Source organism: Corylus avellana, chromosome 10, assembly GCF_965113065.1.
Source record: "Corylus avellana chromosome 10, dhCorAvel1.hap1.2, whole genome shotgun sequence".
Lineage (NCBI taxonomy): Eukaryota > Viridiplantae > Streptophyta > Magnoliopsida > Fagales > Betulaceae > Corylus > Corylus avellana.
Genome location: NC_142499.1, coordinates 22,779,740 through 22,894,020, shown reverse-complemented (window position 1 = coordinate 22,894,020; position 114,281 = coordinate 22,779,740). Strand labels below are relative to the sequence as shown.

The 114,281-nt window shown below is 36.4% G+C and overlaps 16 protein-coding genes and 1 pseudogene across 19 annotated transcripts; 8 read left to right on the top strand and 9 right to left on the bottom strand.

Annotated features, from left to right (window-relative positions):
- Window positions 1–4,170: 4,170 nt before the first annotated feature.
- Window positions 4,171–6,425, top strand: WRKY62 (WRKY DNA-binding protein 62). Its single transcript, XM_059572929.2, has 3 exons — window positions 4,171–4,591; window positions 4,714–4,818; window positions 5,803–6,425. The coding sequence occupies exons 1-3, from the start codon at window positions 4,236–4,238 to the stop codon at window positions 6,284–6,286; spliced, it is 945 nt and encodes a 314-aa protein (XP_059428912.2). The 5' UTR covers window positions 4,171–4,235; the 3' UTR covers window positions 6,287–6,425.
- Window positions 6,426–12,065: 5,640 nt separating this feature from the next.
- On the top strand, window positions 12,066–17,196 carry LOC132162647 (uncharacterized). Its single transcript, XM_059572928.2, has 6 exons — window positions 12,066–12,382; window positions 12,604–12,725; window positions 14,280–14,421; window positions 14,532–14,590; window positions 14,664–14,862; window positions 16,889–17,196. The coding sequence occupies exons 1-6, from the start codon at window positions 12,322–12,324 to the stop codon at window positions 16,990–16,992; spliced, it is 687 nt and encodes a 228-aa protein (XP_059428911.2). The 5' UTR covers window positions 12,066–12,321; the 3' UTR covers window positions 16,993–17,196.
- A 578-nt stretch (window positions 17,197–17,774) lies between these two features.
- On the bottom strand, window positions 17,775–22,957 carry LOC132162646 (glycine--tRNA ligase, mitochondrial 1). Its single transcript, XM_059572927.2, has 10 exons — window positions 22,862–22,957; window positions 21,508–21,901; window positions 20,986–21,368; window positions 20,779–20,896; window positions 20,410–20,604; window positions 20,071–20,295; window positions 19,701–19,760; window positions 19,468–19,548; window positions 18,962–19,367; window positions 17,775–18,301 (listed from the first exon to the last, which is right to left on the bottom strand). Exons 2-10 carry the CDS (start codon window positions 21,874–21,876, stop codon window positions 18,069–18,071), a joined length of 2,070 nt encoding a protein of 689 aa, XP_059428910.1. The 5' UTR covers window positions 21,877–21,901; window positions 22,862–22,957; the 3' UTR covers window positions 17,775–18,068.
- A 754-nt stretch (window positions 22,958–23,711) lies between these two features.
- On the bottom strand, window positions 23,712–24,551 carry LOC132162510 (transmembrane protein, putative (Protein of unknown function, DUF599)). Its single transcript, XM_059572742.2, has 2 exons — window positions 24,387–24,551; window positions 23,712–24,311 (listed from the first exon to the last, which is right to left on the bottom strand). The coding sequence occupies exons 1-2, from the start codon at window positions 24,549–24,551 to the stop codon at window positions 23,781–23,783; spliced, it is 696 nt and encodes a 231-aa protein (XP_059428725.1). The 3' UTR covers window positions 23,712–23,780.
- A 4,480-nt stretch (window positions 24,552–29,031) lies between these two features.
- Window positions 29,032–32,475, top strand: LOC132161634 (Lung seven transmembrane receptor family protein). Its single transcript, XM_059571794.2, has 5 exons — window positions 29,032–29,358; window positions 29,930–30,860; window positions 31,248–31,343; window positions 31,489–31,625; window positions 32,072–32,475. Exons 1-5 carry the CDS (start codon window positions 29,135–29,137, stop codon window positions 32,253–32,255), a joined length of 1,572 nt encoding a protein of 523 aa, XP_059427777.1. The 5' UTR covers window positions 29,032–29,134; the 3' UTR covers window positions 32,256–32,475.
- Window positions 32,476–39,667: 7,192 nt separating this feature from the next.
- LOC132191339 (vacuolar-sorting receptor 1) lies at window positions 39,668–41,066 on the top strand. Its single transcript, XM_059606298.2, has 2 exons — window positions 39,668–40,446; window positions 40,541–41,066. Exons 1-2 carry the CDS (start codon window positions 40,191–40,193, stop codon window positions 40,786–40,788), a joined length of 504 nt encoding a protein of 167 aa, XP_059462281.1. The 5' UTR covers window positions 39,668–40,190; the 3' UTR covers window positions 40,789–41,066.
- Window positions 41,067–42,868: 1,802 nt separating this feature from the next.
- On the top strand, window positions 42,869–50,478 carry LOC132191338 (vacuolar-sorting receptor 1). Of its 2 annotated transcripts, none has more exons than XM_059606297.2 (12): window positions 42,869–43,680; window positions 44,255–44,947; window positions 45,920–46,008; window positions 46,118–46,187; window positions 46,303–46,386; window positions 46,745–46,821; window positions 46,938–47,019; window positions 48,212–48,294; window positions 48,495–48,558; window positions 49,034–49,162; window positions 49,533–49,636; window positions 50,107–50,478. In XM_059606297.2, exons 1-12 carry the CDS (start codon window positions 43,395–43,397, stop codon window positions 50,203–50,205), a joined length of 1,860 nt encoding a protein of 619 aa, XP_059462280.1. In that variant the 5' UTR covers window positions 42,869–43,394; the 3' UTR covers window positions 50,206–50,478. The 2 variants fall into 2 exon arrangements, with proteins under 2 accessions (XP_059462280.1, XP_059462279.1); XM_059606296.2 differs by having other exon boundaries at window positions 49,527–49,636.
- A 617-nt stretch (window positions 50,479–51,095) lies between these two features.
- LOC132192294 (Transmembrane proteins 14C) lies at window positions 51,096–55,324 on the bottom strand. 2 transcript variants are annotated; one of them, XM_059607581.2, is made up of 7 exons: window positions 54,992–55,324; window positions 54,388–54,778; window positions 53,936–54,103; window positions 52,957–53,003; window positions 52,830–52,867; window positions 51,736–51,840; window positions 51,096–51,556 (listed from the first exon to the last, which is right to left on the bottom strand). In XM_059607581.2, exons 1-6 carry the CDS (start codon window positions 55,244–55,246, stop codon window positions 51,750–51,752), a joined length of 990 nt encoding a protein of 329 aa, XP_059463564.1. In that variant the 5' UTR covers window positions 55,247–55,324; the 3' UTR covers window positions 51,096–51,556; window positions 51,736–51,749. The 2 variants fall into 2 exon arrangements, with proteins under 2 accessions (XP_059463564.1, XP_059463563.1); XM_059607580.2 differs by having other exon boundaries at window positions 51,096–51,504; window positions 54,992–55,320.
- A 3,451-nt stretch (window positions 55,325–58,775) lies between these two features.
- LOC132162580 (Leucine-rich receptor-like protein kinase family protein) lies at window positions 58,776–63,394 on the top strand. Its single transcript, XM_059572836.2, has 2 exons — window positions 58,776–60,888; window positions 61,703–63,394. The coding sequence occupies exons 1-2, from the start codon at window positions 59,435–59,437 to the stop codon at window positions 63,144–63,146; spliced, it is 2,898 nt and encodes a 965-aa protein (XP_059428819.2). The 5' UTR covers window positions 58,776–59,434; the 3' UTR covers window positions 63,147–63,394.
- A 2,611-nt stretch (window positions 63,395–66,005) lies between these two features.
- On the bottom strand, window positions 66,006–68,622 carry LOC132162154 (uncharacterized; annotated as a pseudogene). The gene is made up of 4 exons (XR_009438205.2): window positions 68,364–68,622; window positions 67,440–67,826; window positions 66,587–67,349; window positions 66,006–66,173 (listed from the first exon to the last, which is right to left on the bottom strand). The product of XR_009438205.2 is annotated as an uncharacterized LOC132162154 (transcript).
- A 1,441-nt stretch (window positions 68,623–70,063) lies between these two features.
- LOC132161748 (uncharacterized) lies at window positions 70,064–75,205 on the bottom strand. The gene is made up of 4 exons (XM_059571930.2): window positions 74,668–75,205; window positions 74,307–74,559; window positions 71,775–71,896; window positions 70,064–71,136 (listed from the first exon to the last, which is right to left on the bottom strand). Exons 1-4 carry the CDS (start codon window positions 74,785–74,787, stop codon window positions 70,690–70,692), a joined length of 942 nt encoding a protein of 313 aa, XP_059427913.2. The 5' UTR covers window positions 74,788–75,205; the 3' UTR covers window positions 70,064–70,689.
- A 3,962-nt stretch (window positions 75,206–79,167) lies between these two features.
- On the top strand, window positions 79,168–80,834 carry LOC132161674 (uncharacterized). Its single transcript, XM_059571848.2, has one exon. The coding sequence runs from the start codon at window positions 79,216–79,218 to the stop codon at window positions 80,707–80,709; it is 1,494 nt and encodes a 497-aa protein (XP_059427831.2). The 5' UTR covers window positions 79,168–79,215; the 3' UTR covers window positions 80,710–80,834.
- Window positions 80,835–81,009: 175 nt separating this feature from the next.
- Window positions 81,010–84,966, bottom strand: LOC132192244 (elongation factor P (EF-P) family protein). Its single transcript, XM_059607520.2, has 7 exons — window positions 84,750–84,966; window positions 84,538–84,615; window positions 84,054–84,160; window positions 82,839–82,916; window positions 82,488–82,589; window positions 82,091–82,172; window positions 81,010–81,552 (listed from the first exon to the last, which is right to left on the bottom strand). Exons 1-7 carry the CDS (start codon window positions 84,895–84,897, stop codon window positions 81,434–81,436), a joined length of 714 nt encoding a protein of 237 aa, XP_059463503.1. The 5' UTR covers window positions 84,898–84,966; the 3' UTR covers window positions 81,010–81,433.
- Window positions 84,967–88,042: 3,076 nt separating this feature from the next.
- LOC132191807 (HSI2-like 1) lies at window positions 88,043–95,216 on the top strand. The gene is made up of 12 exons (XM_059606911.2): window positions 88,043–88,664; window positions 88,984–89,065; window positions 89,177–89,278; window positions 89,859–90,514; window positions 90,649–90,745; window positions 90,844–91,018; window positions 91,651–91,727; window positions 91,803–92,231; window positions 92,724–92,773; window positions 93,043–93,156; window positions 93,248–93,315; window positions 94,055–95,216. The coding sequence occupies exons 1-12, from the start codon at window positions 88,552–88,554 to the stop codon at window positions 94,831–94,833; spliced, it is 2,742 nt and encodes a 913-aa protein (XP_059462894.2). The 5' UTR covers window positions 88,043–88,551; the 3' UTR covers window positions 94,834–95,216.
- A 2,038-nt stretch (window positions 95,217–97,254) lies between these two features.
- Window positions 97,255–101,636, bottom strand: ATSIK (Protein kinase superfamily protein). Its single transcript, XM_059572162.2, has 5 exons — window positions 101,425–101,636; window positions 99,725–100,391; window positions 98,793–99,050; window positions 98,292–98,411; window positions 97,255–98,125 (listed from the first exon to the last, which is right to left on the bottom strand). The coding sequence occupies exons 1-5, from the start codon at window positions 101,442–101,444 to the stop codon at window positions 97,493–97,495; spliced, it is 1,698 nt and encodes a 565-aa protein (XP_059428145.1). The 5' UTR covers window positions 101,445–101,636; the 3' UTR covers window positions 97,255–97,492.
- Window positions 101,637–105,556: 3,920 nt separating this feature from the next.
- On the bottom strand, window positions 105,557–107,068 carry LOC132162513 (uncharacterized). Its single transcript, XM_059572745.2, has 3 exons — window positions 106,686–107,068; window positions 106,294–106,561; window positions 105,557–106,189 (listed from the first exon to the last, which is right to left on the bottom strand). The coding sequence occupies exons 1-3, from the start codon at window positions 107,025–107,027 to the stop codon at window positions 106,149–106,151; spliced, it is 651 nt and encodes a 216-aa protein (XP_059428728.2). The 5' UTR covers window positions 107,028–107,068; the 3' UTR covers window positions 105,557–106,148.
- Window positions 107,069–108,576: 1,508 nt separating this feature from the next.
- LOC132192047 (RING-H2 finger protein ATL74) lies at window positions 108,577–110,176 on the bottom strand. Its single transcript, XM_059607235.2, has 2 exons — window positions 109,676–110,176; window positions 108,577–109,562 (listed from the first exon to the last, which is right to left on the bottom strand). Exon 2 carries the CDS (start codon window positions 109,296–109,298, stop codon window positions 108,729–108,731), a length of 570 nt encoding a protein of 189 aa, XP_059463218.1. The 5' UTR covers window positions 109,299–109,562; window positions 109,676–110,176; the 3' UTR covers window positions 108,577–108,728.
- Window positions 110,177–114,281: the final 4,105 nt, after the last annotated feature.

Below are 114,281 nucleotides of genomic sequence, written 5' to 3'. Positions count from 1 at the left end.
TCTGCATCACTCTCTCTCTCTCTCTTTCTCTTGTTCTCTCCCTGTCTGTCTTCGTGAGCAAGAAATTGCTGGGGGGAAAGTGAGGCAGAGAGTGAGATAGAGAAAGGGAGAGGTGCGGATGGGGGAAAGAAAAGAAGGAAACAGAGAGTGAAGAAGACAGGGAGAGAAAGAAGACGGAGATGAGAGAGATGAAAAGAAAAAGAAAATTTTTTATAGAATAAAAGAAAATATTATTTTAATGAAAATAAAAATAATATTTTAATGATGTAGGGAATGGTAAAAGGAAGCTATTGTGGAGTTTTTGTAGATAGGGGAGCAAAAAGTAGTTTGGATCCTTAAATATAGGGAAAATGGTTGGGTAGCTGCTGGGAATGCTCTTATGCCCTTACTGAGACCAAGGCAATTTTAAGTCGCTCTACCCTAATTCAGGGATGGGGTTGTCAGTTTGGTCGACTCTTGGATGATGAAACATAAATAAGGGGTTGAGAATCCTCATTTTGTCTTGTATTGTTAGCCAGCTTCTTTTTGGATTTCTCTCATTCTTCCAAGGCCACACAACCTTCATATCCCCTTATCACGCCAATTTTGGCTCTTCTTGTCCACCACTTAAAGAAAATAAAAGAAAAGATACTTAAAAATTAGGGAAAACTTCACTAAGGACTCCCAAACTTTTACCCGTTTTGAAATACCCTTCTGAACTTCAAAATTTCTCAATTTTGTCCCCTGAACTTTCAATTGCTTTCAATTTGGACCCCTCCGTCAGATTTTAAACATCACATGACGTTTATACCCTTGATTTTTGTATAAAATTTCAACTTATAAAACGTTTTTTTATTTTAAAAAAAACAAAAATCAGGGATATTTTGGTCCTTTTTTTAAAAAAATTTTAACTACTAAAATTAACGGAAAGGTCCAAATTGAGAGCAATTGAAAGTTCAGGGAACTAAATTGAGAGATTTTGAAGTTTAGGGGGGTATTTCAAAACGGGTGAAAGTTTGGAAGTCATTAGTGAAGTTTCTCCTAAAAATTAAAATAGGTCAATGTCAGCTAGTACTCATTTATATTGTGAATTATAGGGATCCCAATCCTATGCCATTCGTATCGCGTTATATTTATTTATGGAACCAACAAGTTCTGCCATTTTGAATCACGAATTCGAGCATGGCTGAGAGCCTCTCATAATTGTAATTACACAGGCTACAATCTAGGCAAGCATTTACAATCAATCCCAATGTCCTCTTCATGCAGGAATCAGGATTAACCACTACTTGAACTGGGACAAATGCAGAGAGAAGAGGGCAGTTTTTATTTGAATTGAAAATTTTCCAAAACCAAATCAGTTAAATGTTTTGTCTGCTGGCATATTTATTGTCTCCTCCTTTTGTCTGGCTTAACTTAGAATCCAATTCATAGATTATGAAACATAAGAAGCTCTATTGTTCGGGACAAACACTTTTGGTTCTTTTCTATTGTTACTATTTTCAGAGTTTGGTTCCCAAGAAAAAAAAAAAACGAATTAACTGTCTTTTCGTTCAAGTTTCCTATGCATGGTTTTGAATCCCAACAATTTTTCTGTTTGAATTGTTTGAATCCGTTGACTAGAATCTGATGTTGAGAGGTTGGGGAGTGTGAACGCGTTCTTCTCTTCAAACCAGTGTGAACACGTTCTCCTCGTCAGACATGGTCCCTCCATCTTCTTCTTAAGATAGGATTTTTTTCTTTTTTCTTCATTACACAGCAACCCTCCAAAGAAAAGGGAAGGAAATAACCATTTATATAAACAATCGAAGCATTAGTTTCTATTATACTTTTAATTCAGTTTCTAATTTTCATTTACTAGTGAGTAGTGAGCTTTTCAATTGTTAGTTTATCAATTAATTGGATGATTAGGTGAGAGATGTCGTTGCATTTCTTAATTTCTCTTATGAGATAAATATGGTCCCATAAACTTCTTAACAAGTTATAGAATGCCACACACAAATGGTAGACCATTTCAAACCTATTTTTAATTTTTATTACCCTTAAATCACTATTCATCTTACAAATTTAAAGTTATTAAAAAAATTTTATTTAATATTCTTCTTAATAACTGAAATATTTAGTAAGTTATTTTTATAAAATGCATTAAGTATCCCAAAAAATATACTGGAAAGCTCTTTTTTCTTTTTTCTTTTTATTCTTGTATATTTCTAGGATAAATTATTTTCAACAATAGAAAACTACCCACCACAGCACATGCTGTCAATATTAAAGTTAATAATACTGTATTGTCTGACAGTATTAATCAAGGTAGCACAGCAACGTTTGTTGCTCTCAGTGTTCATTGCCACTGAATTGAATTGAAGATGCACTCAGGGCTCGAATATCCATAAACATGTGATGATCATTTATAAACAAGTAAATCTCACATTTTACTATTATTTTATTGAATTGATACGATAATGTTAATAATTATTAGATCACTCTTTATTAAAAAAAAAAAAAAAAAAAGTTAAAGATTAATGAACATTGTCATGTTAGCCATATGAATGAACACGAGTTTTGGATAAAGATTTTTATAATAATTTTGTTGCCTGAACTCTAACAATCTGAATAACAATCGTGAAAAAAGTTAATATAAAAATTATCTGTCTAAATAAATTTTAAACATTCAAGTAGCAAAATTGTTGAAAATCCCAATGAGTCGATTATGTGATTTCTCTTTATAATTATTCAACAACCAGCCAATGCAGAAAGGACATAATTTTTGTTATAAGTGTTAAAAGGTTGGTTAGATAATTAATTATTTGAAGAAATCCTAGAAACTATATAGTAGAAAAACAGAATATTCTAGTGGTAGGAAGGGATGCATCTGGGAAGGCGCATTAAGATGAGGCACATGGAGGATGATGGTTCTTTACCACACACTATCAATCCCACTTGGTGCTTATCCAATCCAATATTAAAAAGAAGCAGTACTTGAAACTTCAAAACATGCAACTACCTGCCTACTGTCGTATTGTTACAACTACGAAAACCCGTCAAAACCCTTTCTTGGTATTTCTCAACTCAAGGTTTTAATCGTCTTTTTGTGCTATCTTTTGTTTGTCTTTTGCTATTTGGGATTCAACCAAGTTTCTTAGGGCGATAGACTAATTCTGTCCATTGCCTCTCATTTTTCTTTTATTCTCTCAATTTTTATATGGCGTGATTTTCACGGCATTTGGTGGATAAGAATTTGTTTTTTAGTTTTTGAAAATCATATCACATAAGATTTAGGAGATGGGTAGTGATGTATAAAATTACCCTTATTAAGATGTCGTTGATACTTTGTGCATGACATGTCAAATGTGACACACTTATCATATAGAAAATTATAAAATTTGATGGTAAAATGATTGAAGGATCTCTAGCTATTTGATAGTGGAATAAAATCTAAGAAATCGATTGTCGAAGTTAGAAATTAAATAAAAATTAGCTATATGAGAAAATAATTTATTATGATATGTGACATAAAGTTTAAAAGAATTTTTATGTTTTGTCGGTGGTGGCAACAATGTCGTCAACAATGGTTGAAAGGGCGGCGTTGATTTTAAATTTGTGAATCTCTCTTAAAAGAAACTATTTCTTTCTGGTCGCAAAGATAACCTAGCTTTAAGTAGATTATGACGAAAGGACATAATCATTGTTGTGGTGGTTGTGGTTTGAATTGGGCTTTTTGGCCATTGGACGAAAAAAATTAAAAAAAAAAAGAAGAAAAAGTAAAAGAAAAAAGAGCTGATTCCCAAAATTTGGATTGAATGGAAATTAGGAAATTCATATGATTTGATTAGAAACCGAGAATATCCTTTGCTTTGCCTTTCTCAACTAAAGGTTATAATAGTCTTTGTGTTATATTTAGTTTATTCAATTAGAGAAAATGGGGGTACCACTTGAAAATATTTATGAAGGTGACGATTACAGCATGACATAAGGACCGTGACGTCGCATACGAGTCGTAGGAGGCAAGCCCACCTAACCCACGCGCTTACAACCTCAGATTGAAACAAGTATCGGTCAGGATGAAGAGAGTGACGATGAAACTTCTGAACCGCGAGTGGGGTTTGCATACCCCCTAAACGTGAGGAATTTTCCCATCTGGGTTCCTCAGAACCTCCTCTTTCATTTCCCACATAAAAAGGCACCCTTGGTTGGCTTCGCTTGGCAACTAGATCCTCACCACAGCTCTCTCTCTCTCTCGCACACACAAAAAAAAAATGGGGTGTTCTTGGCCGGAAAACTCGCCGTCGAAACCCAGAAAAGCGATTGAAGAGCTCATTGAAGGCCGTGAATTCGCAAATCAGCTCCGGGGACTGCTCAGTAAGTCGATCGGATATGATGGGTCAGCCCCGGAAAAAGATCTCGTTCTCAAAATCTTGAACTCCTTCACAAACACTCTTTCATTATTGAATTCCGCCGAGTCCGACGTCGACGTCGACGTCGACGTTACTCAGGTTCAGCCCAATACCCAAGCCAGTTCGCCGTGCTGGGATGCGCCCAAGTCGGAATCTTCCGGCGAAAGTTGTCGGAGTATTTCAACGGTGAAGGATCGGAGGGGATGTTATAAGAGAAGGTAAGGAGGATATTCCACTCGAAGCAAGTGTTTTCGATTTTCGTACTGAAATTTTGAAGGGATTAAATTATTATTATTATTTATTTTTTTTCTCAGAAATAAATACAAATTCTTACTTGCAGGAGGACTTCACAGACGATAACTAAAGACACCCCAACTCTGATCGATGACGGCCATGCATGGAGAAAGTACGGACAAAAGGCGATCCTTAATGCTAAATACCCAAGGTATATTTTATTGACACATTATCTTTCCCTTTATTAATCAGAAAAACATGCGAAGAAATTCTTTTTCTTTATTCTTAAAAATGATTTTGAAAAACAAAAATAAATAAATGAAGAATGCTACTAATATTTACACTCATCTCACGAGGGTGTTAAAAAAAAAAAAATAGTAACACATCATGTCAACTGTTGGAGTGAAATTAAAATTTTAGATTAAAAGGACAAAAAAAAAGGATTTTTAAGGAAAAAAGGACTAAATTTTAGAAGAATTATATATATATATATATATATATATATGTATATATATATATAAAACAATAATTTAAGGGATTTTTTTAAAAAAATTTGGGAGGCTACGACCCCACCCTTAGCTTTAGTGAAAAGTAACATTACTCTTAAAGAAATAAAGTTGATTTTTTTTTTTTCTACAAACATATTCATTTTTCATGGTGGAATTTAAGGGATTTTTTTAAAAAAATTTGGGAGGCTACGACCCCACCCTTAGCTTTAGTGAAAAGTAACATTACTCTTAAAGAAATAAAGTTTGATTTTTTTTTTCTACAAACATATTCATTTTTCATGGTGGAATTAGCAACACAAAATTGCTTAATAATCGTCCAACTTATGACTCCACTACCAAGGGTAAAGAAAGAATCCTTGAAAATCATGAATCAAATCTTTACTATGGTAGATAAGTAATATAATTCCTCGTTGTCCTAAGATACTTGAGTACGTGCTTAACAGCTGTCAACAGTTGTGGTTCGGGATTCAATTAAATACCTAGCGACCGTGCCAACTGTAAAATAAATATCGGGTCTGATACACTGTAACATCGCGCCCTAATCTAAGATTAAGATTGTTTTGATTTGGCCTAAATTAATATGTTTAATTATAGTTTGTAGTAGTCCTAAGTCTCCAAACCATCAAGTGTAACACAAATTCACAATTTGATTCCAATCCATTATTTTGTGGTGTATATATATGCAGGCATTATTACAGGTGCACTCATAAACATGATCAGGGATGCCAAGCAGCCAAACAGGTGCAAAGAATCCAAGAGGATCCGGTAATGCACAGGACAATATATATTGGGCATCACACGTGCAGAACGTTCTCAGAAGTGCCGGAATTAATCTTGGATGCTGCTCCTAATGATTCTCCATTTGTTCTAAGCTTCGACAACACCTTCACAAACAAACACAACCACCCATTTCTCTCATCATCTTTCCAATCAGTGGTCAAGCAGGAATACAAGGAGGAGATGCCCGCCGCCGATGACATCACCCACAACAACCAATCATCATCGTCTGATTATCTCGTGTCACCGGATGAGACGGCACTCGAATCATTCTACAACAGCATCACTGACTTATCATCATCACCCATTGAGTCCGATAATGGGGATGGTATTTCTAGGACCTTGGTAGGCTCGGCTGACTTTGCCGATGCTGATCTGCTATTTGAATTTTGATGGGCGCATGCCTTTTTTTTTTTTTAAGGTTTATGTAGAAAATTAGAAAATTAATGTATGACTAGTAAAAAAAAAAAAAAAAAAAAGTATTTTCTACTAGTTGGCACTTGGCAGCTCCATTAATTAGTGTATAAGATGTAACCCTTTTTTTTTTTTTTTTTTTTTTTTAACATTTTTGTAAACTATTTTTAGAGTTATTTTTCACTAATTTCATGAATCTTGTTGTAAACTTTCTATTCACGTCTCCTTCGTCTCGCTCTTACACCGTCGCAGTCCAGGGGGACGGTCCGGCGACGCACTCGCTCGAGTTCAGGGTCATGCGGCTGTGCAGGCCGTCGTTCCACGTGGACCCTCCGCTCCGCCTGGACCCGGCCGGTCGATCTCATTGCTGGGAAGGCCGGTGCTCCATCTCTCTCACTCCTTCTCATACTCTTTGTACAGGAGTGAACTCCGTATTTATAGGGGGGGAGAGAGAGAGTGTTCTCTGTACAGGAGTAGTGCTGGAGTGGGATAAGCTGAGGCAGATGGTGGAGTTGGAGAAGCAGAGGATGCAGTTCGCCAAGGATTTGGAGGTGCATAGGATGATTAACTTTTTGGATGATTTGGGGTGATAATGGGTATGGGATTGGCTGATTTGTTGGGGTTTTGGTTGAATTCCTCTATTGGGAGGAGGAAGAAGTTCTGTAGGCATCAGATTTTCAGAAAGAAAGAATAAAAATAAATAAATAAAGAAGGAATAGGAAAATGATAGGAAAATAATACTTAAATAAACGTAAAGTTAAAATGCTGAGTCAAAGGTGAGTTATTTAAAAAAAATGAATAATTAAAATAGATAAATGTGATTTTTTTTTAATTAAATTAACCAAGTATTTGTTGAGCCAGACATAAATATGCTTAACAATTTGTTGAGCATAGTGATAAAAAAACTTTTATAGCTAAAATTAAAAACTAACAGGACGAAACTATTTTTTTTTTGTTGCCATTTTTGCTGAAAATGACAATGCTGTAAAAGTGATAAACAAGCTCGTTTTTGGTCTATATTTTTGTTGTAATTTATTTGCCCTTTTTTTTTTGGTGGGGGTGGGGGTTAGAAATTAAGCATATTCAAGGATTTTGAGATGAATATAAGGTTAGGTTCACTGAATATGATGGACATATATCCATAGGACCATCCCGGTAGGCCCTTTTTACTAAAGATGATTGCGATGTCCATTGGAAAAATTGCAGTATAATCATGCTGTCTGTCCTTTAAAATTTAATGCCAAATTAATATTTGTTGAGGGGTCAGAAAAAAATCAAAAATAAAATAAAATATGTGAATCTTGGAGAGCAAGCATTTGAATAATCCAAGCCTATGTATGAAACATCACCCTTCTTCCCACAAAATAAAAGGCAAAATAAGTGAAATTGAGATAAGCCCATTTATTACAAAGATTCTATATCAATTGATGTGATGTGTCATGTCATGTCATACCAATCATTTAAAAAAAATTAAAAATATTAATAATTTAAAACATGTTATGTCAGTTAATATAAAATAAGTGTGAAAATTAGTATTATTCGTTATGTTATAAGACTCATGTTTTGATTATGATAAGACATTTAATTTTTAATTTATACTCAACGAAAGCCAAAACGATACCTAAACTCTTGATCATATGGCAATGCCTTTTGTCCATTTTTTTTGCTTTTTATATAAATAAAAGGAAAAATTACAGTTTACCCCTCAAAGTTGACAACGTTTTTCAATTCGAACATCAAAGTTTCAATTTTTGCAATCTACCCCCCCAAAGTTTTAAATTTTTGCAATTTGACTAATTGTATCTAAAACTTCCCATATTACCCCTAATTTTGATTTTTTATTTTTTATAAAAAATTTTAAAAAAAATCCAGGGTGGTCGTAGCCACCTCTTTGCCCATCTGGCCATTTTTGCACCCCTATTTTTTTCATAAAAAATAAGAAAATAAAAATAAAAATCATGGGCAATATGGAGATTTTGGGATAATATTGGTCGAATTGAAAAAAAAATTAAAACTTTGCGGGGATAGATTGCAAAAATTGAAACATTGATGTTCGAATTGAAAAACGCTGTCAACTTTGAGGGGGTAAACTGTAATTTTTCCTAAACAAAAAAAGCATTAAACAAATAATTCAAAACATAAAGTATTCACAAAACACTCAATTCAAATTGGTGTCTTCAAAATATAATACCCACAAGACAATTAAGACAATTACTAACAAATTTCTAAAAATGATAGACCAAACACTCATTTTTCTGATCATATTGGAGAATATGTTACAACCCTCAAGATTTGACGTGTCCATCAGTATCGAAGAAGAAGCTATCTTTCAAAATCAATCCCAACCTCATCCTAAAAGTCACAATGAAGCTTTAACTTTGTCTAATTGTTCACAAGGCTAAGTCGAAATCACAAGTATGTGGTGGGAGAGAAAGCAAAGAGAAATATAACTTGGGGAGTTTTTAGAGTGAGGGTGAAAAATCTTGAGGTTTAACAGGGCACTTACTATTAAGAGTGTCGAGATTATGCCATTTAGTGAAAAATTTAGAGAAAAAAGAAAAATAAAATAAAGAAAAGTGCTATGGGTACTAAATTTTACTACAAAATGTTTATCAAACTGATGTGTAACTTATTCATTAGAAATTATCATAAAAATTACTCAAAATAAATATAACGGGTACCAATAAACGAGTTCCACATTATTTTGATACACTTCTATTTGTAAAAGATTTGGTACATACAAAAAAATTACGTGGTTCAATGGTATGCTTGTGTCTACAACTCTAATGGAGAAATGATAATAGTTGTAGGGCATCAAAGCAAAAGGGAAGACATGAAATTGAACTTATTGTGCACGGAATTAAATAACAAGATTATAAAGAAGCAGAAAAGAGCATAATAGAAAATTGATCAATTACACAAGACACCAAAATTTAAGTGGTTCAGCTAAATAAGCCTACATCCACTGGAGGAGACGATCCAGAAAAAATTCACTAACGAAAGATGGAGTACAAAGATAACGGGGAGAAAATCACTCAAAACTCAAAGCCCCAATATATTTAAATCTCACTCACACAAAAGAGAAAAAAAAATAGACCAAAAAAATTTTCTTCATCTCTAAGTGCCATAAGACACAACAAAGTCAAAAAACCCTAATGAGATGCGGTTTTTCTCCCACATCACTATGTTGCAAAGCCTCCCTTTTATAGAGGTTAAAAGTTGGCTTGCAGCTCCTTGTACAACTTGGAGTAAAGATACGTGAACTCCAAATTGGAGTAACCAATAAAAGCCAATATGAAAAAAAGGAAAGTGTGGCTCATAAAATACTAAAATCCCAAAAGAATAGCCCAAAACTCCAAGTCAAGCGGGCAAGACTTAAGTAATTCAAGGCACCACACAACAAAACTCTTAGAAGCACTATAGTAGCACTGAGGCTCACCTGTCCCTATAGTAGTACTAAGGCTTATCTGTCCCGGGTAGGTCGGTGCAAACAATTCAAAATTTATTTGAATAAACAAATTGCTAGAATCCGGATATTATTAGAAAAAGCAATAGTGTACTATATGCAGCAGCACACATGATAGATGATAAAAAAAAAGGAAGTTTCATTGCCTAGCACCTAAAGACTGGAGAGAGAAAAAGAAGGAAAAAGGTAGTTGAAACGAGAAAGAAAGAAGGAAAAAGTAATTAGAGATTGGCTTAGAAAGTGAGAGGGAAACGAATGAAGAATTATCCCTTGAAGGTGCTTGACAAAAGTCCCAAGTGTGAGCAGGATGAGGCTTTCACATGCTCTCTCTATCCACGTTGGCTTTTTTCAATCCTCGTGCCACTCAAAGTGGGACTCCTCCGCGATACAAGACAAAAGTGATGGCCTTGGCCCCCTGTGTCTTTATAGATAAACTAATAATAAAAGAAGACGACAAATAAGTGAGAAAAGGAACAGGAATGATTTTTCTTCCTCGTGCTGTACCATTTTCGTCCACATGGACAAGTGGCTATTCATTCATTTAACAATGGAAAATGTTCGGTTGTTACAATTTTTTAATTGTAACTTCTTTTTTTTTTTTTAGAAATTTAGGTGACTGTTAACATTATTATACAATACAATATGAGTAGACAAACTAAACAACAAAATTGGTAAAGAATGTGCAATAAGGGCTATAATATTTGGGACTAATAATTTTTTATACAATCAATAAACTTAATACGAAATTAACAGATTAAAGTTAAGGAGTCTGACCGGTTTAATTAAATGGGTCGGGTGAGAGTTGACCTATATGCCTTATTATCATGCTTTGACACGATCCAAAACTGACATGCAAACATGAATTGTCACTCCAGGATCTTCTCAATTTTCAAATGAAATTGATAAGATTTATTTTATGCTCTAAATTTTGTTTTGTTACATTTAACAGTGTATATAGTGTCACATTATTTACAAATTTTAAATGACGTGATAACATATTTTTCATATGCAGAAACAAAATTAAGGATTCTCGGTTTTCGGTCTGACCAATCATGTGAATTGGTCATTATATTATAAAATTTAATTTAAACCACAAAATAGATGTTTTGCACCTGAGTTGAAAGAAAAGAGCTCCTCATCTAAATTGAAAAGCTTTGGATTCCTAATATCATTGACTGACTTTGTTGCCCACTTTCTTACTATAATTACGCAGCTTGTGAATTAGTACTAATAATTGCATGTGGACGCTGAGCAAGTAGCGCGAAATAAAGACCAATTCATGTGAAAACGAGGAAAAGTTAAAAATTATTGGGGTGTTTGGTTAACTTTTTTAAAGCAATTTTTTTTTTTTAAATAGTAATAAGAAGTTATTGGTGCAATATAAATGTTAAGTAAAATATTGACTTTTGTGAAATAATTAATATTTAATTAAGAACATCACGACTCATATCAATAAAATTGAAAACAGATCATTTCGCGAATCCTCTTGAAGTTAAAGGTAAAATTATCTTTCGCTCCAGTCCCGTTCAAATCAACTGATCCAAGTACAATACAATTGGATAAAAGTGTGAGATGAAAATTCCTGTGCACTTTTCCTTTCCTACCACCTCATGATTTTTTTTTTCTTTTATTATTATTATTATTATTTTATAAAAAGAAAAGAACTCAATTGCATTGCCAGAAACTCTGCTTGAAGTCTAAGCAAATTAAACTTGCTTTTACAAATTATGCCACTTAATTTTCGGTGCAATTTTATTTAGAACATACCAATTTGACTGAATCCACACGAACATTTGGGGACCTTTACAGTCTTTTTTACCCCTTACAATTAAACGGAAACTCTAAGAGGCTCTCAATAAAGCTTTTTTCCCTGACCAAGAAGCTCACTTGCTCGAACAGGTGCTTAAGTAGCTTACGTACCTGTTCAGATAAATAAATTCCATTGGGAGATAGTGACAATTTTTTTTAATCTCTTGCCCATTGGGAGAAGATTGTAGAGAATTTCAATCCAATAATAAGACTATGCCCTATCAATAAGAGGTCATAAACTTAAGACACCATGAATGGCCAATTGGGCCTGTGCGAAAGGACCATTGGGGTATGGCTCAATTATAATGGGCAAACCTAACACGAATAAAAAAGATCTCTATCTCCCACCAGCTTAGAGTTCGATAATTTTTTACACTATTACAGCAATAGCCAACCATCCAAAGCACATTCATCATCGAAAGTTTCTATACAGGATGCAATTCTCACATATCTAATGGAAATAATGGAAATAGTAAAACCCTAATTAAACTCAAGATTTGACAATAAACTGACTATCAAATTCTTAAACCGATGATTCGGACTGGTGGACCGTCTTCTATCGAATAAATTGAAACATACTTTTGATTCAGTAGTACACGGAATTCAATGTAGAAGTAAACAAATATGGGAGTGCTGGATATATTCACGAATATCCCACGGTTTGTTTCTCTCCGGCTTTTGCAGTGACTAACTTTATGAGAGCGCTGGAGATAGGAGACTATTTCTCACGAGGCCCACTATGTTTGGTATTTCCTACGGAGAGCTCTTCCTCTTGATCGGTGCCACCGCTGCTCTCGTCGGTAGTCTTTCTATCTTTCTGTTTGTGGGTGTGCTGCATTTTGGTTTTAGTGAGTTTTAGTTCAAAATTTTGTTCGAGTGTTCCATTTTTCCCGTTTCGATTTCCTCAATGCTTTTTTTGGGTTTATCCAAGTTGTGGGGGTTCGGTGATGGGGTCTTGGCTTTACGAGAGAGCTATTGGAAACAAAAAATTGAAATGGGCTTTGGTTTTTGGGGGTTATAGGCCCAAAGGATCTTCCAATTATTGCTAGAACTGCGGGAAGGTTAGCGGGTCGAGCAATCGGGTACGTTCAATTAGCTCGTGGGCAATTCGAGAATGTTATGCAGCAGTCTCAAGCTCGCCAGGTGATTTCTTTTAATTCCTCATCTTGTTTCTAAGAATAAAGATAACTAACTATATTGATGAGAAAGCTTTGTTCTTTGAGCTAAGATATGGTGAAAAGGGAATAAGCAAAATTGTCACTTTCGTCTTTTGAGAATGAGGATGAGTGGTTGTGGCAGGAAGTAAAATGCTGCAATGAGGTTAAATGTATTTTAGTCTGAACTCGCCTTTCAGTTTGATGGGTTTTAGCTAGTTTTGTTTTTTTTGTTTTTACCTGTTTGGATGCCCCATGTAGATGACAATGTTGAATTGTGTATTCTTCATTGCGTGAAGCGTGTGTTTTTTTTTTTTTTTTTTTTTTTTTTCAACGGAATACAAAATGAGGTTTTATGTTATGAGGAGGATTGTCTTTAAGATATCATAACATTGAAGGTTCTTTATTACTTTCTATCTTGTGGTACGTTTGATCTGATTTAGGGATTGCATATATGCTCTGTAATGCTATTGAAGAGAAAGATGGAATTACCATTTTCTTCTGGTATCCAGTTGTACTATATGCTTGGTTTAAAGTATCATATTCACTATCCCCTTCTTGTATGCCTAATGGTGTCCAAGGATGATGAGATAGGAAGCAAGAGAGAGAGAGAGAGAGAAGAGCACTCCTTTGTTAGTGTGAGGAGGAGTCCTAAGGAGAAGATCGTTTGCTAATATAGTGAACGGTAATTATAGGCGAGGCCGTACGACACATGTACATAAGGTAGCAGATATGATACGGACATGTATCCACATCATTGTCCTCTTGTTGAGATACATGCCCCAAATCTTGTTTCATCTTTGTCCCAGGGCCTTTTTTAGCTTTGTCTAGGCATCGTCCTTGCTATTGGTAGCCTCATTAGGCATGTTTGCCATTGTTGTAACTGTAACATCCCATAAAGTTAGTCCCACATTAGGAAGATGAATAGTCAATGACTCAACGTTGAGTTAGGGGGATTATAAAGGTGCTCATTAGTACTAAGTCTCACATGGATTCCTTAATAGGTGAGATTGAACTTTATAAGTAATTTTAGGGAGCTCTAATTGCAACTTGACTAATTCTTTTGGAGTGATAGCATAGATGTGGCTAGCATGTTCCTTGGGCTGCTACAGTAATGGCATTCTTCTCATGGAATTAGCCCCTGAGCTGACTTTCCTTTTTGGTTACTAAACCAGTGTTCTGTGCCCCCAAGTAAGACATTTAATGTGTATGATGTGGCACATATGTTCATGCAGCGCCCTATGGAATGTGCCCAAGTTGAGGGTATCAATGCACTGTAAACTTATTTTTGAATAGGTGGATATTATTTTTCTTTAGCATAGTAAAGTAAAGAGCACACATTAATACCCAAATGAAGACAAGAGAAGACAAGAAAGAGCCTCTTTTGTAGATTTATCCAAAAGATATAATTAGTATCTTTTATTTGATGGTGGTAGCAAAAACATATGCCTGGTTAAGACAATAGATAGTTTGGTAATCTTATAGCAACAAGAACTACAGAGGGTTTTTCAATTTAAATTGTGTTTTTTGTACTAACTTTTAGGTTCACAAAGAACTTCAAGACACAATGGCACAACTAGAGGCTATTCGTCATGAAATTCGAAGTATCTCTCTCATTAATCCTGGTCCTTTGACTCGAAGGCTGATGGACAATCCTGAAAATCCTGCTCCTAACACAAATTCTGGTATTCTCAGCCTCCAAAGCTTTTAAGTTATTCCACTACCTTTGTGAGTTTTACTCCCCTCTATTAACTTGTTTTTATATATATATGTGTGTGTATTTTGGCTAGGGCAGGCAACAGTCCGACTGAGAAGTGTGAAGAAGAGCAGAAGCCAACAAATGCTGTGATGAAGGTTTTTGAACTCTGTCAATTTTATTTCTTATTTATTTTGGATGATCTTAATTCCTTTTTATTATGTTTCTCAGGATTTTAGTTCCAAAACCTTAGGTTCAGTTGATTTGCATAGCCAAGCAACTGCTTATGCCAGATTGGTTGAATCTGAAGCCATAAAGACTGTTTCATTGGAGAGCTGTACAGAAAAAGAGAACCTTAATGATGAAGCTAGTCTCTTCACCATCCTCCCAGTTTCAGCTGAAAGCACGGGGATGCTACCAGAAAGAAAGAGTAATAGTTTTCCTTATTTATTAGTAGTTATTCTTGTTCATCTGTATCTTTCACTTTTACTTATTTATTTTAAAAAAAATTTATATCAGTTCTGCCATTAGTTCTTTGTCCCAATCCAAGCACTGTACAAAGCAGTCTGGAGTGAAGAATTCCCTTCCCAAACAAGCCCTAAAACACTTGTCTTTTTCTAGCTAATGTTTTTTAGCAGCGGCTTTCCTTTTATTCAGTGAACATCTTCAACCTGCTGTCCTGTGCCTCCTGAGATCCTCAATCTGTTGTCCTGTGCCAGTTATTTTTGCTAATGGCGGCGCTTTAAAATTTGAGTTTCATGAATGAAGAAATAGGCCAAGATCTTAAATAGGCCAAGATCTTTGTGTTGACTTTTCTAGGAATCAGTGCACTGGTTTAGTTATTAAGGATAATTAAAGAGCTTCATGTCTTCAATTTTTTAAATCTAAATCAGCATTATTTGCAGCTCCTCATCCATCCTGTGTTCTTTTCCTAAAAAACATAATAATTAAATATAGAAAATTAAAACATTTGGAAGAGTCCAAAAATTTGTTGGTGAAGGCTTAAGCTTGATGGCTGTAACAAAGAGGAATAAGGATTGTAATTGGAAAACCTTCAATCTGGCACATATTCTTAAAGGTTATCTGGTTTGAATTGGCGGGCAAGAAATTCGTATAAATGATTTTTCTTTTTTCTTTTTCCCCATTATGTAGCAAGTATACTTAGTTCTTTGACTCCCATTTTCATAATTCAATATATGGACAATTTGCAAATTACTTAGGAAAATGCATCTCATTATGTGTATATCTTGTATCTTTTTGTTATCAATTTAACCCATAGTCTGTGTACTTGGGGGTGCCTTACGCTTTTAATGATATTTTGATTACTTATCAACAAAAATTTAACCAATAGTCTTGGTTAACTGATTAGTAGTTGAAATATTTGATTAGTGGCCTAAAGAGAGGTTCCTTCATGTGTTAAGCTTATGACTTTCAGTTTTCATTTTGTTAAAATGTTAAGTAAAATAAAATATGAGAGAAAGTGGAAACATAATTTGAGAAGAGAAGAAAGAGAAGGATTTGAGGTGATTCAACCTTAAAGGTCTACATCCACCATTATAATGCTCAATAGGCTAAGTTCTTATTATATTGACTCAAATGAAATAGTGTTACATTGAGGCGTATTTATAGAGTACAGTGAGTAGGTGATGTGTGCTAAGAAATGTAATGCGATCCTGGCGATAAATATGGAAGACAATTCTCTGGCTTTTAACACTTCTCATCCATATAGTTTATACAAAACCGTTTGTCAGTGTGCACATATACTATGGTTTTAAATATAGTTCCATATGTGACAAAAGTTTTCACCATTTTGTTTCCTTTTTATTTATCAAAAAGAAAATTTCTTTCTTTCTCTGTGTCAATTGATGCAGTGGTTAGGTTTTTTTATTACATTTTCTGCAGACACATTATCATTTCTACATTTTGACAATTGTAATCTACCTGAGTAAGTTGGCATGTGTATTTTGTAAAATATTGGACATTTGTGCTTTTGCATTTTTGGGGTAGACTATCATCAGTTAAAGAAATCCTGGTAACATATACTCCAAAGATGACCTGCATAAAGGATTGTCTTTAGCATCTATCTTATGTAAGATTATAGCGTGCATTGATTTTATTGGCAGACATATGTCTATATTAATACATGCACGACAGCATGAGTCCATTATCTGTGCATTATAGGCTTTTTACCTTCAACGATATCTTTATTTTCTTTTCCACTTTGGATTATTATTATTGTTGTTGTTGTTAGTTTTAGTCAAAATAACACGTCTAGAAAAATTCATGAATCTTTTCCTGGAAACGCTTTAACATTTAGCATGTTAGTCTCTGCATGTTTAAGAATTTCTATGTATAAACAGTTCTGGCATTTTCTCAAGAGAGTTTGCAAGAAGTTTCTGTTTATGCATGACAAATACTCAATACTCCAATAACTAACCCTGTGGATGTGGTGGCAGGAAGTGCAACAGGAGCAGATATTGTTTTGGAAGCAGTAGTTGAAGCAGAGGTAGCACGTAGTGCAACAGATTTCTTTTCACAGCCCCAAAATCAAATACAGTGAAAAGATAGGTAGTTGTGCCTTTAGAACTCCTGATAAAAGCTCTAGTGACTGCATTATTCATGTTCCAGCATTTCCAGTGAATTATCTATATGAGAATGTATATTTTGTTGTTAATACTTACAAAGATGTATTATTGGAGACCCTTACTATGTAAGTTTTGCTAGCTGTCACTGTCCCTAATGAGAAAGGTGCTTTTACATTGTATCCATACACCTTATGCAAGTCATTAATGTTGTTAATGCATCTTAGTATCAGCACCTGCATGCGTAGGACAGGAGCCAGGTATATAAGAAATGAGAATTAGGTTTACATAAGAGACAATATGAAGGTTGATAGGAGTAGAAGGATTGGGAAGCCCAATCCAAATTCCAGAGCTAAGAGATAAAGGATAAAGCTTAAGCTTACGTTTTAAATGAGTAGTTTTTATTGGAAATGGAAGAATGTTGAATGAAATATATAGCCTTGAAATAGTCATTTCCCCTTGCACAATAGGAATGGCTATTTCAAGTATTTAGATTCCTATCATATACTCTAACACCAAGGCTATTTTATTTCACCTTCTCTCATTCATAGTAAAAGCTATTCATTTTTTTTAAGTCATTAGAGAAAATAAGAGAAGGATGTGTTATGTTTGCCTTTATGTGATTTCTTGGTTGTTAGTATTGAGTTTTGCCAAGTGAATAAGATAAGACAGGCCAAGGTTTCTAAGTTATCGAAGTTATTTTGTGTTGGATTGTGTGTTTATCTTAAGAATATTCAAATAAGAGATATGCTACACATCATTCTCTCAACCATCTTTCAATACCGATTCAGACTGGTGGACCAATACACCTCAAAAATGCCAAACAACAGTTGACCGTCAGGTGACAAAGCAAGGAATGGTGGCACTCATTGCACGACAGCCTGCTTTCCACCAGACTTGACAAAGCACATTTGCTGATACCTATAGTTTCCATAATCTTATAATTGCTTATCACAATGCAAAAAGGTATATTCCAGGAGCGAGTATAGAGCAAGTGTCTGGCTGAATAATTTAAAATTAGGCAATCACTTCAATGGTTGTTCCCGCTCAAACTTCACTCATCTGCAGATCCAGAGGAATGATGGGGAAAAGTAGACCACACATCCTCCCACGTCCTCCTTCCGTCGGTTACATCCTTAACAACTGTTGCTGCCTCTTCCACATTAACACGAATTTGATCTTTGCTGTCCCTCTCCCGGATTGTCGCTGAGGATGTTGAATCAACAGTGATTGCAAAGGGTACACCAAGTTCATCGGTTCTTGCATATCGTTTACCAATTGAGGTCCCTGTAAATATCATTTGAACATACAGACAATCAGTACAAAGTCCATATATACACATGCATTGGGTAGCATTTTCATAATTTTGAGGCAAACAATCAACCTTTCAATTCTATTGTAATTGGAAGTGGAGTCATCACCCAAATGATAAAGATGGAAGTGGAGCCTAACTATTAAATCCAAAGCAGAGTTTGAATAGGCTGATTTAGTAGTACACGGAATTCAATGTAAAAGTAAACAAATAAATGATTTCCAATGCTACGCATATCACATGGTATTTTAACCCTCAAGGCCTCAAGGGGAATTGCGATGCCTCCCAAAGTGCTTCTCATGTTGCCTTACACAGAGAATGCCTAGATGAAATAATCATTCAGGGACTTCTAACGACAGGGTAATTGTAACTAACGACCCTTTTTTTTTTTTCTGGGCAATTGTACCTAACAACTAACTTTGGTGAAAGTACATAACTCACTAGTTTAATACTTCGTAAAATTGGAAGGGACCATAGATCACAGAAATAGATGAAGAATTGAGAGATTACAACTTACATATAACCCTATGCAATCAAGCAAGCAGGTGAGACGACATGCCTATACCAATGTCCATCTTCACACTTTTACCCAATGACCCAATCAAGCCAAAGCAAACCAATGGAAGATGAAATACCTGTAATGTCTATCTTATGTGAGATTCCAGCTGAAGTCAATGATTGAGAAATCACTTTTGACACCTCCTCATACTTTTGATTCTGAACAAGTGGGAAAACCGTGCATTTTATAGGTGCTACAAGAGGCGGAAAACGGAACACATTTAGCTGTTCATCCCCAGCTTTACTTGGCCTCAAGTAGAAAGAATGTTCAAAGAGGCAAAAGATTATCCTTCCAATGCCAAAAGAAGGCTCGATTACAGATGGTGTGAAAACTCTCTGGTGTTCTTTCTTTATCTCTCTTGAAATTGTGACCATGTTCTTCTTAATGGTTACTTCTTTTTCAAGAGTACACACATAGAATTCCATCTCTCCCTTGGATTCCAAATTGTACTTCATTTCCAAAGCTTCTTTTTCTTTCATTGCCTAATGCAAAAAAACAAGTAATATATCAAAAGAATGCAGGCAGAGGATCTTCAAGCAATCGTGGCATTGAGGACCAAAGAAGGGCCATTAAATTGTTTACCTCCAAAGCTTCAACCACCATCCTTTGGTTCCCTTTGAATGCAAGGCCCAGATCTTTTTTCACTGGATTGATAACTAGTTTCTGAAATTATACACCATCACTCAATTAATGTTAGCTAATCTCAAGCAGGTGGATTAAAGAGCTTGTTGTTGTCTTGTCAGATAAGTCATGCACTCATTTCTATAGTACTAATTATGTCAATGATGTGTATGGTTAATAAACAGAAGCACTACCTCCACTTCTCTGGGTTCTGGGAATTTTTCCTGAGCCACAAGAGGGACACCACTTTTCTCCTGTCACGGATCAATTAAACAATACTCCATAAGCATGTAATAGTATTATTTCCAGATAGTAATGCAGATATATGCTTAACATTTTCTTTTTGTAGCACTTGTTCTAAGTCTTGATACTATAGCAGATAATATGTAAGCAGCAAGACAACAAAAGCATCATCTTACTGATTATGATAAGTATGGAGGGGGTTCAGACCACAATTGCGAGCTTTTGGAACAACAATGCGGCTAAATGAAATTAAATGATCCATTTCATTTTTAAGAATCATGCCATCTCATCATTATGGAATAAGATCAATCAAATTCTTACCGAGTGAGCACGCAAGTCATACGCAGACCTATCTGCGATACCAACGCATTCAATCCACCCATACGAACACTCAATCTCAGCATCCCAACAGTCAGCAGCATAGTGGGCCATTTCATTGGCAAGATGCTGTCGGAACCGTAAACGGTTTTTGTCTATACCGAGGCGAGTTAAGAACAAATATACTCTCCCAATGAAGTACCCAAGAGTTTCATTGTTGACAATCCCCTATAAGACACTTAACCATAGCATTGTCACAAAAACAAAGCAATCGAGCAAGCAGATAAATGAGAAGCAAAAAACTGAACACAAAAGGTAAAAGCAGATATTTTTCAAACCAACCCTTGAAACTGCTTCACCCAGTGGAATTCTCTTTGCAGAATGGCCAGACATTTGTTCTTCTCTTGGGAACATCAGAAACTCCAAGTTGGCAACTTCGGAGAATTTCGGGTGGGCCTTGTTTTCAGGATCAACAAAGTGCTCAATCTCTGCTAGTGTGAACTCACGGACTCTCAAAAGGCCTTGGCGCGGAGATATCTGCCCACGCGATAAAGCACTTTCAGATTAGTTCTCTCAGCACAAGGCAACAGGAGTTGGAAAACATTCTAGTCCCACACAATATAGCCATTTCCATAAAGAAATATCATCACAACCCCACACAAAGGCGCCCACGAACACACGCAACTTTGCACTTTTAAAGAGAGAATTTACCTCATTTCTGAAAGCCTGACCAATTTGAGCTGCAGCAAAGGGTAGCTTGTTCCCATTGTAATAGTACAAGTCCTTAAAATTAACAAATATGCCTTGTGCAGTTTCAGGACGCATATACCTGCAAACAATAAGATAATTAACAATTCTAGTAACCAAGGGTAAGCACACATAGTGCTGCACACAAATTCAAGCCTATCCAATACTCACCCAGGACTCACGCCAGATGGGCCTATTGAGGTTTGAAACATTAAGTTGAACGGGTAAGGATCAGAGAGCGGATTCTTTGTGTCAGGAGCCGTAATGTCATACTCCTTGATCTTTGAACCCAGCTCTTCTGCCGAGAGATCATCCAATACCGCTAGTACCCGTTTTAGCTCTGCTGCCTTCTCTGGAGTTATGCTGAGGTCTTTCTGCAGCTTTTCGTTGCAAAAGTCCTTTAGCAAGTGGTCTGCACGGTAACATGTCCCAGTTTTCTCGTCCTTAACCATAAGGTCTGTGAATTTTTCAACGTGACCGGATGCCTTTAAAACTACCTCCGGCGTGACACAAGGACAGTCCACTTCCAGCATGTTCTCCTCAAGCACAAAATGCTGATAAACACACAAAATGCCTGAGATAATTTTGTCTTTTAAGTTATGCTTGGATCTAATTCCTAATAAATAAACGCAATGTTTTGGTCCAATTATGGAGTGTAATTGATATGTATTAGAGAGAGAACCTTGAGCTTACCTGGCGCCAGAAAGCAAGGACATTAGACTTTACAGCACAGCCCGGCGGGCCATAATCATAAAGCCCAGCAACTCCACGATAGATTTTGAACGACGGAATATAGAACAAACGCCGTTCCAGAGTGTTCACCACTGCTTGACGGAAAGCTTCCCTATTGAGCGAGCCCTCGCTGCCACTGATGGCAGCTTGGAGCTGCCTCTCAATTGAAGCCTTCTCGAGCTTCAACCCGTTCAGAGCTTCGACCGCGGCGTCGATCTCCTGCTTGGTAGCACCAGTGGTTTTCATCATCCGGACGGCGTTGCCTTGGGCTTCCAAGGCTGATTGCTTCTCGGCCATGGCTTTCCGGAGAATGTCCTCAGAGGCATCCATTGTGCACGTTATTCCGTGATTCACACTGCAGATATCTATCACATTATTACCCAATGTACAAAAAAAAAAAGAAAAAAAAAAAGGCAGAGATGTGTGAGTAGGCGTGAGTGTGTGCAGAAGATTTAGGGATTGCAGACCGGAGGTGTGAGTGTGTGTACTAAGGTGTGCGGTACAGTGTTCAGCAAAAGTAAGAAGATGTAGACGTTGCAGAAAGGTAAATAGAAGGAGAGACGATGATATGAAAGAGTTTGAATTATAATTGAAGTAAAATAGTTACAAGGCTATCATTGATTGCAAATTTCTAGTATCTAATAATTCAAACAGAACAACTCATTAGACACAAAGCACTTCTTTCTTTTCACAGTTAACATTTTAGTAAGACACAGTATTTAAAGTACAATAAAAATCTCTGCTTGTTTGCCCGTTGCATGTAGGAAATGATAAGAAAAAAATCGAGGATCTTAGGAGTGAGATCCATCGCCAACAACCAAAATCAACTGAACCTTACAATTGTCTGGCGTAATATAAAATTCATTATCGAGCATAATACAACACAAGACATAACAAAAATAAAAGATAAACAAATCACTTTCTGCTCCGTTTGGCTACCGAAAAATCATGAGAGAAGACATGAATAACCAAAACCCTTCAATACCCAGTAAAGCATTTTTCCTTGTTTCCTCCCCAACCAATCAGGGGTCACACGACACCAAAACCAAAAGGCACAACAGCTACTCCCGTTTGGTTTTTGAGAAAATGCAAGAGAGCAAAACCCCACATCATGGGATCTAAAATTCAACGTTTTGCGATCTGGGTATGTCTAAAACAACCATAATATCTCCTTCCAGCTGAGTACAACTTTCCAATTTTCGTTTTTTTCTTTTTGGGTAAACAAAAGACCGTAACCAAAAGCAAAGCATCAAGAACTCAACTTTCTCGCAAACCAAACGCAACGACAGAAGTGTAAACGTGAAGGAGAACTTACCAGATACGAAGAAACTGGGGAGACTCGAAGAGAGTACTGCGCGGCTGCGAAAGAGAGGTGGAAGGCTGGGAGCTAGAGGAAGCGAAGGCTAAGATATTAGCGAGAAGGGGACCGAATTTTTCGCATTTACTGAGTTTATATTAAGTGTGGACGTGACCACATAGTCTCGCACAATCAACGTCCAATCAGGTTCGATGTTTTGTTATATGGGCTGGGCTGAGCTTGACCCGAAAGATTACTTTGTCGAACCTGAGTGTTAGGGCCGGGCTTGGGTTTGATTTCTAGTGAAATAGAGCAAAGTCATTTTATGGTTAATATTTAATATTTTACATGATGCCACATCATTTAATTTTTTAAATATTATGCCTACATATTTATTATTTGAGATTATATATACTGCTACATGCAAGTGCGACAATATTAAACCTTAATTATGAAATATTGTAGGATTTCATTTTGTTTTAAGTGTCTTTTCTTTTTATTTGAAAGTCACTTAAAACATGTCACATCAACCAATGTAAAATGAGTGAAGAGTAGCATTATATATATATATATATATATATATATATATAAATTTACTTGCTGAATAATCCTACTTTTTCAATTTATTTTCAGGATTTTTAAATTGAACTTTTAACTAACTCTTTGAGTTTTATAAATGTTTTTTATATAATTGTCTAGTCAAAAATCGTCTAAAATTGCTAATGATTTTGGATGGAATGAGTGAAATGAAAATCTCAAAAACTTTAAGGAGTTAAAAGAGTTTGATTTATAAGTAAATTGACAAAAGAAACAAGAGAGTGAGAAGCAATGGAGTAATTAATCCATTCTATCATCTCTTTCCCTTTCAATCTGCAAGTTCATCGATAAGTTCTTCATCTCTGCATCATATTTAGAATTTAGATGGATATATAATAAATCATGCATACAAACTATGTCCACTGCGACTAATTTGCTTATCGCCACTGATCAATTTCCCAGAAAAATCAAGCTCATAAAGCGCCCAAACTAATCCCACAGAGGACAAAGCCACAAGCACCGGACCAAGCATCCATAGCAGCAAAGGGAAGGTAATGCAGAGCACTCTGTTACCAATTAGAGCCAACGTGAAGCCTCGCTCGAATACGGCATGTGTGTGATCAGGAGGTGATGAGAAATCACCACAAGCGTTTATCAAGAAATTGGCGTCGATCAGGAATCCAACGGACATAGAGCTGCATAGGAAGCTAAGCAGTAAAAGCAGCGACGCCGAGCCAAATTTGAGAGCCAAGATCCTGCCTGACTGCAACCCGAAAATGGGGTTGTTTAAGAGGTGTTCTGCACTGTATGCGTTGTTTGATAGAGCTGCAAGTGCCACGTTTACAAGAATGGCTATTGAAGCTGTGAGTATGGTCGCCATTAGAGTGTTTCTCAAGCTCTGGACTGCCAGCATACCCTTCTTGTCACCACCCTACATAATATATAATTAGCAAATCATTTCATTAAAACAAACAAAAAACATGATTCTCGATCTCTAGTCATCTACCTGTTTGATGTCTTGAAACCATGCTGTCCTCCTCAATGCGTTGATTCCAATGGTGGTATTACAGGGCTTGTTCTTGAAGATATGCCATAGATAGGCATGGTAGCCCAAGGTGAGGAAGAGGCTGAGGGGGACCAAGATGGTGTCCAAATAAGCCACCGCTACCATCTTAATTTCAAGAGAGGCATGGTTTGGTAGCCAAAGGAGCCTATTTATCATGGCATAGCTAGGCAGGAATTTCGGAATTAGGATCCTCTCCACTTTAAATAAATTCAATAATATCCAGTTAATTATAATGTATGAGTATTTTTGTCTCATCAAAAAGTGAAAAGATAAAAATACCCTTCCAAACGAGCAAGAAGTGATGATGATTTCTTCTTCTGTAAAAGTTTAGCTGACGAGGTCTTGCATTTTCCATCTTTTGTAATGGGTGGTTTCTTTTGTGGAAATCACAGAGTGGACATTACACTACGCAACATGCATGCCTAAAACTGTCCACTCAAAGCTATTGGAACATTATTATTCAATATATCGTGCCTTGCCTTCCCATTACGCAACAATAACAATTTTATTTTGCACCACACCACAGAATATAGTGATCCCCAAAGAATCTACTTGGCTTCATTTAAGCCAAGTACTTAATAAGATAATTAATACTTATATATAATTTATAATTAGGCGATCACAATTCGTATTCGTCTGTCAGATTTAGATTATATCAAACTATGAGTATAAGATTATATATGGTCAATCTTAATTTAACTCATTTAATTAAATGGATCATACACTATAAACATAATTTACTAATTTTATGTTAAATTTATATTGAATTTGCAAGTCATATCAAAAAAATTTATAATGCTTAAATATAATGTAGATTAGGGCCAAAGTTGGGTGTGGTGCCTAAGTGTTTAATTGGCCAACTATATATTACCAATTCACGGGAATCATTGTGTAAAAAAAAAAAAAAAAAAAAAAAAAAAAAAAAGGGAATCAAGTTTCTTAATGGGTTGCAAAGCCGTTTTTTCAGAAGTTGATTTCATGCATGATTTATATTGAGATGCCACGTAGCGGTAGCATCTCGGCGTGACGTGGGAAATTCTGTAGAGATAAGAGAGAGGAAGTGGCCGATAGAGTGGGGTTGTTAATGAAGAATTAGTTGGCAATACAATTATTTTTATGCAGTTGATCCCATGATCAACAATTCCAAATCACCAATGCCTGATGAGTGTAACCCAAGAATGATGATGGGATATATATATATATATATATATATATATATATGGTATCTGTGTGGATTGCATGCCTTTCTTTATATGAATGACAAATGATTCAGAGACACTCAACATCGGGTGATAGGGCAATGCCCTGTCGGAGTGTAGCGTCTAATCTATATCCTCTAGCAAGGGCATACTCTTGATCGGATGTCGTATAATGAAGGGATACGACCTAATTAATTGTGATCTTGAATTCCTTATTTGCTATTAAGCTTTGGCCATTATCTAATGTCGCGTAAGATTGCATGCACACTGACAAATTGAAGGTATTGCCTAATTTTTGGTTGAAAATAACTAGATAATTAAGATAAATAAGCAAAGAGTTATCTTCTGCGGGCCTATCTCCCTGGATTCATGCCCGTACTTCCCACTTGGAGTTGGGAAGATACTTGATATATCGGTGGTATTATTATTATTATTATTATTGTTATTATATATATATAGGTTGGGTTCTGTAGCTACTGAGCATTGACGTCGATCGGACTAAAGAAATGTGTGTAGAAAAAGGAAGATGCCCGGCCACTAACATATTAGTTTCATGTAAAGTGAGTCATGACATTATCTCATCATTATTTATAAGAAATAAATAACCTTATCAAATTGCTTATCTAACGGGTTTAAATTGGTTATCAAAATTGCTGTTGCCTAATATACTATTTTAATTGGCATCCTTTTAGAGCAAAATTTCAACTTGACTGCTTTTGGGGCTGGCTGCCGGAGTGCTAGAAGATTATGTACGGCTTTGTTTGGCAAAACCTTTCATTTTCCTTCGTTATTGCTAATCACCATTTTTTTAAAAAATCATCAAAACATTATAACTTTTTTGGAGAAACTACATTTTGCTCCCATGAACTACAACACTCCTTAACACTTTCTCCCTATGAACTGCCAATTGTAATACTTTGCCCCCATAAACTACCATTTTGTGTCAAAAACTCCCTTATGTCAGTCAAAGCCGTTAACTTATGCGGTTAAAGTGACAATGCGTTGTAGTTCATGGAGTAAAGTGACAATGCGTTGTAGTTCATCGGGACAAAGGGAGTGTTTGTTAAACTCCACCGCACTTCATAACCCCACCACACTGTTCATGGATAAAAAAAAAAATAAAAAAAAAAAATAAAAAAAAAAAAGAAAAAAGATTGGTATGGAAAAATGAAAAAGTGGTATTGGAAAGTAAAAAATTTTGTTTTGTAGTGATTTTTTTTATTTGAATAGTAATAAAAAATAAATTATGTGATATAAAAGTAATAATGTTTTTTTTAGAAAAAATGAAGTGAATAGTGAGGTGGGATAATGAACAGTGTGGTGGGGTTTAACAAACACCCCCAAAGTGACAAGTTGACTGTCTGAGTTAACGGCTTTGACTGACGGAAATAGGTTTTGAGCACAAAATGATAGTTTATGGGGGCAAAATAGTACAGCCGGCAGTTTATGGGGGGAAAAGTGCCAAAGCGTTGTAGTTCATAGGGGCCAAAGGTAATTTTCCTTTTTTCACTTTTTATATCACATAATTCACTTTTCATTATTATTAAAAAAAAAATCACTACAAAAAAACCTTTTCACTTTTCTATATCATTTTTTCATTTTTTTAATATTAAACATTATTTTTATTATTATTATTATTATTATTTTTTTTTCACATCAATCTACATCAACTACAAAGTTTAAGGAAAAAGCTTTGCTAAACAAAGCCACAACTTTGAATAAAGATTGACGTAATGGTTTGTTTGGCCAAGTTTTGAAAAACTAATTTTCAAATGTAACCTACCATTAATAGGCTTTTCAAAACAAGCTGTAAAACACTTTTCAAAAAAGCTTCTCATTTCTTCTGTTGCTTTGTACAAATAATAGGAGCAATTTGAAAGCATATACTTTTTCTTTTTCTTAGTATATATATTTTTTTAAGTGTAGAGACATGCCTTGTTATTTGTCAAAGAATTTAAAAATAAAACACAAAAGGAGACTAGCCTCCACCAGATGGGAGGCTGCCCTTCCTCCATCTCTCGTATGTCCACCTCTGCAAAGGAGATTGGAGACCATCCCTTTTGTGCCTTTTGTGTGGAGACACGGGGCTTATCATTCACCCTACGTAGGAGGAAGGGTTAGATCCTCTCCTTACGCGCCACCGCTCGTGAAAGGTTTAGGAGTCGATCTCCATACCCTCCTTTCTTGTCTTTGCTCAGTGCCTCACAAAGAGAAGAGGGGGAGGGCGGGGGGTGGGGGGTAACTCACCTCCCCCTTTTGTGAGGACAATGATTTACTACATGAGATACTCTTTATTTTTGTTAAAGTCTTATAAGCTACATCTTTCATTGATATATAATTTGAGTACACACCTCTATTTATAAAGTTTTACATGTAATTTGAAAATATTTTAAATACAAATATATTCCTTAAATTAAGGTTAATAAATATCATTTAAATCTCTTAATTTAGAAAATACAAATCAACATTTATCACACATAATTTATATCCTTAATAATTTCAAATGAACTAAATAGTACTTAGTTAATGGTTATGATTTAAAATTGATGCATCTAACAGGGTACATGAAGTCAATATTAACACTTTTTTAAAAAAAAAAAAAAATGACGTGAAATCATATATAACATAAGATGCATCAACTTTAAAATTCCCCCCCTCTCCTGTGTATTCTACTTGGCAGTGGTAAAGATCCCCATTCTTAAGTTTGTTTCTTGTAATTTTTATTTTTTCAATGTACCTATAAAAAACAAAAAGTAATATATATATTTTTTTTCAAGCAAAACTGATTACTTTTGTATAACATTTATACTAGAATCCCTGGTTTCTTTGGAGCTCCTCTACTTTGATGGCCCAAGTGGACCCAGCCACCCTGGCCCACCCAGGCTGCAAACCCACAGCATGATGGCCTGCGACTCTGCTTGACGTGTAAGACTAGCCAGCCCGTCAAGGAAACGCCACCGTTTTAAAGCAGTGAAAACAAGGGTGGGCAAAACTGGTTCACGTGTCACTATGTCAGGTTCGTGTCAATCTAATTAACCCGCCAACCTCTTTATATGCCAACCCAAATACAACATATTTATTAAATGGGTCATGAACATGACACAAACCTATTTAACTTAAATCCTAACCTAAAACTACATATCGTGTTCACAAATCGTAAGTTAAATTGTCAATCCTAAATTAAGTTAAACTTAAAATTTATTTTAAAAAATTAAAAAATAAATAATTTGTATAAACGTGTCGACCCGTAAATCTGTTTATATCAAATTCGAAATGACACATTTATTAATTAGTCATGATCCAAACTTATTTAACCTAAATCTTAACCTTAAAATTTGGTGCCGGGTTTGTGGATTAAATTGCAAGCCCAGGTGAAAACTAATAGTACCAACCTGCCACGTAACTTTCATCATCCTAACTGGGCTTCTTCGTCAAAGTTGATCTCTCGTCCCTTCCTTCACCATCCGCTGAGAGACGCAGAGAGAGGGCATGGCGCTAGGGCTTTTGATAGGGCTAATATGCATGTGCAACTCGCTCCTCGTATTCCGAGTGAGTGCTTCAATCCACGAGTACAGATACGAACCGTTTACTCCTCAGTCAAACGCCTTCTTCTTCCATGGCGGCAGTGAGGGCCTTTACGCGTCTAAGGTTCACAATTCCTCCTCATCCTCTTCCCAAGACAACAAGCCCCTCAAGGGCAAGTCCTTCATCAGGTCTAATTTTTTCTCTCTTTCTTCTCGTAATTTACCCAAAATTCCATCAATTTCTGCTTTTCTATGTTTCCGCTTACTTCTCTGCTTTGTTTTTTAGGGTTTTTCTTCTTCTTCTTTTTGCCAATTTTGATAGTTAACTTCTGTGGCGCGAACTATTAGTTGATAATCTTAATAGATTATGCGATCAAGCGACTTTATTTTTCTCTATGGAAAATGAATTTCTCGCTCTCTTTTTTTTTTGGTTGATTTTTTTATATAGCTTTAATCAGCATTATGGCTGCTATGTTACTCATTGCAGCATTACAGCATATCATCTTCGATATTGTTAAATTTTTCTCACCCAGAAGAATTTTTATGTATCTGATTGTGGTTTAGAACCTATAATGATCATAGATTTCATAGAATCTGATCTCTGCGGAATTTGATTACTTTTAACTAGTCAAATAATGGGTTCCTGATTTTGACATCCTCGTATATGTGCTCAAACTTATAATGCACTTGGTGGTCATTTATCGAGGACTGCTTGGGTATCTATTTATTGAGGATTCTCACTCTGGCTACGGAATCTCAGGTCTGAAACTATCATTTTTGTGAGGCCAAAAGAGTCTGCTAGCGCCCAAAATGCGATGCAGCAGAACACTGGGTTGGTGGAAGCCATCATACTTGAGGTAAAAGATAGGGAAAAAATCGGAGGATCTTTCCTAAAGTCCAGTGCAATATGCTGCGACCCTATTCTTGCGAAAACTGAAGCCTGCAAGCTGGGAGAGGTTATTATACAAAAGAACCCGGATAATCCTGAGTGGCCTAAACGTATTCAAACCTTCTTTAAGGGAAATGATACAGAAGCTAAAATGGATTTTCATGTTGAAATAAACAGTACCGGAATGTACTACCTTTATTTTATGTTTTGTAATCCACTACTCAAGGGTACATTAATCAATGGAAGGACTGTGTGGAGGAACCCAAATGGTTATTTACCTGGCAAGATGACTCCTTTGATGACATTCTGTGGTTTCATGTCTTTAGCTTATATTGCACTTGGCCTAATCTGGTTTCTAAGGTTTGTTCAGTTCTGGAAGGATATTATACAGTTGCATTACCATATTACAGCTGTAATTGCTCTAGGCATGTGTGAAATGGCTGTCTGGTATTTTGAATATGTTAATTTCAATTTAACCGGAAGCCGACCAATGGGCATTACTTTGTGGGCTGTAACTTTTAGTTCTGTCAAGAAGACTCTGTCTCGCCTTCTTCTTTTGGTGGTATCAATGGGCTATGGTGTCGTGAAGCCAACACTTGGCGGTATAACCTCTAAAGTACTTAGTCTTGGTGCAATATATTTTGTTGCAACTGAGGCACTTGAGCTAGTTGAACATTTGGGAAACATTAACGATTTTTCTGGAAAAAAAAAGTTATTTTTGGTCCTACCTGTTGCCTTCCTGGATTCGTGCTTTATTCTGTGGATTTTCTCATCATTATCAAGAACTTTAGAGAAACTTCAGGTAATTATTCTCTTTTGTCTGTTCATCTATCCATGCTTTCGCTGCTTCAGTATGAATGATGATATTCCTTCACAGTCTATTTTATGTTGCATATGATATTGATAGATTATGTTATTCAACTGCACGTGATGTAAATATGTGTGTCTGTGTAATGAAGTGTATTGTTGTTAACGGATGAATGTGTACGTGCTTGTGCTTCTCCCTAATAAAATACGCAGTTGTCGCCAGTATAATTTAAGAATATGCAAGTACAATGGTTTTTAATGCTACTACTTAGCAACAAGATACTTTTTCCGCATAAAATCATTGAAAATTATGCCTTTATCTTGGTGCAATATATGATGTGAAATATTTTTCTGCACTTCTATCTGTTTATTGTGGATGCAGATGCGGAGAAATATGGCCAAACTGGAGCTGTACCGGAAATTTACCAATTCTCTTGCAGTGTCTGTGCTGCTTTCTATTGCTTGGATTGGCTTTGAGGTAACACTCCCGTTGACCAAATAGTTTGCAATTCCACAGGGTGCAGCAGTAGATGAAGTTTGGTGAATTATTTAGTATTTTCATTTGCATATTGAATCTTAATGAATATTGACGACTAGATCTCATTTGACTTGTGCTGACTCAGCTATACTTCAATGCAACTGACCCATTGAGTGAGCTGTGGCAAATTGCTTGGATCATTCCAGTGTTCTGGACTCTACTTGCATACTTTCTATTGGTGGTAATATGTGTCCTTTGGGCTCCTTCACGTAACCCAACTAGGTATTTGCTTTGATATGGCCACTTGACTATTCTTTGGTGTCTTCTACTTGCCCTTGCTTCTTGGGTGGTGATGGGCTTTTTTTTTTTTTGAGTAACCAGAAAATTAAGTAACATTCTCCTGACAGTCCTTGATGGTTTCAATTCTTGTTCAAGTTTCATGACTTCAATGGATAAGTTATAATTTATAATAGTAATGTAATGAACTTCCTGCTAGGCATTTTAACCTCATTTTGGAGCATTAAGACAATCTAGTTTCAAGAAACTGTCAATTTTGTGACAAAAAACTTGAAAAATGGGAGTCCTCTAGTATCAATTTTTTGGATCTTACTTTCCGGAGTGTTCTTGTTTATTCATTTCCCCTTTCTTTTCTTATAGTTTTAATTTTAAATAGGAAATGATCACATAATTATACTGGCACTGCTCTTAATTTGGTATTGGACTTGTAGATATGCATACTTAGAGGAGACCGGAGACGACTTTGATGAAGAGGGTATATCTTTGACAAGCAGTGGGATGAAGGCTAGTGGGGATATTGCGGTTAAGCTGGAAAAGAAGGAAAGGAAGGGGTCCAGTACGACAGACCTTGTCTATGGGCTTGGGGAAGATCTTGAAGAAGATAAACGAGAGTAAATTTTCTACTGCCCCTGTGTAATGGTCTTGTGTTGCTTATCTTTTTTTTTTTTTGCTTATCTAGGAGTCCTGTAAATCTGGATATACAGTCTGCCCTGTACCTAGAAAGGGCTTGTAAAAGGGAAAGAGGGCAATACTAGTGAGTTCTTAGAGTCGTGTAACAATAATGATCTGACCATATCATCAATTTAAGGAACCAAACAAAAGAGAATTCTAGTCATGCCAGTGCTTACATTACCTGCTTTGGACATATTGCAAGCCTGTTTATATTTATTCTGGATTTGGCTTGCCTCCCGTTATTAAATAATTGAAGATTTCATGTGCTTTAAATAAACGGTGAGAATTGCAAGATTAACCGTAGTCTTTATCGGTGTCGGTGAATTCTTTTCCAATCTTGCAATCCTCACTGATTGATAGTAGTCCTTATGGATTTGGAAGCAAGCCAAATCCATTAATCTTCTATGTGAAAATTTATCTACCGCGAGCACCTCATTGGAGTGGATTACTTAACTAATTAATAGATTAACAAAAGTAATTGTAACAATTTCAGAAGATTATATTTATTCATCTTTCTTTGACTTTCCTCATAAAAAATTGATCTTCCTTGTATTCCCTTCTTCATATTGGTTTCTTTATTTGAATGCTCGCTTTAACATCCTGATGATAACTTTGTTAACTTTTTGCTTCAATTTTACAATATTAATAAGCCATTTCCCTAGCATTGCACAGATTATAAGGTATTCTAAAAAAAATTGTCTACCCAAAAGCTTTATTACAAAAAAAACAAAAAAAAAAAAAAAAAAAAAAAAAAAAATCCCAAATTTTCAAGTTAATTTATTTGGAAAGAACTGTCGGTAACTTAAAGTTGGGGGATGGCCACTCTAAAGGATAGTGGCGCTGTGCACCCGATGGCTTAGGATGGCCTCCACCCCCTCAAGATCGAGTGTCCAAACTATCTTAAGCTTCTTTTGATTGTTTTTTTTTTTTAATTGTGGCCTGAATCCAGACCGTCCATTTTGGAATTAAATGAACGGTATGGATCAATAGAATGGTAGGCCAGAATTCCAAATGTTCTCTCTTTTAGCTTTTTTTACGTGATAGAGCTAGCTTTTTTACAACGCCGTTCATTAACTCTGGAGGAATTTGATTCCCTAGAGAAAGATCGTACGAGGATTATGGCTTAAAAGCCATTATTGAATTCTCTTCTCTTCTCTAATCCGGCAGCCAAATTTGTAAAGTTCTAGCTCTTCGTACTTGCAACACCTTGGCTACGTACGAGAATTACGAGGTCTGATTATCGATTGTGGTCTATCATTTTACTCTTCTTGCTTACTTTCAAGAGACAAACATTCATTCTAGTTATATATATATATATAAGAAGAAGAAGAAGAATATGTCAAAAAGTTGTCTTGGTGATAAACCCAATTTTTCATCGTTAAAGGTTCTCCTTAAATGTGGATTCTGATTGATGGGCTGTTGTTGATTTTGTTTCATAGTTGAAGGAAGAACATGGTTCGTGATCAGCATCCACTTCATTATCAATACTATCAACGTCATGATATCGATGGAGGCAGCACATATCACGATGATGATGACCCATTTTTAATGTTTTGCTGCTGCCCATGCTTCCTAGCCTCTTCGTTTCTCAGGGGCATTAGAAGATGCATTTTTGTGGCTTTTTACCCTGTCTTCAAGTGCTTTGGATGGGATGACTATGGACGCCATCAACACAACCACAGGCATTTCATGTAATCCCATTTGCTTAATTAATAAATAATTATCTGGATCGATCAGGATGTGTTCTCTTGGAATACATATTTATCCTTGGATGTGGAGAAATTGGGGTTTTGATTCGAAATATGTAAATTTTGATAATATATTTGGTATATATTTTGGAATGCATGATCGGTTGACTATTATTGTATGCTATGGAGGAAGAGGTTGGCGACAAGAAAATTAGGATCCACAATTAACTTGAATCTTGTATATATGCTTCGTCATACAAAGGAGTCTCTTGCTTTTACGACTATAATATTCATTAAAATATAGAATAATTAATTGATGTCGTTGGGATTAAGAATGGAAAAGACCCTCTCTTGTAATCCCTTCTTTATTTATTAATTTATTTATTTTTTAAATTGCACCGCCAATTGCAAAACCATACGATGATATTAGTCATAGAAATGACCCTTCAAGAGTGTTGGAGAATACAGAGACATTAATATATATTAACTTTGTTTTCATGTCCTTTCGAGCATGATAATTAATGTCTATGTGTTATATTAGACTTTAGTTATTATCATTATATTTTCTTGGCTAAATAACAACCATTAATGTTTCATCTTCCAACCAATGTCTCGGTTTAATGTCACACCAATCACTAAATAAATAAATTTGATTGGCTGATATGGCATTATCATGTGGGTCACCACATCAATTTGTAAGACCATGCGACACTTATCACATGAACAATTAATTTTAATTGTAGTTGACGTAGTAGTACCATGTAGATTATCATGTCAATTTGTGAAAAATTGTAGTAAAAACTATAATATCTAAAATATTTGTAAAGAATTGTAATAAAAACTACGGGTCTTGATTCTAATTGTTAATCTTAGGCCACAAAGCGACTAAATTAGAGGAGGCTTGGTTCCCAAGAGATAGCTCAATCAGCTGAAAACCACGACTCATGAAGCGGAGATCACTAATTGAATTCGAATTCCCCTTCTCCATTTTTCTCCCCTTGTGCGGACATATATATATAAAGCTTGAATTTGTGTAGGAGTAATACTATTCTTCATACTCATTCATAACGCATATTTCATACCGATTGACGTGACATATTTTAAGTGATTGACATAAAAAACCACTTTAAAAAAATGAACGTTATTTAAAACATATCAAGCCAACCGGTTTCAAATTAATGTGATATAAAAAGTAACATTACTCTATGTGTAAACCCTTTTTCATAGAGTAATTAAAAACATATTTTGTAATTTTACCTACCACTTTTTAAATACAATATAAATATTATTTCAAGTATTTATTTTTTATTTTCTTAAACCACCAAGAGCAAAAGAGAAAGAGAGAGAGAGAGAGAAATGACTCATTTTTATATATTTGGTCCTATGATTAAAATTAGCTTTAAAAAATTGTACGAGAGTTTTCAACGCGTCCCTTCTGCGTTTTTCTTTTTTCCTGATCGTGTCCATTAACCAAAAGCAAGGGGTAATAAAAGTTTACGTCAATGTGCTTCAAGATTGGATTTTTTTTTTTTTTTTTTAAAGAATAATGTTATTCTTTAAAATATCTATTTCTAGCACTAATTTTAGATAGATCGACGTGAACAGATCTTTAGCTTAACTATCGCTTCTTCTGTGTCCTTCTCGTTTGGTAGATTGGTTCGAGGGAGATTGGTTCAGAATATGGGGGAAAAGCCAAGTTTTTTGGTGTGGGTTTGGTTTATGTTATGAGGGTTTTGTGAGGGAAGGTTTGCGGTGAAGACAGACAGCTTGAGAGTCACTTCACCAAGTTCGTTGGAGGGTGTCTATCCATGTGCAATTGGAAATTTTAGGGTTTCTCAGTTTGGAGGATCCATGGTTGGCATTGTGGCTTACCCCATATCCAATCGAAAGGCATGCAAGAGCTTCGATGGCGTAGACATCTCCTTCAAGTCCAACCCCGGAGGCCTCCCCACCTTTCTCCTTGCTGATCGAGGAGGTCAAATTAATTAGTGTCTTTTATTGATTATTATGTCATTTGAAGTTTCATTTATTTATTTTTTCCAATATATATGATTTTTTTGGTCACCCTTTCAATTCCATGATTACCCCCCCCCCCCAAATTTGATTTAATAAATACTTTGATGTGCTGGCAGATTGCTACATGGCCTTGAAGGCATGGAACGCACAGAATGGTGGAGTAGCAGCTATTCTTATTGCAGATGACTGGATTGAATCATTGATTATGATAGCCACCATTGCTGAAGATCATTTTGATTATGGACAGAACCTCACCCTCCCTACAGCTTTTATCAGCAAATCTTTTGGGGATAGCATTAAGAAAACTCTCTCGAGTGGAGAAATGGTTACCATAAATCTTGACTGGACATTTTGGGCTAAACGTCTTCCACATCCTCATCCACGTAATATGAGTATGATACCCATATCGACTTTGTAAAGAACGTTCTTTAAAGGAACTAGCCCCTTTGAAGTTGGGTTAAGAAAGAAGTAATGATGATGATGGCTTGGAAATTTGATTTAATAAATTAGGATGTGTTTTTTAATGATATTATGGATATTACGTGGGCATTGGAATTTGTGTTGGTGAAATTCTTAATTGCTGTTATTTTGTTTTATTTTAGAGATTGTTGTAGTTATCCTGTAGTGTGCCCGTTTGGGTTTGAGGAATGATAAAAATTATCGTCATCTCTTTCAATCAAATGATCAAAAGAATCGCCAAAAAAAACAACTTACACGGTAAAGAATTGAGGTAGTATAGTAAATTTACAAGTCTATTTTAATTATTGAGGTAGTATAGACCATTAAATTTAACAACGATCACGATTTTGTAACATGAGAATCTCTAATTTTGAATAATTAGAGAGGTACGTAGCTACGGGAAAAAGCTAGTTTTTTTGGTGTGTGTTTGGTTTATGCTATGGGGGTTTTCAATTACGTTTTTGGTGGAGAAAACAGCTTCAAAGTGACTTCACCCAACTCCTTGAAGGGTGTCTAAGAATGTGCAATTGGAAATTTTGAGGAAGAGAAAACAGCTTCAAAGTGACTTCACCCAACTCCTTGAAGGGTGTCTAAGAATGTGCAATTGGAAATTTTGGGCTTCCTCAGCATGGAGGATCCATGGTGATGGTTGGCACTGTGGCTTACCCCGAATCCAATCAAAAGGCATGCAAGATCTTCCATGACGACGGAGATATCTCCTTCAAGTCCAAGCCCGGAGGCGTCCCCCTCTTTCTCCTTGCTGATTGAGGAGGTCAACTTGTTCTAACATTATTTAGTAGACTGTTATACGTTTTTATACACCTAAAAGTTTTCATATATATATATATATATATATATATACATAGAACTTTGATGTGCTGGCAGAATTCACAGTATGGTGGCGCAGCAGCTATTCTTGTTGCAGATGACAGGATTGAACCATTGATTTCTATGGGCGTTCCTGTACAAGAGAATGGTTATGATGATTATCCACAGAATATCACCATTCCTTCGGCCATTATCAGCAAATCTTTGGGGGATAGAATTAAGAAAGCTCTATCTAGTGGGGAGATGGTTAACATAAATCTTGATTGGACTCAGGCTCTCACACATCCTGATTATGCAGCTTCGTTTACAGTTAGCCGAAATGGAAAAAAAGGATCATCTATGTTTATGATTTCGACATCATATGCCAAATTTACTCGCCTTAGACAGCTTATTCAAAGGGCTAAATCTGTATTTCGAGAAAATTTTGTAAGTCCAACGTTTATTTGGTGAAAATTGTCACCGAAAGAATACAAAAATGTTTCTGATGTTCTGTTTGTTGTATGGGCTTTTTTTATTTTATTTTTTTATTTTTTATAAATTTTCGCTCCCCAAAGTGTGACAACAATACTAACTTTCTAAAGAACCTGAGCCTCTTTAAAGTGGAATGAGATCCTCTCCCCTTCAAATGAAGCGGAGAATATCTAATTAGTTATATTTGAATGGTAATTTTGTCTTTTTTTTACTTTTTTGATGAGAAAAAAAATCCCAGTTGAATTAAGAAATAAGTGATAATGACGATGGCCAGGCTTTATGTACTTATAATTCTTCAAATAAGTCTAATAATTAAAAATTATTCTTTTAAGGGAATGGTTGGCCGCCCCCAAAGGTATGATTGGGATGAGCCAACAACCCCTTCAATTTTTAAGATTGGCGGATGGCCACTCCAAGTGGCGGTGGCACTACCTCTGATAGTTTAGGATGGCCTTGAACCCTCGAAAGTGTTACGATCATCTCTTGAGGGTTTGAGTGTGGTTGGCCTACCCCCAACCAAACTCTTGGGCGGCTAACCACTCACTTGAGGGTCGTGAGTGATGGTCTGACTGCCCTATCCTAAGTACTTCCGTTTAATTTTCTTTTCATTATTTTATTGCTAATGATCCAGACCATCCATTTTGGAATTAAATGAACGGTATGAATCAAAAGAATGGTAGGCCAGAATTCCAAATGCTCTCTCTTTTAGCTTTTTTACGTGATAGCGTTTTTACAACGCCGTTCAGGAACCCTCTAGGAATTTGATTCCCTTGAGAAATATCCAACGAGGATTATAGCTTAAAGCCATTATTGAGTTCTCTTCTCTTCTCTAATCCGGCAGCCAAATTTGTACAGTTTCCAGATCTTCGTATTTGCAAGACACCTTGGCTACGTACGAGAATTACGAGGTCTGATTATCGATTGTGGTCTATCATTTTACTCTAGCTTCTTGCTTACTTTCAAGAGTCGACAAACATTCATTCTAGTTACAAGGAATATATATATATATATATATATATATATATATATATATATATATATATATATATATATATATATATATAAGAAGAAACATACTCTTCTTCTCAAACACAAATGATGACAAATTGGGTTTATCACCGAGACAACTTTTTGACATACTCTTCTTATTTTCTTCTTTTATATATATATATATATATATATAAGAAAAGGGTCTCCTTAAGTGTGGATTCTGATTGATGGGCTGTTTTTTATTTTGTTTCATAGTTGAAGGAAGAACATGGTTCATCATCATCATCCTATAATTCATTCTCGCGGATACTATCAACGTCATGATGGAGGCAGCACATATAATGATGATGACCCATTTTTAATGTGTTGCTGCTACCCATGCTTCGTAGCCTCTTCGTTTCTCAGGGGCCTTAGAAGATGCATTTTTGTGGCTTTTTACCCTGTCTTCAAGTGCTTTGGATGGGATGACTATGGACGCCATCACCACAACCACAGGCATTTCGTGTAATCCCATTTGCTTAGTAATTATTTGGATCAGGATGTGTTCTTCTGGAATGGCTTGGAACTTTGATTAAATAAATCAGGATGTGTTCCTCTGAAATGGGGTGCCAAGTGCCAACATATTTATTATGTCGGGTGAAGCTGATTTTCCTCGTTTTGATTCTTTTAATTGCATATTGTATGCATTATCGATGACATATGTTTGAATCATTATCTGGACAAAATGGACGCCATTTAATTAAGAGCAGGATAGACGCCTGGATTGCATGCAGGGCCACATCAATCTTCTCTCCCACGTGGGTCCCTGTTCTCTTCCAGTCAAGTATCTTCACAAAATTATAGAAAACATCGCAATAAAAGCCAACACTGTAAACAACAAAGTTTCCTTTTTTATATTTTCTGAGAGAGACCTTTACTAATGGCGGTTTATATCTCACAATATCTATATCAGAAGACGGTTCATTAACTACTTCTTCCTATAAATCAATTACCTGGAATTGATCGGCAAGTTATAGAGAGAAAGGATCGGAATTACCGTTGAGCGTAACTGACACGTCTTTCAATTCCAACCTTCTTGGATTTTTCCACCGTTGAATGCTTTTTTCTGCTTTTGTATGGTTTTCTCCAGCTTCAGCTCAAGACCCAGATAACTTACCGTGTAAAAAGTGGTTAATTCTGATCTGGGTTCTCAAAGTCCAATTCTATTTGATAAAAGAAAAAAAAACAGAGCTTTAGCTTATCAAATATGGTTTAGCTTATTTATGGTATTCATTGCAATCCGAGTTATCGTTTTGTTGGGTTTTTGGAGGAAAACACACTAGATTGGGTTTCTTGTTCTGGGTCTTTCTCTTTTGGTGGATTGGTTTGAGGGAGAGTCCTTCAGAATAAGGGGGAAAAGCTAGGTTTTTTGCTCTGTGTTTGGTTTATGCTATGGGGGTTTTGTGTGGGAAGCTTTGTGGTGGAGAAAAACAGCTTGAGAGTCACTTCACCAAACTCGTTGAAGGGTGTGTATGATTGTGCAATTGGAAATTTTGGGGTTCCTCAGCATAGAGGAACCACGTTTGGCTTTGTGATTTACCCCAAAGCCAATCAAAAGGCATGCAAGAGCTTCGATCACGTAGATATCGCATTCAAGGCGAAGCCCGGAAGCCTACCCACCTTCCTCCTTGCTGATCGAGGAGGTCGGCTGTTCGAAAAAAGTTTCATTCGAAGTTTTTTCTTTTTTTCAATATATTTTTTCGTCTTCTTTTGAATGAAAGTTTGATGTGCTGGCAGATTGTTGCTTCGCCTTGAAGGTATGGAGAGCACAGAATAGTGGAGCAGCAGCTATTCTTATTGCAGATGACATGATTGAACCATTGATTTCCCTCGCCACTCCTGAAGAAGAGAATGCTGATTTTGGTTATCTTCAGAATATCACCATTCCTTCGGCCCTTATCAGCAAACCTTTTGGGGATAGCATTAAGAAAGGTCTCTCTAGTGGAGAAATGGTAATGGCAATGATGAATACGGGCTCAGCGTGACAGCCATGTTGACTTTGTAAAGAACTTCAAATGAGCCCCCTTCAAGTTCTTGGGTTAACAAAGGGGTGATGATGATGGACAATGCTCTTTATGTGCTTACAATCTTCAAATAAGCAATACTCTTTATTTGCTATTTTTATCATTTTCTCTGTATTTTTATTTTGCTAGAGTTTTGCAACTTTTCTTTTTGTTTGCTGCTTTTGTGTTGTTTGGGTTATTGTTTTCCAGCTTTTCAGTGTTAGATCGTTCTGCGAAGACTTTTGCAATCGAATCTGTGTTGGGGCTCTCATGTATTGGACTTTGACAATGCTTTTACCACTTTAGCCTCCTTTCGGTGGTTGTTATAATTTTTAAGTAGAGGTTTAGATAAGTTCGCTTTAATATATCCATTTTTTGTTGCTGTTATCACTTTATGTGACTAATTTGAGAGGACCGAGATACTTGTTTGCCCAATTTTTTATGGTTTATTCTTATTTTCGTACTGTATTATTCGTTTTGGGTTTGTTGTTGGAAAGTTCATCCTTTTTTCGGTTTATGTTAGTGGCAATGATCCTCTTTTGTAACCCTTTTTCTCAATTAATTAGAATATATATATATATATATTAACAATTGAAAATTGCTCCTTTTACAATCTAATAATCCTGCTCTATGGTTGTAATTGCTTACTGATTTGTTGGTTTATCTATTTAATCAGCCGGCAAGAAAACTAATTAAATGCCGGCCGGGCATCATATAAAAGATGTTTATGAGACAGTTGTTCTTCAAACTAGATTGAAAAAATTATTCAAATTCAATCTAATTATTAAACTGATACAATCTAATAATCCTGCTCTATGGTTGTAATTGCTTACTGATTTGTTGGTTTATCTATTTAATCAGCCGGCAAGAAAACTAATTAAATGCCGGCCGGGCATCATATAAAAGATGTTTATGAGACGGTTGTTCTTCAAACTAGATTGAAAAAATTATTCAAATTCGATCTAATTATTAAACTGATATGTCTTTACAGATGAGTACGTATGTGAATCTCACGGGCACGTTTTTTAATCTTATTACAAATACATGTTTATAGGCTAGTTTAACTTAAATCTTTCATGCTTCGTTGAAAATATAGAATCAAAGTCATATTCCACCGCCAAGAATGCAAAATCATTTGATGATCATATTTGTCATAGAAATGACCCTTCAGGAGTGTTGGACAATATATATGCTTTATATGGAACTCGTCGGCCTGTTTCATTAGGATTTTTTATAATTTTTTTTTTAATAGCAAAAGGCAAGGGGTAAATAAGTTTCCGGTGTTGACGATTTGAAATTATTATTATTATTATTATTATTATTATTATTATTAAACGTAATATGTGAATCAAAAGTTGGCCTACAAGGATTTAGCACAAGATTTTGAGTTAAAGTATTCCAAGTGGTATCACTTTGAATATACTTCTAGTTCAACCTTTAGAAGTTAGAACAATAAAATAGGATCACTTGGAAAGCTTCAAGATATGCTAATTTAATAGCACATTTGGTTGCTAAACGAGTCACTTCTCACAATATGTTTGAAAGTATTTTCGTTTGTTCCCTTTTTCTTTCTTCCTTCCGGATTAGGAGCAGGAGAGACTCACCTTTGTAGTCGTTTTCCCCTTCCCTTCCTTGCTTAAAAAAAAAAAATAAAATAAAAAAAAAAAACAGGATCACTATACTGATAGGTCACCATAATGATAATTTTTATTGGAAATTAGTAATTTTTTTAGGTTCAGTTTTTTATGAGGAAAAAAAAAGAGTAAAATTAAATGTGAATAATTGAAAAGATTATAGTTTGTTTTGTTTTTTTTTGTTTTTTTTTTTTTTTCATTAAAAAACCGACCAAGATGTGGCTAAATTGAGGATCCGTAGTGCAGTCGTGGAAGCGATCAAAGTGTAGTCTGAGAAGGAAACCCATTCAAGGGAAGAGCAAGTATGGACACCTGGATTGCATGCAGGCACATCGATCTTCTCTCCCACGTGGGTCCCGGTTCTTTTCCAATCAAATATCTCCACAAAATGATAAAAAGTCGCAAATATAAACCAACATTGTAAATCCATTTCCTTAACAACAAGTTTTCCTTTTTATTTTTTTATTTTATGCGAGACCTGATTAGATCTCACAACATCTATATATTAGAAGACGGATCGTTAATTACTTCTCCTGTAAATCAATACCTGGGATCGATTGGCAAGTTATAGAGAGAAAGGATTGGAATTACCGTTGAGCGTAACTGACACGTTTTTCAATTCCTACCTTCGTTGATTTTTCCACCTTTGGATGCTTTTTCTTTTTAACACGCACAAACGAACCCCTTTGTACGCTTTTCTCCAGTTTCAGCTCAAGACCCAGATAACTTACAGTGTAAAACGTGTTCAATTCTGATCTGGGTTCTTTAAGAAGTCCTAAGTTGATTGGGAAAAGAACAGAGCTTTAGCTTATCAAATTTGGTTTTATTTATGGTGTTCATTCCAATCCGAGTTATCGTTTTGTTGGGTTTTTGGAGGAAAACGCAATAGATTGGGTTTCTTGTTCTGGGTCTTTCTCTTTTGGTGGATTGGTTTGAGGGAGAGTCGCTCAGAGTATGGGGGAAAAGCTAGGTATTTTGCTGTGTGTTTGGTTTATGCTATGGGGGTTTTGTGTGGGAAGGTTTGTGGTGGAGAAAAACAGCTTGAGAGTGACTTCACCGAGCTTGAAGGGTGCCTATGAATGTGCAATTGGAAATTTTGGGGTTCCTCAGTATGGAGGAACCATGGGTGGCATTGTGGTTTACCCCAAAACCAATCAAAAGGCATGCAAGAGCTTCGATGACATCTCCTTCAAGTCGAAGCCCGGAGGCCTACCCACCTTTCTCCTTGTTGATCGAGGAGGTCAGCTGTTCCAAAAAAGTGTCTTTTATTGATTATGTCATTTGAATTGTTTTTGCCAATATGATTTTTTTTTTTTTGGTCACCCTTTAAATTCTAGGATACACAGAGGGATTGATTAAATATTTCAGTCTTTGGTGATATTTCATTCTATGAATCCGATTTATCTTGTTCAAGTACTCATGTGGGTCAACTTAGTAAGGTTGTGATTATGCTATATATGGCTTGACAGAGCAGATGGTATCTATGTATTGTATAATTCTTGTAACTATCTAAACCCGTTGACACGGTTATAATTTGAATATGTTCAGAAGTTTTTAATAGATTTAAGAAGTTTCTTTTATTTGAACTGAAGTCCGGGGCACAAAGTTCTGAAATTTGATATTGGATTTTGTTTCTGTTTTTTGATGGTCTGTGCAACTAAGTTGTCATCATATATTCGTGCAAATAAATACCTTGCTTATACAAGGGTCGTGGGCCTGTGGCTAAATTGAACGGGAGCTTACATAATTGTTGTGCTTTGTTCTTGTTTTCTTTTGAATGAAAGTTTTCATCTATAACTTTGATGTGCTGGCAGATTGTTACTTCACCTTGAAGGCATGGAACGCACAGAATGGCGGAGCAGCAGCTATTCTTGTTGCAGATGACAGGAATGAACCATTGATTACCATGGACACTCCCGAAGAAGAGAAGGCTGATGCTGATTATCTACAGAACATCACCATTCCTTCAGCCCTTATCAGCAAATCTGTTGGGGATAGCATTAAGAAAGCTCTAGCTAGTGGAGAGATGGTTAACATCAATCTTGATTGGACTGAGGCTCTCCCACATCCTGATGAGCGGGTTGAGTACGAGTTCTGGACTAATAGCAATGATGAATGCGGGCCTAAGTGTGACAGCCAGATTGACTTTGTAAAGAACTTTAAAGGAGCTGCTCAAATACTTGAGAAGAAAGGATATACTCAGTTCACCCCGCACTATATAACCTGGTATTGCCCCGAAGCTTTTATATTGAGCAAACAGTGCAAGTCTCAGTGCATCAATCATGGGAGGTACTGTGCTCCAGATCCTGAGCAGGATTTTAGTAGAGGGTATGATGGGAAGGATGTTGTGGTTCAAAATCTACGCCAAGCTTGCTTTTATAAGGTGGCGAATGAAAGTGGGAAGCCATGGCTTTGGTGGGACTATGTGACAGATTTTGCCATCCGTTGCCCAATGAACGAGAAGAAGTACACCGAAGAGTGCTCAAATCATGTTATTCAATCACTTGGTAGGTTGAACACTTCATTTGGGTGTTTTCATTTTGATATACTGATGCATGTTTTTGTTGGCATTCTTTGCATAAGGCTGTGATAGGAATTTTCAAATTATTTTAAAGATCCTTGTATGTGCCAATTTTTCCTTGTGCATTGTAAGAATATTTAGTGGTTTGAAAGGCTAACAAGAAACTACGAGAATATTTTGATCTATTTAAGCTCAAGAACAAGAATAAACCTCTCCAAAACAACTGAGGAGTTGCCTCTCTTCCCCTTTGGAAGTCGTGGTATGACATGCTTGTATAGAGAGGTGGATTTTCAAGGTTTTAGGTCAAATTTATTTAAGATTAAAACACTGAGTGGCTGGTCTAGGTCAATCGAGCCTTAAGTTTGGTTGATTGAGAAACTAGGGTTTCAAGGAAAAATCTGTGATATCACTACCTTGGTCTATTGAGGCATCAATCGACCCTCTTGAGTTTTACTACTAGATTGCTGTGAATTATCTTTGCATCACCTCGATCGACTGACCATAAGACCGAGCCTTCAACCGAGCAATTGTGTCCAAATTTTCAGACTTCTAGTGACAGCCCACTTTGACCTTGTAAATATCGGAATTGAAAAATCTTCATGAAATACAAAGTTCTAGCCCTTTGAATCAACTTTCCAACGCCGCTGAGCCTGTCTTCATTTAATGTCAGAATCAGAAGATCCGACTGTTTTACTCTGTCTATTCTGGACAACATACACACACTCGAGTTCTTATATCTTGGATATACTTTTACACCGATGTAACCCTAGACCTAAAACTGTTATGACACTGAATTTGCCAACACTAAAAACCTGAATTTATCAACACTAATAGAATCATTGGTTTTATATATTCTCTTAATTTACTATGTACTAGCAAATAAGAGCAAGCTTATCTTGCAGATCTAAAGACCGTGAACTGATGTTATCGACGTGTTTCCTGTTATGTGCTTTGACAGGTGTTGATCTCAAGGAGATAGAAAAATGTGTTGGAGATCCCACTGCAGACGTGGACAACCCTGTTCTTAAAGCTGAGCAGGAATCACAGGTAAACTTCTAGAAGATTAGCTGTTCGGTATAGCCTTGTCTCTTCATTTTTTTCATTTTTTTTGCACTATGTTTTGGTTCATCTTGCTCCTTCACATTTCTGGTTTTAGATTGGCAAGGGTTCCCGAGGAGATGTTACTATATTGCCAACTCTCGTTATAAATAACAGACAGTATAGAGGTTTGATCAAGCTCTTTATGGATCTTATTAGCTATTTAACAGCATGAATGCTTTTCTAATTATGATTTTTTCATATATTTTTATTTATTTATTTTGATTATAATAATGATTTCAGGTAAGCTGGACAAAGTAGCAGTTCTCAAGGCCATCTGTGCAGGTTTTGAAGAGACCACAGAGCCTGCCATTTGTTTAAGTGAAGGTCTTCATCTACCCTTGCTCTGTGTGTGTGCGTTGCCTTTTAACGAAAGAACAATTGCTGTGCATCCATTTACACTAAAAAAGGCAAAAAAAGTGAATTGGCATCACTTTTCTGAATCCCTCTCATTTCCGCTTCTGATGAGCTTGATAAGAGTTCCTGCCAGAATATTTTATTTTCCCAACATTTTCTGTTTACAGCTATTGTCCAAAATATAGAGCCACTTGAAGTGGCATTTTTATAGATTGATTTAGTAGGAGTCTTGGAGGATGTTCAACTTAATTCTTCTCAGCTGATTCATTGGAAATGGAATCTGGTCAATATGCTATTTATTGTCCTTCTACGAATTGTTTTTTTGCAGATATAGAAACAAATGAGTGTTTGAACAACAATGGTGGCTGCTGGCAAGACAAGGCTGCTAACGTAACTGCATGCAAGGTATTTTTATTGTCTCAACATTTGTGGGTGTGTTTTTGTGGGAGAATGTTGAACTTCTCGTTTTGTTTGAGTTCACTCTTTCCTTTGTTATTATTTGATTCTCTCTATTCTTGTAGGATACTTTTCGGGGAAGAGTATGTGAATGCCCTCTTGTGCAAGGTGTAAAGTTTGTTGGTGATGGTTATACTTACTGTGAAGGTAAAATTTTCCCTCATATAGTGCTAGTTTAGTTTCGAGATAAACCTAATATTCCAAATTCATGTAATCTGCAAGGAAAGCTATTTGTTAGTCAGTGATGGATGTGGGTTGCAGTTATTTTAGTTCAAGTCACTATGGGAATTGGGCTCATAAGCTGGGAGCTTCTTATTAGTTGGCCTTCTAAGTTGCTTGTTACCTATGTCTTCTCGAACTGATACTTTTATATGCAAATTAAAACAAAGACATTAACAAACAACTTAAAGCATAAAGCAATTTTCATAAACTTTATTCTTACCTTGTTGTAGGAATATTTTGACAAATCATGTGTTTAACTTTTGTAGGGCTAGGAGCTAATTTATTATTTGAAAAAAATTTGAAAAGCTAAAAACAAAAAAGGATTAGAGTGGCCATGTGGCCACCCTAAGTGAAGGGGTGATCACTCGGCCACCTCGACCAGATAGGGGTGGCCATACCAAATGGGTGGCCGTGTGGCCGCCCCTCACCTCCATTGAGGGTGGCCACACGAACTCTCTCTCTCTCTCTCTCTCTCTCGCCTTTTAAAAAAAAATTTAATTTATTATTATTTTTATAAGTAATGATCTACATTTGTTTGGGTTTCTCAGAAAAAGCAAGTATACTCTATAGAAAACATTCTCTCAAATGTGGACCTCACCAGAATACACTTCTAAATACACTTCTTACATTTATGTCACATCAAAACATTTTTTCAAACCAAAGCACAAAACACTCCCCAAAATACATTAACAAATATGGCCTAAATTTTTCTGTGCTTATTTCTAACATTCTACTTCGAGAAAACGGTTCTTTTGTTGCCTTGACCTCACATTGTTTAATGCTAAGAGAAACTTAAAGATGTTCTGCAAAAAGCTGGATGGCCCATGTAAATGTTATGGACTGCGCTGGTAATAAGAGAGCTCTTAAACAAGAACCCAGTTAGCTCCCTGGTAAATGTGGCATTGTGGGTTTCCCTCTTTTTGCAGCAAGAGTGGTGTCGGTAGGGTTGTAAATCATATTTACATGGCTCTTATTTATAGGATGTGAAAGTATCTAGAGATTAATATGGTGGTGTTGGCTCTAATTAGGTGGTTTCAATTTATGAGAAAGCTGCTATTTTTTGTTTTACTTATCTGTTTAATTCCTATCTATGCCATGATTCTGCTTGATTCAACAGCTTCCGGAGCTTTACATTGTGGAATCAATAATGGAGGTTGTTGGAAGAAAACCCAGGATGGCAGGACTTACTCTGCTTGTGTTGTAAGTTGTTCAACTTTAAGGGTCCTTTTGGTTTAACAATTTCAAAACGTGCAGTTTGAAAATAGCAATTTCAAAATGTAGTTAAGTGTTTAGAAAGCACACTTTTCTCCATTTTGTTTAAAAAAATAGACTCTAAATCAATTAGTGGTTCATAATTTCATATCACCCGTCTTCTCACTGAATCTCCAATGGTCAAACAGGATGATTCAAAAAGTTGCAAGTGTCCACCAGGCTTCAAGGGTGATGGAGTTCACACCTGCGAAGGTATTGTTACTCTAGATGTCTCCAATATGTAAAATCAAACATCATATATATAGTAAAATGGATGAAGTTGTGGGATTATTGAACCTCAAATTAGTTTGAGACTTGCCTGGCCCATTGCCATTAAATTTCCATCTCAAACTGAAGGCCCGGACACCATCATACATGGTTAAAACACTAAAGAATTATAGCAGAATGTACTTTTTGAAGCATATTTATGATAGGACTTACATAAAAAGCAAATTTAAGACAATTTTGATTTTTAGGCTTCAATCTCGACTTTAGTATTCTTTTATGATATTTGTGTGTTTTTATCTATGGGTTCTAAGCCCACAGATGAAGGTATTTTGGGGGACAGGGGGGATGGGGTAGTTGCCTTCAACAAATTGTGCATGTGCTTTTGTCTTTTATAATAACCAACTAGGATTTTTTTATGCTGATTCACTGCACATGTTTTTCGGCTGATTCCTTGCTCCAGATGTTGATGAATGCAAAGAGAGGCGAGCCTGCCAGTGCCCTGAATGCAGCTGCAAGAATACGTGGGGTAGTTATGAGTGCAGCTGTAGTTATGGTTTATTGTACATGCAAGAACATGACATATGTATAAGTAAGTACCCTCTTAAGTGCTTTGTTTTGGTTGTTGGATGAGATACACACAGTTGGGCAATTTCATCTTATGTTCACTACCCACTGATTTGACTCCTGCGAATTTGCATATACAACCCGTGGAAGAAAATTCTTGCTAATTTTTATTTTAAAGTGGTTGTTCATGTTAATTTGTTTGCATTGGTTGGCACTACATGGTTGTTGGATTTGACATTCATCTGATATACCAGCAAAGGTTTCTGTTGTTTCTTTGCCAGTCTGATGGTTTGATTGCCCTATATGTTCATTGAACACTTAAAAGAGTACTATAGTCTCTTTAATAAAATTTGCCATTTTTTTCCTCTGCTAACTTATCTGTTGGAAAGATTCAGGTAAAGCTAATACAGCAGTCAGCTGGAGCTTTGTTTGGATCATCATTCTTGGCTTGGCTGCTGCCGGGGTCGGGGGCTATGCAGTTTACAAGTACAGAATCCGGGTATGTCTGCTGTTGCATAAATCCTAGATGCATTCTGATGTTTCTCTAAATAGGCCTTGATTCAGAATGGAGTAAGATATACCCATATATGAATAGTTTAAACTCAAGTCTATCCGGTCCAACAAGTTTTAAATTGACAACTACTCTATTTTGTAATCACTAATCAGCTTGTCTTCTGGGTGTAAAGAAGAATCTATATATTTTTAATCAAATAGGAAACTAGTAAAGAAAGATAACCATAAGATGCTGGGAGTGATTTGGGACATTACCGTAGGCTGCCAACTTTAGAGTTGAGTTTAACAAAAATCCAAAGAATAGCTTAGCAAAGAGTAAATGTGTGTTGTGATTGAAGTGTGGGAATGGAATGTCTCTTCATCAGCAGTGAGTCCTAACAGGTCTAATTTGGACCATATGTTTCAAATTATCGATGAGCCTACCTTGTTTAGTGGTTCTAATTTTTGTTTATGCAGAGATACATGGATTCTGAGATACGGGCAATCATGGCACAGTACATGCCATTGGATAATCAGGGAGAGGTACCTAATCACCTTCCCCATGGGAATGTCTGAGAGTGGAGAGATGTTGAAGGGTTCATACCCCTTATCCCCAACATTGGAATCAGATTGGATTCATTACAAGGGGATTGTAATGTTTTCAACCTCATCATCACTGGCAGCAGCTTTGGTAGTCTGCATTTTTTCTCTTTTTTTCTATTTTCTTTTTTATTGGGAGTGGAAAATTTGTCCTCTTTGTTATCAATGTAAATCTGTAGCCTAATTGATGCATATATTCTTGAGAGATTTTCGTCCGGATAATCATAATGGTTTTCAGATTTGGTTTTAGTTTTATCCTCACAATAGACTCCATGCAAGAATGATTGTGCCCAAAAAATAATGGATGAATTGATTCCTTCTCTACATTTGAAAATGATTAGGATCCCTTTGGCTTACCTCCAGTTTCGGTTAAAAAATCACTGAAAATCTTCCTGTTCAAAAATAAATAATGAAAATTGCTCCAGGAAAACAATCAAATATACCAATCTTTACCATTTATTTTTGCGCAATGCATCTCTATTGAGGCAGGCCAAACTCTATTTCTTAAACAACCTTGACTCAAACCGAAACAAATGTATCAAGGATAAAGAAAAAGAATTATTCATGTCCTTATCTAAAAAAATTATAAATTGAATATAAAATGTAATCGGAAAATGGGAATATCAACATCATGTATCAGTTTTTATAATGTGTAATCTAATTACATTTATCTCACAATGTAATTTAGCAATTTTAAGTTAAATTGGCCCTTGAGTCCGGTTTTTTTTTTTTTTTTTTTTTTAATAATTGGTTCATACTGTCACATAATTGTCCGATAAAAAATGTGACATAACATTTCTTGTATACTAATTGATAGCATGATTATGGTGTAAGAAATAAAAGCATTGTTTAATTAAAAGAAAATATATACTTAATGGTGACAATACATTATTGAAAGAAAATGTGATCAACAATCTGACAGCAATATCCATCGCAAAGCCGCAGAGAACACGCATGACCATAACAAACATTGGTCATCAAAAAAGCTATAGAAAAAGATAAAACAAATCACTATTTCTAGCACCTCCCAAATAGGGAGCACGTAGACAACATATGGTAGGTAACATCAGTATTATTTCCTAATTAATTAACAGGATAGCTCAGAAAAAAAAAAATTAAAAAAATTAACAGGATAAAAAAGTACAAACTAATCTGAGAAAAGCCCAGATTCTCTCTTGCCCCTGGCAAGGATTCTGCAACCTCGTCAAACCATAATGCCTCTGAAAATTTTGTGGTCCTCCCAAAAGCTCTATTGTAGTCCAGTAAAACCTCCACCTGGAGCGTATGGAAAAGTTTAAATTGCTTTTGCTTCAAGTAGGAAACACATCTTCAGATTAAAATGCTTAGTGTCAGAAGGATTAAATTGATCCAGCTCTTACTTTCTCTAGTTTTTATGTTGAACTAGACCAAACAAACAGGTTGTGCTTGTCTCATAGAGATTATAATCCATCACCCACGAGGCATGGATCAACAGAAAGAATTCACCAATGTACAAATCAAACTAACCTTGCCCAATTGAACTAATTTTCTGTCTGGTTTTCCAAGTTTGAGCCTCTCCGCTTTTTACCATCTCGATTGATGGTGTAGACATAGAATGCTACCACAGCACCGCTGCATAGGAAAAAGCAAAGTTATCACACAACAAAGTCTACTCAGCCAAAGTGAAGTAAATAGCATAATCAGCTAAGCTTTATAAAACTTTAATTGCATAAGTGAATCAGAAGTGAGAATATGCAGAACCATCCAAAATTCATGTCACAGTATAGACCATTAACTTAAGCTGTCTCACATAAGGTGCATCAGCTGGTACATGTTTCCCTGTGTGTGCGAGAGAGAGAGAGAGAGAGAGACTCAAGGAAGCAGGAGGCAGTAGGGGTGCTCAATGGGCCGGTTATAACCTGCCCGCCAAGCTCCACCCACCCTTAAGGGCAATGGGAGGATTTTTGACCCCCATTAGTTGAGCGGGTGGGATCTTTTTATAAAAAACGGCCCAAAACGGGTAGATAGTGGATTAAGGGCATGCAATCGTAGATGCCACCCACCTGTCTACCCATTTAATATTATATTATTATATATATTACATCTAATATATTTACAAAAATAATATCAATTAAAAAGTTTTTTTTAAAATAATAATCTCTCTCTCTCCCTCCCTCTCCTTCACCTTCGGTCCACCTGAGGAGGTGGCGCTTTAGTGCAGCCCCCTACCCTACCGCTACCCCTCCTTCACTTTCTCCCTTGTCCTCTCCTTCCCCTTCCTCCTTTCCCGCCGTCCATCGCCGCCACATTCCACCCCCATCCCCCCTCCTCCCTCTTCTCTCCCCCATAGCCCCATAGGTTAAACAGACAGGACCTAAAAAAAACCCATTCGCTGGGGGTACATACGGCCATTCTCAGCCACCTGCTGGGAGGCGGATACAGGACCGAGGTAGGGCTGAAATCCACCCATACGGGGCGGTGCTCAGCCCTAGGCAGAAGACAGTAGACACTATAGAGCATATCTGAAGGCCATGATGTAATGTTGCCGGCAAAGACTGTGTTTTCCCTCCAAATAGAAGAACGGAAATGGAAAACATAAAAGTAATAAGAATAATAAGAACCTGACAAGGGTTGTAACGAAACTCAGAAATGAAGGACCCTGCAAACAGGATAACCAGGAACAGCAATCATCAGAAGTTAAATAAGTCATTTAATGTGGCAATCATAGATAGATGAAGAATTTATTACCTGAAACAGCCTGCGTAACTCCAGTGCAAATAATATACTTGCTATTGCTGCAGGTCCAACATCCAAGAGAAATTGAGGAAAAAGCATAATATACAAAATTCAGACTAAAACAAGTAAACAATAAATAAGTTGGAATTTCGGCAATGTCAAGTTCAAACTTCAAAACATATGGATAACTTGAACATTTGAAGATGAATAACAACAATTTTAACATCCAGATGCAAATTGAGTAACGACCCCAGTAAAGTAGATAATCTTATACATATCTTCATATTTAACAATAAAACACATATCCAACAGAATGAACCAGAACATAACAGACCAAACCAGATTGTCAGTTGTACACCCAAAACCTAAAAATGCAACATTGTAGTTCATGCGTTAAATGTTAATTTTGTCTATGTCAGCCAAAGACTTGGAGTCAAACTCTGCCTTCGCCAATGTTGGGGGTTATGGATTGTAGGGCCCATCCCCAATGGGTAGTCCTACCTTGGGACCAAAAAAAAAATGAAGAGCCAGAGGGGGGCTTCAACAGGCAAATAAGTTGAAACGGGCATATTTGTCCTTTAGCTCTCCCCTCTCCTTGCAGCACGCTTTGAACCATATCACTTCACTCTTTATAATTTGGATGCAAATCAAACATATTCTTCATATTTTCATCTTGTAAAATGACAATGAGATTACTTGGGTTACAGCTAATCCAACTCTAAGAATCCAATCTCCCAAGCACACAAGAGTAGAGAATCCCGCCACCAGGGCAGGTTACCATGCAAAAATCCTGCCCTCAATCATTTATTGGCCATGCTTTTCACGTTAATAGAAAGATGCCTAAAAGAAATGCATTATTTTTTACATAACATATAAAAGGCATATACCAGACACTGAGCCCATCATGACAAATATAATGCGATGCAAAGCTAGTCAAATGAACAATGTATTCCATTATTTTGATTACGTATAGCAAAATAAATCTACTAACCTGTCTGTCCTTTCAAGGCTAGAGGAGATGGTTCTCCTCTTTTATATGATTTCAAACTCGAAATGCTTAAAGCCAAAAGAGTGCCACCAAGGATAACACCAAACCTAATGGCACCAACGCTTCCCGTTAGCATGAAGGAAAGAAAGCCACCAAGAGAAAGGATCAGACCTGCAAAGCATTAGCAGAACCCTGAAAAAGATTGAACTGGAGAAATGAAAGATATCGATAGCATTTGATGTGATTGTCTGCTTAATTTTCATACAAGCCTATAGATAGAATTAACACAAAGCACAGCTCAGGTGAAACCATATAGCGACATAAAAATTTGACATTAGAGCCATTACTCTTCATAGTACTGCATCTACTCCGAAACTGACTCAATTGAGCAATCTGTATAAATGCAGTGTAACAAAGCTTTACATTGCAAGTTTGTGTCATAGATTTACACATACCATACGGTATCCCAACATGGAAGTCATGGGCTCTAGAAATTTCACTCAGATCATCCGTTGACGTAGTATATATCTTCACAATCTCCTTGACTGGTTCAGGCGAATTTTCTGCAGCTGTGGTTATATATACTTTACCTTCTTCACTAACTTCCTTCGCTATCACACTCAAATCATGCGTCGCCTTATCTGCTTGTATCTTCAACTGCTCTGAAGTTTCTTTTAGGATGATAGCTGCTTTCTTGGAGTATATCTCATATGCTTCTTGGGAAATACTTTGCATCTTCAAGGCTTGTTCTCTGAAAGAATCTAGAACCTCTTGCCAAGCTTCTTGTGAATCTTCAGCCCTCAACTTGGGATCATCCTTATCCTTCTCCACTTCAATATTTGTATTCTTTTATAGATCCAAAAAAAAACAAAAAACACAGCTTTGCCAATTTCAATACCACCAAACACGTAAAAATACAACAAATAAAAAGGCTAAAATTCAATTATCCAATTCAATATCCAAGACCAGAATCAACAACCACACAACTGACGGAAATGAAAATTTTCATTTTCAAACTAACAAAAATTCATAAAAGAAAATATCAAATTTTGTTCTCACCGATTCCTCATGAGAAGCTGCGGAAGCTGCAATCGATAGGTTCCACGAGCTCCGTCGATCCATAGAAAGAAACCTCACCCCAAGCCCTTTGGGAGAAACGCCTTTAGCCACAACCGAGACTCTGTAACCGCGAGGCCGGAGCAGTGGAGCGAACCGTAGAGACGCCACCATCGGAGCATTCTTCGATGGCAGTGAACCGTGGCTAGCGTTCGGGCTAGGGTTTATGACCGCAAGCGACTCCAACGTCACAGTCATCGTTGTTGGAGAGCGCAGCTAGTGACAAAAAAGAAGAGAGGCGAAGCTGTCGAGGGCGAGACGTGGGGTTTTAAGTTCAAGTCACCTGTGCTAAAATGCGCGAGGGGGTGTGATGCGCATACCATCCCCTGCCCTGTGTGCCCAAAATGGGGGAACCCCGCGATGCTTTGATGACACGTATTCATCTAAATTTTGTTCTGTGCGAGGGGCCTCTACTGAATCTTGGAAAGTGGTGGGCCAGCGGTGCGTTATTCTCTGTGGGCCAGTCTTATTTTAGCCTTGTGTATATCAATACGAATCATATGTGACCGTTAGATCTTGTCTCGTTTGCTGTACGGAGGGAGAGACGAGTAATGCTATATAAGTTTTTTTTTTTTTTTTTTTAGAGTCCCTTTAAAAATAACGTGGCTATTAATATCACTATTAAGTTTGTGATTAATCATTATTAAATTTTAATTAAATTATAATTTTAATAATCACATCATTTTTGGATAGACACAAAAAGAACTTTTAGAATATGCCGAAGAAGACACCTCTCCAAGCTCTATGAAGATAGGTTAGAGAAAGTAGGATGAGCAATTATTAAAGCGTTAGGTAATTGATTTGATACCACATAGCATAATTAACATTGGTTATAATTTCGTAATTCACATTAATTTATATTAATTGATGTTACATATTTTAAGTTTTCTTTTTTTTTTTTTTAAATAAAACTGATAAAATCCATTACAACAATCAATATGATAAAAAGAAATAAAAAATAGCATTACTCAACTTTCTAACCTTGTTAAAATTGTTTAATAAAGGAAGAAATCTTATTTTGGTTAGTTAAAATCAAACCTATATCTTTCCCCAGAACAGTATAATTGCTATTTGCACACTTACAAATGATTAAATAATTAGTAATATTTAAAGTTCCACTCCCAACTACAAGTCTTCCATCTTTCCAACTTTCAACATCTTGGCTCTTTTAGTTCTATTTCTTTAATACCCATCAGCAATTGTTAGAATCCAATTAGTCTATGGATCAGTCTTAATCACCCAAAAATGTTCCCTTAATCGCCTAAGGATTCGTTTAAATTTACAGTTTCAAAATGTACTATTTAAAAATATGATTATTGAAACGCAGTTAGGTGTTTGATAAAATAACAATTTGACATTTAAAATCGTGCAAAATCACACCTTCGTGCACGTAAAAAACAAAATTCAGATGCTTCAATTTAAACTTTGGGAAAATTGGATTCCACTCCATGGGATAAGGAATAGGTGCATGAAGAAGCAAAGAAAGGGATAAATGCAACCATTAACGAACAAGTAACACTCCTTTCAATACCTGAATCAAGATCCAAGCAAGGTTGATAAAATAATAATAATAATAATTTAAAATAAATAAATAAAAAGATCCAAGCAAGACACCTAAGCAGCTTAAAGGTTTCATTGTCAGTGGGCCGGTTTGGAATTGTATTAAGAATGGGCCGGTTTAGGCTGTTTGAATAGTTGTGAGGCCCAACTCTAAAATGTTTATTATGTGATACACAACAAATGAAAGCACTAGAAATTGGTTAGGGCAAATGGGCCAAGTACTAAAGTTCTTCAACACGCAAAAGGTTGGTGTCATCAGCCCATTAGGTAGATAAGCAAACTTCATTTACATGTATGTAAGTTAATCTTATCAAAAAGAAAAATAAAGTTCAAACTTAAATGATTATTATTCTTAAAGCATCCACATCCCGTCTTTCAAACACCTTTTTTCTTCATTTTTTTTTTTTTAAAAAAAAAAACCACACCTTAAAATTACCCTACATCCGATTCTTTCTCATATTTAATTTTAAAGAAAATGTTACGGTGATATTTCATATTTTAATAAATAAAAAACGAAGTACATAAGAAATAAAGAATCAGATGTAGAGTGTCTTTTAAAAGAATGATTTTTTATATGTATTTTTAATAAAATTAACATTACGTAAAAATCACATACTTTAAAAATAAACATCAATTTAATAAATCCAATTAAAACAATATGTCATTAAGCTAGGTTTGAAAGAAAGGTTTGTCCTTTAAGAAAAACTTTTTATTAGGACCATCTTGATAACACCTATTTTACAGCCCTCAATCAATAATTGACATATAAACAAAAACATTAAAAGTGCACAAAATAAGTTGAACCAAAATACACTAAATTTTAGGGTGATAAAGTTCCTAAAGGAGTAAACGTTTACCTATAAGTTTTAGTTTTGAATAAAAAACGAGTTTTGAGGCGTTCACCGCCGGGTCTGGCCGGCTACGAGTTTTTTTTTCTCTGATTTGGTGTGATTGTTCTCACTTTTATTTTTTTCATTTTTCTTAAATTGATAATGTGTCACATAATAATTGAAAGTTATAAAATAAATGTTATCAAGATGGACGTGATAGTAAGGGTTCTCTTGTCCTTTTCCACCGTTTTAAACGAGAGAAAGCCCAAACAGATTTACTCCACATAAAAAAAGCCCACGATGGCCTCATAAACTAAAATATAATTTTGCATTTTGACCTTTTTGTTGATCATCTCGAATTTGGAAGGAGAAAGATGCACAATTCTTATTCTAGTCAAAAAAAAAAAAATTGAATGAAGCGCCATTTACGCCACTCATAGGCTGTCTAAACGACAAACCCCGAGAAACGTAATTAAGAGGAGACATAATTGTGTAAGTAACATTGATTAGAGAGCTGAGTGAGAAAGTAATACCACTAATACGTAAAGAAAGGATTTTCTTATTCACTGCAATTGGTCAATTTTATGAGTAACGTATAAGCCAAAATCAGTACGTTGACTAGTACGATGACACTTAATATTATATTTATATTATAACAAATAAACAACAGTTTTTTTTATTATTATTAATATTTTTTATCAAAATATATTTTAAGTTTATAAATAATACATATTTTAATAAAATAATTATTTCATAATGCTCTTAAATAAATAGATGCATGTATAATATATGGAATTGGACGGTTTTGAAATACTAAACAAATAATAGTAAAACTTGTTGGTGTAACTAGAGTTGGGAATAAAGTCTTTATATTTCAAATAAAATGAAAAATAATTATTGTATAGTCTAAATTAAATTTTATGGTATCTAATAATGTATACATTACTTACATTCTTAATTTTTTATTTTTTTAATAATGTGACACAGGTTTATAATTAAGTAAAATAGAATCTAAATTTTTATCTAAATTATAATTCTTAATTTCACTTAAAATAGATAAAATATTATTCTATGTTTTTTTTTTTTTTTTTTTTTTTAATATTATTCTATGTTGTTTATTGCTAATTTTAGCTATTGAATGCAAAATTTATAGGTGAAGGCTATTGTGTTGGTCAGAAGTGCCAGCGTGGATGACACATAGGACTGTGGTTTGACCGAATGAGGCCCCCACGGCACCCAAGAAAGGCAAAGTGAAAAGGCTGGCGCAACCTGCGCTCTGCACTTAAATGCTTTTTACTCTCTCTGCTCTTTTGTTCTTCGTTTCTTTTTATCTCAGACCAAACTCTGCCACACCCTCTTTAATTGGGATGGCCCTTTAGGATTTGTATTTTCTCTCTCTCTCTCGCTCTCCCGTCCCTTTCGGCGCTTGCCCGGCGAACTTTTCGGGTCGAGTCCCAGACCGAACTTCTCGGTTACGGCGACGCGTGTCAGGTCTGGTTCCTTTTCCGGCGCTACCTCTGTAGCAACTCAAAAACACAACCTTACTTTACTACTCAAATCTTCGATTGTTCGCCAAGTTCTTTTTTTTTTTGAAGATTGGTGGGTGTGTTTTTAACTATTCAGGTCTTGCACATTAATGGGCTACAGTGTTTATACAGTGAATTTTGTTAAAGACTAACTTGTCTAGTTGTCTTTTGGTGTTTGTGAGTACTTTTTTCGTTGCTGTGTGAAAATTTGAAGTACGGAGAGAAAGAGGAAAGTGGGTTTTGCTGTTGCTTGGGATTCCTTTACTTTTGTTTTTGTTCCTTTTGTTTTTGTCCGACGTAGCTAATGCAAGTGCATTCTCTGTTTTGTTCTTTCTAACCTTCTAAGTTTTTTTTAATAATCTGTAACCTATCACTCTGTTCGTTGTCCTTTTTGGCTTCTCTTCACCACACAGAGCTTCACTGTGGTCTCTGTTCGCACAGAAACTTTGTGTGTGTGAGAGTGAGGTAGAATGCTATACACGCTAGTCCTTTTTCTTCTATGCGCTACTGCCCTTGTGTATGCTCTAGACCCAGTTTTCAACGATGACGTTTTAGGCTTGATTGTGTTCAAGGCCGGTCTGCAAGACCCAAAAGCCAAGCTCGCATCTTGGAACGAAGACGATGACAGTCCCTGCAACTGGGTCGGAGTCAAATGCGACCCGAGAACCAACCGGGTCTCTGAGCTCGTCCTCGACGGGTTCTCTCTCTCCGGGCACATCGACCGGGGCCTCCTGAGGCTGCAATTTCTTCAAACTCTGTCACTGTCCAAGAACAACTTCACGTGGACTATAAACCCTGATCTTGCTCGCCTTCGGAGCTTACAAGTTATTGACTTGAGTGAGAACAACCTCTATGGATCGATCCCAGATGGCCTTTTTCAACAATGTGGATCGTTGAGAGCGGTTTCATTTGCCGGAAACAATCTCACTGGAAATATTCCCGACTCTTTGAGCTATTGCTCGACATTGGTGTCTGTAAACTTCTCGTCTAATCAGCTTTCTGGGAAATTGCCGGCTGGATTATGGTTTTTAAGGGGGCTTCAGGTGTTTGATTTGTCAGATAATTTGCTGGAGGGAGAGGTTCCTGAAGGAATTGAAGCTTTGTATGATTTGAGAGCGATAAATTTAAGCAAGAACCGGTTCTCCGGGAAGCTTCCGAGGGATATTGGAGATTGTTCTGTTCTAAAATTGGTTGATTTTAGTGAGAACAACTTTTCAGGGAGCCTGCCAGAGTCGCTGCAGAGACTTAGTTCATGTACTTCTCTGAGTTTGCAGGGAAATTCCTTCACAGGAGAAATTCCAGATTGGATTGGAGAGTTGAGAGGCCTTGAGACGTTGGATCTTTCTTCGAATAGGTTTTCCGGGTGGATTCCGATTTCGATAGGAAATCTTCAATTACTGAAGAATTTAGACTTGTCCATGAACCAGTTGACCGGGAGCTTGCCAGAGTCAATGTCAAATTGCATTAACCTTTTGGCTATGGATGTTAGCCATAATCACTTGGCAGGCAATCTTCCTTCCTGGATTTTTAAGCCAACTGTACAAAGTGTTTCACTTCCTGGAAACGGAGTCAATGGAAATGTGCAATATTCATCGCTCACATCGATAGCAGCGTTTTATCAAGGTCTTCAGGTCTTGGATTTATCTTCCAATGCATTGTCTGGTGAAATTCCAGTTAACATTGGGACACTTAGTTCCTTGCAGTTCTTGAATATTTCCAGGAACCAACTTTTTGGTACTATTCCGGCTGGCATAGGTGAATTGAAATCTATATACATTCTTGATTTAAGCAACAATCGACTAGATGGAAGCATTCCTTCTGAAATCGGAGGAGCAGCTTCACTTAAGGAGCTGAGGATCCAGAAGAACTTTTTAACTGGGAAAATACCTATCCAAGTTGAGAACTGCTCATCTCTAACATCTTTGTAAGCTCTCTCATGCTGTCTTAATTTATGTTTTACTATTTCTGTCAATTAAGCTGGTTGAGAATCTTTGAAGCTATGTGAATAATGCGAAATTTTAAGCTTGCAGAGGTGGTACTTTGTACTCCCTCAATGTTCTTTATAAAAAGCTAATACACTACGTTTATGGTCTAAAACAATTAAGCCTGCCTACAATTTTCTCTTAAGCATTGCTCATGTGGCACATATGGTAGGAGAAAAGATTAAAAATAGTTAGATGAAGCATTTTTCTTTGTCTTCTACCTGAAGCTTCCTAAGGTTCTCTATTGGATTTTCTGACTTGATGCAGAAAGACTGAAATGAGTTTTGAACGCCTTTTTTTTCTTTTCTTTTTTTTTGCTTTCTTTCTCTTTTGAAATATTCCTTTGGCTAAAAGATGATTTATTTGGCATTCTGCTGATGTACTGCTGGACAGATTCAATTCTTTTATTAGTCCTAATTAGATCTGTCTGGTAGTACTAAGCATGAAGCCTACGCAGTAGTAAATGATTGAGAAGGGCATGTTAGTTTGATCATTATTTTTGTAGTTAATAAATGAAAGACCTGGTCTTTGTAATCTTGATCTTAATTTTCTTAGTTTCATCATTATTTTTTTAGTTAATATATGAAAGACCTGGTCTTTGTACTCTTGATCTTAATTTTCTTTGATCTATGATTATAACATATACCCTTCTTTTTGTGGAGACATTAAGATCATTTTATAATTTCAAATTTTAAGCTAAGGAACCTATTTGTTCTAATAGATCCCATTTTTTTCCTGTTTGGTTGAGTTGCACAGAATCCTATCTCAGAACAACCTCACTGGCCCAATTCCTGCAGCCATTTCAAACCTCAGCAATCTTCAATATGTCGACTTATCTTTGAATGAACTCTCTGGAAGGTTACCGAAAGAGCTGACAAATCTTTCCCACCTAGTTTCTTTTAATGTCTCCCACAACCACCTTCAAGGTGAGCTACCTGTGGGGGGCTTCTTCAACACTATCTCTCCCTCATCTGTCTCTGGTAATCCATCCCTATGTGGTTCTGTTGTTGGTCGCTCCTGCCCTGCTGTGCATCCTAAACCTCTTGTTCTTAATCCTAATTCTTCCAACTCCTCTCCTGCCAGTTCTTCCTCTCTGAATCATCACAGAATTGTACTCAGCATCTCCGCCCTCATTGCCATTGGTGCAGCTGTATTCATTGCCCTCGGTGTAATAGCTATTACAGTCCTGAATATCCATGCGCGGTCTTCAATGTCACGCCCTGCTGAACCTCTTTCATTTCCAGGAGGGGAAGATTTCAGTTGTTCCCCCACGAGTGATCCAAACTATGGCAAGCTTGTCATGTTTTCTGGTGATGCTGACTTTGTCATGGGAGCTCATGCACTTCTCAACAAGGACTGTGAACTTGGTCGAGGTGGATTTGGAGTTGTTTACCAAACAGTCCTTCGAGATGGGCGTTCAGTTGCAATCAAAAAGCTAACAATCTCAGGTTTGATCAAGTCCCAAGAAGATTTTGAGAAGGAAGTGAAGAAACTCGGAAAGATCAGGCACCATAATCTTGTGGCCCTTGAAGGGTTTTACTGGACTCCATCTCTGCAACTCCTTATTTATGAATACATCTCCTGTGGGAGTTTGTATAAGCATCTCCATGATGGATCCAGTGGAAACTGCCTCTCTTGGCGGCAGAGGTTCAACATTGTTCTAGGGATGGCAAAAGGTTTGGCCCATTTGCACCGATTGAACATTATTCACTACAACCTGAAATCAACAAATGTTCTAATAAACAGCTCCGGTGAGCCAAAAGTCGGAGATATCGGCCTTGCGAGGCTGTTGCCAATGTTAGACCATTGTGTTTTGAGCAGCAAAATCCAAAGTGCTCTTGGGTACATGGCTCCGGAGTTTGCATGTCGAACTGTGAAAATCACCGAGAAATGCGATGTCTATGGGTTTGGGGTCTTGGTTTTGGAGGTGGTTACAGGAAAAAGACCTGTAGAATATATGGAGGATGATGTGGTGGTGCTCTGTGACATGGTGAGAGAGGCATTGGAGGAAGGGAAGGTGGAGGATTGTGTTGATGGGAGGCTCAGCCGTAATTTTCCAGCAGAGGAGGCAATTCCAGTTATAAAGCTTGGTTTAATATGTGCCTCTCAGGTTCCATCAAACAGACCAGATATGAGTGAGGTGATCAATATTCTAGAGCTCATCCAGTGCCCTTCAGAAGGCCAGGAGGAATTAGGGTAAATGTCAAGTTGTAGAGGTTGAGAAAAGGCAACATATAATTCAAACTCCGGTGAAGATATATCCGACTTGTTTGTTTTACCCAATACATGAAAAAGAATAGATTGTTGAAGGTCCAGTTCTTCACAATCATTTGTTTCTTGTTTAATTTTGTTTCTTCTTTTTATTGATTTTCTTCAGTTGTATTACCGGATTGCTTTTCACCGGTTTCATATGGAAATGGAACTGATCAAATATTGTTAAGATATCAATTTCTTGAGTATGGATTACATTGATTGAATGCCTTGTTTTTGCTAGAATATTCTCACATGCAAGTGTTATGATTGGTTAAGTTGATAGTATTCCATATCATGAATAATATTATTAGGTCAAAATCCAATGGAGTTAAGTTTTTGGATTATATTAGTATCCTCATATCTTAATTTGTTTTTGTGTTTGAGTGACTTGTCAACTTTTTTGTTTTGAGAAAAGAAAACAAAAGGAGTTGAGCAGGATGATGACCAAACCACAAAAATTGAATGGTTTTTTGGAATACTTTTCATTTTTGCATCCAATTCAAAAAGAACTTGAGTCCTAAAATAATTAAAAGAGAAAAAAAAAAAATACTAAATATAAAAGATAAGCAAACCACAAGAATTGAATCTAGTATGATATATCCACTAGAAGGTTGGCTTAGTGGCAATGGGGTTACTCCAAGAGAGAGGATATGAATTCGAGTATCCATAAACTCGACATTAAGGGGGAAAAATGATATTTTCCATTTTAAATCTCTTCTATTTTTTCTATTTAGTGCATTTTGAAGGGTAGTATTGTCTAAAAGTTTTAATGATGGTAGTGCATTAAATGCACTATCCTTCAAAATGCGACTCCAGTTCAAATGAACTAGAAAATATCTAGTTAGTTATAATAGATGAATATTTTTGTCTCCTTAAAAAGTGAAAAGACAAAAATACCCCTCAAGTATAACTAATTGGATATTATCATGTTCCTCAAAATGCACTAAATAGAAAAAATTGAGGAAATTTAAAATAGAGAGAATCCTTTCCCGTTAAGGGGACAAAACTCATGTTCATTAATTCTTAAGCATCAGCATCATGTGTATTGTCTTTTTTAGGGGTCTTGAAATGAGCTTTTGCTGGTCTCTCATGAAGAGTGTCTTGCAAGTAAAGTCCTACTATAGTAAAGTTTATGTAGAGAATTTCAACCTCTGATTCTGATCATTTTCGATATATCATGCTGTTGAAACAAAAGTAGTCTTAATTTGTCAATAGTTTAATCTTGAAGTCTCATTCTGCTTGCTTTCTACGTATCCCCTACTCACTGGTGATAATTATGTAGCCAATGCACTCTTTGAAAGTAAGCTCATATGGTGCCTCTTTATTCTCTCATACTCAGTTTTTGCAGGTATGCATAATAATTAAGGCTTAAATGTGAAGTTTTATTTATTTATATAAACCGCGTTGGGAACCCAAAAGGGAACCTAATGAAGTGGGCTTGGACATCATAAAAGCACATCACATGGGGGTCCTCTGAAGCACTTATGAGCTTTTTGAATGGTAATTATCTAGTGCTCGACAATCCTGCCATCTCCAACACCGCCAACTTTTCATCTTCTTGATTGCTTATGTCTCGTTGAAACAAAAGAGGACACTATACCAGATATAATGACTCGGTTTCTTACTGCTTTTTAAAGATCTTTTTTTAAAGAGAAAGTGCTTGCATTGAGATAAATATAAAACAAGTTTTTAGTATTTTATAAGTGTTTTGGGTTTTTGGGTAATTTGTTAAAGTTATAGGTTGGACCGTCTCTAATGTTGAGGTTCATACACTCTGTAATCGGTTGTTAAGATCTCAAGTGTTTGACACTGCTTAAGTGCAATTTTAATTTAGTGTTGTTAAGATCTCAAGTGTTTGACACTGCTTAAGTGCAATTTTAATTTAGTGTAAATAAAGCTCTTGGTCACTTTCTCTTTATAAGCCAATTTTTAAGAATGAATTCTATTCCAGATTTGTATCACTTGGTATTAGAACTAGCTACCACATTGAGTATGCATGAAATTAAATGAGTTCCGACTTTATGGTCAAGTCATGGAGGGGCGACCTATAAGTTAAATTGCTGCTATGCATGAGTATAATGTAGCACAAAGCTGTCAAAAGAGAAATGCCTATCAGCGGGACTGTGTTAATAAAGTAGATCGCTGTGAACGTCGGCAACATAGTGTAATGAGATTATAAGTGTCCCATATAGCTTTAATACAATTTTAACCACACTCCTCCCTTATAAACCTGTTTACGAATGATTTTATCAAAAATTTGTATCATCGATGACCTGTATATGAAGTTCACACCATAATCTAGAATAGAAGAAAAAAAAATGCGGTTGTTATGATGAAGTACAATTATACCGTTTTTGTTTGGATGAAGAAAAAGCTTTGCAGGTGGTGGTCTTCTAAGACAGCATTAAATTGTCGTTCTTCCTTGAAACAATGTCGTTTGCAACAGAAAGACAGCAGCTTAGAGAAGGGAAACGACATAAAAAAGATCGCTATTTTTGCCAACTAATTGAATGGACGATGCCAAAAAGGTCTTTACAGATTGTGACACCAAAAAACTAAAAGGTAAGATGCACACTTAGTGTTTGTAGAAAAGTATCACCCACCTTGACGTGAGTTATTTGCTGTGTATTTCATTTATAGTCAATGTAAGAATTACAAGGGTTACGAATCCTTAATAAAAGTATCAACTCCCAATCCTTAATAATTAATTTTAATAGCAAGACTTACAATCTTGGGCCATACAATTTGCATAATGATGTTTCTTATAGACTGGTGATGACGATGACGCTGATTATGACAATAATGATTATGGTGACTTATTGCCTGATGATGCTAGTGGAGACAACGGTGGTGGTGGTGGCGGCGGAGGCGATTCATCACCTCACGGTGTGGGTGATTGCCGCACAGGATTGAAAACCGACGCATCTATGTCATTTGATTCTTTTGGAAAAATCTTGATAGCTTTCCACTGCAACTATATATAAAAAGAATTAATGTTAATTACAAATAAGCCCATAAATGACATAATAGCCTAATAGGGATTCTCTCCATTTCAAATGAAATAGAGAGTATTCATTAAGTATAAAATGAAAGGTAATATTGTAAATATTATCCTTTAATTTTAATATTAAAACAATATTATCCCTCATTTTATATTAAATGAATACGTTCCATTTTAAATGAAAGAGGATCTTATTCCCATAATGACGATTATCTTATTTATTATTAATTAACTCAAATAATTTATACCTCAACTTGATGCAATTCCCAAGAGGTAGCTTAATCGGCTTGGACCACGCTTAATGAAGCGAAGGTCACTAGTTCGAATCCCCATCCCCCTCTTGTGCGGACATATCAAAAAAAAAAAAAAAAAAAAAAAAAAAAAACTTGATGCAATTCCAATTCAACTAGGCCACATTTCAGCACTCTTGATGGATTTACATGGTATATAACCATACACCAACCAATGGCCCTTTCTCCGCGTATGTACGTGTACATACTAGCTTCCCCATACGAATATCCCAATTCAATGATATCCCACTTTTTCCATTTTTTCCAAAACATTTTACTTCCTCCGATCTCTACGGCATTCTTTCTACCAACCGGAGGCCCTTCTAGCATCACAAAGTAATACTTATCACAAAGACGATGGTCTAAAATTTGAAATATCCTTCTCATCTCATCTATATCAAGTGGCAGTTCGCTCTGATCATGTAATTGGTGAACAAACGAATGAGAAAATAAATTTAGTTCGTGACGAACCAAAGGGTATACAAAATCTCTAAGAAGACAAATATCTCTAGGCACAAAAGCCATACCTAAACAAAATTAACAATAATTAACTGAAAATAAGACATGTTCATAGAAACCACTCAACAAAAATTAAATGAAAAGCGACCAAGATAAAGCTAAACAAAACTAACCCTCATAACATTCAGCCCTAGAAAAAATGCGAAATTACAAATTTAGATTATCATTCTAACCAAAAAGCCTAAATGGACATGTCTATTCGAAATTAGAAGCATCTCCAGGCAGATGATATTGATGGCGTAGATGCGGGTGGTGGGGGAAGCAGTATAGGCACCGGATTCGAAACCAACGCATTTTTTTTTGCTGCTTTTGGAAAAATCTTGATAGCTTTCCATTGCAACTATATATAAAAAGAAATAAATTTAAATACAAAAATATACCCATAATTACAATTATCTTATTCATTAATAATTAACTAAATAATTTATACCTCAACAATCTCAATACAACTGGGCCACTTCTCCGCACTGTCAATGAATTTACATGATATATAACCATATTCCAATCTGTGGCCTTTTCTTCACGCGTGTACCTATACATACTAGCCTTCCCATATACATCTCCCAATTTAACGATATTTCTTTAACAAAATATTTTACTTCCTCCAATCTTTATGGCATTCTCTCTGGAGGCTCTTTTGGCATCACAAAGTAATACTTATTACAAAGAAGATGGTCTAAAATTCGGAAACGCCTTCTCATCTCATCTATATCAAGTGGCAGTTCGCTCTCATAATATAATCGGCAAACAAACGGATGGGGTATACGAAATCTCGGAGAAGACAAAACTCCAAAGGCATAAAAGTGTACATATATACCTAAAAACAAAATTAAAAATAATTAATCGAAAATAAGACAAGCTCATGGAAATCACTAAACAAAAATTAAATGAAAAGCGACCAAGATAAAACTAAACAGAAATTTCTCCATAAGATTCAATCCTGACTATATGTATAGCTACCCTAGCATATATTGCAGATTTAGATTATGGTTAACCAAAAAGCCTAAATGGACAAAACGTCATTTCCAACTTATAATAGCCATTTTGGAATTGCGTTTGAGAAATAAAATTTTTAAGTAAAAAAAAAAAGTTTTTGCTAAAAGTGTATTTTATCCGTGCAATCCAGTCCCTCCGCTATAACTCGCTATAATCCAATACATATAGATATTTTCGTTCTATGCTTATTCTTTCTGAGATTTGCGGTGGTGGATTTCTCTTACGCTAATACCTAAAAGTATTAGCTTAAATATCATATCTAAACAAGGCATAAGCATAAAACGAAGCTTAAATATCAAATCTGGACAAGCATAAGCATAAAATGGAGCTTAAATATCAGCTGAACATGGATCCGAACCTGGAGGACTGAGGGAACGGCCAGAATATCAGATCTGAAGGCGAAGAGGGAGGTGTGCGAGCCAGCGAGGTGGCGTCGTTGACGAGTGCGCCGATAGGAAGGCTAGGCAACGAGGGTGGGCTTCAGTCTTCATGGCGAGGGAAGAGTGGAAAGCGAAGATGAGAGTGAGAGAAAGGAACAAGGAGCGAGAGGGGAGAGCCGGATAGAAGAGATTGGAAACACTAAAAAGTAAAAACTGATTCAGCGGCGAGAGCGGATATTTTTTTTCCAACAAAAAGATTATACGTTCAGGGTTATATCATCACTTTTAACTGGAATTATACTTGGCCTCTGCCATTTACCGCTCAATTTGGGATTTGAAATGGTGCGGATAGTAGAAATTTGTTTGGGCATTTTTGTCTTTTAATCATGTTGATTACCGTTTTGCCCCTCCTTGAGCGTCACAGTTGTCTTTTTGTGAGGGGCTTTTTAGTCATTTCGCACATATACAATTCATAAACTCTCCTTGTCCTACCGTTGAAACTAAGGCTGTGTTTGACAACCGGTTTTTGGGCAACAGCGTTGGCTATGTACTATTCAATCACTTTGAAATTATCTGCCAAAAGCTGCGGGAGTTAAGACAGTGAACATGAGACTTGCTTCAAATAATGCGCCCATTTCCAGCCTTCTTTCGCTGTTCCAAAAATGCCCCTGCAGCAAACATAGTGATATTTCATCTTGCTTTTCTTTACTTCACTGAAGAAAGAAGAAAGAAGAAAGACGGAGGTTTTCTAAATAATGAAGTAAAGAAAAGCAAGAAGAAATATCACTATGTTTGCTGCAGGGGCATTTTTGGAACAATGAAAGAAGGCTGGAAATGGGCGCATTATTTGAAGCAAGTCTCCTGTTCACTGTCTTAACTCCTACAGCTTTTGGCAGATAATTTCAAAGTGATTGAACAGTGCACAGCCAACGCCGTTGCCCAAAAACAAATTGTCAAACACAGCCTAAAGATTTTCTTCCCTTGTTTTTTACAATTTAAAGGGTGGGTAATTTTAGGTGGCTACTAGTGTCTTACTAAGGTCTTGTTTAAGATTGTATTTGAGAAATATAACTTTTAAGTCAAAAAGAGATTTTGGGTAAAAGCTTTATTTTTAAGCTTTTGTCAAAAGTGTTTTTTTTTTTTGTTGCCATTTTTAAGCTCTTTAGACCCTTAAAAACGCTTTTAATTTTTTTACCGAACGAGTACTTTTTTCTTCAAACGGACTTTTTTAGTGTTAAACATTTTTAAACCCTTCAAACATAATCCCAAACAGACACTAAGAATAATATGGCAATTAAAATCACTATTGAGCTTTTCATTGATCATTATTAAAGTTTGATCAAATTATGATTTTAATAGCCACATCATTCTTAGTAAGATATAAATAGGCCACTTAAAATTACTCTTCGTTAAAAACAAGTTGGGATGTATGAGTTCCTACAATCCAACCTTGTTCTTTAGTACTTTTTTAACAATGCTATTTAAGAAGCATGTGAGAAGCACTTATTGTTAAAATAAATTTGTGATTCTCATATGCTTAAAAAAAAAAAAAAAAAATGGTAATTCTCACGTGGTAAAGAAAACATGTTATTTTCTTTGAGTTCCTACAAACTAATTTGTAAATGGAATGGGCCCCCGGGAAGAGGCCCATATGGGAGGGCCCAATCCACAACGCCCATCCCATATGCATTAGATCACAAGGGAGGAGCCCAGCACGTCTTTACCCCCAGCTTTGCCAAGTCCGCAGAGCAAGGAGCACGAATAATCTTTGATAATCCCGCCATTTAGTGAAGATTTGCGCGAAAAAGGCAACCTTAGCACAAGATCCCTGTCGACACCCGTCCACAAAGAGAAGCAGCTCCCAAGAAGGCAACCTAAGAGAAAATCTCCACCCAAAAATGATAAGGAGATCAAAATTCAAACCGTTTAATTAAATGTTTCTGATTAGGATTAACCTATGCATCTCCAACTGCCTTCTTTCCAAGAAAATAAATGAAGATAGAAGAGTACAACGAAGTACAAAAATATTGATGTTTAACTCCTGTACTTCCAAAAAAAAAAAAACCCAACTTTTACATACCTCATTTTGGGCTCCAACTATTACATGACAATTGACAAGATCAACGAAGCGAGATTTTTCATCGAGGAAACAAAAAACTGTGAGACAGTTCTATATTCAAGTTCTCAATGATCCTATTTGTTGTACATTGAGTTTAATTTTGTTTACTTCTTGTCCACCCTCTGCTACCTCACCTACCTTTTAGCAAAAATTCTCCTTTCGGCCCCCTTTAGGCTGTCAAATAACTAGTCATTCCAGTCATCTTCCCATCCTTCTCTGTTTGAAGATCTAGAAGTAAGGCCATTTGCAGAAATGCTTCCTACAAGACGTCTTGGTGACTTCACTGCATTATCTTCATCCCAGTCTTCATCCCAACCCTGATCCCAACCTTCTGCTGTTTCCACATTGGTAGCTGTTACAGATTCAGGCAAACCCATTTCAAGTTCTTGATATGGGACCCCATCGTGGTGTCTCTTCTTCCTAAACTTGCAGCAAGCCCATGTCCCTCCAAAGGCAAGCACTGTAAGAATCAAGAAGTAGGCACCATTGACTGGAGTCACTACCTTGTCATAAGTTGGGAGGCGCACAAAGCTTTCTTTTACAGGAGGGTGGTCCCAATGAAGCTCGCATTCACCATTTCCAGCATTCAATATGATTTTGGAGCTTTTGTCATTAGATAGTGGGATATCGATCTGAAAAACAAACAAGCAACAGTGGAGCAAATCTACTTACAAGAAGCCCTCTGTAGTTTCCCATAAATTGTATTAAAAATAGAACCAAGCAAAATTTTTGGGTTATCCATGGCTCCGGAATATGTATCTAATCCATTAGAAACAATTAAACATATAACAGCAAGATCTAGGACCCAATAACAGCCTTTTAAACCGATCGTTTAATACTCTTTAATCATTAACTCAGCTGGCCAAACAATAGAGGGCCTTTCATTGCAGATCTCAGCCAAAAACTGCCAAAAGAGAACCATTTCCCTATTCATCCAAACTTCTCCATCTCCCTTCTCCGCATTTAGCCATAAATTAAGGAAAAAGGGTCAAAAGATAGGAATATATTTCTCGTAATCAAGCTTTTCAGAGCCATAAATACTCAATTAAATCTCTCATTAAGCAAAGCTATATTTAAAATTGTTAAAGAAAAAGAAAGAGGAGATATTCTTGATGGCTATAGCTCACAGCCCAATCCAACCTTTCAAATGAAATCTTATTTCAAAAGATACATGTACCATTAAATTTCCAAGAAAATCAGAGAAAATGACAACATCAATCAGAGAAATAATAAAGCAGAGAATAAGAAATTGGCAGAGAAGGATCCATACCTTTTTAGTTTGGTTTTTGGGTACTTCCAGATGCTGATTAGCACCTTGACTTTCCGTGATAAGATTCACTTTCAGAATGCTCTCTCCAACATTTTTGACAAGAACAACCAATTTTTTGGACCCTGCTACAAGTAAAGGAGAAAGTAAATTAAGAACTTTTCATCTCTTCAAAAAATATGTGAAATAGAATTGTATGATCAACATACAGCCCTCAATCCACCGTGTTGTAGGAAGAGAGAAGCATGAAAAAGTTCTTTTCATATCTTGACCTTTCACTTCTGAGTTGTAACTGAATACACAAACAATAACAGCAGCAGCAGTTGTTTTGACACTTGCTTTGCCTTTTTATTTTTAATTCCATTTCCCTCTCTCTTCCCTTCTAAGCTTCGTTTGTTTCTGAGTACAAGCAGTGGAATTCTATAGATTTGCAAGAGCTCTCTCTTACAAAAGATAATGTAGCACGATAGCTTGTCCAATTTAAAACAGCATAGAATTACATCTTTAATTTATAGAAGATATGTGGGGAAAAAAGAAAAAAAAAAAACACCATGCACTCTTAAACAACTCAAACAAATCCATCAAAAGAAAAAGCACTCCAATTGATGTAGAGGCTATAATCTTTGTTGCATTTTAGTGTTGGCAAATTCAGTGTCAAAACACCTGGTTCGGGATATAATATTTTAAGTTTTTGTTTAGGGTTGAGTTGGTATAAAATGGGGTTCAAGAAAAGATGGAATTGAAGATTTGAAGACTTTGTTGGCAAGCTCAATGCATTTGGTTTGATCGAAGTGAGTCATACAAAAACCCGAGAGCCTTGGTTGTAGTTGTGTTCAAAGTCCATTCGATTGAAACTGAAACCCTAAAGTTTGACCGATCGAACAAGCCGCAAACAAAATTAATTATTAGCCTACTTAGCTTTAAAACCTCTATTTTATCCCTACCTATATAATAATATAAGCCTAGTGACCTACAATTTTCAAAAAATATAGAGGCTATTTTTCATTGTTGTTGGAGAGAAACTTAAATAGTTTTGAGCTTAAACATATTTGATTTCTCCCCTTGTTTTTTTTTTTTTGACATGTCCGCACAAGAGGAGGAAGGAGATTCGAACTAGTGACCTCCGCTTCATTAGGCGTGGTCCAGCGATTAAGCTACCTCTTAGGAACTTCCTCCCCTTGTTTATCATCAATCAAACCACATAAAACTTTTAGCGACCAGAGTTTTTGGTTGCAATAGACAAAGATTGTTCATGAAAGTGATACCTGCAGAAGAAAGCTAGAGGCTCTGGAGCCACTACAGTGGGAGGTGAACAGGTCGTTTGCAGGGGTTGCAAGCTGAGTCAAGGTTTGCAAAGGTTTTGTGAGTTGACTAAATTGTAGCACAAATCTTCTATAATGGATACCTTTGGCCCCCATAGTGGTTTTACTTTTAAAGAATTCTTTAAAAAGTTTCAACTTTGTCACCAAATCCTTGCGTTGATTCTATTTTATGCTTTGTTGGATTGTGGTGTTTTTTAATTGTGGCGGTTGGCTTGATCATTGCTTTGTTTGGCAATCTAATTTGTAACAACTTGGAGTCTAAAAACGAACTTTTCAATCTCTAGAGATGGGCACAAGGCTTTGGACATGTAACCCTACAAAATAAAGGCATGCAAATAAACTTTTGTTTTTGATAATTAATTACACAGGGACATTGATATAAAAGAAATACAATATGTGACCATTAAGTCTAGTGCCTGTTAAAAGAGCAAACAACTATGATACCAAAACAATGCAGGATTAACACTAAGGATTGACTATTTGCTGCCTAGATTTGATTATGCAATAAGCCAAAGCTTAGTAAGAGAGGGTGGTTTTGAGGTTTTCAAACGGTGGAAGTTTAAGTATAGGTTTTCTCAATTAAAATAGGAAAATTCTCAACTTTAATCTCAAAGACTTCTTAGCCATCCTAGTCTCCATGACTCTTCTGTGTAATATTCCTTCTCGTTCAGCTCTTGAAATCACATCTAGCAGTGGTTGGAACAGCTCACAAACTCCAACCACTGCACCTTCACTGCCCCCAATTGTTTCTCGAACCTCTATTGAAACGGAACAGTTTCATGTTCCTACAACCTATGCATAGACAGTGCCTTAGCCCCAATAATGGCTACTAATAAAACAAGACAAGGAACCAAAAACCAGATGGAATCAGTTGTCATAAAGTAAATTCCCCCATGTTTCTAAATTAGACTAACTTTGTACCTTCTCAGCATAAAACCATATCTCAGTGAGGTCTAGAAGTCGTATTGTGTTAGATTGGCAGTAACGGAATAAAACATTCATAATCAAATTCTACACTAGTGTCTTGTGGATGCCGTTTATATCACAAACGCATTTGAATAGACGAACAAACATTTTTCACAATAGATTTTGTTTCTTTGGAATTTCACCACTACCCTTAATACTGCAAAAATATAACTCTTCTTTAATCAAAATCCACAACAAACACAAACGATTATCTGGGTATGGCCAAGAGCAGTATATGTGAATTTACCGCTTTGAACGCCTTTGATGATGCAGGCAGTCATCGTCCCCTGGTCCTTGCAGGGCTTACCCAACGCCCCATCACAGTTCTCAGCCGTTTTCGAATCACCGCTCTGCTCACCATTATCACTGGGATGACCCTTGGGATCCACCTTGGTTGTGTTGTCGGGCAACGGAGGCTCCGGTTCGTTGTTCTTTGACCCCTTAGTTGGCTTAGGATCCAATTTGTTCTCACCGGGAAAGGGACTCGGCGACGGAGAGTTCTAAAGAGAGAAACCATTTCTTAACCCTTCCAATAACTTCCTAACCCAAACAAGTAATAAGGAAAAGCAATTAGAAAGAGCGAAAAAGATAAGAGAATTTCTACTTACTTCAGGGTCTTTAGGAGCCGCACCCAGCAGCCTTTCGAGCACTCCATACAACGAAGCATCGGAGACATCGGCAACAATCAGAACCACGAAAAGCGCTGCGAGAAACGCATTTTTACCCATTTACAGCTTGCTTTTCACCCGCTGTTAAGGATCAGGACAATCGCTTTGGCTTGAGAGCAAAGCCAAACAACGAGGACAATGAATTTTCGTAATTTTCAGAGAACAGAGATAGAGATAGATTTCGTATCTAAAAGCTTAGAGAACACGCAGACGCAGTGCAAGTTTGAGGATAGCTTGACAAAAATGGGAAACAATTTAGAGGATTCGAATTATAGGGTTTATTTCACATTTGGGTACTTTGGAAAGGAAGACGATCTAGCCTCTACGGATTTGGAAATTTGTATTTGGTGTTCGCGAGAACTGTTGGATTTGCAGGGATTTGACCCTACCGAAGTCCGCTTCTACAACAGCCGGAGTCTCCGAGAATTTTCCTTCTTTTTCTTTTTTAATTTTTTTTCATAGGTTTATGTCACAGACCAAACGAAAACACGTTTCTGGTGAAGTGGATTGATGTGAAGCGTCATTAATTTTTAAGTAAGGAAAATTACATAAAACACGTCGGATGGATGGTGTGAAGAGTCGATAATTTTTTTTTGTAATTAACTTTTAATTGAGGCTAATAAATTAACATAGTTCAAAATGTATATAATTCTCCTATGTGTTTTTAATTATTACATGCACTTTCAAAATTATATAAAATCATATATATTTAAAATGTGCGTTAATTTAATAAATTGAGTTGAAGAAATTTTATCCCATTTGAATGGAAGAAAAACTTTATTTTTTAATTTAAATAATAAAATTTATTCATGTTCATATTTATCAATTCAATTATTATGTTTAAAATATATATAAATAATAAAAGTTTATAGAAAATTACATTTGAGAATTAATGAATTAGAAATGGTTGAAGAGCAATGCTAAATATTACACACTCGTCCAACTGAGCTGATGTGGTAGTATCCATCAACCCTTTTTAAAGTAAAATTTGAAGGATTGATGAACACTATTACATCAGCTTAGTGGGATTGAGGTGTAATGTAACGCACCAGTCTAATATTGGAAAGATAAGTGATCCATATAGAGTGGACAATTTATAATATATTCATAAGTGCCAAGTTTCATATTGCTTACTTATTATATGAAACTCATCTATTGATTATAAAAAAATTATAAATTGACTAATCATTTTGGGATGATAGTATAAATGTGGTTAGTGTCTTTCTTGAGTCGTTAAAAATTGTATTAGAACCACCTACTAACATCATGTGATACCAAAACACTACATAAAGTGACCTTGATGAGAATGTCAAGTTTAAGGGGTGGGATGGGGAGGGGTGGAGGACATTGTAACACTCCGCTACCCCGATGTACATGGACCAAGGCCCAAGTAATATTTGATATTAAGCCATTATTTCAAAGTCAATGGCCTGGAGATGGGCTTGACAAAACAGAGGCCCACAGAAGGTTAATGCGAGGCCCAAAATGTTGACCTAATTGTTTTGCAACTTTCGTCGGAAGTAAGCCACCAGCCTCCTAAAACAGAGCGAGGGAAAGAGTACAACGTGATTCCTTTCGTGCAAGAAAGAACAAAGCGTAATGGTTTCTAATTATATAAAAATTTCCTTTTCTAATGTGCTAATCTTTAGCACTTTTTGTGATTCGAGGGTTGTTGGGAGCGTTACAATTTTTATTATAAATATTTTATAAATAGATGTAACAATTTACATGACACTTATCATGTCAATTACTACAAAATATGTCATGTGACAATTCGCATAATATATATCATATTAACCATTAAAATATGAACTACCATGTCACACTTATTTTCATTAATATAAAATATCATGTGAGTTTGTAAGGAAGTGTAATAAAAAATATATTACCTCCAAGAATTTTAAGTGCTTTGTCCATTTGCGAGCAAGGTGCTTTAAAGCAAATCAAGTAATATTTATTATCCGACATAGTTACTAGAAAATATAAATGAAAAGATCCACCCCATCTGACTAGAAATAAAAATGCAGTGAATTGGCATGATATAGCCCAAAAGTTTAGGTACAATAATGGGTAGTAATTGAATGCAAGGAGTACAAATCTACGCTCAAAAAAAAAAAAAAAAAAAATTCTCTCAATTTCATTTGAAATGGAGGAGAGTATTTAGGCAAAATGGTGAGATAAAATTATTCAAATTTTAAAAGATGAAGATAATTTTGTCTTAATTTTTACGCTCATCTCCATTTCATTTAAAATTGAGAGAATTTGTTTCAAACAAAAGTCCCTACCGTAAAAAGCAATGATACATAACACCTCAATATTTCATTAATTGACAATGTTATATTAGCATAGTAGAATAGTAATGAGATATTATTGTGATATATAGTATTACTCATATCGTAAAACCTGTTGTAATGCAAAAAAATTACACTTTTATTCTGTTATTATCTTATAATGCTGATATGACAATGTTAATAAACATTTGGACCGGTCATCGTTAAAAAAAGAAGAGAGTAGTGTTGCATACTACACCCTTGTCCGTATCTATTAGCCCTTATATATATTTTGTTAACAAAGTATAATTTAAGAGTTGATAGACATTATTACGTGAGTCCAATAAGATATCAGTGCGATAAAAGTGTATTATATTGCATTGCTTTAAAAAAATAAAATAAAGATAATAATAAAATAAAAGTGTGTTTTTTTCTTTTTTGGATTGCTACGGATAATGAGTCTTAATCCAAGCAAAGTATCAAGAGATGAAACTGAAAAGGCTGTCAAAATGTTGTTGCAGTCACCCAATTAGCCGAAAAGAGTAATGAAACCACTCTTTTCAGTGTCCATCTGCTGATACTTTGCTTCGACAAAGACTCCTTGTCTCACTTCTTATAATTATCAGCTTTAAAAATCACAAGGGCTGGGAACCCTTTAACTTTTAAGCTTCCCACTTCCACATAAACAAGTGAGATGCAATGAAATTTGCTCAGCATTTGGAAACAATGGACGAAATAGAAGTGGTTCTTAGGAAGTTTGGAGATGAGCAGAGCACACTGTTGGACAGGTTTGAAAGACTCTCCTTTGAGGTGCAGCTGAGCCAAGCCATGATGCGACGGAGCCTTTCAGAGCCGAAAGCCAGAGTGGTTAGCCTCCAAGCGCCGGTCATGATTGCTGCTCCGGCTCCACCGCCTACGGCAACGCAGGTGCGACGGCGGCGTCATGGGTCGGGTTTCCACAAGGTGTTCAAGAAGTTGCTCAGCCCCATTCTTTGTAGAAAGGGTGGTGTCGGCAGGAGGGAGGTTTCTGCAGATCCAAAAGATCCCTGCTCTTGGAAGGCTTTTAGTAGATCACTACGGGTTTGAACTTTGAATTGCTTCAAGATTGCTGAGGGGCTACAATTCTCATCCACATTTTTCTTCTTTTTTTGGTAAAGTTTAAGCAAGTCTTCGAGAATATGCTATATATTATATATTATATATTATATTATTTATGTACACAAATCATCATGTAAAGAACATGGAAAGGAATGAAAAAAATCAATTATTTTCTTATACATGGGTTGTGTAAATTTTCTAAAGAAAATGATGAATCATTATGAATTTTCCAACATTTTTTCAATCATGCAACTGACAAGCCATAATGATACCTCTTATAATTTCTTGGGGGAAGTTGAGGGTTTTTTACCCTCTTGGCCTGCCTGACATGGTCCAAACTTGAACACCAATTGGCTTTTGGCATTACATCTCTAATCTAATCTTTAGATTCTACGGACTTAATTTTTATTCCTCGTTCAGAGTTTTTATCTAAATTGAATTAGAATAAGTTTTTTTTAAAATACGTGAGGAACCCATGACTTTTTGATAATATTAAAAGAGTTTTATTAAAAAAACGCGTGTTTTTATCGACTCTTGTGACTATTATACTTAATCATTCTCCCAAGACGTATAAAGTGCATTTGGCTCCACAATTTGGCAGGCAAATACACATTTTACGACAAATTTGTAGAAAATGATAAGTTTTAAAATTGTTAAATGTACTTGAATTTTTTTCATTTCATTTAAAATTGAGAAGAACAAGTTAGTTGTTTTCATGGACTAATTTGTTATTTTTGAGCTCCCTATTTTTCATTTGAACGAGAATACCCCCTAAAACAACTAAATAGATCCTCTCGATTTCATTTAGGATCCTTCTCCTCGTTAAACCCCTGAGACTCTCCAATTATCTACAATTTTTTTTTGGAATGGAAATTCAAACTAGTGACCTCCACTTTATTAGATGGGATGGTCCCAACCAACTACTTCTTTGGACCCAATTATCTACATCTAAAGATACTATTATGCCTGCTTAAAAAAAAAAAAATACTACTATGCCTATAAAACAAACGACGCCGCATCTTACTTTAGCCTCAGTGTTTGTCTCTATGGTAGCAATAGCATCAACCTCCTCTAAATCCTGAAGTCTGTGGGTTACCTCTCTCTCTCTCTCACGGATCTGATGTCTTCTCTTTATGCTTCACCCTCCACACTCCTTCTCTCTCCCGTTCAATCCGCTTCACTCGATATCCCTCTCTTCTTGGGCTACAGCTACAGAAGCAGCCACTATAAGAGATTTGTCACTGCAACAACACTGTCGTTGTCTTCTACAAATCGTTCAGAGCACGCACCAGTGCATAGTATCAACCTTGTTGACAGTAATGATAGATTTCAGTTAAAATATTTTATAGATACAATTAGAGGATTACCCACAAAAGAAAGAACTGAATTCCTCAGTACCTTTGTCAAAGACCGTGAGTTTCGTACCATATCTGACTTCAATGATCTGGTAATGGCTTTATTCATTGCAGAAGAGCCTGACCTTGCTTTGGAACTGTTCTCTGATATGTCATCTTATGGGTTTGAGCCAGATTCGTGGACATTTTCCATCGTGAGCAGGTGCTACTGCAAGAAAAATCATCTGGATGAGGCCAAACGGGTCTTGGACCAGATGGTAGAAGAGAAGGGTTTTCACCCAGATGTTGCAACAGTCACCATTCTCATAAATGGGTTCTGCAAAAGAGGTAGATTGCAGAGAGCTTTTGAGGTTTTTGATTTCATGGGCAGAATTGGTTGCAAACCCACTGTTCAGACCTACAATTGCTTGTTGAAGGGGTTGTGTTATGTGGGAAGGGTGGAGGAAGCATTTGAGATGCTGATAAAAATCAAGAAGGATTCCGTGAAGCCAGACATTTACACATACACAGCTGTTATGGATGGTTTTTGTAAAGTGGGTCGGTCAGATGAGGCAGTGGAATTGCTTGATGAAGCTGTGGAGATGGGGTTGACACCAAATGTGGTCACTTACAACACTCTGTTTAATGGGTTTTGTAAGGAGGGGAGGCCATTGAAGGGTATTGGTGTTTTGAAGCAAATGAAGAAGAGAAATTGCATGCCTGATTATATCACTTATAGCACCTTGTTGCATGGGTTGCTGAAATGGGGTAAAATTCGCTCTGCGCTGCGAACTTATAAGGAGATGATGGGGGATGGTTTTGAAGCGGACGAGAGGATGGTGAATACTCTCCTGAGAGGGTTATGCAGGAGATCCTGGAAGGAAAAAGATCTGCTAGAAAATGCGTATCAACTGTTTGAGAAAATGAAGAATGGGTTTTACGTCATAGACCTTAGTACCTATGGCCTAATGATTAAAGCTCTATGTGTGGGAGAGAAAACTGAGGACGCTTTGGACAACTTACATGATTTTACACGAATGGGGCATTCTCCACATATAATCACCTTTAACGGTGTAATTCGAGCACTTTGTGCTGAAGGTAGAGTAGATGAGGCCCTGTTAGTTCTGATCCTCATGGATGAAGGAAGAAGAATCCCCAACAAAATTTCTTATAACCTTTTAATTGAGGAGTGCAATAGACGGAAATGGTTATTGAGCGCTTGTAATATATACGGCGCGGCGTTAAAGCGAGGGGTGATTCCGGATAGGAAGCCACGATAAAGAGATTTTAGTGAAGTAGATAGTTTTACTCACAAGTTAATGCTATAAAACACATTTTTTTTATCTCATAACTATCTTATAGTTATCATGTTGGTTGAATCTATCATGTCATAATTGTGAAATAATTGATTTTTAGCATTACTTTGTACTTGTATATCTGTTGATGGATGGCAAAACTATTGCATTACAAGTTACAATGATACACCACACCAATGTTTATCTTAATAATCGTACCAAAGATTAAAAACAATATTTTAAATGAGTGTTGTTAGAGATACTACAACATTTATTACAAATTCCTTGTAAACTCACATGACAATCCATGTGGCAAATATTACTTCAAAAATTAAACAATGAAATTTAATTATGGTTAACATGACAAATATCATGTGTACTGCAATATCGGTTTGTAAATTTGATTGTGACTCACGTGATAAATGTCACGTCAATTTGTAAGGGATTGTAGTACCCAAGCATTTTCCTTTGGGTGAGATACTAATCCATTTGGATAACTAATAATTTTCTCTTCTAATACAAAACGAAATTACAAGCTATAACAATTTTCAAGTCAACGAACGAAAGCACAATTTAACATTAACAACCATTTGCTAAGCTAAGCTTGATGTACATTCGTAGCCCCAAATGAAGGGTATAACTCTCGCATAATAAAATGAAATGCAAAAATAGAGATGTTGCCGGTGACAGGAAAGCTCTGATGTAAAAATCATGCACGGCTCATGTATTGTCCTGTTCTTGAATCAACCAATATTTCATCACCTATATTTACAAACAATGGGACATTAACAACAGCACCAGTGTCGAGGGTGGCTGGCTTCGACCCACCTGCCAACAAGATTTCATTTCTCAAACAGTTAGCTGAGAGAAAGGATATGAAAAACAGAGAAAATGGGAAAAAGTAAAAGAGGGTAACCATGATTGGGGCACAGATGAGAACCGTCCAACTTGGTGTACAGATACTACCTGATAGCTTTATGGTTGAAACCCCATGCGCAAACCCAAAAAATAATTTTACTCGATTTTTGTATTTCATCGATGAAAATGCAGTGAAGGAGATTCCAAATGTCTCATTGGCAAAATTAATTTATTTTGAGGAGAGTCACTTTTGAAACCTACAGAAGCCATTTAGATGCACATTCTTCCTGGTTTATATTTACAATCTTGGAGGATTATTCTGGTTATCTACGCTGCCCCAACTTATTACACTTTGATTTGTCCAGAGGGTAATTCTAACAAACGGTAACAGATGAGCTTGCCTGCACACATCCCTCTGTCTCCACAGGCCGTGAATTTGTTGGAACTTACATCTAATGCATTGTATTTATGGTCCTTGAAAATTGCAAGATAACACAAATGACATTACCTTGAGCTGTGTCGCCTTTAAGACCAGGATCTACATCAACCACACTCAACTTGACTGTATTGGGCAGTTCAAAATCAATAACCTGCAAGAATACAAACAGGAAGATTGCGAACTGATACTAATATCAACAATAATAATGAACATCTAGTTATGCCATCTATACTTATATGCAAACATATGGTATGCATCTAACTTGTGAATCTAAGCGCCCTAAAACACAACAGATGGTGATTAATAGTGGAATGCTACTCCGAAACAGTATAATCATCTATGCATAATATTCCTCCCTAATGTTTACGAACACTTTTCTGGGAAAATGTCATGCTCTTTGCACTCGAAACGCTCATAATTGGAGCAATGAAAAGACAACACAAAGGTTAAAAGATTTGGAAAATACTTTTCCGTTCCAAAATAGCACAATGCAGTCCATTCCCTCTTTTAGATACTTCATCTTATCCCCAACATCTTTTGCATTAAGACGAACTTCTTCATATGTATTCTGTGAAAATAAAACATCGAAAAACTGAGTACGAAAATAACTACAAAATCAGTCTTTCAATGCAGTGAGAGTTAACTTAAGACAAAATAAAAGTTTCCTTGGAAACAGGAATGCCCTCAAGTAAATGGCTAACTAGTCTAAAAGAAAAAAGAAAAAGAAATCTTTAAAGCATTTTCTTTCTATCTTTCTTTTAAAAAGAAAACACACTATGGTACAAGCATATCAGAGGATTAGGATACTGAGAAATACCAGGTCCATGAAGACAAACTGGGAGCCATCTTTGTATGTGAATTGCTTTGTTTCCTTGAATACATCTGCCTCATTAATCTGAGAAAACAACCACACATAAGGATGAGAGAGAGAAGAGATAGAGACAGAGAGACAGACCTGTCTAGGCAACATATAATGTAAATATAAGAGCATTATTATGGGTACCATATGTTCCAATGGAAGTTACATCAGGAAAAGAACAAAACAGTAGACCTATGTTTTGCATACTTGATACAATGTACTGCAATTTAAGATATTTCATATCGCATATTACACAATGATAAAGGTCTTACCTCTGGCCTCTCTTACATTTCTAGAAATAGAAAAGAAGCCACTATACATCAGTTTGAAATTCAATGTAATCATACTTCATCACAACCACAAAGTACTGGGGGTTAAGAATACTTAATAAGGGAACCTCTTTCTCCAAATGCCAAATGAAACCTTAAAAGATTTTCTGGTCTTATTGATGTTTTTTCTGGCCTAAAGATGCTTTTGTTTAGAAACATGAAGACAGAGCCGCCCAGAAAAATAAGGACCCTCAAATAGCCATGTCATACATATCTTCTGTCACCTCCAAAGAAATGAATGTTTCAACCCTTTTATACTGGTGAATCCTTCACTCAAGTAACAACACAATGGTTGTAGGCTGAGCTATAAAACTGAAGGATAAGGGGAAATTAAATAACTTAAGATTAGCAAAAAATGCTTTGAAACAATCCCTAGTTTAAAAATTTTCGTAAAAATTGAAGGAATGTACCTTTACAAAGTTGCTGTAAGATATACGTGCAGGGAATTCATAACTACCATAAAATTAGCTGAAGAGCGCACATATTACAATGTAAGACAGCTAAAGCTTTGGCACATAGTACCATAAGTCAGCAACTGATCTTTCCATAGACTATCTTATGAAAATGAAGTAGAAATGTAAGCTGCAACTGTAGAATCCCAAAGGAAAATGAAACTATTTTCACTCGGCCCAAGTTGAACAGATGATAGCATCAGTATTACTAAACAGAAAAAGAGCGATTCAATTGTGTTATAACAACATGCAAAAACCTGCTAAATCGATAAGAGATGATGCAAACATAGTTAAGATATTCAAATGTTAGCCACTGCAAACTATACTGAACTAGCACATTACTGGGACACATAAATCAACGACAGATCTGTCTGCAGTATGAAAGGCATTACCGAAACTCCAGCTCGAAAAGTTTTCTCAACCGTGTTTCCTGTTACATAATTACGCATCTTGGTCCTCACAAATGCTGCTCCTTTTCCAGGTTTCACGTGAAGAAACTCTGCAGAAGGCCAACAGGCAGTAAAGCTATTCAGTTCAATCAAAACTGTAAAACAAATCTGTGTATGCATGTATGTATGTATCTATGCCCAAAAGATAAATGCGTTCATAATATCTTGCCTAACTGTAACGCCTACACCCAGAAAGAACACATAAAACACAAACACGAACAGAATGCCGCCAAACCACACACATAACAAAAAAAAAAAAAAAAAAAAACAATTTAGTACTCCGAAATCGAACACCAATAGAAGCAAATGGTAGTTGTCGATGTCTTTGATGCTTTGGATAGAATGTTTACCACAACATAGTCAGATATAATTAACGTATTAAATTAGAAATAGATAGTAAAGATTAAAGAACGTCAAGACTATATACCCAAAATTCTCCAAGGAGCTCCGTCTACTTCAATGTTGGTACCCACTTTGATATCGTTGCTAGACAGTGCATAAATCTCTGCACGAAGAAAAAAAAAAACAAAAACCAAAAACCAAAAAACAGAAGCACTCACATGGCCCAAAACCCATACATTAGACGCGGAACAACCCGATTTAGCTGAAATCTAAGAACGAGAAGTGATAAGGCGTTACTCTGAAATCTGGGCTTTCCAGAAAGACCCCGCATTGGGAGAACGGAAGGCTGGGATGAGAGCGAGAGCGGGAAAATCGTTGATGATGGTGCTGGACGGTTGAAGATGGAAGAGGCCGAAGAGAGATTGAAGGCAGCCATTCCCGCCATGGTTGGTTGGTTGTCACGTGTTTGGGGAGAAAGAAAAGAAGAGAAAACGAGGAATTTCTCTCCCTCAGAATTTAGAGGGCCGAGATTGAAAACCGATTCCCCGCTTAGATAAGGAGGGGTTTACGGACTGGGCCGAATTTACATTTATAACGGCGACAAACACAAATTATAACGGCGTACTCACAATTCTTTACTATATGAACCTGTTAACACGACAATGGAGATTATAAGGTCGACTAAATTAGTCATTTTGTAAGGGCACTTAAGCATGAGAGGAAGTTACCCTCCCCCAACAAAATTTGAAAATTAAAATTTAAAATCATACGATTTGTCCACAAAAAATTCCCAACAATTGTCCCTTCTTTATGGGCAATTTTTTTTTTTTTTAAAAAAAAAAATTGAAATTCCCTGATTTCATTACTCAATAAAAGCTTACAATATCACGAATACAAGCGGAAATATTCTCTCCCCAAAGTTGGTCTTCTCTGAGAGCTAAAGCCATTTTTGTTAATCTATGAGTACCTTCATTAACAGTCTTTTAACATGGAGAACCTTCATACACTGGAACCTTTAAATAAGAGTTTTTGCATCATTCATCAAATGCCCATATCTACTCCGGCAGCTCCCTTCTTTATGGATAAAGTTATTTCCGGTTTGAGTTAGAGAAATTTTAATTTAAAAAATTAATATATATCTTTAGAGTACTAATTATCACGTGCATTTAAACGTATTTTAAAAACAAAAATTAGTTTAATAAATTGGTTTACTTTGCAGGATTTAAACATTTCATCTTTTATAGTGCAGAAATGCTGCTTGGTTTAAAGATTATCGACACCCAAACACAACCTGTTTGATACGGAGATTTCAAAGTTATCTCCAACTTCTCACCAATGTGTCCAAAAGGTTTATCCATATTTCAATAAAGAACAATTGGTATATTCTTTTTTATTATTATTTTTTGGTTTTGAGAAAAAATAGTAGGATGTAAAGACCAATTGTAGCTATCCTACTTGCATGTGACCATAGTAATACTTACTCGCTGAGAGCTGCATAAGAAAGGCCTAGACAATGGAAACCGCAAGCGCTCTTTCAAGTCCGATTGAGTCATAGCCTAACTCAACCGCATCAGGATATCAATAAAAATTTAAGGCGATTAATATTAATCATACGTACGTGAGAAAATTAGTATATTCTTATCCTTCACTACTAATGGATTTTGGATTTATCTTATAATTTATCAGTCAAATACAAACAGGTTATTATTAACTATTGACTTAAGCATCGAAAGCTTCCAACTGGGCCTCTCCCTCTCAGCGTTATCGCGACAATTCTTTATTCTTTTGCAAGTAATTTGTTGCCAATTCAACCACTCGTTCAAAAAATTTACTGTATCAATATGTACGGGTGGAATATCTTGAGAAAGAATTTAGAGAATGCATACAATTATTCTTCCATGGACATTTCTTTGCTGTAAAGCACGGAAAGTTCATCAGCAAAAGTTATTAGTTGATTCTTAGTACAGAATGATTGCAAGGCTATCTATTTATGCATGTGCAGCTAAGTGGAGATCTAGAAATGACTTATCAACGAGGATATGCTTCAAGCACTACCATCTTTTATTGGTCTGCTGACATCCACCAAATATGAAATATCAATCAAGATTTTCCATAAACTAACGGCCACGATTTCACTTAATTATCAGCAAAATTTCCAACTGCTGAAAAATGTTCAATGTCATTTTTTATTACACTTTGAAAACTTTAGAAACTTTACTTTCCATTGCAATATCAAACATGATCTAAGCCTTTAAAGGTAAACTGGTTTCAATCGGAGTTATTGTAGAATGAATCACACATATCATAATACATAATTAATGAGAAGCAATTGCAAATAAACTATTTTGCTAACTTAAACATTAGAGTTTTTTTTGCCCATACTCTCAGGCAGTCTTTATTGTTTATTTATTATATTTTACAAGTGCAAATTGATTGGTGTTTTACACATGCATAATTGTTAGAATAAAGGGTAATTACATTTTTCCTCAATCAACTACAGCGCATTTTCATTTTTTTCTCATGAACTATCAACTGTACCACCCGACTCTATGAACTACCATTTTGTGCTCAAAACTCCTTCCGTCAGTCAAATGCATTAATTCAGACAATCAATCTGTCACTTTGCTCTCATGAACTATAACGCAATGTTATTTTGCTTTCATGAACTACAACGCATTGTTACTTTAACCGTCTGAGTTAACGCTTTTGACTAAATGAATAAGATTTTGGGTACAAAATTGTAATTCATGGGATCAGGTGGTATAATTAGTAGTTCATGAAAAAAAAAAAAAGAAGTAAAAATATGTTGTAATTAATAGGAGAAAAAATTAATTATCCCTTATAATAATGCATATAAGAATTACATACTCTTTCTTATTAAAAATACATATAAAATTCACATGTTTATCTAAAGAATTTACTGAAAAATTTTAGTTTATTCGCAAAATAATCATTAGGTGGATAACATCGTGGTTAATAGTTAAATTAAAAGGTAGGTTAGCGTTTCTCTTTCCAACACGGTAGTTAACCGTATTCTGCGGGCACCTAACATCAGCACCTACTTGTATATGACGTCATAAATAGCTTAAATCAACGCTAACATGAGTAGGGTTTTTTTGTTTTTTTTTTTTTTTCTGCGCTAACATGACTATGAGTAGTTGATTCTTGACAGAACACACTTAAATAGAATTCGGTTGGACGATGCACAACACGGCGTGGACCGGGAAGGACGAAGTCCTGCGCAACACTTGCGTGGTGTAAAGTGTAAACCGTAGATAACACACGGGGGAGATTCTAGTCATTTCGAACTCTGATTCTTTTTGCATGCGAAGGCCAATTATCCGATTGGGACTAAAAAAGCGTCTAGTGGCGCATCTTACGGTGCTGTCCTGCCGTCCAATTTTCCACACTTCCTCACTCGCGGTTGTACATAAAACACAACTACTCGCTGTCTCTGAGCTCTTCGTGTTCATTCCAAGGGCAATTTCGGTTATTTCCTTCAATTCTTTTTGGTCTCTCAATTATGATTTGAATTTGACTCATTAATAAAGAGAAAAAAGAAAAAGAAAATGAAAAAACCAAAGGGGTAAGTGTGGGAAAGCGAAGTGGGGGAGAGAGAGAGAGAGAGTTGGCCGTGCCTTGAAGTCTCATCATCGTGCATGCATTTCGTGCGCTTTGCTTTGCATGCACACACGCCTCCTCCTCCTCCTCCTCCGGCAAGACCTCGACTCGCCGGTTCAGCTCTCTGGTCGCCGAAATCTGAAACCTCTGATCTAGAAACCTCTACGGCTCGATTCCCGCAAATTTCCCGATCGGAGCTCCACAGGTCGGGGACTGATCAAAAAAAGCAGACTCTTAGATGAACGATGGCCCTCCGTCTCTTTGTCTCAAATCGTATACGATAGTGAAGTAGTTTTGCTACGTTTACAGAGATATGCAGCATATTAAGGCTAGCTCTATTTTAGTCTGTTTCTCTTCGCGTAATCGACCACTTGTATTGGTGAAATCTTGGAAAATGAGTATTTAGGGATTTTAATTTTGGTCTTTTTCTCCGATTGGATTGATTATCGTGGAATTGACTGAATAGTTTTTGGGGAAAATGTCGTCGAAGATTTGCATGAATGTACTGTGCGAGGCCTCCACGTCGATTCAATGGGGAAAAGGGTGGGCTCTGCGATCCGGCGAATTCGCTCTTCTCTGTGATAAGTGCAGGTAATCTCTATATCTATCTATCTCGTGTAGAGTTTTACGGACACGCTTAATTAGGAGGTGTTTGAGATTCGATATTTATTATGTACTCTGTATTTTCGGTGTTCTGTTCCTTTCTATTTTTGGTGTTGTGTGGATTATGACTCTATTTCTATTTTTTTGGACAATTTGTTTGCACAACATTATGAATTTATTTAATTTCATTGCGGGTGCATAAATATAAATACTATATATATATGTGCATCACAAATTTTGAATAAATTTTATATAATTGAACAAATTAGTATCGACTTCCTTTAATATATAAACGATGGACTTTTAGGTCTGCGTATGAGCAATCGGTTTTCTGTGACGTGTTTCACTCAAAGGAATCTGGTTGGAGGGAGTGCGCTTTATGTGGCAAGGTAAGATTTAGAACCCGAAAGTTTTTTACTAACTTGGTATTTGGGTTTTCAAGCCTCATATGATATAATGCTTTGGTTTACTAGCAAAGTAACAACTCTTGGTATCTGCAGCGTCTCCATTGTGGGTGCATCGCTTCCAGTTCTCTTCTTGAGCTGCTTGATTGTGGTGGCGTAAGCTGTATAAACTGTACGAAGAATTCAGGAATTGTCCCTGTAAGATTAACTTACATACTATTGATTCATGGTGCTGTTGGAAATAATAGACACATGTACTTTTGGAATTGCATTTTGTGATATAGTGATTGGGTCTTTCTTGTTATAGCTTATCATCATATTGGCGTGAAAATGCGTAGTTTAGTGGGAAATTTATAGAAATTCATACCAATGCTTTAGGGCTCATTTTCTCCACATCATTTCCCAATTTCTGCATATGTATTATCCTTTGTATGTTAGATTTGGCATACTCTATCCAAGAAATGTGCATTCAGATGATCTTATCTTCCAAGTGATCTTTCCCGTGGATGAAAATTGGTGCATGCTCATCTGTATGCATCCTTCTGTAATGGTAATGAAAAATGGACCATCAAATATAGCAAGAAGCAATTGTGAAGGAAAGCAAATTTCTTTCTAGTCAACATGCTGCTACTATTACTGAATGAATTTGTGACACTTATGTCATAAAGTTGGTTGTTCCTTGCATATGTTAGATTATTGAAGAGCAATGTTTGAATTTTTAAGTAAACGTTTGTAGTTTTGACTATTAATGATATGCTTATAAAACATATTCACACAGATTTCAAGCAATGAAAAGCCTAATGGATCTGGCACACCCAAAGCTGATAATGTCAATGGACTGCGTTCCACTTCTGTGGACAACCAACTGGATGGAAGTAGTATTGATAAAATGAAGCTTATGCAATTGAGCAATAATACAGAGGGTAATGGGCTCAGGCACTTGCTTCAATCTCAGAATGCTGACACAAATGGGTCATTTGGGAAATTGAAACAGGAGGAAGTTTTGCCTTCCGTTGGAGAAATTGGAAGCACATTCTCAAATTTTAGTCACGCATGCAATGGATCGTCCAATACCACCAAATCAGACATGTATAACACAAATATGGGAACAAAAGATGTATATGAATCACTGCCACATACAAATTTGAGTATGACTCTGGGTACTCCAGGAAATTCAAATTCCCTTCCTAGTGCTGTTGTCGATGAAAGGGAAAGTAGCAAGATGTCCTCTTCATTCCTACAGGGGCCCAGGTCTCGCCATCTTTTGCCGAAACCCCCAAGGTCAGCCCTTGCAGGAGGTTTGGAGGCAAATGCTGGCGCGGTTTCTCAGATACGTGTTGCAAGGCCACCTGCTGAAGGACGGGGAAGGAATCAGTTGCTTCCTCGCTATTGGCCAAGGATTACAGACCAAGAGTTACAGCAAATATCTGGAGAGTATCCATCTTACATCATTTATATATTGAAAGTATACAATTATGTTTTCATGACACTGAATGTTAAATCATTTACAATATCGATAATTATTCACAAAGTCAGATAGTGATTTCCTTAATCGTGATATCTTCAAGTTCGAATTCCACAATTGTGCCATTGTTTGAAAAGATGCTGAGTGCCAGTGATGCAGGTCGAATTGGTCGTTTGGTTCTCCCAAAAGCCTGTGCAGAAGTAAGTTTTCTTGTTGAGTTGTCCTAGCCTTTCTGCTGTTAATGGTCCTCGTTGCTGTTATTATCATTGCTTACTTTTTACTTTTAACCACGATGCAGGCATATTTTCCTCCTATCTCTCAACCAGAGGGCCTTCCTCTTAGGATTCAAGATGTGAAGGGAAAAGAATGGGTGTTTCAGTTCAGATTTTGGCCTAATAATAACAGCAGAATGTATGTTTTGGAGGGGGTAACGCCCTGCATACAGTCAATGCAGTTGCAAGCTGGAGATACAGGTATCCTTAATGCCTGCATGATTTAAATCTGGATTTATATTTCTTTTTAGTGGATAGATGTACCTTATAAAGTAATCTGGCAAAAAACCATGTATTTCTTTACCGTTCATTGAACCCCTCTTTCTTGCAACTTGAATATATGCTTCCAAGATCTACTGCTTTAATTGAACTTTATCATGATATAGGCATTTCTTTAGTACTTTAACTTGTTCCTGTATGCTTCTTTTTGTTTTGTGGGGTCCATTTCGGAGTTCACTTGGGCCCTTGGCACTAATGGGATAGCCTTTCCCTTCCTTCCTGGTATTTCGTATTATGACCAAAGACTATGCCAGCTAAGTCAGCTGCCAACTTTCTGTAATGGTTTGCTTACTGAAGCTTTTTTCTTCTTCTCCATATTAATGCTTAAGTTGGAATTGAGTGCAATAGAAAAACCCCTGAAATATTAATTTCATTCCCAATGCTTGAGAATACTTTCAATCATTTGCTCTTGCATGATAAGGGACTTATTCATGCCTGCCTCCTTACTCCCTTTTTACTGTACTATGTAGGTTTTAATTTTTAATTTGTACTATCTTTTGGGATGTGAAGGCATATTGGTATTTCTAATGTGGTTTTATTTTGTTTTGCTGCAGTAACTTTTAGCCGTATGGATCCTGAAGGAAAACTTATTATGGGCTTCCGGAAAGCTTCAAGCTCTGTTGCAATTCAGGTAACAAGCCACTCTCATTTTCAAGTTAGCAACCTCAATCATATAATATTGATACAAAAATTACTAAATAAACAGGACAACTATCCATCTGTCATTCCAAATGGCGCTCATTCAAGTGAAACATTGTTTTCGGGTGTTTTTGAGAACCTACCTATAATAAGTGGTTACTCTGGCCTTCTTCAGTCAGCTAATAAGGGAAGCACGGATCCCCACTTAAATGCACTGTCCAAACACTTGAGTTCAACAGCTGGTGATGTTAGCTGGCACAAGTCTGAGAAGCATGAAGATAGGACAAGGGAGGGCTTTCTGCTGCCTTCAGTATTAGCGCCAGAAAGAAAAAGGGCACGAAATATTGGGTCCAAAAGTAAGAGGTTGCTCATTGATAGCCAAGATGCTCTGGAGCTGAAACTTACGTGGGAAGAGGCACAGGATTTGCTCTATCCACCTCCCACTCTTAAGCCAAGCATTGTGATGATTGAGGACCACGAATTTGAGGAGTATGATGTGAGTGATTTCAATGAAGATTTTAATTAATGTATTGTTATAAATTTTGCTTCAGTTTTTATTGCTATTGGCATCTTCTCGTTTTCCAATTTATGTGAGTTTATGTCCCTAGTTAATTTTTAAAGAAAATTCTTCTATAATCTTGATCTTTGATGTGTGTTCATGAATATGGGTTGTCAGACAAGGGTGCTGCTGGTGTATGATGCTGTGAATTTCTATATTTAAACTTATATACTTATCAATGTTTCAACCTCTCTTTGCAACAGGAGCATAGAGCATAAAACAAATTCAAAAATGATAACAATATATGTTGGACAAATTTAAAATTTTGCCTCTGCCTCCAACACATGGACCAAAAAAAAAAGAAAAAGAAATCCGCAACATCTGCCCCAGCCCTGTACAAACAATCTAAAACTTCAAGAAATTCTAATTATTACGTTGTTCATGAAACTTTGTGAGTGACATCTAATATATTACACGTCTGTCAAACAGGAACCTCCAGTTTTCGGAAAAAGAAGTATTTTCGTTGCCCGTTCAACTGGGTAAGGATTTGTATGACTATTCAAATGTTTTAGTATGTGAGGATAGTGTAATAATGAATTTAGAAACTCACTTTGACATGCTAAATGTTCTGGCACCAAGTACACCAGTCTATGATGGTGCCACTTCTACTGAGGATTTAGAAGGGCACCTTTTTCCTTTTCCTTGCCTCTTATCTTGTCCTGATGCAATTATATGTGTCGACTACTTGTGCTTTGAAGGTATTTGTATTTCCTCCATCTAATTTTAAATTAATAAGCTTGATCTTCAGGGGACAAGAGCAATGGGCTCAGTGTGATAGTTGCTCCAAATGGCGAAGGTTGCCAGTTGATGTACTTCTTCCTCCTAAGTGGACATGTGCAGACAATAATTGGGACCAAAGCAGGTAAATATGCCTTTTTTTTCTGTTCTATGTTTTATTTGATCATGACAACTAGTTGAATAAGTCTTTATGATTCCGCCTTTTTTGTCCTCAGGTGTTCATGTTCTGCACCAGATGAATTGAACCCCAGGGAACTGGAACATCTTCTCAGACTGAACAAAGGTATGATGCCAGATTCTGTGCCCCTTAATTTAGTTGTAAAGATTAGATAATCACTGCTGCCTTGTCCACTAAGAAAATGGTTTTTCCATCTATTTAATAGTTTAATTTGTCTAAGGGTATCATCCCCTGTAAGGTTCATAGTCTCACAGAAATGTAGCAGTGTATCTCTTCACCCCATAAATTAGAAAGAAAAGAAAACGAAAGTCTCTACATTGGTCTGTCACTTCTGTGGTCTTTAGAATAGAAAAGAGCATAAATGCTTACTGGCCTCCTTTATCCTGAAATTGGACAACCTAGAATGAGTCTGGCTCACACATTTGGTATAACATGCTTGTGCCAGTCCACAAAGGTCAAGCTTTAAGCTTCGATTGGTTGGACTTCAACAAGGGAAGCTTTAAGCCATGCTTTGGAAATACAGATACATGGCCACATTAGCGCGTGGAATTTGGAAGATACGAAAATCTACCAAAGACGGGTATGGAATTTGGAAGATATGAAAATCTAGCATAGAATCATAGATGGGTGTTTGCAAGGATGGCACGTGCACTCACTTTTGGGTTGGTCTCATTTATTAATCAACTGATCTATGCACATGAGTACATACATATAGAATGCACAAAGATTGGCTGCTCAAAAGTTGTTACATTTATATAGTCAATCAAAGTGATTTTTAGTGCATATTCTACCTCATTAAATTTTGAAAAATTGTTGATATTGATTATACCTTACTGTTTCATAGAATTCAAGAAAAGGAGAATAGTAACAAGCCATAGGCCAAACCAGGGGCATGAATCTTCTGGCCTGGATGCTTTGGCTAATGCTGCCATTCTAGGAGACGGTGCCAGTGACCCAAGCACTCCATCAGTTGCTACCACAACGAAACACCCCAGACATCGTCCTGGCTGCACCTGCATTGTGTGCATCCAGCCCCCTAGTGGGAAGGGCAAGCACAAGCCTACATGTACATGCAATGTGTGCATGACAGTTAAACGCCGCTTTAAAACCCTAATGATGCGCAAAAAAAAACGTCAATCAGAGCGGGAAGCAGAGATCGCCCAGAGAAATCAGCATACATGGGGCTCTAGGGATGAAGCAGAAGTAGACAGCAATTCTAGGCATGCATCATCGCACATTGATCCTTCAGAGAATGAAACTAGGTCAGGAAATGAGTTAGAATCCAAGAGCCCAAGCAAATTGGCTGAAACTGGCAAGGGACAATTAGACTTGAATTGCCATCCTCAACGCGAGGAAGAACTGCAAATGGGATCAAAACGTGTGAGCATGATAGGTCTTCTTGAAATAGCAAGCCTTCCCCTGGAGACATATCTGAAGCAGAATGGTCTTACAAGCTTGATCACTGAGCAACAAGCAAGTTCAGCATCACATGTTCCGCCACAACCCACAAATGAGAATGAGGGACAATTTAATGATTGCTGTTTATCTGCTGTTCAAGAGCGAGAAGGTGGGGGCGAAGAGTACTGTGGACCAGATCAAAGCCAAACTGATGCGCAATCATGAAGTTTCAAGTAATGCTATACCTCATACTTTTATGGCATTTTTATTTCACTTTGTTGATGTGGCATTGCTAATTAGTCATTGGATCAGCCCTTTTTTCACAAAAATAACAAATAAATTCAAGGACTGATTGGCAGCCACATCAGCAAAGTGTGATAAATGTGTGGTATATAGCATTTCTCTGAAGCTTCCGTTTCTTTTCGAACCTTTTATTTTTGTTGCTTGCCTGTCGGATACTCAGTAATTTATAGCTCTTCCTCCGGTTTGCAATATGTTTCTTTTGTTCAGTGGGTGGATGTGCATTTTCTTTTCTTATATAATTTGTAATATATACACATAATTCTTTTAAAAAATTTTGATGAGTTGTATACAGAGGCTTTCTCGTAGTGTTTTCTTTCGAATTGGGTCGGAGAAAATTTAGTTAACTCAGTCTATTAAATTGACATTTATCCTATTTTCACATGTAATTTTAATAGGATTAAAAAAGAGGGTGACATTTCGAATGTTATAAAGACAAATGTCAACTTAATAGATCAGTTTTTTTTAAAAAAAAAATCTCCAACCCAATTCTGAAAAAAAAAATTTTGTCCCTCCACCTCCTCCCATAATTAGAACTTTTCTTGTTTTATCCAACAACTATACTTTGGGCGGAGGACCAGCTCTTGGTCTTGGTCGCTGCCTTGACTGGCTCCAACAGATTTTTTAAATCCAAAGCAATCATTTCTAATGCAAATATCAACTGTGTTAACATAGTAGTATTTTTTTTTTTTAAGGGAAAAAATTCCATACTCATTTATTGATAAAAGATCGCAAGCAAGAGCTCTAAAAGCAAATCATAGCTGAAGCTAAAGTTACATACGTCAACAACATACCAATTAACCATTACAAAACATTCATTAACCCATGATTATTCATCAGGTTTAAAAATAAATCTGCACCAAACAGACACATTCTAATACATAGATAGCACTTATAATGTAACAATATTTATTAATATTTAGATTTTTTATTTATTTTATTTATTTATTTAGTAAGGATTAGTTGTGGGCACACTGATATTAACCCAGTTACATAGAAGTATAATATTTAGCGTTACTCATGTTAATGTCTAGAGTAATGCTAAATACTCAACTCTCGGTCCACTTTCATACAACTTGATTGATCTAGCGGTACTCATCAGCCCTTAGATTTTTTATTTTTTTAGTAAAGGTTGATCTAAGGGCTTATGGGCACTACTACATCAATCTAATTGTATTAGAGTAAGATAAGAGTTGAGTATATAATATTACTCTATATAGCATTACTCTAATATTTACAAATTTAAATTTTTTAGCTTTTTTTTTTTCTCTATTAACAATGATTGATCTAAAGATTAGATTAAAACCGTGTGTCTACATCATAAGATAATTATGAAATAAAAATATTCGATTTCTAGACTCACTCAACCAATGCAATGATCCACCATTCTTGGCAAGAGAATAAATATGGACCCTTTAACAGTTGTTTCGTGGGATAAAATACAATTTTTTTAAAACCGCAAATTGGCAGCTTGACCCAAAATACATGTGAATAGAAATAAAACTAATGGATGGCCGTCTTGAAACTATGATCGACGAAGGTTGTTTTGAAATCATCACCAAAGACTATCATTTGGATGAGATTGACATGGTCGTCTCTCGTCTCCGACACATTAGAAGGAGGGCCTGCACCCATCCATAATGAACTGATAATGTTATTAATCATTATTTAGGGGCTTAATCTGGACATTGCTTCACATAGTCCCAAGGGATCCCCCCTTACCGTGGGTATTGGGTAGGTAGTAAGACTCATATTATTTGATGGATATTTTTATTCACATGATTTAATATAATACCAAAACAATATTAAATTTGAACTTGTACTCTACAACTTGGATTGAAATCTTTAGCAATTTAGACACCACATTGTAAAGAGTTATTACCCTTCTTTATTTATTCCAATTAAATATTCCACGTTATTTATGCGGCCCAAAAGGAAAATAAGTACTAATCAATCCTACCCTACTTTTCAAACTTTCAATTATAAGTTTCCAAATTTGACTATATGCCTTGGTTGAATTCAATCTTGGCAGGAAAGAAGAATCAATGAAATTCACACATGGCCGCAGTATGACTTTTGCTCAACCAACTTGGACGACAAAATAGGCCTCCTCCCATACATGCATTCAATGGAGGGCAATTTTCCCAAGGCATTGCTTGCTACATTGTACAAATTTGGCAGCCATGCAAAAGCCATATAAACATTGGGAAGCACCAGCTGCAGGATAAAAGAAAACAGTCATGGAAATAGGAAGAGATTCTGCTGACATGGAGTAAGATTTCCAATACACATTCCTGTAATGCGTATCTCTAAGAATATATGTACCACATACATAGGAGGGGAAGGTAAAGGAACATACAAATTCCCATATATAGATGGCATTCTGGATTAAGCGAAACTAATTGAACCCGGTCCAACCGGGCTTGTACTATCTACAAAAGAACATCCTCTCTTTGATGATCTTGAGGGATGGAGCGTGGAAGAACCACATGTTTATCTTCTATATATTGTGTTGAATCACCAAAAAAAAAAAAGCACCAAAAAAAAAAAAAAAATTGTAAAAAAATGCACATTATAGACAAAATCAAAAACCCTCAACACTAGCTCTCCGCACAGTTGACGATGATGATTTCCGGCTTTCCTGCCGTTCAAGCTCCTCCAAAGAGAGGGTGGAGGAACAAGCACGCGGAGGAAGAGACAACGGCAAGGCAGGTCGTCTAGTAGGAGAAACAGATGGTCGGGCTCTTGATGGTGGTGATGGTGAGAAACTTAACCTTGGAGCTGGAGTAATGATTCCATTTAGACTCGGTGACTTTGACATCCTTTTTCCTGCAACGGTTGCTGGTTCTTGCAGAGGAAAACGACAGGAATACTTCATGTCTTGTATGATTTTGAGATTGTCAACAACAGTTCTCATGGTAGGTCTGTCTGAGGGGTCCTTCTGAAGACATCCTTGTGCAATATCAGCTACTATCTTGGCTGCTTTGGCTGGGAAACGGCCTTTTAAATGAGGATCCATGATCAGTGAGATTCGACAGTCATCTGCCAGGAAAGGCCGGCTCCATTTAACCAAATTCCTCTCTTCCTTAGGATGACGACTGTCAAGATTCTTCCGGCCAGTAAGTAGTTCTAGAAGAACTATTCCAAAACTCCAAACATTGCTTTTGGGAGTGAGCCGTCCTTCCTCAACTGTCTCCACTGAAAGGTTTGCCACTGCCTGTAAACATGAGTAAAATGAATGCTAATCAACCCATTGACACAAGTGGATCATGTTAAAAAGAGCATGTATTATTACGCACTGAGTCGGACTTCAAGTTTAGCAGAAATAAGATCAACTTAGTCAGAAAAGGAACATCATCACTAAGCAATGTAAAAGAACTCACCACTGAATTATTAGAGATCTCTATCTCAGGAATGTGGCCAACACAACCATATCCTGAGAGCTTCGCGCGAAAATCTTTGTCAATCTGTATGTTGGCAGTTGAAAATTCATTGTACATCGCCTGTAAATACAAGGGGAGCTTTCAGTAAACACAGAAGAATTACTACACTTAAGGAACAAAAGACTTGAATAATAATTCTTGATCATTTCAAGCACATCTTCTCCAATTTTCTTGTCCAAAAAAAATTAATATTGTCCCTAACATCGACTGTGTTTCACTATTAGCCCATAACATCTACACGATGGAATGGATAACATTGGTATTTCAATCATATAAAAGGAAACTAACAGCCTAGGGTAAACATCAAATAGACATTATCCTCTTCTCAATACAAAAAATATGCTACTCCATAACTGCTCAGCATGACTACATAAGGCAGCACAAATAGCTGCAACCAATTTCATTAATTATAAAACAATAACGCAGACAAGTTCTGATTACCTGGAAAGGCCCTTCTTCATGCAAGAAAGTAAGACCTTGTGCAGCACATATAGCAATTTTCATTCTTGTATTCCAATCAATGGGGGGCCCGTCCGACCTCCCATATAATAGCCGGTCCAAGCTTCCATGAAAGAGCCTCTCGTATATCAACATTCTTTGTTCTGTACCTTCACGTGCATGGTAACCAAGCAATTTACAAAGATTTGGATGATGCAAAGATGCAATTGTGTTCACCTCATTTATAAACTCCTTCAACCCCTGGAGGAACACCAACACAGTGACAATATTACAATGCGGTCAAGCATTTCTAATATTTAGAATGCAAAGTGATCGAATTCATAAAGTCTCCAACATAAGTGAAGCCATAAGTTGTATTTCATTTCACTCTTGACACTTAAAGAGGGTGAACTAGTAAAATATACAATCAGCAACACTTCTAATACATGACAATGTTCCCTGCCATAAAGTTTGGAATATACATTTAAGCATGCACACCATGTAAGGATTGTGGAGAAAGGAAGCGCGTATGCTTAAAGAAAGGCAGTTAAGCTGCCTTTCAACCCAACAGCATGACTCACGGATGAGTGAATCTCCACTTACAGAATCTGTACTGCTTTTCACACCAACTTCGAGATATCCTGAACTCCAAAGAGGAGTGGTCTCAAGTTCTTAGTTATGTTTGCCTATGAACATATACAGCATATTTACGATCACCTGGGGAATCTAAAAATGGGGTGCAAAAACAAAAACAATTTTGTGGGGTAGCGAAACAACAAATTTTGCTGCCAAAAATAACAAAATGATGACAGTTCAACCAATTTATAAAAAGTTATTCATGTTTAAGTGCCAAAGATTATCAGTGAGGGAGATACCAAGAAGATGAAAAAAGATTCAGTCTGATCACCCTAAAAACCGTTATATGTATGTAATACCTGAGTAGATGGGTGAAGGCGAGTAACAGTTGCTTCAAACTTCTTTGAACTAGAAGCATCATCCCCAAAAGAAGCTCTATATATAATGGAGGAAAGACCTTCTGAAACACATCTGTCTGAAGAGAAATGGTAGCAAGCCGCAGCAACTTCTTCATATGAAAAGTTTCGGAGTGCTCCGGTAGGAGGCAATGGCAATGGTCCAGAAGCGTAGAGAGGCCCACTACCAGTTCCTGACTTAAAGCTTCCTGTAGTCTTCAATGCAGCAGCACACTGAGGTGATGGGAGAGGAAGAGGTTGTGGACTCGGGGACCGTTGTTCCTTTATTGATCCAGTTCGGTACCTCGAGTCTTCCTGTTCTTCAAATTCAACTGATGAAAGAGCATCTTGCTCTGCGGCATCAAGAGACGATGGGGCAGATAATGCACGTGTTCTATTGTTGGTGACTTTGTTAACTGGCTGAATGGGTTTCACTCTGGTCCTAAAACTCGGTGGTGCAGACTGTAGTGTCCGGGTTCGGATTTGGGGTTCTGGCAACACTGTAGGTGTTTGATCCTTAGGGTTAGCACGGTTGATATAAAATGTCTGCTCAGACTTTTTCTTCTTACTCTTCAAAACCGTGAAACACCCCATCTTACGGAAAAACTCTTTAATAAGGTTGTCTATCTTTCTGCAAAGAAGAAAAAAAGAGCATATCTATCAATTGAAGTCTTAAACTTCGCAAGCTTCATGAATACCAAGGAAGTAAAAAGAAAAAGCAACCTTTGACAATAATTCATGTAGACACACACCCTAATATTTCATAAGATTGGATTGCCAAATATCACCCCAACATGAATAAAGCATTAAAAGCGAAAAGGAAAGTAAATTGCCCAGTTGCCAACTAAGATAATACCATAATAGTTAAGTCCTCCACCTTCCTTTTATAGAAGATTTCAAACAGATGCATCAGACATGCTTCTACACAAGTGTTATTGTCATTTGTCAAAAGATGTATCTCAAGAAACCTATGTAGACAGTGTCAATCTCAATTCCCCTTACTACAACACCACCTAAAATTTGGGTGGGTCATGGTCCACCTTTTCATCGCTTGCTTGGATGATATCCCACCTAAAATTTGATAATTCATTTCCATACAGTGAACCTTTCTGCAACTAAAATGTTAATCAATGAGCGAAAGACCACCCTCCAAGTCCCTCCCACATCATCTAATCGCAAATCTATCCAAGAATGCCAACTTGGCAATAATATCTTGGTAATGAACTATATCAGTATTAAATTGCAGCTACTAAAGGATCAAAAATTAAAACATCACATACACTGATGCTCTTTTCATCAAAATACAAGAACCCCATGAATCAGCATCAATTAAACTTGACCAAAAAGCAACCCAGATCCATAAAAACCCAAATCTTGCCAGAAGGAAAAATACCCATTATTTCACAACTCGGAAAACATAAAAAAAGAATCAGTCAATAAAACTAAATAAAATCATTGGATAATTCTGTGTCCCTGAAATCACAGCGATTAGTCACACCCATTTACACCCAAAAGGAAAATCAAGCAACAACCTTAACAACCCCAGTTAATCAGGGCCACCAATTCTCGACAAAATCTCTACCAAAAAGAAAATTAAGAAAAAAAAAACCCCCGAACTTTTCCGAGAATCCCGATCAGAAGAAAACGAAGGAGCTGAACCAAACCTGGAAAATAGCAGGCACATGAAACTCCCTCCGGTAGAAGATCGAGAGATGCCAAAAAAATATTATGGAACTGGAATCTGTGGTCTTGATTTGATGAAGGAAAAAGCTCCCAACAAGTCAAAGAAAGCAGATGGGGGAAGGCTGAAAGCCTAGAGATTTTTGAGAGAGAGAGTCCCAATGCGGAATGGAGCCCAATAAGCAGTGGTCAAACCTACCCAAAACCCAGATTTAATTAAACCATTAAAGTACCATTATAATTCATCTATACACAACAGAAATAGTTTTCTTTATTCTCCTTTTGACGTTTATGCCCTTTCCATTTTCCTATTTTTAAAATGCTGTTGTCCTCAAAATGACCTGGAATGCCCTTGGGTATTTTTTTTTTTACTAATCATCGACAAGCTGGATTTTGAATGAGTACATCTTGACTAGTATGCCTAAATAGGTATATACGAAAATAATGGAATTTCATATTTATTACTAAGCCAATTTGTTCACTCAATATCTATTTGTCAATAACAAAAGGTTTGACTTCCCCCATTCCATTAAAGCCACACGTCTACATTCAATGATGAATTCGCACCGTCACATTAATATAATAGGATAATTATAAAATAAAAATAGAGTTATTAGCATTACTCTTTTATATAATTATAAGTAATTTTTTGTGACGTCCCATAAAGTTAATTTCACATAAAAATTATAGATTGTTCATGTCAGGTGGTAGATTATAAAGGTGGGGTGGGTCTTATATTAGTTCCTTAGCATGCGAGATTAAGTTTTATAAGTGATTATCTCTTATAACACAAATATGGATATCGTTTTCTTTAAGTCATTACAATTTTCTTATTTGACTTTCTAGTAAATATTATTTTTCAAAAAAATATATGATATATGTGATTTGTTTATATTTTATTTGGGTTTAATTATGAATAATTTGACTATTATTTGAGCGTCTGCATTTTCCTTTTCCTATGTCTTTTAACCCAAAAATAAAAAAACGTAAAAGAAAGATAACAACAAACTTCTCATTTGATTGTTGTTTTTATGAAATTTGTTTGAATAATATATTAGGAAAATTATTCTCTATATTGAGAGTCAAATATAGAATAATCAAACATACCAATTTAAAAATATAGCTAGTCAAATCGAACCATTTAATCGAAAACTGGCTTATAAAAAATAGATAATCATCATCTTATTATACACTATTTTTTCTTTTTATAATCTCAATAATATTGATTAAATAGAGTCTTGCTCAGCAAGTACACGTGGGATAATGTTAGAAGGAAAATCTACCGCCCACAATTGCTCAGTTGATAAAAGTAGTGCATATTGTGCTACACTATTAACCACCTCATTGACGCTATGAGAGACGTGCTCCACCTGCCACACTTGAAACTGTTCCAGCTGGTTCTTCGCGTCTGCCATCGCTCGGAAGCTTCCCCCGCCATGCATCCCTACTTCGTATTAACTGGACAATCTCACATGCATCGCCTTCCAAAATAATTTTGTTCAAAGCCATAATGCATCCCACTTGCACTGCCCTTCTCACTACCAAAGCCTCTGTTGTAGAAGTAGGGGTGGAATTTAAAACTGTCTAACCGCTACAACCGTTAACCGCCTAACTGTTTAATTGCTTTGAAAGCGGTTAGTAAAAACCGCTAACCGCCTAGGCAGTTGCGATTAGCGGTTAGTGGGTTTTGGAAATCCGCTAACCGCTTTTTTTTAAATATAATATATATTTATATATATATATATATATATATATATATATATATATATATAATAAATAACAATAAGTCATGAGTTTATGAACTTTTTTTGATTGATTGAAATAGGCCTCAAGCTTCAAGTTCAACCATGTTGGTTTTTTTGGTTGCGTGTGAGTTTATGAACTTGTTTGTATTTTATTTTATTTTTATGTGTGAGTTTATGAACTTGTTTAAGTTTATGTATAAGACTACAAGTGAAATGATGATTTTGTTGTAATTTTATTTGTATATTATATTATGTGTAGATTTGTAGAAGGTGGCCAACAAAATTTTGGTATATAACAATTTTTAATGCTAAAATGGCCATGAAAGGGGAAAAAACAAAAAAAACAAAACGTTTAAAATGAGCAAAAAAAATGTTTAAAGTGAGCCCAAAACTGGTCAAAAAAGCAGTTAGAAAAAAGCAGTTATCCCAAAGTGGTTAACCGCTACCCGGTTAGCGGAGGCGGTTAGTAAAAATTACTAACCACCTAGGCAGTTGCGGTTAGCGGTTTTAGCTACTAATCGCTAACCGCAACCGTTATTTCACCCCTAACTGTAGAAGGATATTGAATGAAAGGTTTTGTATCACAATACATTGCCATCACATCTCCCCTGTGATTACGTGCCACCACTCCCAAACCCACTCTCTTATTCCCTCGATCCACGGGTGTATCCCAATTAAGCTTTACATATCCCCCCAGAGGGGCCTTCCATAGTAGCGTTGTATTTTGTATATCTGGGTGTTCAGGGTCAAAATCCTTTACTGGAAGTGCCATTGCCGTTTCATAAGCCTCAATCTGCTCCCATGCTTGTCGAAGCACCTAGGAAGGTGAAGACAAAACTTCTCCATGAACTAAAGCATTTTGTCTGAACCAAATTTGCATTGCCACTACCGCAAAGAGCTATAAGTCATTGCTGTCCAACAGTCCTATCAACTTAGTAACCAAGGTGTTAAAATCTTCGACATCGCTTGAACATTTCTAGAGTTTTCGGGTGCTTTCTAGCCACACATCCCTCGCCGAAGGACATGTCCACAGGATATGCACCGGAGTTTCTTCTTTCCTCCCACATATTGGACATAAGTCATCCCCAATGATATGACGCGGTAAAGATTTCTTTTGGTAGGAAGAATATTTAGACAAGCCTTTCAGATGAACATTTGCACCACTTACGAGCCCCTAATATTCCAGACTCCTCTCCAAAAATCTCCAGGACACTTAATTGGCTTTTATTGAATGACAAAAAATTGTCAACGAATAATTCACAAAATTTTAGGAGGACCTCCTAAAATTTTTATATATATATACATATATAGAGACTGAATTCGTAGACCCAAGAGGGACATTTTGGACATTTGAGGAGTATGCATATAGAGCCAAAAATCAGAGTTGTCCATGCCCATAATGGTAAATTACTAGCGCACCTCGATTTTCAACGAAGAGCGCCTTGATTGAAGTGACAACCCAGTCAAAGTTTGGAAACTTATTTAAAATCAAAATTAAATCATGTTTCCAGTGTGGTCAAAGAGACCTATCGAGACAGCTCTTTGACTCTGAATCTGACCCGTCTGATTTGCGCGTGGCGGAGAGATCGACGGCCGCGATGTTGCCATTGAAAGCCTGGGGAGGACCCACTGACATCAACATTTTTGTCATTATGGTAAGTGGTTGTTGTGTCCTTCACGCGCCATGTAAGCGTGGATGTGAATTCCCATCATCAACAGCAAAAGTGGGTCCATGTGGGCCCCATTGATCTCGCACTTTATACTGTTCAACTATGAGTGCGCTTTGCGTGCAGTCATTAGCACGAGCTATGGTATGAGCGATGGCCCAAATCAAGTCTCGCCTGGTCAGCCCAGATTTGAATACCCAAGGATATTCAAACCAAGACCCAAAGAAAGGGCCCAAGAAAACCCCGACTTGGGTTCCTTCTAGTACCATCAGTTTTTTTCATGCACCTTAAAGAGAGCTCATTTCCTGAGGTGGAGCAAAACAAAGTACAAAAAAGGCTTTATCAATGATAGTACAATTCGGACATTTATTCTGTATGAGATTTATCTGCTCGCCGTTTGAAACTTGTTCGAGTAGGTGAACTCAATAAAAATTTTCTTATATTTGTTGCCAAAATTGCTAGATAATAAAATTATTGGATATCTTTATCCCCGTAAAATAGTCGTATGCCTCTTCGCGCGTACTTTCTCTCTCTCTCATACTACTCCACCAACTGAATTTTCAGTCTCCAAGCATAGCCACCCATCATATCCAGGTTTTGCTTTAAAATAATTTTCTAAATTTCTCATATCATTCATTTGGATTTGATTATTGGATTTCCTTATTAACAAATCGAATTTAAGCATATTGTCTTCCAAATCCCTTACAATCACTTATGGCCAAGAAAACAGGCAATCCACAAAAGTCTCCTACTAACAGAGAACCAAATAAATTGGTAGAAAGAAGAGCTTGGGCGGCATAATGAGGTGGTAAAACAAAGGCCAAATTCAAATAGGTGCATTAATTGCAACCATAAACATGGTTGAAATTCAAGCTGCATACATGTAACAAATCTGCACCTTAGTTTGAATTCCATCAAGCCTGTTGATATACAATCTCCTCAACATGTTTCCTCCAAAACAAAACTCTAAGGGAAAACATTTTCCTCTTAACAAATAAAGGTCCCCAATTCTTTTTACCTTCCACAACACTACCATGTCACCATTGGTAACTTGCAATACTCCACCTTCAAAAGAAATACTTGTACCCCATGGAGTCAAGAGTACCCACCCAATAAAAATGAGATTCATTCTTAAATCTAAAACGTGTTGAACGTGTTACGTTAGTTAGAGTCCTATAATAAAGAATAACGTTAAAAATTACGTTCTTATTACGTAACTTTTCTATAATGCTGATGTGACAGTTTTAACTCACCTTCAAATCTAAGATAAAAAAATAGATTTGTTCATTTAATTAGTCAAACCGGACCCCATGAGAATGATAAGAGCTTGAAAATACCTGAAAAAATGGAGATTTATTTCTTAAAAAATTCGTGTGGTTATTCATAAGTATATTGGAAAATATGCATATAATAAAAGAATGAAAAAACAAATTTTCTTTACCTGGCAATCCGGAGGAAACAAGATAGTCCCATGCCATCTGAAGATAATCAAATCTTAAATAAGTGTCCAATTCAAGTACTAGTGAACAAACCAGTAGAAGTACCAAGAAATTGCTGATTCTTCCTGTCATATATTTCTTGAACAATAAACCAAGGTATAAAGAGATAACAGAGCCATGAATGACAATTGCCCTCTGATCTTTGTTGCTAATAGATTGAGCTAGAAATGCAAGAATCCCAGCAAACAAGGAACCCAAACAGATTGGTTCCTGCAAATATATGCACAAAACTACTACCATCAGTTGAGCAATACAGGGAAACAGGGGATCTTTTCCACTGCAAAAAATAGAACAAGCTGCAGACTATATTATGAAGGAAAGCCATAGATTGTACCTTGTAAGCAAACCATCCCATTCTATTGGCTTCTGGGTTTGAGAGATCTGACTTCTGCTTGAAACCAATGGTTCGGTTCTTGGACCGTCGAAAGTGGAACTTCTTGAGAAGTGCTAGGAACTTGGATTTCAAGGTTTTGGGTTGTTTTTTACTGGGAATGAGTGCTGTTTCGCAGTTGGATTTCAATTTGAGGAGGCATTTTCCCAGCTTTAGCACAACGGAGCACCGATGGAACTCCCAAGTGGGTACGATATTTGTTGCTCTGACTTTGAGTTTGAAATGGAAGTTCTTGGCCTTGGCGTGGATGTAGATCTTCCAAGATTGCTGCTTTTCAGCTTGCATTGTGAGCCAACAGCAAAGCAGAGGATTCAGGATAGGTTAAATATTTGTACGTGGGTGGGACAAAGATGAACTAGCCGTTGAGTGCCGAAAGATATTGCCCTGAATTTTGAATTAAAGGAATTGTTTAGTGGGCATTCTCACACACTCGAGTCTCTTATTCACGTGCAGTTTTTACAGTTTAGATCCTTTATGTGAACTCTATCAGTTAGCGCTTAAATAGAATAGCTGTTTTGGTCGTTGAGGAAAGGAAATGGTATGTAATTGCGCATTTAGCCATTTACTCATGAATTTGTTCTATACCATTTATTTGGTAATGCTCATTAGCCCTTCAACTTTATTTTTATTTTTATAATAAAGACTGATCTAATGATTTATAAGAATTGTCACATCAACTTATAGCATGTGAGTAAGATAGAAGATAGGTATGTACATTATTCAAAGCTTAAAAAGATCTAATGTTTAACAATTTGTAATTATGAGTAATTCTAAATATTTAACTTTTATTTAATTACGTTGATATGGCAGTGCCTATCAACTTTTGAATTTTTTCTTTTTATTTTTTGATAAAGACTAATTCAAGAATTAATAAGCACTGTCATACCAGCATAGCATAGATGAATAGGAGTTAAGCATTCCTCTCATAATTATAATATGACCTTTTATAATTATAATACGAATTTATGAGGCAGGTAATCCACCTAACCCTCGTGCAACTGGGGCATTAGAAGGATGACAAAAAACAGTCTTTTCCTCCCACAAGTCCCAACTTGTTACCGAAATTCAATGCTATCTCTCCAATTGATGGTGGGTGGTCCAAGCTCCATTGTTTAATGATGCTTTTGGAATGAGATCTAACCCATCATATGCGATCTACACATTCTCTTTCCTTGAAGTTGAAATCCGAAGGTAGTGATCGGAATAACTGAGATATTTAGGGGGTTAATAACTTAATCTAAAGCTCTAGTTTGCTACTTCAACTTAGCAATTACTTAATCATGGCTTGCCACGTGGAAACTCACATGGACGGTATAGGACGTGTCGAGTAGACATGTGTGAAATTGAAAATAGTTGTCATAAATATGACCGATTAATATAATTAAACTAAATATTACATCTTTTTATTTTATTGGGCTGATGCGACCTCATCGGCTGTGAGATGGGAGCATAGGAAAGACCGATACCTTGGCACTTTCCCTCATTTTTTCTACAACTAAACAGAATAATTAAAGCCCCACATCGACCAACTGCAGGGTCTGTACGGATACCACTTGGCTACCGTACATCATGAGATTGAGGGCTTTGCATAAAGATAACAATGTAGGAAGAAACCTTAAATTAGTCTAATGCACCCACCTTATTATCATAATCATGATAAACCCATATAATTCTTGCTGCAGAGTGCAGATTATTTTCTTTGTTTCCGAGCAATTCGTGCTGCACATGCACTGGTGAACTTCCCACATGCAAAATATGATTGAAAATTGGGTGACATAAACTCATAAGACTGCTACCACTACAGAATCCATTTCTTTAGAGGATGCACTAAAAATCCAAACAAAAAACCTCATAGCATCTGCAATTTAGCCTCCAAAAAAAACCTCATCAATATACACCATGGTTGCAGGCTTGCAGCACAATTTAACAGTGGACTACTACTACTAACAGTGATAGATCTCTGCCCAATTGACAGCCCTAACTTTCCTAGTTAACCACAATGACAACGCTGCCTTGCGTGGCTGCAGACCCATTTCCAGATGACTCTGCTTGGCGAACTTGTTGATTTGCACCTGAAGTGCTTGTTGGGTGGTCAAGCAGAGAGTGCCGACAGTTTGGGCAGGATGAATGTGACAGAAGCCATGTGTCTATGCACCTCACATGGAACCCGTGATTGCATTTTGGCAGCACCCGAACCTTCTCACCGTCTTCGAATTCCCCGAGACAAATTGGGCACTCGGTGGCCTTAATGTTCACGCCGGACCCATAAACCGCCACGGGAATCTGACGCAAATCGCGCTTCTTGAGGCCCGTGGCAGCTAGTCTCGCGGCCGTTTGCTCGGCGGTCTCCAACGCAAACCTTCGGCTACAACGCAAGGCGCAGCGCACGATCGAGTTCAGCCCAAGCGCGCATATCAGCGCACACAGCAAGGCCGCCAATATGATCACCATGTTGGTGTCAAAGTTGGTCTCGCTGATGTACGAGCTGTCACGCGTCCTGTTCCCATTGTCCGGTGGCAAATTCAGCTGATCTGTATCCAGCAGGCGGCGATGCATATCCACTATCTATTACAAAAAACAAAAAAGATGGTTTTTTTTTTTTTTTTCCAAAGGGTTTAGTAGAAGAGAGACAAAGTGAAAGGGTTTCTATTTTGGCTAAAACAGAAAGGTGGTGGCAGTTCTTTGTTTACAGTAATGTTGTCAAGATTCCAGCTAGAAAGGGACATAGAAGGAGCATCTTCTTTGTCTCTGAGATAAGGCAAAAAGACTTGGTAAATTGTCTGTGTGGACGACTGTTATCCGAATTGGGGGACCGTCTCACTGCAACATTATTCCAGCTTCTTAATCAGAAATGGTCCTCTTTACTATTGTCATGCCAAAAAGATGATTGAGATTGGAACAGAAAATTTCTTTCAAGCTAATTTCATTCTTACCTGACCCTTTCTTCTGCTATGAAATCCAATTAATCGTCGCCGGCGACCCAGATGGACCAGAAGTACTCTTCTTCTATATGGCGCAGGATGTAAGGGGAAGGCTAATATATACACCTTGACAAGGAGATACAAATATCAGACCAAGATCTAACTGGAGTGAGTGAGCACCTTTGCCTACCTAGTTAAGGTTAAAAATAAAAAAAGTTCAACATATAATAATGCTAAAACTTGTTGTCGAATCCTTCCAAAATCCCTTTGGTCGTACAGATGTAACATGGGCAAGGCCGGAGGAATATCTGCATGGTTTTTTTCACCAATGAGTTGTGCGATGGGTGTGTGTTAAGATCGATGCAGATTGAAGCATAGTGGAAGCTTTGCTGCAACTATCTGATTTGGTCATACTTTACTTTTGAGATCAGAGTGGGTAGATATATATCGTAGTTAAGAAAAGAGAAAATATATATATAATCATCATCATCATCATCGCCTACATAAATATCTCCCTACCTGCTTAGAAAAAAAAAAAAAAAAATGAAATATCTCTCTACTTTTTCCCCCTTTACTGGTTACCTAAGATCGCCCAAAGTTTAGCTTATTGTTATCCTTTTTGTTGGTATGGAAGGCAGGGGTGGTCCTATATATGATCCTATCAAGCCCACTCCAATTACACGTATAAACCCCCCTCAGTTGGGTGCAGGACCACGTGCGCTCCTATCATTCTATCGGGCAAGTGGACCCCACCTGACTGCAGTGATGCAGCGTGAGTGTAGTGGATCACAAAACAAACAATATTATATTCACAATTTTTCTTGAAATCAAGAAGAAATTAAGAATTCAAGGAAAAATAGATAGAAAATCATTCATCAGGTGTTTTTTTATTGAAAACCCAATAAATAATATTAGTAAAAACATTGTGGCCAAAGCCGTTTATAAGCGGTTTATAACAGTGTTTATATTAGTTAGACTGTTAAGCTTATTAAAACACTGAAAGTAAGTCGGTTTGTAGATATGTTGTGATCTCATTTGAACGAGCATACTTACTCGTTTGGACGAGAATGCAATATTTGAACGAGCATACTTAGTCGTTTGGACGAGAATGCAATAACAATAATGAAAATCATAAAATCGATCCTTGTTTGGGTTGGACTCCTCCCGAGCTAGTGAACCACTGGTCCTAGCTAGCAGATTACTTGTTCGGACGAGTAGCAAACAAATTACTGAATGAACCTTTTCTGGATCTCCACGTTGATCAATTCGTCCAAACCTTTCAAATAATAGTTTCAACACCTATTTTTCTCATAAACTCAAATACAACCTAGTCTACTTTATGAAGCATTCTCCCAATTAAGGAAGATTATAATGAGACCCACTTAACCAAACAGGTGAAAGGCTTTCTTTTCTCAACCCCATCTCACTTTAAGATGAATTTGGCAGGAATTTTGATTTGCAATAAAAGAGGAGGGGGCACCATACATATAGCTTTGTTTGGCAATGTTTTTATTCCATTTGTTAATGTTCATGCACATTTTATCTAAAAAAAAAATCAGTATAGCATTATAACTTTTTTTTCATTTTTTATGTCATATCATTATTTTTTATTAGTATTTTAATAAAAAAATAATAATCATAAAACAAAACTTTAACAAACATTCCTACTCTTTTTTCGTTTTTTTTTTTTCTTTTTTTTTTTTTTTTACATCAACCTACGTTAACTAAAATATCTAGGAAAAAGCTTTAACAAACAAATGGTGGAGACTAGGTTTAGCTTAGGCACCCCTAGCCCTAGGTACTAACATCATGTCAAATTGAAGAAGTCTAAAAAGAAGTTGATGAAAATCGCTGATTTAGAGGCAGCAGATTCCTCCGTGACCATCGACGAGACTCTGATAACTCTAATCATGCCGGGGATTGGAGTTTAGCTTGTGAGCTGTCGATGGCAGTGGACCCTCAAAAGATGCTACGTGTTCCAATAAAGCCATGGAGGCGAACTGCTCCTCTGTAACCTCGTCCTATACGCAGTTGCATCCGACAAAACAAACTGTTGGAGGCAGGAAAAATGCTTTTTGAATTTTTGTCTTAAATTATGAGGATTGTCTCAGCAGCCACAACCAACAAATCACTCAACTTTTGTGCTTTAGGTGATCCCATTTTTTTCTTTTAGGTCGATTCTGGTGAACTGCATTAGATTAGATACTATGGTCGAGTTCTTTGCATCACTGTCGGCCGAGGTACGGCCCAAAGTAAATAATGATATAAAATATAATTCAACAAACAGTTGAGCTATTTAGAATCACAGAACATGGCTCTGGCTCACTACTTGAGCTATTTTGATGGCTAAATATTGGTACGCAAGTCATGTGGGATCCGAATTGGCTCTAATTTTCTTCTCTTAGCGGTAAAACACGTTACTAAAGCAATACTCACCATACTTTCCGCCTATGTCCTTCATAATGTTAGGATTATTGTTTGGGTTGCCCACCTTTTTCGTTTTTACTAAAGCAATACTCACGATACTCTCAATCTAAGTCATTCACAAAGTTAGAATTATTGTTTCGATTGCCTACCTTTTTCATATTTTATCTTGTTGTAATTCTCATTTCCCATTTTTTGGGGGGTGGCCCATCTGGCCAGATGGGGGTGCCTAGGCCACCCCCTTGGCTCTAAGGGGGTGGCCCCCTTGGTGCCCAAGGTTGGGGGTGGTTTTGGCCACCCCCTTGGGCATTTTTTTTTTTTTTTGAAAAAAAAAATATATATATATATATATATATATATATATATATATATATATATATATATATTAAAATTTTAATTTTTTTTTTTAAAAAAAATTTAATTAGGTGCCATATCATCACTATTGACATCGCCACTTATGTCAAATGTCAGCTTCTAATTGGTCCACGTGAAGTTCTATTAGGTCAACTAACGGTCAATAAATAGAATGACCAATTTGGTCTTTTACCAAAACTACAAGAACTTTATGTGATACAAAATAAACCATAAGGGGAAAAAAATTTTTTAAAAAAAAACGAAACCCTATGGAGGTTTTAGGTATTTAACCCAAAAATAAAAAAAATTATATTTACTTTCTAGGTTTTTATTTGATTTGGATTTAATCTCTAAGTTTTTTTTATTTATTTATTTTATTTATTTTTTATTTTTTTAAGTTTTGTCCATATTTTAAATAGGTCTCTTGTCACTTTATGTTAAAATTAACAATTTACAATTTGCCACGTGTGTTTAATTTGACATGCCAAAGTCCATATTAACACCCAATATCAAAGCCGACTCAGCAAGTTCTAAAAACAAAATAACAACATCCATGCATCACATCGGAATGTGAAACCCCATTTATTTTGGTCTAGCTAGTAATATCACTAAAGCTGAAGTATAAGAGCAATATCAATTGTAGAAAAACACACCAAAAGACTTTAGAATTTGCTAATGCCCGTTATTTTTTCTCTTAAAAAATTTAACACCTCTATTTTTTTTTAAAAAAAAAAATTACTTGATGCAATTTGACAGGCTAACATGTGTCACGTTTTTATTGATTTGACGTGATTGTGAACAATATGACATGTGATAAGTTTTTTTTTTGTTATAGACTCGATGAAAAATATGACGGAAAAACTTATTTGTCACTCATGCAAAATTCAAGATTTTAATTGTCAAAATTAAAAATTCAGGTGGCCTTTATCATAGAGATAAAATTTAGAAACTCCTGGTACAATCTCCCCTATTGTAACATTCACCTTAAATTTTTTGGAGTCAATCACTTTCAACATTTGTCCCTATCAAACTTAGCATAACCAAAATGGGTTACACCTAGTATTATTATTTACCTGTGCAGTTTAGTTGTTTTTTGATACTTTGAGTTCCATCTCACCAAATATAGCAGAAACCCAATAGGAAAGGATCATGATTTCTATAATTGGTTGTTCCGAGCGCATCTCGTTCAATAAAAAATACAATATAATTTAGGATAAAATGGCAGGTTTAGATTGACAAAGTTCTCGATAAGAACTTACTTACAATTGTGATTATTTGTACCTAGATTTCATTAAATTTAGGCTACTTAAGAGAAGAGAGTTGTAGGGTTCATCTGTCTATAAAAAAAATAAGCCCTATATTTTAAGCTGCGTAAGGCAGGTAAGTCCCGTAACCCTATTTTTTAAAAGAAATTTTGGGAGGGAATGCTTATAGGAATAACTATTCGCGTTCGAATGGCAGGTTAAAGTCATATAGTGTCGAAGCATAAGTATAAGACTATATAACTCAATCATAATATAATATGACCCATTTAATATAGGAAAATGTTAGGTATTCTTCTAGTGTTCTCATGGTGTTCTTCCAACTGTGATTTGTCTTTTAAAATTATCGTTGAATTTGAAATTATCATTATTGACTTTTAATCTATTGGTAATTTTAAAAGCCACATTACAGTTGGGAGGACACCAGGAGAATACTAGAAGAACACCTAGCATTTCCCTTTGATATAACGGGTTAGATCACTCAACTTTAAACTGTTAATTATGTGTCGAGTTTACGAGTTGTGTGAAAAATTATCAGCATTTATGTCAAGTGTCATGTTAAAGTTGTATCGAAACAT

What these genes read in the sequence shown, in the direction of transcription:
- WRKY62 (XM_059572929.2), top strand. Translation starts at nt 4,236, where the DNA reads ATGGGGTGTTCTTGGCCGGAAAACTCGCCGTCGAAACCCAGAAAAGCG. An exon ending in AGGGGATGTTATAAGAGAAG is followed by an intron (nt 4,592 to 4,713) that starts GTAAGGAGGATA and finishes TCTTACTTGCAG; the next exon opens with GAGGACTTCACAGACGATAA. An exon ending in CTTAATGCTAAATACCCAAG is followed by an intron (nt 4,819 to 5,802) that starts GTATATTTTATT and finishes ATATATATGCAG; the next exon opens with GCATTATTACAGGTGCACTC.
- LOC132162647 (XM_059572928.2), top strand. Translation starts at nt 12,322, where the DNA reads ATGTTTGGTATTTCCTACGGAGAGCTCTTCCTCTTGATCGGTGCCACC. An exon ending in TGCTCCTAACACAAATTCTG is followed by an intron (nt 14,422 to 14,531) that starts GTATTCTCAGCC and finishes TGGCTAGGGCAG; the next exon opens with GCAACAGTCCGACTGAGAAG. An exon ending in GATGCTACCAGAAAGAAAGA is followed by an intron (nt 14,863 to 16,888) that starts GTAATAGTTTTC and finishes ATGTGGTGGCAG; the next exon opens with GAAGTGCAACAGGAGCAGAT.
- LOC132162646 (XM_059572927.2), bottom strand. Translation starts at nt 21,876, where the DNA reads ATGGATGCCTCTGAGGACATTCTCCGGAAAGCCATGGCCGAGAAGCAA. An exon ending in CAGAACCCAGAGAAGTGGAG is followed by an intron (nt 19,549 to 19,700) that starts GTAGTGCTTCTG and finishes GTATAATTTCAG; the next exon opens with AAACTAGTTATCAATCCAGT. An exon ending in TGGTGGTTGAAGCTTTGGAG is followed by an intron (nt 19,368 to 19,467) that starts GTAAACAATTTA and finishes TTTTTGCATTAG; the next exon opens with GCAATGAAAGAAAAAGAAGC.
- LOC132162510 (XM_059572742.2), bottom strand. Translation starts at nt 24,551, where the DNA reads ATGGTAGCGGTGGCTTATTTGGACACCATCTTGGTCCCCCTCAGCCTC. An exon ending in GGTTTCAAGACATCAAACAG is followed by an intron (nt 24,312 to 24,386) that starts GTAGATGACTAG and finishes TATATTATGTAG; the next exon opens with GGTGGTGACAAGAAGGGTAT.
- LOC132161634 (XM_059571794.2), top strand. Translation starts at nt 29,135, where the DNA reads ATGGCGCTAGGGCTTTTGATAGGGCTAATATGCATGTGCAACTCGCTC. An exon ending in GAACTTTAGAGAAACTTCAG is followed by an intron (nt 30,861 to 31,247) that starts GTAATTATTCTC and finishes TTGTGGATGCAG; the next exon opens with ATGCGGAGAAATATGGCCAA. An exon ending in TTGCTTGGATTGGCTTTGAG is followed by an intron (nt 31,344 to 31,488) that starts GTAACACTCCCG and finishes GTGCTGACTCAG; the next exon opens with CTATACTTCAATGCAACTGA.
- LOC132191339 (XM_059606298.2), top strand. Translation starts at nt 40,191, where the DNA reads ATGCTATGGGGGTTTTGTGTGGGAAGCTTTGTGGTGGAGAAAAACAGC. An exon ending in CCTCCTTGCTGATCGAGGAG is followed by an intron (nt 40,447 to 40,540) that starts GTCGGCTGTTCG and finishes ATGTGCTGGCAG; the next exon opens with ATTGTTGCTTCGCCTTGAAG.
- LOC132191338 (XM_059606296.2), top strand. Translation starts at nt 43,395, where the DNA reads ATGGGGGAAAAGCTAGGTATTTTGCTGTGTGTTTGGTTTATGCTATGG. An exon ending in AAGCTGAGCAGGAATCACAG is followed by an intron (nt 46,009 to 46,117) that starts GTAAACTTCTAG and finishes TTCTGGTTTTAG; the next exon opens with ATTGGCAAGGGTTCCCGAGG. An exon ending in GGACTTACTCTGCTTGTGTT is followed by an intron (nt 48,295 to 48,494) that starts GTAAGTTGTTCA and finishes ATGGTCAAACAG; the next exon opens with GATGATTCAAAAAGTTGCAA.
- LOC132192294 (XM_059607581.2), bottom strand. Translation starts at nt 55,246, where the DNA reads ATGACTGTGACGTTGGAGTCGCTTGCGGTCATAAACCCTAGCCCGAAC. An exon ending in CCATGTTGGGATACCGTATG is followed by an intron (nt 54,104 to 54,387) that starts GTATGTGTAAAT and finishes AATGCTTTGCAG; the next exon opens with GTCTGATCCTTTCTCTTGGT. An exon ending in AGTTACGCAGGCTGTTTCAG is followed by an intron (nt 52,868 to 52,956) that starts GTAATAAATTCT and finishes TCCTGTTTGCAG; the next exon opens with GGTCCTTCATTTCTGAGTTT.
- LOC132162580 (XM_059572836.2), top strand. Translation starts at nt 59,435, where the DNA reads ATGCTATACACGCTAGTCCTTTTTCTTCTATGCGCTACTGCCCTTGTG. An exon ending in TGCTCATCTCTAACATCTTT is followed by an intron (nt 60,889 to 61,702) that starts GTAAGCTCTCTC and finishes TGAGTTGCACAG; the next exon opens with AATCCTATCTCAGAACAACC.
- LOC132161748 (XM_059571930.2), bottom strand. Translation starts at nt 74,787, where the DNA reads ATGGGTAAAAATGCGTTTCTCGCAGCGCTTTTCGTGGTTCTGATTGTT. An exon ending in CGGCTCCTAAAGACCCTGAA is followed by an intron (nt 74,560 to 74,667) that starts GTAAGTAGAAAT and finishes TTCTCTCTTTAG; the next exon opens with AACTCTCCGTCGCCGAGTCC. An exon ending in CATCAAAGGCGTTCAAAGCG is followed by an intron (nt 71,897 to 74,306) that starts GTAAATTCACAT and finishes TACTTGTAGCAG; the next exon opens with GGTCCAAAAAATTGGTTGTT.
- LOC132161674 (XM_059571848.2), top strand. Translation starts at nt 79,216, where the DNA reads ATGTCTTCTCTTTATGCTTCACCCTCCACACTCCTTCTCTCTCCCGTT.
- LOC132192244 (XM_059607520.2), bottom strand. Translation starts at nt 84,897, where the DNA reads ATGGCGGGAATGGCTGCCTTCAATCTCTCTTCGGCCTCTTCCATCTTC. An exon ending in AGTTTGTCTTCATGGACCTG is followed by an intron (nt 82,590 to 82,838) that starts GTATTTCTCAGT and finishes TTATTTTCACAG; the next exon opens with AATACATATGAAGAAGTTCG. An exon ending in TAAAGGCGACACAGCTCAAG is followed by an intron (nt 81,553 to 82,090) that starts GTAATGTCATTT and finishes TCTTGTTGGCAG; the next exon opens with GTGGGTCGAAGCCAGCCACC.
- LOC132191807 (XM_059606911.2), top strand. Translation starts at nt 88,552, where the DNA reads ATGTCGTCGAAGATTTGCATGAATGTACTGTGCGAGGCCTCCACGTCG. An exon ending in CTTCTCTGTGATAAGTGCAG is followed by an intron (nt 88,665 to 88,983) that starts GTAATCTCTATA and finishes ATGGACTTTTAG; the next exon opens with GTCTGCGTATGAGCAATCGG. An exon ending in AATAATTGGGACCAAAGCAG is followed by an intron (nt 93,157 to 93,247) that starts GTAAATATGCCT and finishes TTTTGTCCTCAG; the next exon opens with GTGTTCATGTTCTGCACCAG.
- ATSIK (XM_059572162.2), bottom strand. Translation starts at nt 101,444, where the DNA reads ATGTGCCTGCTATTTTCCAG. An exon ending in ATGAAGAAGGGCCTTTCCAG is followed by an intron (nt 98,412 to 98,792) that starts GTAATCAGAACT and finishes TTGTATTTACAG; the next exon opens with GCGATGTACAATGAATTTTC. An exon ending in AGATCTCTAATAATTCAGTG is followed by an intron (nt 98,126 to 98,291) that starts GTGAGTTCTTTT and finishes TCATGTTTACAG; the next exon opens with GCAGTGGCAAACCTTTCAGT.
- LOC132162513 (XM_059572745.2), bottom strand. Translation starts at nt 107,027, where the DNA reads ATGCAAGCTGAAAAGCAGCAATCTTGGAAGATCTACATCCACGCCAAG. An exon ending in TGGGATGGTTTGCTTACAAG is followed by an intron (nt 106,562 to 106,685) that starts GTACAATCTATG and finishes ATATATTTGCAG; the next exon opens with GAACCAATCTGTTTGGGTTC. An exon ending in TGTTTCCTCCGGATTGCCAG is followed by an intron (nt 106,190 to 106,293) that starts GTAAAGAAAATT and finishes CCATTTTTTCAG; the next exon opens with GTATTTTCAAGCTCTTATCA.
- LOC132192047 (XM_059607235.2), bottom strand. Translation starts at nt 109,298, where the DNA reads ATGCATCGCCGCCTGCTGGATACAGATCAGCTGAATTTGCCACCGGAC.